This window comes from Cynocephalus volans, chromosome 11, assembly GCF_027409185.1.
Source record: "Cynocephalus volans isolate mCynVol1 chromosome 11, mCynVol1.pri, whole genome shotgun sequence".
NCBI lineage: Eukaryota > Metazoa > Chordata > Mammalia > Dermoptera > Cynocephalidae > Cynocephalus > Cynocephalus volans.
The window spans coordinates 59,111,295-59,233,190 of NC_084470.1; the positions used below are offsets into that span (position 1 = coordinate 59,111,295).

The 121,896-nt window shown below is 39.0% G+C and overlaps 2 protein-coding genes and 1 pseudogene across 2 annotated transcripts; all 3 read right to left on the minus strand.

Annotated features, from left to right (window-relative positions):
* Positions 1–1,494: 1,494 nt before the first annotated feature.
* On the minus strand, positions 1,495–121,333 carry PRKAR2A (protein kinase cAMP-dependent type II regulatory subunit alpha). The gene is made up of 11 exons (XM_063113684.1): positions 120,841–121,333; positions 66,342–66,377; positions 50,183–50,235; positions 47,105–47,188; positions 40,814–40,920; positions 26,889–27,042; positions 17,732–17,833; positions 17,483–17,557; positions 8,088–8,153; positions 5,879–6,020; positions 1,495–5,401 (listed from the first exon to the last, which is right to left on the minus strand). Exons 1-11 carry the CDS (start codon positions 121,091–121,093, stop codon positions 5,268–5,270), a joined length of 1,206 nt encoding a protein of 401 aa, XP_062969754.1. The 5' UTR covers positions 121,094–121,333; the 3' UTR covers positions 1,495–5,267.
* Positions 22,976–24,045, minus strand: LOC134390845 (selenide, water dikinase 1-like; annotated as a pseudogene).
* On the minus strand, positions 105,579–105,995 carry LOC134390846 (non-histone chromosomal protein HMG-14-like). The gene has a single exon (XM_063114626.1). It carries the CDS (start codon positions 105,993–105,995, stop codon positions 105,579–105,581), a length of 417 nt encoding a protein of 138 aa, XP_062970696.1.
* Positions 121,334–121,896: the final 563 nt, after the last annotated feature.

Sequence of the window (121,896 nt, forward strand, 5' to 3'; positions counted from 1 at the left end):
TGTCATGGGTTCACCAAGGTCAAGGGTTTGGATCCCTGTATAGGCCAGCCATCATATACAAAAAACTCAGAAAGTGAAGTCTTCATGTAACCTTTTCTCTTCAAGGCTGAGACTGTGGATATGATCTTGACATTGTTCTGGAACTTCTTGAGTCCTAGCAATACCACCACTAAAACCAAACCACGTTTAATTTTTAAACCCTTGAAGCCAGGTTAGTTTGGCTTTGACAGGGTTCAGTTACCAGTTTCTTGGGCCCCAGGTGGGTATTTCATATGTCCCCACCACTCTGCCCTTTTGTACAGGCAGCATCTTCTGTCCAAATGAGGGCAAGATCAAACTGGAAACATGGCTTTGCTAGAGAATGAGCTTCCTTTGGTTACCTGGAAAGAAACTGTAGGTATAGGGGGCTGTCACAGCATCTTTGCTAGTTCTGGTTATAGCCATGGTAAGAGAAGGAAATGATATAAGGAATACTGTCAGGAGACGTTTTCTACTGGGTGTCATTGATGAGTTTTATATTCCTGGCAAGGCATATACTGGATATCTTTATACACTACCCCCAACAACTTAAATACCATGCTTTTATGGTTAATTTTATGTTTCAACTTGACTGGACCATGAGGTGCCCAGATATTTGGTCAAACATTATTCTGAGTGTTTCTATGAGGGTGTTTTTGGATGAGACATTTAAAATTCTCCTGACTGCCTTTGTGTTGAGACATTGGCTTTTTTTCCTGCCTTCGGACTCAAACTGAAACATTACCTCTTTCTGGATCTCAATCCTACCAGCCTGCAGATTCAGACTGGAACTAAACCATCAGCTCTCCTGGGTCTCCAGCTTGTTGATTCACCCTGAAAAACTTGGGACTTGTCTGCCTCCATAATCCTGTGAGCCAATTCCTTATAATAAATCTGTTTCTATATTCAGTCAGCACTACTAATCCATGTTTTGCATCTGTGGATTCAACCAACCATAGATTGAAAATATTTAGGGGCTGGCCTATTAGTTCAGTTGGTTAGAGTATGGTTTTGATAACACCAAGGTCAAGAAGGGTTTGGATCCCTGTACTTGTGGGCCACCAAAAACAATTTTTTGGGGGAAAAAATTGTTTCTGTACTGAACATGTAAAGATTTTTTTCTTGGGCCGGCCCCCCGTGGCGCACTCGGGAGAGTGCGGCGCTCCCGCCGCGGGTTTGGATCCTATATAGGAATGGCCGGTGCGCTCACTGGCTGAGCTCGGTGCAGGCGACACTCAAGCCAAAAGTTGCGATCCTCTTACCGGTCACAAAAAGACAAAAAAAAAAAAAAAAAAAAAAAGATTTTTTTCTTGTCATTATTCCCTAAGCAATACAGTATACCAATTATTTACATAGCATTTACATTATATTAGTTATTATAAGTAATCTAGAGATGATTCTAATCCCAACAGTGTATCTGCCAGATGAGTACTATGATAACCTGGATTCCTGAAATAAGAGGACAAACACATGACACAAGATTGTACCAGAAAATCAGACATGATTTGTCAGCCTTTATTAACCAAGAGTGAAGCCGAGCCCTAGAGTTTCCTTTTTAAAAAAATCAGCCTTGTTTATGGCAAACAATGATTTAATTCTTAATGTCTTTTAATTATATGTTCAATGTCACAGAGCAAGAATCGATTGCTTTCCAATCACTTATTCTTCTGAGATTAAAATACAAGTGTAAAACAGGTTAAAACGAGATTCACCCCAATGATTAAAAATAATTCAAATTGAAAGACATTTCAAACACTATGTGTAGAACTCAGGACCAAAAGAAGACCTTAAAACATTTTTACCTTTGAGGTAGCACAATAATGCTGAATTAGATTTCTTTTATTACAATGAGCTTAAAAAAACAATGAGGAATCTACCCATAGTTCAAGGTGGGCTAAATGGTTTTCTGCAAATCTCCCACGAGGGTAGTGACAGTTTTTGTCTTTTTTTTTTTTTTTTTTTTTTTTTAAGTATAAAGATAGCCCTGCAGTGTGTAAAAGGAAACCCATGGGGAAGCTGCTTCCCATAAAATAGACATTTGAATCATTGAGGAACGTCAGCAGTTGAGACAGGAGGAACAAAGAGGTAATCATAGTGAAAAACCAAACAACTAGTATCTTGGCAAGGTTGGTTTATAAGTACATATCAAGAACAAAAATTCTAACATCAGCCAACTGAAAACAAAAGATAAAAGATGACCTTCATGGGTCTTTTTCCTTTTTTTCTGTGCAAAATACTCTTTCCCTTTTTCTAAACAGAGGATTGTTTGTACACTGTGATATAACGTGAAATGACATGTGTGTAGGGTGCCAGTAGCACCTCTCACTGACTATTCCACCGTTGTGAGCAGAGAATCTGGGCAATCAGAGGAGGAACATAACCCCTCCTGGCTGGAAACTATTTCTTGCCACTTTGCTGCTGAATTCACTCAAACTGCTCAAAGAAAAGCTCTACCCTCATTTCTGAGAATCTATAGCAATTATATATAAAATAATTATATATGAAGACTATTGACTAAGATGACAAGAGCACATGAACCCTTCCTTCAGAGAATCAAGAGAAGAGAATGGGTGGGATAAACTGGGGGCCCAAAGTAAGGACAATACTGCAGGTTGGACCTCAAGGCTTTCAGGGATATTCTCTACCATCCAAATCAACAAAGACAGAAAAGAGGGTGTGAAGCTCTAACATATAGAAGAAAACAACATAAAACAGTTAATAAAGGGATCTCCTCCCAACACATGCTCTTCCCCATGAGGTTCAACCATCAGTGCTGGGCTTGCCTGGCACAATATGGACACCACAGCCCCGAGTTGAACTTGGTTTGTCACCTTTGATTTCCCATGCTTCAAAGAGAACTGGAACACTGTCAGGTCCTGGCACTGTGGTAATGACCTATTTCTCTCACACTGGTCACTTTAAAGTCTCCCCTTCTGAAGCTAGACCACCCAGAGGCCTTGCATGTAGTGAGGGTCTGGACTGATCCATATGTTAATCAGTAGTTAGAGCAGGAGGACTTAAACTTGATGAATTCTACTCTGTAAAACAGTAACCATCAGTGAGTCAGAGGTGTGAAGGAGGGCTCTGTGAAGGGGAACACTAGACTGGGATGTGTGAGAGGGCAGGATGAGAAGGCCCATTCCTAGCAGCCTGTACGAGTGTCTCTGGCACAGAATTCACAGCCAGCCCTAACTAATGCTGACGTGGTGGGTGGAGGGGGACATCTGCTCAGTGTTCAGAGTCCTCATGAGGTCTGGGGCTGGACCTCTGTGTCACTCCTGAAGCCCAATGTCCCTGTTACCTTTGCAAGAAACAGGTATGGTTCTTGTCTGTTAAAATGCAAAACCTACTTTCTGAATTTATTTGATAATAAAGCAACACCATTAAAAAGAACCTCAAATGTGGGATCACCACACAGCCTTCCCCAGTGCTAGCTGCCTATTTTGAAGTATTAGTTATAACCTTTCACGATTCTGAGAGTTGCAACATAGGCTACCTAAGGCAGTCTGGAAGAGTCCTTCTGCTTTCACGTCACGAAGCACAAGAAAAAAGGAGGAATTACCAAGGTTGTGGTGGATTATTCACTCTGGAAATCTCTTGGCCACACTATCCATGGCAAAAGCAGAGACCCTAGCTTATGTGGATGATGGGAGGTGACTGTGGGCTCCATCATTATCCACAACAGGAATAACTCAAGCCCCAGCAGATAATCTCTTAGTGAATTATTGAGTCATACAAGTTAAAAAGAAACAAACAAACAAACAAAAAGTCATATTGGAAAGAGCCTTTTGATTTAATATAAACTTGACTACAACATTTAAATGTATCTTTATGCAAGTTTCACAGTGCTCCTAGGATCCCCTGTAGCATCTCATTCTAAGTCATTCCGGAGAAAAAAAATTTCACTCTGAAATATAGCTAGTTAATTAGGATAACTCATCAGAATTCTACCTGATATAATTAAAAGGTTAAAAAAGTTATAAATACCAGCTAAATTACCTTCTTTTGGGATTAACAATTAGAATCCCAACTATCCCAACATCTTAATCAGAAAGGCCTGCACAGTAATTCTATGAAATTGTAAATGATGCCAATTGCTGAAAACTAACAGAGAATTGATCTTTATGATGAATGTCTGAGTCAGTTGATAAGCTCCATTTATATGAATATGTCCAAGAGGTAATCCCTAAATAGAGAACTAATTTTCTTTAATTTCAAAAAATAGCTGCTGCTTCTCTAAAGAGTTTTAAAATTGATGGGTGCAACAGGAAAGCTATACAACACCTCTGGAGTAGAAGGAAAGGGCTCTTTTTGTAGTATAACCTCTTGTCAGCCCATTAGCTGGTAGGGACAACTGGATATAAGAAATGGCAGGGGCTGACCAGGAGAGTTATTTGGGTGATGATACCTCTAGACCCTTGCTCCTAATAAATGGGTAGCAATTCATTCATAAAAACTGCACAGAGATTAAACAAAACAAACAAAACCTCCTAAAAAATAAAAAAGACCCAAATCCCCAAACCAGAAAACATTTCCTGGCTCTCTACTACTGGTAAAATGTGCCAAACCCAAATTTTCTGCTCTAACATGGATCCCATGTATCAGTGTGCTCTGGGGTGCTGATCTGCTGGGCCCTGGTCAGGACCTTTCCCTAAGCATCACTGTGGGTTTGGAGATAGCTGAATGTGTATAGCTATCAGCAGACAGTACAATGCCACTGGACCACAGACATCCATCACATTTGCCACCATTTTCCATTATAAAACCAAAGGCTGCAATTATGAACAAATGCAGATTTTATCAAAGGACAAAATAAGAGTGAAGGGTACATTTCCTCCCTTGAGAAAGATTGGAGGAGAGTATCTACAGTTATAGACAAGTTTCTGCAGACCTTGTGGTAACTTCCAAAAGCAACAGTAGCAGCAAGACAGGAAAGGAGGATTTTACACTTTGGACTTTGTATCAGGCACTTAAATTGTTGGAGAGACATGCCATTCTGAACCAAAGATGTGAAAACTGGGTTGGAGTAATCATTACAAGTGGCTTAATAATGGGCTTTCAGAAGCAAAGTGGAGGTGTGGGTCAAACCTCTGTCCATCCTTTAATGCTGACTTTCAAGTTTTCTAAATGCCCATAACCACAGCAATGGCAGTGGTGGTGGCAACAGCAGGAACGGTTCTGTCATGTCTGTTTTCTGTGGCTGACCAGGTTTTGTTGTCACACTGAGAAGGCTCTGGGGTGTCACACACCTACTGCCCAGGGTCAATCAGATCCATGCTGGAGCCAAACAACTTCACCAGCTGTTCCTCATAGTGTGAGATGTTCCTCTTCATGATGTCCATACAGGGCCCCAGAAGCCTCTCAAATGCTTGTACATCCATAACTGCATTGTTAAAAAGAGGTGAGAGAGAGAATGAATTCTCTACACTAACAACTCATTTCCCTCATGGGAACCTTTTCCTAAATATACCCACTTGCATTATAGAGATTAGACTCTAGAATACGGGGCACTCAGAAAAAGGGATGTTTCTATATGAGTTCAGTAGGGCTATGTCATCTAAGTTTGAGACAAGCAGAGTCCAACAGCACCTGTTCTCCCTATTCCCCCACAGCCCTGGACACCTGCCTCTACTACTGCTCTTTTCATGTAGCCAGGCGGCCTATATGCCTGTCTTGTTCACAGGCTATAGTGAGTTCTCAGAAACGTTTGCTAAAAGAATATTCACTCTTCTCTGGTTGGTCAAACAAACTGTCCAGATCTAGATGTGAGTGAGAGTTGGTAGAATAAGTCAAGGTTTGCTGATGGGGAAAAATACTGCAAGTAGGAAAAAAGTATTAAGGTGTAAAGAATTCTTCTTACCTAAGCATTTGACATCTCCAACTGCATAAGCTGAAGCTGCTCTGGGTTTGTTGGTGACCAGTGCAAGTTCTCCAAAGTACTGCCCCTTATGGCAGCGGGCAATCTCGACCTCCTGGTTCCCACCATCCTTGTTTGTTTTAGTCTGCAGCAGGTACAGAACATGACATAGGCTGACTCCAGGATCACAGTTGGGTATATCTAGCTGCATACATTTGCAATTCCTTCTCAGCACACTCAACACAATTACTGAGGGATTCACTTTGCAGAAACTCTAATTGTACCACGTAAATTCCATGGACTAATAATCTTAGTACTCTAGTTTAGTCAGAGGAGTTGGCTTTTACATGGGGCTCCATCAAAATACTAACATCTTTCAGTAATAACTAAACATCAAGAGGTAAGGTGCAGACCATTTTCTGTGGAAGATTACATACGAGGATACTTCAAAAAGTTTGTAGAAAAACTGAAATAAGGGCCGAGCCCGTGGCGCACTTGGGAGAGTGCGGCACTGGGAGTGCAGCGACGCTCCCGCCGCGGGTTCGGATCCTATATAGGAATGGCCGGTGCATTCACTGGCTGAGTACTGGTCACGAAAAAAAAAAAAAGAAAAACTGAAATAAAAGATAATACGTATCTTTCCCCGAACTTTTTGAAAACTCCTCATATTCTCCTTCTGGGAGATGCTGACTTCTAAGGCACAGTGGAAAACACAAGGCCTTCTGCTAATTCTTTCTAAATAATGACAATGCTCTTCTTAGGTAATGAGCCACAACCCTGGGTTACTTCTTCTTGATTTGAGACCGTCTCTTTCTTGGACAACACGTTACAGTGACAAAATTTCCTTTTAAGTACTATCTGTACCTTAAGTTAGTGGTCTTCCATTTTTTAGAAGAGTTAACTAACTAAATATTTTTAATAATATACTACATGTATTTATACATTATTTACATACAATTGTATAAATACAATATCTTGATAAAATCTAGAGTTTCCTATTTTTTACAAATCCATCTGCTAAGCTAAGTAATAGTTTAAGTAAAAAACTATTTAATCTCAAAGAACCACTTTATGTTATGGGCAGAAAATTCTTTTTTCTTTTTGAATGTTAATTTTTAAAAATTAAAAAAACTGCCACACCAACTTACATGGTTTGACCTTTCCTCCTCCCATACTTCTGCCCTGACCTGTTTGGTCTGAAGTTGGTCTGCCCCATATAATATTTGCTTTCCAAAACCTGTAGAATTCTCTGAGACTGCATATGTATTCGTGTCTACTTAGTCTCTTCTCTAGAACAGCACTATCAGATTGTCACACACAGTGCAGGTTTTCTTACAATGCAGATTCTGACTCAGCTGGTGTGGGGCAGAGCCCAAGACTGCATTTCTGACAAGACCTGCAACTCCTGAGTGTCATGCTGCTACTGTCCAATATGCCTAGCACTATCCTGTGATCATAATAGGTGTCAATAAATATTTGAGTAATATTTGTACATATATCTGCAGTCCAAAACTGTAAGTAAAAGAACACAGAAGTTTCAAGCTATTATTTCATGTAAACAGATCTATTTTAATTAGAATCAAACTAGTTCATAGACAGTAATCATATTTTTCTTTTTCCATACTTACTAACTTTTACTAAATATATTTTGCAAAATGTTACATACTGGGTTGATTTAGTATTATATATATCTATTTTAACAAATCCTGTATTCTCAGAAAAAGGAAAGAGACAGGGAAATCTGGTGATGATGGATTTACTGGTAAAAATCAGTCCTATCACTTATAGGTCAACAGTTTTCTAGGTCACCCAATCCATCAAATAATAATTGTCCTAGGGACTTCTCCTGGCAGCGTTCTAAAAAGGAAGCTTTCTTCATATTCACTCCCCATATGTGTTTTTTTATTATATAATTTCCTGATTTTCAATTAGGGTTTTTATCTTTTTCTTATTGATTTGTAGGCCAATATTCTTCATATTATTAGTTACATGACAGAGGCAAAGGCAGTAGGAACAAGAGGATGTATACTGAATCTACATCAATGGATGGGCTTAAGCATGCGTGTTTATCAGTCACATACATGACATAACAATGATGGTTTGATATACTAAACACACTTCACATTATTTTAAGCAAACAGTTACTGTCCATGTGCACATCTGCCACCTGGATCTTCACTGGCTTAACTCACACCATCACACACAAACTCACCTTACTTTTAATCAAGATGCTAACTTCACCAGACTCTATGATGTAAAAGCTATCAGCCTTTTCACCCTGAAGGAAGAGAAGAGGTCAGGTCAGGGCCATACATAGTAATGATGAGGAACACAGAAAAAGATCATCTTCTCACTGCTCGAGCTATGATTTGTATTTATTTTCCAACTCTTCAAGTGAATCAATGTCTAACAAATTCAGAAAATGAGAAAATCCTGATCACGGGGGACATCGACTCAAGTACACTGACACATCTCCCACCTCTTAACATGGAATATTCACATTTATCTCCATGAAGATGCCTACACTGCCAACTGCACAGAGAATCACTGTTCTGACTGCTCATATTGGTCTGCTATTAAAACCTGTGACAGGGAAAGTAGCCAAGACTGCTGCCCTTGGTAGGACAACATAGATCTGGATGGCTCTGCCTTGGTTAGGTACCAAGGTGCTTTGATGCCATTCCTATGAGCCTCAGGCTTTTCTATTGCTTGTTTTGATTTTAAACCATCTGGCTGAACCAGTCATTCAGGTAATTCAACAAATAATTTACTAAGTACTTACTATGTGCCAGGTACTGTTCTAGGCACATGACCTATCAGTGGACAAAGCAAATATCCCTGCCCTGGTAGAACTTATAGTCTGGTAGGGTAAGCAAACTATAAACAATCAACATAATGAATCAGTAAATTATACTGTTGTGCTGGAAGGTGATAAGTGCTATGGGAAAACAGCAGAGAAGGAAAATGGGATCTGGAGTGCTGGGGGAGGGGGTGGCTATTATATAGAACAGAGCTTCATTTATAAGGTGAGAATTAAGCAAAGGCTGGAAGGAGGTGAGAATTAGGCAAGCATATATGGGAGGAGAGGCTTTGAGGCATGCTTCAGTATCTGACCCCTTACTATTAAGTTGTAGAGTCATGACCACCTACCCTGGATAATTCAATACTAATCATGTGCTCTCACTCCGTGTGGGTCATATGTCTTCAGTGAGAACCTATACTATTTCTGATCATTCATTAGACTTCATGTCCTTTGACCACCGCACAGAGCTTTACATGGGCACCATACATAGGCTGACGTTCCTGAGTTAAAGACTCTTTCTGGGTTCTCAGTCAAAACCACTGCTACTCTACCCAAGAGGTCAATATATCTAATTTCTGTCATGGTAGATTAATTTTGGTGAAATCATATATTCTCTTCTGTGTCTGGCTTCTTCTAGCCCACATTATTAGATCAAACTTTGAAAGTACCTGGCTGTGAAAAAAATTAGAAAGGCTAGTAGCTAGAGTAGAAATAAAGTGAGGGGAGGTGTGTGTGTATGTGTTTTAAGGACAGGAAAAACTGAGAGTGAGAAGATTAGAAGAATGAACAGAGAAACTCATATAGAATAGAGTCTGCAAGTTGCTGTGTGCTCACTCCCAGCAGGCACTCTGGTGAGCACTTTATGTGTATTGCTTCATCCTGTTGCCAAAGAAATCTAATAAAGTAGGTACTACTAACCACTACCCCATTTTACAGATGAGTTTCCTCAGAAGCTCAGAGGATAAATAACTTTGCCCAAGGAGGCAGGAGAAGAGAAATAGCTGGTGGATTCAGGATTGAGAAGAAATGGGAAAGAATGTCATCTAGAACACATGAGGAACAAGTGGGAAATAACTCCTCTCTTCCTCTGGAACAGAGGAAGGACAGAGAAAGGACTTTGATCTGTTTAATTTTATTAATATGCCAATACCTCACTAGAAAGGATTAAGATAGCTCACCAACAATGAAAGAGGATAAAATTTAAAATAAAACCATGTATAACTTCACGAGTTGAAAATAATCTACCTTTGTGGCATCTGAGGGGATGTACTGTTTTGCATTTCCAGATTAATGAAATTACCTCGTTAGGCTTGGACAGAGATGGGACAGGACACGCATTTCCTATCTTCCTTGCTGTCCAGTGATGGATATTCCATATAAGCTAGCTGTCCAGGCTTTGTAGGACTCCTATCAGTATGCAGGGTAGACAGGGCACAATGGGATGACTACCCAGTAGAAAAAAAACAAGAACTCACTAGAAGAGGATCCTGCTTTTGAATTTTTCGAATCTACTAACAGGCTCTGAATTTACATGTCACAGAAAGAACATTCAAGAGTAAAAAAAAAAAAAAAAACTAGACTGTACTGCATTTTACATCTTTATGAACATGTCATCAGGTGCTTCAATAAATGTCTTCAATAAATGCTTCAATAAATGTCTACTATGTGCCAGGCACTGACCAGGTTATCATCCGTACTTTGAAATTCACTGGGCTTTATTAAATAAATGTCTTTTTTCCCAAATGATGATATAAGATCCACATTCCATTATAAGAATAACTGAAGCCCTAATTTTCTGGACAAGAAATCTGTTTGGTTTAATGAAATGGTACTTTAATACTGAATACATGAAACATGCTTTTCATAAAGTACAAACCAACTTCTGTCCACGTTATTCTGAGAATAAGCATCAATTAGGAAAACTCTGTGCAAATTATGCAAACCATTATAAAGAACATAAAAATGGCTGTTGATGAACTTGAAAGGACTTAATAAGAGAAACTCTCAAGAGGACAGCTGGCTGGGGCTCACCTGACAGCACAAGTGTAGTCTGGAGAACATCTAGAGACAGGAGGAGATGCACACTAGGATCCCACCATCCCCTGCAATTGGAAGTGGCCTCTGTTTTTCCTGCTGTATACAGGCCCCAGCTGGACATCTGTGCTAAGCAAGGCATCCACTCTCTAGCACAATTCACAAAAACAGCTGGGTGGCAGAAAGAAGCTAGTGGCATATTGGTGCTACAAAGCACAGCTGTCCAAAGGGACTTAAGATGGAAATCTCCAAATGCTGGAGATCAAAGTTCATACATAAGATTGAAACTATTACATTCCAAAACTTGAGGGATATAGGGAAATTTCTATCTTTAAAATGTCCGTAATGGAAAAGAAGAAAGGGACTGGCCCGTGGCTCACTTGGGAGAGTGTGGTGCTAATAACACCAAGGCCATGGGTTCGGATCCCTATATAGGGATGGCCGGTTAGCTCGCTTGGGAGAGCGTGGTGCTAACAACACCAAGTCAAGGGTTAAGATCCCCTTACCAGTCATCTTTAAAAAAAAAAAGAGAGAAGAAGAAAGGCTGAAAAGTAAAAAGCTAAGCATCCAATTCAAGAGAATAAGAAAAAAGTAACAAAAAGAAAATAGGAAAGAAATAAGATAAAAATAAAGAAACGAAATTAATAGCATTAATAAAAGGCAAAAGTTGGTTCTTCAAAAAGACTGAAAGAATTGACAAGCCTCTTGCAAGACTGAGCAAGAGAAAAGATGGCACCAAAAAACACAATGAATGAAAAAGGGAACATTACTCTAGATGCTGCAGACATTAACAGGAATATTATGACCAACTTTATGCTAATAATATTGAATTTTAGAGGAAATGGGCAAATCCCTAGAAAAACAGATCTTACCAAAACAGACTGAAGATGAAATAGAAAATCTGAATACTTTAACAATCACAGTTTAATCTGTACCCAAAAATCTTTCCACAAAGAAAATACTGGTAAGCTCCATAAAATATCCAAGGAATTCTAGTCTTACACAAACTCTTAAGATAACAGAAAAAGGACATAACTTACTTTACGAGTATAACATTACCCTGACATCAAAAGCTGACAAGGGTAGTATAAGAAAGGAAAATTACAGACCAATCTCACTCAGTAACACGGTATTAGCAAATTGAATTCAGCAATTTATAAAAAGGATATTACACAGTGACCAAGTTGGTTTATCTTATCTCAGCAATACAAGGTTGCTTTAACATTTGAAAATCAAATTAATGTAATCACTGAAGATAATTATGAATTATCTTATCCATAATAGCTAAAAACTAGAAAAACCCCAAATACCCATCAGTAGTGAAAGGTAAATAGTTTATACTCACATACTGGAATACTATACAGCAAAGAAAACCAACAACCTATGGCTGCACACAAAAATGCAAATGAACAACTGAGGCAAGACGCAAATAAAAGAATATATACACTGTAATTTCAATCGTAGAAATTTTAAAAAAAAGACTTAGTCATATTTTTTAGTGGTAAAAATTATAGGAAAAGCAAATACGTGAGTACCATAAAAGTCAGGATAGGGAGGTGGGAGGGGCTGTGACTGGGAAGGAACTCATGGGAGTGGGGTGGTTTCTGAGGTGTGAGTTTTTCTCTGAAAATATAAAGAAAAGAAACTTCTGGGTTATAGAATAAACTCAACTTTACAGGATAAGGTCAAATTTCTCACCAAAGGGGTTCAGCTAAGTTATTCTCTTATTAACAGTGAATAAAAGTTCCTGTTATTTCACTTGGAATTGTCAGCTAATGGGTACTACTTTTTGTCAAGCTAATGGGTATAAAAAAGTTGCCTTATTGTGGTTTTTCATTTTCAATGCTTTGATTACTTAATAAAGCTAAATAAAGCCAATTTATTTTTCACTGATGCCATAACTATGCTTTGAAAATACAATACTCATCATGTCATTCTACCTCTCAAAAACGTTTGAAAGTATTTCTCAAACTTTTCCACTAAGTATTCTTAATATGAAGGCATTATCAAGTTTTGGATTGCTCTAGAGCTGTGGTTCTCAAACCTTGGTGAACAATGATATCACCTGGAGGTCTTGTTGATACCAAAACCAGACAAAGATATTGCAAGGAGAAAAAACTACAGACCAATATCCCTCATAAACAGATACAAAAATCCTTAACAAAATTTTAGAAAATCAAATGTAGTAATAGATAAAAGAAATAATATACCATGACCAAGTAGGGTTCAGGTCAGGGTGCAGGTTTGACTTAATAATTAAAAATCAATGGATGTAATTCACATAGTAACAAACTAAAAAAGAAAAACCAGGTGAACATCTCAATAGTGTAGCAAAGCCATCTGACAATTCAACACCTTTTCATAATAAATACTCTCAGCAAAATAGGAATAGAAGGGATCTTCCCAAGCTGATTAAGAAATTCTTCCCAAACTGATCTATAAAAGTCCTATAGCTAACATCATACTTAATTAGTTAACGACTGAATACTTTGCCCTAAGATTGAGAACAAGATAAGGATGCTAGCTCTCACTACTTCTACTCAATATTGTACTGGAGGTCCTTGCCAATTCAATAAGGCAAAAAAACCCACAAAAAACAAAAAACAATATATATATATGTACACACACATATACATATATAAAAGGCATATAGATTAGAAAGGAAGTAAAACTATCTTTGTTCACAGACAAAATAATCATCTATGTAGAAAATCCCAAGGAAGCTTACAAAAAAGCTACTAGAACTAATAAGTGAGTTTAGCAAGGATGTAGAATGACACAGGATCAATATACAAAATTCAACTGTATTTCTATATGCTAGCAACAAACAACTGGAAATTCGGAAAAAAAATAACCTAAAACAAAAACACTCATATATAATAGTGTCCAAAATATGAAATATCCAGTGGTAAATTTACCAAAGGTGTCCAAGACCTGAACATTATAACTGTAAACTACAAAACACTATAGAAAGAAATTAAAGATGTAAATAAATGGATATATACTCATGAATCAGACTATTGTTAAGATGTCAATTTTTCCCAAATTGATTTATAGATTCAACATAATCTCAATCAAAAATCTTAGCAAGGTCTGGCTGGTTAGCTCAGTTGGTTAGAGCACAGCCTTATAACACCAAGGTCACAGGTTCAGATCCCTGTACCAGTCAGCAAAAAAAAAAAAAAAAAAAAAAATCTTAGTAGGCCTTTTTGGTAGAAATTAAAAAACTAATTCTGAAATTTATATAGGACACAGAAAAGCCAAAAACAATGATGACAAAGAACAAACCTGGAGGGTTTAAACTATTTGATTTCAAGACTTACTATATAAAGCCACTGTAATAAAGACGGTGTAGTACAGGCATAGAGACAGACATAAATCAATGGAACAGGAGACCAGAAATAGACCCAAACACATATGGCCAACTGATATTCAATAAATATGTCAAGGCAATAAGACAGGATAGTCTCTTCAACAAATCATTCTGGAGCAATTGGACATCCATAGGCAAAACCCTAATCTCACACCATATACAAAAATTAACTTAAAATGGATCACAGACCTAAAGGTAAAACTGTGAAAGTCTAGAAGTGCACTGTTTAATACAGTAGCCACTAGTCATCTGTGGGCTACTGAGCACTTGAAATGTCACTAGTATAAATGTAGACATGCTATAAGTATAAAATACACATTAGATTTTGAAGACTTAGTACAAAAAAAAATGTAAAATATCTCACTAATATATTTTTATATCACTTAGATGTTGAAATGGTAATATTTTAGATATATTGGGTTAAATAAAATATTTTATTAAAATTAGGTTCACCTTTAAAAAAATTTGTCTACTAAAATTTTAAAAAATAATTACATGGCTCACATAATATTTCTATTGAACAGTGCTAGTCTAGAAGTAAACTTAGGAGAAAATCTTACAGATTTTGCAAAGATTTTTTTAAGTAGGGCACAAAAAGTACAAACTATAAAGAGAAAAAGATAATAAACTGGACTTGTCAAAATTAAGAGCTTTTGTTCTTCAAAAGTTACTATTAACAAATGAAGAGACAAGCCACAGCCACAGACTGGGAGCAATATTTGCAAATCATTTGTCTGATAAAAGATATGTATTCAGAATATATAAAGAACTTTTACAATTCAATAATAAGATGACAACCCAATTTTATTTAATTTATTTATTTTGGTGGCTGACCAGTAAGGGGATACAAAATCTTGACCACGGTGTTACAATACCACATTCTAACCAACTGAGCTAAATGACCAGTCTGACAACCCAGTTTTTAAAAGGGCAAAAGATCTGTACAGATACTCCACCAAAGAAAACATATGGATGTTAAGAAATCAGAGGAAAAGATGCTCAACATCATTAGATATTAGGTAAGTGCATATTAAAACAAAAATGGGGTACCACTTCATACCCACCATAATAACTAAAATAAAAAAGTCTACCAACGGTAAGTACTGGCAAGGATACAGAGCAAGTGGAATTCTATACTGCAGGTACGAGTTTTAAGAACAGTTTGGCCCTTTGCTACAAAGTTAAACATACATTTAACATATGACTCAGCAATTCCACTCCTAGGTATTTACACAAGAGTAATAAAAACATATGTACACACAGAATTATATACAAATATTCACTGCAGCTTTATTCATAATTGCCAAAATCTAAAAAGAACCCAAATGTTCCTCAGCTGGTGAATGGAAAGACAAATCATGGTGCATCCATACAATGAAATACTACTCAGCAATAAAAAGGCACAATCTATTAACACACACAACAGGGAAAAATCTCAAAAATATTATGCTAAGAGAAAGAAGCCAGACACAAAAGACTACACATTGTATGATTCCATTTATATGAAATTCTAGAAAAGGAATTTCTACACTGATAGAAAGCAGATCAGTGGTTTCTAGGAATGAGGGTATGAGGGAGTGTACTGACTGTAAATACAAAGCAGAGAACTGTTTGGGGTGATGCCTGATTGTGGGGATGGTTACAAACTCAATTGTACACTTCAACTTGGTAATTTTTTTTTTTTTTTTTTTTTTTGATGGCTGGCTGGCATAGGGATTAAACCTGGTAAAATATACCACAAAAGAGCTGACCAAAACAAACAAACATCATCACTAACAAACAAAACAACATAAAACACAGTTTCTAGTACAGTAGGACAGTAGGTCTGGCATGGAGCCCAAGAACTTGCATTTCTAACAATTTCTAACATTCCCAGATGATGCTGATGCTGCTGGTCCAGGGAACTCACTTTGAGAACCCTTCATCTAGACACACTGCTAAAACTGGCCTATAATAAACTGGGTATCATCTTAATTCATGTCCCTTCTGTACCTTAGCACTCCTATTTTCAAGAGCACAGACACCGCAGCAAACACTGGTTTCTTACATCTCCTGACACACTTCCTGAAAACCCAGTGTGAGAGACACAAGCCTGGAACCTTCAGGATAAAGTGGAGGTCCTATGAAAATTACTTAAAGCTCCCCAGGTTCAGAAGCAAATGAACCTTTACTCAACATTTCCCATTTCTGCAACTCAGCCCTACATTTCTTGCCATACCAGGATACCTGCCTTGAAACACAGTTACCACTGGCTTTTGCTCATGTTGTTCTCTTGCCCTGAAAGACCTTTTCCTGACCCCAACTGCTGAAACTGTACTTATTCTTTAAGCCCAGCTCAAATGGCATTTCCTCCATGAAATCATATGGATTACTTCCTTTTCTATGTTCTCACTGTCATTTATATGCTCCTTCACTATAGTGTTTATTATATCTGTTCCTACTTGTCTATCTTAATAAATGTTTATAGAATCAAACCAATTTCAAATTTAAAAGAATTATTAGCAGTAGCACCTAGAAAACAGACATGTAGAGATGTTACTTAGAGTAGAGATCATACTTTTGTTAGTTCTTTATCTCTTTCAGTGGATACTTCCACTTCCCTCTCCTCTTTTATGATAAGCCTGATTAGTCCTCGTGGTTCTGATGGGGCCAACTCCACCCACAGGACCCAGAGGTGGGCTCGGGACTCAGGACTGACCAATCTGAGTCTTTCCTTCCTCTAGTCCCAGCACTGAGTTCAAGAATAGGCACATAACCCAACCCAGACCAACCAGATATCTCAGTGATCTTCTCAGAACCATAGGCAGAGAAGCTTATACCTATAAAAGTCTCTAATACTACTGATGTATAATTAAAAATGCAAACACAGTAGACAAAGAAAATTACTGCATAGTACTCATTACAATGGTCTAGTCCACTATATGGTGATCCTTATAGTATCCAAAAATATCATGAGAAAAAGGCACAAAGGAAATACTAAAGACATATTACAAATCTGGTTAATCACCAAAGACTGAGGACTCCTGTTTGTGTTGGATTAGCCAAGAGGATACCTTTGTGTCAAATGTGAGAAGGTAGAGGACACAGCCCTCCAACCTTCCCTAGGTTTTAACAGCAATGAATGAAGTTTACTCAGGGTGAAAAGAAACTGACATTCAAAAGAACAAATACCAGAAGCCAAGGAAAGGTTAATGGAAGGAAGAGATCGGCATATATCAGTGAGATGGACAACCATGGGCTTCAGAAGACTCTACAGGAAGAGTGTGACCTAGTACCTTGCAACATGAGCTCCCAAAAGTGGGAAGACAAAAATCCTATGAAACAAGTGATGCACTAGTCATTCAGGTGGTGGTTTCCAGGAAAGGAGCTGTGAAAGGCCTCCCCCACCCCTGCTCACCTGAGTGATTATGCGTTCTCCATCCTTATAGATCTTTTCTCCTATTACATCCACAATCTTCATTCGTTCTGACACCTGAAACAACGGACACTCACAAATTAGAAGGAAAAAGACCTTAATTGAACATCTCTACTAAGACAGAAATGGGCTAGAATAGTATGATTTAAAAACCTAACAACAGAATAATTTAGCAATGTTTCATAATCCCCATAAACAGAATAAACAGACCCTTGTTCAAACAGACTTTACCTCTAGTGATTTAAGGAGGGGCACAGACTCAATAAATGATTCAAACATCTTCCTCTTTTTTGCATTGTTTTTCACTATGATTCTTCTAAAAGTCACCCGGTCCTACAAGAAAGAATATGAAAATTCTAGTAATTACCTGTGTAAGAGAACATTTACAGTTTAATTAACTGGGCCACAGCAAATATTAGAGGACTATGGAAGTTACTGTGTCAACTGAATGTTTAGTGATATTTCAATCTCAGAGTCATCACTGGAAGAAAAAGACCTGTAGCCTACAACAGACAGATGCCCCACCTACTGTTGCTTGCTGTCTAGTGCTCAATGTGTGCCACCTGTGGGTCATAAATAGAACACAAAACAAAAAACTCCTAATCAAACATACTCACAGTCATCAAACATACTCACATGACTCCTACTCACAGTCAGTTTAATGTCAAAATACACCCTTCCAAAAAAGGGAGAAATAAGACAATCAAATGGTTCCTGCTCTCAAGGAATTTACAATCTTAATGGAAAGGCAATATATATAGAAATAAAAAGCTTACAGTCAAGGGAGCATATGAAATATGCTAGGTGAAACTAAAGAAGACAAGTACCACAGAACTGAAGTGGGAGAGGGAGGTCACAGTAGGCAGGAGTGATCAAAGATAATTTTGAAGCAAAAATAAATTTGTCTAGGGCCTGAAGGAGTAGAATTTAAATTAATGAAGAGACAGGGGAGGATACTCAAGATAGAAGGTAGGCATATGAAAGGTACCTTGCCCCAGCAAGTCAATGATTCTGATCAGGAGACAGTTAACCAAAGCTATAGCCAGGCACTTCTCAGATATGTGTACACATGTGTGGGGAGGGACACACAGCCAGAAGAATATTAATTGCTTAGGCCATTTAGGAGTCTTAGGCTCCTAAATAGGTAAGCAGTTACTTGTATCAAGGTGATTTGTACCTTCTTCCACCTCAGGCTGGCAGAATGAAAAATAGCAGCAAAAGCATAAGGGCGTTGTTTAGGTGTAGATTAGTTAGCTATTTTAGCATTCCTTTTTCTTTTTGGCGGCTGGCCAGTACAGAGGTCCCAACCCTTGACAATTTAGCATTCTTGATAATAAGGCAGGAGTGGGATGGGTGGAGAAATCACATAGAAGACAACTGAGTTGAGATGTCTAAATGCGTTTCGCTGGCTCATATTCCATTAGCTGCAGAATTCACAGGCCCTATCCCATGCCATGGTTCATCTGCCTAACAAGAGAAGTCACATACACTCCTAATGTGGGCAAGAGTGGACTCCTACTCTCCCTCCCTAAATTAAATAATGTCTGCTCTCTGGCATTCAGCCAGATTCTACCCCATTTTCCTCTCTGCTTGAAAAGAGCCATTCAATCTTTGATTGCTCTAGTGGGCTGCATCATCTGCCACTGCTTTTTTGAAGTCCAAAAAAATGGGAGTTATAAAGTTCCCTTCCTTATGCTGGAGTGGGCATTGTCAAAAAATAATATTTTATAAATCCACCTATAATGCTACAAAGATTATTACAATTGAAACAGCAAACTATATTTCTAACTAAAAAGGAAACAAGCTATCTCTTAAAGTGACATCTTTTTGGGTTCCAACCCTTTCTATGTAGGCTTTCACACTTCCCAGAAATCTCTTTTCATGCCATACAAGGCCAGTTCCTGTGTCTGTGAGTGTATAAAAAAGCATCAGATACCAACCCAGCCTTTGGGGAGTTTCCAATGGAGCAGTGAAGAGGGAACTCCCATAGGCTGCAAGTGCTCAGAGGCAAGCAAACAGCCCTGAAGTTCAAAAGAGGAAAGGAGTGCTACCCTTTCCTGTGACTACAGAAGTTCCCCAGGAAAGCTTCTATTGACTTTAACTCAAGCAAGAGAGAGCAGGAACAGAGACAGAGTGTAGTGGCCATGGTGGCAGCTGCCCCCTGTGAAAGGAGGAATTTGTAGGATCCAACTTGAGAAACTCAGGGACAATACCAGGTCCTCCCTGCTTCAGCTTCGGAAGGCATTTCCAAGGCCTTGCAAGGCACATGTTAAAAAGTCAAGCTAAAGAGAACTGTCTGGGAGTTACTTTCCTGGAGGTGGTACTGAAGCTTTGGGAGTTTAGGTTTGCAAAGCAAGTAAATAAAACAGGAGAAAAGCAGAGGCCAAAAGGGCACCTTGGTGGATCACTGACATTACTTAAGATGGCAGGAATGGGAGGAAAAGACTGCAAAAGACAAAGGTAGCAAGTAGAATGGCAGGGCAGGAATCTTAGGAAGAGATGGGTTGTAAGCAGCACCATGGCCACAGCGAGCTGGTGCCACCAGGCACCAAGAGGGTTACTTCTCTTATGCCCATCCACTTAATCCTCATATCCCAGCCACAAGGCGGGTAGTTTTATACTTCAATGCATTTTTCAAAATTTCCACTGAGACCTTCTCTTTGACTTAAGAGATTATTTAAGAACATATTCAATTCCCATGTATTAGGAGATTTTCATTATCTCTCTGTTATTGATTTCTAGTTTCATTCCATTGTGGTTAGTGAACACATTCTGATTTCAATTCTTTTAAATTTATTTTATATCCCAGGATATGATCAATTTTGTGAATATTCTGTGGGCTTGAAAAGAATGTGTATTCTGTTGTGTGCAGTGGTCTTAAATTTCAATTAGATACTTTTGATTGACAGTGTTCTAAGTTCTAATTCCTTGCTAATTTTCTGTCTAGTAGTTCTATCAATTATTGAGAAATGGGTGTTAAAGTCTGCATCTTGTATAACTGTGGACTTATTTCTTTCAGTTTTATCTGCTTTTGCTTAACATTTTGAGGCTCTGTTGTTTGGTGTATAATATTTAGGGTTGCTAAATATTCTTGATAGACTGACTCTTTCATTGTTATGTAATGCTTTTCTTTGTCCCTGTAATTTTCTTTGCTCTGAAGTCTACTCTGATCTTAATATAATCACTCCTGCTTTCTTTTGATTGATGTTTGCATAGTATATCCATTTCCATCCTTTTACTTTCAGCTTACCTATATCATTATATTTAAAGCATATCTTAAAAAACAATCTACCAGTCTGTCTTTTAATTGGTATTTTAGACCAAATATATTTACAGTAATTATTCATATGTTAGGGTTTATACTTACCATTTTATTGTAAGTTTTTTGTTATTCCCTCTGTTCTGATCCTGTTTCACTTTTCCTGCCTTGCTGTGGGTTATTTGAATTTTTTGATTTATAGAGCTTTTGGGTATATCTCTTTGTACAGATTCTCTTAGCAGTTGTTCTATGTATTATATTATAGATATGTAACCACAGTCTACTAGTGTCAAGACTTTGCTAGTTTGAGCAAAGTGTAGCTTTACTTCCATTTAGGCCACTTTACCCTCTCCCCTTTACAGTATAATTGTCTCTAATTTTTCTTCTTACATACATTGAGAACAAATCATATGTCATAATTCTTGCTTTAACCGTCTAAAATAATTTAGAAAACTCAAGAGGAGGATAGTTTTTTATATTTACCCATATTTATTTACTCCTTCTGTTTTTTTCTTCACTCCTGATATTTCAAATTCTTTTTTTTTTTTAAAGATGTCCAGTAAGGGGATCTTAACCCTTGACTTAGTGTTGTCAGTACCATGCTCTTCCAAGTGAGTTAACCAGCCATCCCTATATAGGGATCCAAACCCGTGGCCTTCGTGTTATCAGCACCACACTCTCCCAAGTGAGCCATGGGCTGGCCCCTCAAATTCTTTTTTTGTGTGTTTGTGTACAATTAAAAAAACTAAGTAGGGGGGTGGCTGGTCAGCTCAGTTGGTAGAGTGTGGTGCTGATAACACTGAGGTCAAGGGTTTGGATCCCCATACTGGCTAGCCGTCAAAAAAAAAAAAAAAAGAAAGAAAAGAAAAGAAAAGAAAAGGAAATTAAATGTTCATTTGAAAAACAAGTTTTAAGTTCAAGCTGCAATGTTGGCAGTGTAGATTTTTAAAACAGATCACAAAAAGCATGCACAAAAAAGTACTGGTGCAAAGGACAAAATAGTGTTAAGAATTAGGCAAACTAGCTGCTGATTTTAAGAAAACAAAAAGCCTGAAATCACTATACAAAATATAAAATGTATTAAACACCACTATCCACAGAACAGTCTTTACTATTGATTATATTTAAAATTATTTGCTTAGGGGCCGGCCCCGTGGCTCACTCGGGAGAGTACCAGCGCCGAGACCGCAGGTTTGGATCCTATATGGGGATGGCCGGTGCACTCATTGGCTGAGCGTGGTGCGGACAACACTGTGCCAAGGGTTGCGATCCCCTTACTGGTCAAAAAAATAATAATAATAAATAAATAAAATTATTTGCTTAGTTAATTATATATTGAATTGTATGAGTATTATACACAAATCCCCTTTCAGAAGGCAATTTCCTTGTTATACTATAGAACATTTAATTACACTGCCAAAAGTACCCTTTTTATTTTTGCTATCAATAAAGAAAACAGTTAATGCATTACTGTAAATATCAGGAAAGTTACAAAGTGCTTTCCATGCAGAGTGAAGCACTTGTCTTGAACTGAACACACTCTTCGAGAATGTCCTGGGTTAAAGAGATGCTCTTAAATTAAATTATAAGACTATCCTTTACAAATCAAAGACCTAAAGGAATCATTCAACCTTCTTACTACTGGGATACCATTGTATCACTTTTCAGTTCTGTCTTTCTAGATACTATTCAAGACATTTAAAAAGATCAGACATATGATAAATATACGTAAAATGAAAAGACAAACTGCTATTTGACACTACTATTGGTAATGTCTGTTCTATGTGAATGCACCTTTAAAAAGAGCCAATGCAGGCTAGTCGGTTACCTCAGTTGGTTACAGCACAGCCTTACAACACCAAGATCACAGGTTTGGATCCCTGTACAGGCTAGCCACCAAAAAAAAAAAAAAAAAAAAAAAAAAAGAGCCCACGTGGCAAGAGATAAATATCTAAAGATTCAAAATGACTCAACAGTATTGGATAACAATATAATTCTCAACTCAGAAAGTGCCTCAAGATTAGGTACATCTTCAGTTAAAGTAACAGGGAAAAAAGGCAATGGATTTTATTTTATTAACTGTATCCACTCACAAATCGACCTAAGGTCACTAGATGTGTAGACACAAGAGATTTCTGTTGTTGTGTATAGTCTTTAATTGAAATGATGATAAAGGAAATAGAGCTATTTAAAAACAAAACCAAATAGTTATTTGTCTAGATTATGAGGTGGCACCAGGTGTGGGATTCACATTTTGAGTCGTCACTTGTGCTGCGCATGGCATGACCCAGAATTCTGAAGCCTGTGATGTCAGTGGCCATGTGGGCATTAAAAGTAAGCATGAATCTTGCATTTGTTCTGTTGAGCCTTGCCATACTCATCATTGCTTCTTGGTAGCCAACCCTACATCTTCTTGGGTGACCACAAGTTTAATTTTACCAGCCACTGGTACACAGCAACAGTGACTTGTGTCCCTAGCAGTTCTGTCAACACGAACATGTCCCCCAGCACTGAATTATTTGGCATAATAAATTCACTGGGTTGGCAGACAGTTGTACCGACTCCTCCCAAAACAATCCAGGGGTCTAATACTGTTTGACCACCTGTTACAGATATTCCAGCTTCCTCTGCTGCATCTTTAAAACTGTGTATAATTAGGGGCATCACTTTATCGCTTTCTCTGTCAGTCATTTTATTCAAGGAGCATCAGAGTGTTGTCACATTCTGTGACCCCCCATTGTGTAGGGGTCATGGAGGATACTGGAACATGCTATCCTGCCCATGAAAGGGTTGTCTAAGATAGGATAAATGTAATTAGCAGTTTGAAAAAAGGAAAGACCACCATACCTCAAAGGAATGACACAGGTATTCATTCCAATGCCAAGTCTTGGCATAATGGCTCCAAGAAACTGCTCATCTTCTTGTAAGTGGTTCTATTTTAAGGATTCCAGCAATTTCTGTAGTACCTCTTGGGGCACTTTTTAGTCTGTGTCCTTCAGTTTAGTGAATCTGGTTAGCCAGAAGCTCTTGCGCAATTCATAACTTTCTGGGTTAAAGGACTCCTGTGTAGACATGGTTCTTGGGCCCACAGTTCTCACTGCTCAGCCCCTCTCTTTCCTTCTCCTGGTTGGTTGGTTTCTTTAGGGATCCACCAGATAGCTTTGCGCCAGTGACTTCCTCCTGAAAACTGGCCCAGGCTGCTCCCACAATGCACCAAGTGCAACCAGGCTATCCTTAAGCATTGCCTGAATAAAAATGTCACTTCTGGAGGCATTGGTTGAGGCTGTGCAAGGGTGCAAGCAAGGGCTTGACCTGGCTTGACATGGCCTTGCAGGAACCAGGCTGCTGCACCCCTGCAGGCTTGGCAAGCCTTCCTCCTTTTAATCATTTCCTTTCTGCTTGAAGAACTTCCTTTAGCCATTCTTTTAGGGTGGTTTGCTGGGGACAAAGTCTCTTAGTTTTCTTCCATCTGAGACATCTTCATTCCTGAAGAATATTCTCATTAGGTATAGAACTCTGGTTGACAATTCCTGTCTTTCAGCACTTGAAAAATGCTATGCCACTTTTGGCCTCTGTGGTTGGGAAATCCTGTCATTCAAATTGGTGTTCCCCTATAGGGGCACTGTTTCTCTCTAACTGCTTTCAAGATTTTTTTCTGTCTTTAGTTTCCTGAAGTTTGATTAGGATGTGTTTTGGCATGGATTCCTTTGAGTTTATCCTGTTTGCGGTTTGCTCAGCTTTTTGAACCTGTAGATTTCTAGCTTTCATCAAATTTGGGAAATTTTTAATCATGATTTCTTCAAATAATTTTTTAGCTCTACACTTCTCCTCTCCCTCTGCAACTCTGATGATACAAATGCTAGATCTTTTGTTATTGTCCCACAAATTCTGTTCACTTCATTTCAGTTTATATTCTCTCTGTTGTTCAGATTGGATAATTTCCACTGGACTATCCTCAAGTTCACTGATTCTTTCCTCTGTCATATTCATTCTCTTATTGAGCCCATCCAATGAGTTTTTATTTTGGTTACCATCTTTTCCAGTTCTAAAATTTTCATTTGGCTCTTCTTTCTATCTTCTATTTCTCTGCAGAGACTTTCTTTTTAAAAATTTGTTTCAAATGTATTCATAATCAGGCCGGCCCGTGGCTCACTCGGGAGAGTGCGGTGCTGAGAACACCAAGGCCCCGGGTTCGGATCCCATATACGGATGGCCGGTTCGCTCACTGGCTGAGCGTGGTGCTCACAACACCAAGTCAAGGGTTAAGATCCCCTTACCGGTCATCTTTTAAAAAAAAAAAAAAAAAAATGTATTCATAATTGCTTGTTGAAGCATTTTTATGATGGCTGCCTTAAAATCCTTGTCAGCTAATTCCAACACCTGTGTCATCTTGGTACTGGCATCTGTTGATGATCTTTTCTCATTCAAGTTGAAAATTTCCTTGCTCTTGGCATGACAAGTGATTTGATGGTACCCTGGACATTTTGGATATGATGTTGTAAAGTTTTTTTTTTTTGCAAGTTTTCACCCTGATTAGGTACACCATGAATGTACAAGTGGGAGTGCATGTTCAGTTCCCATCCAGGCCCCACTGACACTACTCTGGCAGGGAAAGTAGAGTGCCAACTAGCAACACCATGCTCCACCTCATTTTGCCTCTTTACTGCCAAATAGGGCTGGAAGTCCAGCTTTCTGCTCAGTCCAGTGACACCGTGGGAGGTAAAAGCAGTTTTCCTTTTGGTATTTGGCTGGGGTAGGGCTGGTATTATCAACAAAGGTTTTCTGTTCTGCTAAGCCACTCTTTTCCTGGTCCTTTGGCTACAGGGAGCAGCTTTTGCTTGACGCTTTTTCTGAATGTACCTGTTGGCAGATCTGGGTTGCAGGCCTTTACGGCATCCCATCTGAAATATATGGGAAGCAATAAGGAAACCCAGGGAACTCACTGTTATGTCCTTCCTCAAGTTTCAAGGTCCCTAGCCAGTGTGCCACCTTTCAGGGTCTTCCTATGTTTGTATACTGTATTATGTACAGTGTTTTTTTAGTTTTAATAGGGAAGACTAGCAAGGAATGGGGCTATTCCATCTTAGCCTAAACTGGTAGTTGGCACCAGTGCATTTTAAAACTGAGTTTATTTTCCTGTATTATTTACTATTTCCCCATATTTATCTATTCTTGAGTTTTTCAATCACTGGGTCCCCAACTGGGTGATCTGTCCTTTTTTTTTATTTGACAGCTGGCCGGTACTGGGATCCAAACTCTTAACCCTGGTGTTAAAACACTGTGCTCTAATCAACTGAGCTAACTGGCTGGCCCCTTGGGTGATCTATTCTTAAGCCATTATATCTCTCATCTTTCAGGAGCACTCTTAATTTCACATCAGTATGTCACATTAAAAGCTCTCTTTCATTTCTTTTTTATTTCATTTGAGAAAATACGTTGATAATTCTATGGTATACATTTAATTCTGCTTATAAGATAAATGGAAATAAACTACTATAGATGTCAACATTTTAAAAGTGAAATTTGGAATTTGTACAAGAGGATAATTATTTTCTTTAAGAAAGAAGAGAGTTATACATTTTGAATAATATATAATTTGATACTGAAGGAAACAAGGTGGGTCACGTATAATAGAAGACAGGATCACAGGAGTATCATGCCTGAGACATTCTGGGAAGGTTCTCTTTCCTGCAATATGGCCATCAGCCTTGCTAGTGATCTAAGTCAACTGGATATTATGAACAAGTAAATGGCTGAACACAGGGAAAAGTTGGTCCTGACACATCTAGAAATGGAAAACACTATTGGCAGAGCTTTCAGTGACATTTTTTCTAGGCTGCTTCTTCTATGGAGAGTTATCCTCTCTCTTCCCACCTGTCTGATAAAAAGAAACAGAAAATGTAATAAAAGCTGTATACAACCTAGTCTTGTTTCTTTAACTTGGAGTTAATGGTTTGTTGACAAATCATTTTAGAGAAATGGAAAAATATATTTGCACAAGACCTTCCACAATGTCTTTCACAGAACTAGCTATAAAATATGGTGTGAACCAACAGCCCAAGGACAGAGACTCTGAAGTAATGGAAATTAATATGGTGCCATGCAAAGGGAACCATTTCTCTCACTCACCAGTCCCCAAAGGGAGCCTTCTGAGGTGGCGACAATGGTAGCAGCTCTTGGGGTGTTGTACATCAGAGCCAGTTCTCCAAAACTGCCACGGTTGTCATACTGACCAACAGAGCGGGTTTGATTATCTTTTGTTACTAAAATGTCATAGGTTCCCCTGGAAGAATAAAAAGAAAAAATTTCATTAATTATTTCTGATGATAAATATAAGAACTGATAAGTACATATAATATAAAACATTGTTATAGGGAATTTCTGATGGAATTTTGCTAGTATATAGAAATGCAACAGATTTTTGCATTTTGACTTTGTATCCTGTGACCTTGCTAAAGTCATTTATCAGTTCTAGTAGCTTTTTTGTAGTAGTCCTGGGATCTTTTACATAGAGGATCATGTTATCTGCAAATAAGTTCAATTTATATACCCTTTCTTTCATCCTTCTTTCCTTACCTTTCTCCTTTCCTTTCTTCTCTCCATCCCTAACTTCCTTCCTTTTCTTTGCCTTATTTCATTGACTAGGATCTCTTGTACAATATTGAGTAGAAGTGGTAAGAGCAGACATCCTTGTTTTATTCTCCATCTTACAGGGAAAACAATCAGTCTTTCTCCACTAAGTATGATGTTAGCTGTAGGTTTTTTTATAAATGCCTTTAGTCAGGCTGGGGAAAGTCCCTTCTATTCCCAGTTTGATAAGCACTTTTATCACAAAGTGTTGAATTTTGTCAAATGCTTTGCTGCAAGTATTGAAATGACTGTATGGGTTTTCTTTCATAGCCTGTTGAAAATTAGGATATAACTGATTAAAATAAAGTAGAGAGGTGGGGCAAGATGGTGAACTAGAGGTGCCCAGGACTCATTCCTCCCACAGAAAAGAATCAGAACAATTAACAGATAGGTAAATATTGATGGAAACATGGTGGGAGAGCATAGAAGTACAGCAGGAGATTGGTGAGATCCCTGTGGAGCACAAAAGCCCAGGATGGTGGCAGAGAGAGGGAGAGAGAGGCACATAATTTCAGCCAACATATATCTGACACCAGGATGGGCACAGGAAGAATTTTTCCTTGAGGTGAAAAGGTAGGCAGGGGACCCACACCAACTTCTAAACTCACCACAGGGGCCCATAGATACTGCATCAGGACAAGCCCAGAGGCAAGTGTGGGGAGCATCCTAGAATACATGCACTGCATTGCTTTAGAATACTAACACAAACTATACTCGCCCCCTCCCACCCTTGTGATCCATGCTGATTCAGGACAGCAACATCTTGAAACCAGAGGCATTAAAGGAGCAAGCTGCACCCAGGGGTGCATCCCCAGCTTTTAGGCTCTACCCTCTTCCTAGAGCACTCACACGAGAGGCTACAACGCCCTGATCCTGGCAGTTTGAAGCCTAGGCTAACAGCAGTTCTGACTCAGTTGGGTGCGCCTAAGCCCCCAACCTGGGAAAACAGCTCATGCATCTCCACCCTAAAGAAAACACCCTTGAGCTAGTGGAAATAAAGCACATTCACCCTCCCATAGTAGTGGCTAGGCAGTTCTCTCATGTACAGTCCTGCCTAGTGGCCTTACCAACAGTCCAAGGAGCAGTTGGACAGGCCCCTCGCTGTAGGCCTGCTTAGTAGTCTTACCAACAGTCTGAGAGATGGCTGGACAGGCCCCCCTCACTGCAGGCCTGCCTAGCAGCCTCGCCCACCTACTAGAAAGCAGCTGGTTGGACTCTAGCTGAAGGCATGCCTGGTAGCCTTGCCAACAGTCCAAGAAGCAGCTGGACAGACCGTCCCACTGCATCCCCACCAGTGGCCTCTCCCACTTCCTAAGAAGTGGCTCAGAAGCTCCACCCTTGGCAGCCCAGATCTCGAACCACAGAGGGAAGCATGACCTCACATTGGGCCCCAAGAACTAGCACAGCAGAAGAGCCACTGGCAGACCTGCACTCTGCTAGCCAAGCCAAAGTGCATCCATGCCCCTGGTTCAGATAAACAGCTCAGCTATCATGTCCCTAGAAGACCCACCCCCAAATCTTTGAGCTACCACATGTACAAGCATCTGAGTGAGAAACACCTCAGCTAATATGACCCTGGCAGACCCACTCCTGGACAGAGAAGCAGCATGGTGACCCTTCCACTGGCAATCCAGTCTCAGAGACCATTATATACCATACACCCACACCCCCAGCCGGAGAATCAATCCAGCAACTGCATCCCTACTGAGCCAGCTCTTGAGACAACTGACCCAAAGGGTGCATGTGCACACCTCCATACTGTGAATCAACCCATCCTGTGATACCTCTTCTGGAAAAGCTGTGCCACTGCCACCACAAACCTCTAAAGTATAGGTTACTAAGTCACTCACAGACATAGCAAAAGTAGATTACAGCTGAAGAAACTACACAGAACCTACACTACTGTATCCATCTGGAATGAAACCACTGTACTCTACTCAATCAATGGCCCAGGACACATTTGCAGGTGAAAATCTTCTCCCATGCAAGCCACTCTACAAAACTGAAAAAGGTGACTGTTCCACCAGATGCAGATGTCAATGCAGGGAAACAAGAAACATGAAAAAATAAGGTAACATGACAACATCAAAAAAACCCAATATAATGCTCCAGTAACTGGTCCCAAAGAATTAGAAATTGCTGACTTGCTGGAAAAGAAATCAAAATTAATTGTCTTAGGGAAACTCACTGAGATACAAGAGAATACAAAGAGTTCAATGAAATCAGAAAAACAATTCATGATCTGAATGAGAAATTAAACAGAGATAGATATGATTTTTAAAAAATCAAGCAGAAATCTTGGAATTGAAGAATTCATTGAACATAATAAAAATATATCAGAGAGTCTCAACGACAAACTAGATCAAGCAGAAGAATTTCTGATCTTGAGGACAGAGGTTTGAAATAACAGGATGACAAAAAAAAGAAAGAAAGAAAAAAGAAAAGAGAATGAGCAAAACTTACAAGATCTATTGGATACATGAGCAAATATGAGAATTATGGGCATTCCAGAAAAAGAAAGCAAAAAAGATACTGAAAACCTATTTAAAGAAATAATAGCTGAAAATTTCCATAGATTTGGGAAAGATACAAATACCCAACTCCAGGAAGCTCAAATGTCCCCAAATAGATTCAACCCAAATAGGTCATCTCTAAGACACATTGTAGTCAAACTATCCAAGGTTCAGAACAAACAGAGAATTCTAAAACCAGCAAGAGAAAAACATCAAGTCACTTATAAGGAAATTCCCATTACAGTAACAGCAGACTACTCAGCAGAAACCCTATAGTCTGGGAGAGAATGGGATGACATATTCAAAGTACTGAAAAAACAACAACAACAACAACAAAAACCTGCCAGCCACGAATACTATACCCAGGAAAGCTACCCTCCAAAAGTTAAGGAAAAGTAAGGTCTTTCTCAGACAAGCAAAAATTAAGGGAATTAATCACCACCAGACTGGCCTTAACAGAAATGCTTAGGGGAGTCCTACATCTAGAAGAGAAAGAACAATAACAATCAGCACGAAAATACCTGAAAACATAAAACTTACTAGGAGAATAGATACAGAAATTAGAAAGAGAAGGGAATCAAACCTTATCAATACAGAAAACCACCAAAGCTCAAGGATAAATACTGAGAAGAAAAAAGGAACAAAAGATATACAAAATAATCAGAAAAGAACCAATAACATGACAGGAGTAAGACCTGACATATCAATAATAACCTTGAATGTAAGGGAATTAAAAGCTCCAATTAAAAGACATAAACTGGCTGAATGGATAAAAAAAGTGACCATCTATATGCTGCCTATAAGAAACACACCTCACCTACAAAGACACACATAGACTGAAAGTGAAGGGCTGGAAAAAGATATTCCATGCAAATGGAAAACAAAGTGAGCAGGAACAGCTATACTTATGTCAGATAAAACAGACGTTAAATCAAAATCTGTACTAAGAGACAGAGAAGGGCACTATATAATAATAAAGGGATCAATATAGCAAGAGGATATAACAACTATAAATATATACCCAACACCAGAACACCCATATATATAAAGCAAATATGATCAGATCTAAAGGGAGACAACAGTACTGGGGGATTTTAAAACCTCACTCTCAGCATTGGACACATCATTGAGACAGAAAATCAGCAAGGAAACATCGGATTTATTTATTTACTTTTGGGGTTTTTGTGGCTGGCCAGTATGAGGATCTGAACCCATGACCTTGGTGTTATAAGGCTGTGCTCTAATCAACTGAGCTAACCAGCCAGCCTGTAACATCAGATTTATTTATTTATTTTTAGATTTTTTAAAAAAATTTTATTTTGTCAATATACATTGTGGCTGATTATTGTTCCCCATCACCAAAAGCTCCCTATCACCCCCCCTCCCCGCCTCCCCCCCAACAATGTCCTTTCTGTTTGCTTGTCGTATCAACTTCAGGTAATTGTGGTTGTTATATCTTCTTCCCCCCCCCACACGGGGTTTTTTTTTTTGTGTGTGTGAATTATATATTAATTTTTAGCTCCCACCAATAAGTGAGAACATGTGGTATTTCTCTTTCTGTGCCTGACTTGTTTCACTTAATATAATTCTCTCAAGGTCCATCCATGTTGTTGCAAATGGCAGTATTTCATTCGTTTTTATAGCTGAGTAGTATTCCATTGTGTAGATGTATCACATTTTCCATATCCACTCATCTGATGATGGACATTTGGGCTGATTCCAACTCTTGGCTATTGTAAAGAGTGCTGCGATGAACATTGGAGAACAGGTATACCTTCGACTTGATGATTTCCATTCCTCTGGGTATATTCCCAACAGTGGGATAGCTGGGTCGTATGGTAGATCTATCTGCAATTGTTTGAGGAACCTCCATACCATTTTCCATAGAGGCTGCACCATTTTGCAGTCCCACCAACAATGTATGAGAGTTCCTTTTTCTCTGCAACATCGCCAGCATTTATCGTACAGCGTCTTTTGGATTTTAGCCATCCTAACTGGGGTGAGATGGTATCTCAGTGTGGTTTTGATTTGCATTTCCCGGATGCTGAGTGATGTTGAGCATTTTTTCATGTCTGTTGGCCATTTGTATATCTTCCTTAGAGAAATGCCTACTTAGCTCTTTTGCCCATTTTTTAATTGGGTTGCTTGTTTTTTTCTTGTAAAGTTGTTTGAGTTCCTTATATATTCTGGATATTAATCCTTTGTCAGATGTATATTTTGCAAATATTTTCTCCCACTCTGTTGGTTGTCTTTTAACTCTGTTAATTGTTTCTTTTGCTGTGCAGAAGCTTTTTAGTTTGATATAATCCCATTTGTTTATTTTTCCTTTGGTTGCCCGTGCTTTTGGGGTCGTATTCATGAAGTCTGTGCCCAGTCTTATTTCCTGAAGTGTTTCTCCTATGTTTTCTTTAAGAAGTTTTATTGAAAAAAAAAAAAAAAAAAAAAAAAAAGAAGTTTTATTGTTTCAGGGTGTATATTTAAATCCTTAATCCATTTTGAGTTGATTTTAGTATACGGTGAGAGGTATGGATCTAGTTTCATTCTCCTGAATATGGATATCCAGTTATCCCAGCACCATTTGCTGAAGAGGCAGTCCCTTCCCCAGTGAATAGGCTTGGTGCCTTTGTCAAAGATCAGATGGCAGTAAGTGTGTGGGTTGATTTCTGGATTCTCTATTCTATTCCATTGGTCAGTGTGTCTGTTTTTATGCCAGTACCATACTGTTTTGGTTATTATAGCTTTGTAGTATAGCTTAAAGTCAGGTAGTGTTATGCCTCCAGCTTTATTTTTTTTGCTCCGCATTGCTTTGGCTATGCGTGGTCTTTTATTATTCCATATAAATGTCTGCATAGTTCTTTCCATTTCTGAGAAAAATGTCTTTGGAATTTTGATGGGGATTGCGTTGAATTTGTATATCACTTTGGGTAGTATGGACATTTTCACTATGTTGATTCTTCCAATCCAAGAGCATGGGATATCTTTCCATCTTCTTGTATCCTCTCTAATTTCTCTCAGCAGTGGTTTGTAGTTCTCATTATAGAGATTTTTCACATCCTTGGTTAACTCAATTCCTAAGCATTTTATTTTTTTGGTGGCTATTGTAAATGGGCAGGCTTTCTTGATTTCTCATTCTGCATGTTCACTATCGGAGAAAAGAAATGCTACTGATTTTTGTGTGTTGATTTTGTATCCTGCTACTGTACTGAAATCATTTATCAATTCCAAGAGTTTTTTTGTAGAGGCTTTAGGCTGTTCGATATATAGGATCATGTCATCTGCAAACAGGGACAGTTTGATTTCATCTTTTCCAATCTGGATGCCCTTTATTTCCTTCTCTTCTCTGATTGCTCTGGCTAATACTTCCAACACTATGTTGAATAGGAGTGGTGAGAGTGGGCATCCTTGTCTAGTTCCTGTTCTTAAAGGAAAAGCTTTCAGCTTTTCCCCATTCAGGATGATATTGGCAGTGGGTTTGGCATATATGGCTTTAATTATGTTGAGATACTTTCCCTCTATATCTAACTTATAGAGGGTCTTTGTCATGAATGAGTGCTGAACTTTATCAAATGCTTTTTCAGCATCTATAGAGATGATCATATGGTCCTTGTGTTTGAGTTTATTAATATGGTGTATCACATTTATTGATTTGCGTATGTTGAACCAACCTTGCATCCCTGGGATGAATCCCACTTGATCGTGGTGAATGATTTTATGTATGTGTTGTTGTATTCTGTTTGCTAGTATTTTAGTGAGGATTTTTGCATCTATATTCATCAAGGATATTGGCCTGTAGTTTTCTTTTTTGTTTATATCTTTACCTGGTTTTGGTATTAGGATGATGTTTGCTTCATAGAATGAGCTTGGGAGATATGCGTCTGTTTCAATCTTTTGGAATAGTTTGTAAAGTATCGGTGTCAATTCCTCTTTGAATGTTTGGTAAAATTCTGCTGTGAATCCATCTGGTCCTGGGCTTTTCTTTGTTGGGAGCCTTCTGATAACAGCGTCAATCTCCTTTATTGTTATTGGTCTGTTCAAATTTTCTACGTCTTCATGGTTCAGTTTTGGGAGCTTGTATGTGTCCAGAAATTTATCCATTTCCTCCAGATTTTCAAATTTGTTGGCGTATAGTTGTTTATAGTAGTCTCGAATGATTCCTTGTATTTCAGATGAATCAGTTGTAATATCACCTTTTTCATTTCTAATTCTTGTTATTTGAGTCTTCTCTCTTCTTTTTTTAGTTAGCCATGCTAATGGTTTGTCAGTTTTATTTATCTTTTCAAAAAACCAATTTTTTGATTCATTGATCTTTTGAATTGTTTTTTTGGTTTCAATTTCATTAAGTTCTGCTCTGATCTTAATGATTTCTTTCTGTCTGCTAACTTTAGGTTTGGATTGTTCTTGTTTTTCTAGTTCTTTAAGGTGAAGTGTTAGGTTGTTCACTTGCCATCTTTCCATTCTTCTGAGGTGAGCATTTAATGCAATAAATTTCCCCCTTAATACTGCTTTTGCAGTATCCCACAGGTTTTGGTATGATTGTAACATCAGATTTAAATGGTACCATAGACCATATGAACCTAACAGACATATATAGAGCATTTCATCCAACAGCTGCAGAATACACATTATTTTCATCAGCATATGGAACATTCTCTGGGAATAACCATATGTTAGGTCACAAAATATGTCTAAACAGGTTCAAAACAACCAAAATCACACCAAGTATTTTTTTCTGGCCATAATAGAATAAAACTAGAAATCAATACCAAGAGGAACTTGCAGAATTACACAAATACATGGAAATTAAACAACACGCCCTTGAATGACCAAAGGGTCAAAAAAGATTAAAAAGGAAATCAAAAAAGTTCATGAGACTAATGAAGACAGAAACACAACATACCAAAACCTATAGAATACAGCCAAGGCAGTATTAAGAGGAAAGTTTATAGCAATAAATACCTACATCAAAAAAATAGAAAGATTTCAGATAAAGAGCCTAGCAATGCACTTCAAGAAACTAGAAAAGCAAGAACAAATTAAATCCAAAAAAGTACAAGAGAAGAAATAATAAAAATCAGAGCAGTAAAAAATGAAATTGAGACTAAAAATACAATACCAAAAAAATCAATCAAGTGAAAAGCTGGTTCTTTGAAAAGATAAGCAAAATTGACAAACCACTAGCCAGACTAACCACAAAGAAAAGAGATAATATCCAAAAAAACAAAATCAGAAATGCAAATGGAGACATTACAGCAGATACCACTAAAATACAAAGAATCATCAGAGACTATTATGAACAACTATATGCCAATAAATATGAAAACCTAGAAGGAATGGATAAATTCCTGGCACATATGCCCTACTAAGGCTGAACCAAGAAGAAATAGAAAACCTAAATAGACCAATAACAATTAACAAGACAAAATCAGTAATAAAAAGTCTCCCAGCAAAAACGTAAACAAACAAACAAAAAAACCCAGGATCAGATGGCTTCACTGCTGAATTCTACCAAACATTTAAAGATCTAACACCAATACTTCTTAAATTATTTCAAAAAACTGAATTGGATGGAATTCTTCCAAACTCATACTATGTGGCCAGCATTACCCTGATACCAAAAGCAGACAAAGACACAACAACAAAAAAGAATACAGGCCAACATCCCTAATGAACACAAATGCAAAAATACTAGCAAACTGAATCCAACAGCACATCCAAAAGAATATATATACCATGATTAAGTGGGATTTATCCCAGAGATGCAAAGATGGTTCAACACATGCAAATCAATAAATGTAATACATCACATCAATAGAATGAAAGAAAAAGACCATATGACCATCTTAATAGATGCAGAAAAATCATTTGATAAAATTCAACATCTCTTCAAGATAAAGACTCTCAACATGTTAGGTAGAGAAGGAAACCTTAATCTTAATACATCTTAATTTTTAAGGCTATATAAGACAAACCCACAGCTAACATCATAAACTGGAACAAAACAAGGATGCCCACTCTCCCCACTTCTATTCAGCATAGTAATGGAAGTCCTAGCCAGAGCAATTAGGCAAGAGAAAGAAATAAAGGGCATCCAAATTGGAAAGAGGAAGTCAGGTTGTCCCTGTTTACAGATAACATGCTGTTATATAGAAACCTAAGGACTCTACAAAAAAACTCCTAGACCTGATAAACAAGTTCAGAAAAGTTGCAGGATACAAAATCAACATAGAAAAATCAGCAGCACTTCTACACACCAAAAATGTTTAGCAGAGAAAGAAATCAAGAAAGCTATCCCATTTACAACAGCAACAATGACAAAAAATAACCAGGAATAAATTTAACCAAGGAGGTAAAAGATCTCTACAGTGAAAACTATATTCAGATCCCACCAACCCCCCCCCAAACAAAACAAAACAAAACAAAACAAAAAACAAAAAAACCACTATAAAACACTGATTAAAGAAATTAAAGAAGACAAAAAAATTAAAAGACATCCCATGCTCATGGATTGGAAGAATCAATAACATCAAAATGACCATACTACCCAAAGCAATCTACAGATTCAATGCAATTCCCATCAAACTGCCAATGACATACTTCACAGAAACAGAAAAAAACAATTCAAATATTTATATGGAACAAGAGACCCTGAATAGCCAAATCAATCCTGAGCAAAAAGAACAAAATGGGAGGATATCACAGTCCCTTCAAAATGTACTGCAGAGTGACAGTAATCAAAACAGTATGGTACTAGCACAAAAACAGACACACAGACCAACGAAACAGTACAGAGAATTCAGTAGTAAATACAAGTACCTACAGCCAACTGATTATTGACAAAGGAGCCAAGAACATACATTGGTATAAAGACAGTGCTGGAAAAACTGAAGATCCGTATGCAGAAGAATGAAACTAGATCCCTATCTCTCACCATACAAAAAAAAAAAAAAAAAAACAACTCAAAATGGACTAAACACTTAAATGTAAGACCCGAAACTATAAAACCTCTAGAAGAAAACAGGGGGAACACTTCAGGACATAGGTCTAGGCAAAGACTTTATGAATAATACTTACTTCAGAAGCACAGGGAACAAAGGTAAAAATTAACAAATGGGAAACAATCAACAGAGCAAAAAGACAACCTGCCGAATGGGAGAAAACATTTACAAACTATGCATCCAACAAGGGATTAATATCCAGAATTTACAAAGAACTCAAACATCTCAACAGTAAAAATCAAATAATCCAATTAAAAAATGGGAAAAGGAACTGAATAGACATTTTCCAAAAGAAGACATACAAATGGCCAACAGGCACATGAAAAAATGCTCAATGTTGCTAATCATTAGAGAAATGCAAATGAAGTATCTCACCTCAGTTAGAAAGACTATTATTAAAACGACACAAAATAAATGCTGGCAAGGATGTGGAGAAAGGGGAACTCTTATCCATTGTTGATGGGAATGCAAATTAGTACAGCCACCACAGAAAACATATGGAGATTTCTCAAATAACTACAGACAGAACTACTATATGAACCAGCAACTCCACTACCAGGTATATAACCAAAGGCAGGGAAATCAATGGGTTGGAGGGATGCCTGTACTCCCATGTTTATTGCAGCTCTAGTCACAACAGCCAAGAGTTGGAACCAACCTAAATGTCCTTCCATGGATGACTGGATAAACAAAATGTAGTATGTATACACAATGTAATACTACTCAGCCATAAAAAAGAATGAAATTCTCCCATTTGTAGCAACATGGATGAGTGTGGAGAAAATTATGTTAAGTGAAATAAGCTAGCAACAGAGAGAGACATACCACATACTCTCACTCATATGTGAAAGCTAAAAAAGTTGATCTCATAGAAGTAGAGAGGAAAATAGTGGTTACTTAATACTGGTGGGAGGAAGGGAAGTGGGGGGATCAGGAGAGGGTGGTCAGTGAATACAAAATATTATAGGGATAGGAAGAATGGGACCTAGGATTCTATAGTAACATAGGGAGACTACAGTTAACAAAGTACTTTGAATAGCTCGTCAAGATGATGTTGAATGTTCCTAACACAAAGAAGTGACCAATGTTTGAAGTGATGGATATACTAAGTACCCTGACATGATCATTGCACACAGTATGAATGTACCCAAATATCATATTGTACTCCATAAATACATACAATGATCATGGGTCAATTAAGAAAAATAAACTAAAAAGAGAGAAATAGAAAGTAGAATAGTGGTTACCAGAGGCAGGGAAAGGAAGAAAGGTGGGGGAGATAGGGGAAGGTTCGTAGACCAGTACAAAGTCACAGTTAGGTAGAAAGAATAAGTTCTGGTGCTCTAGGGTGACAATAGCTAATAATATTGTATTGCATATTTCAAGATAGCCAGAAAAGAGAATCTTAAATGTTATAACTACAAATCAATAATAAGTGTTTAGGTGATAGTTATGTTAACTATTCTGATTAGATCATTATACAATATATGCATGTATTGAAACAACAAACTGTATCTCATAAACATGTACCACAAAAAAATTTTAAAAAGAAAGAAAGCAAATGATAGAATTTTCTACTTAGTGATTGGTAATGATTGCTAAAGAAAAATGTTCAGATCTGACAAGCATTTGGAGAAAAAGGGCCTCTCAACACCACTGAGGCAAACATAAGCATTTCAGTTTCTGCAAGATAATAACATATAGCAAATGTTTTAAAGACACCCTTTGCCACAACAATTCCATTTCTAGTCATTCCAAAAGAGATAAACAAAGACACTCGAAAAGATTTAACTGCAGGGATGCTCACCAGGTAATATTTATAGCAGCAAAAATTACAAATAATTTAATGTGCTAACAATAGGGGATAAGTCAAATATGATATGGTACTTCAAAAAGTTCATGGAAGATTTGAATTACCTTTTGCTTTGTTTTTTTTTGGTTTTGGATTATCTTTTAATTTTATTTTTCCAAAAACATTTTGAAGTACCCTCATACATGTTTATATTTATATTATGCAGTCATTAAAAATGATGACATAGAATGATATTGAATTCCATGGCAGCATACTTAAAATAAATTCTAAAAATTAGATCACACAACAGTGTATGACCCAATGTAAAAAAATATATATATGTAAATGTAATAGTCAACTCCATTTTTGATATTTGATTGTTGACAGCTTTCAAGCTGCTTCTCCTCCACATCTGAGCAAGCTGATACAAAAGCCTTGGTCCTCCCTCATTTGGTGTTGATGGGAAAGTTCAAACACAAATGCCAGCCCATGCATAAGAGTACCCTCACCCAGCCCCTCCTCCTAACTACCATAAAATCCCAAGCCCTGCAGTCTCAAGTCACTTTTTGATCTGCCCTGCTCTCCCCAAAATACCTCACTGTGTGAGAAATAAACCTTTTTATATGCTTTTAGTGTATATGTATTATCATCAGTCGACACCTGAACCAAATTTTGGGCAAGAGGTCTGAACTCAAAATAAAGCATGGAAAAAACAATAAAGGGATACATTCTAGCAATGAGATATCACTAAATTACTTTCTGTCTCACTTTTATTTATTTTACTTTCTAAATTTCCTATAAAGAACCTCTACTTGTCTGATAAAATCACTAGTATCATATATTAAATGCAAAGCAGAGAATAAAACCTATCACTCAACTATCAGTTATGTGGCACCAACTCTGCTCTCAAGAGAGCTCCATTCAGTAGGGAAGCTGACCCATTCGGGGCCTGGTAGATAAGACAAAAGCAGTAAGGCTGTGAATGGAAAACATGGAATTCAGAGTAAATTCATTCAAATGTTTTCAGTCTCTCCTCCAGCAGACACTGGCTACTTAACTTTGACACAAACTATTTCAGGCAGCAGCACTGCAGAGAGCCTCTACTGACCTCCCTGACTCAGTTTCTCCTCCAAATAATAGGATATGTTTTTATCACTGTTGATATCAACATTTTATGCAACAATTATTTATTTAAGGGTCTGTCTCCCTAACTAGACAATGAGCTTTTTGATGTTAGGAACTGTATCTTTTTTTTTTGGCAGCTAGCTGGCGGGAGGGGGGACTGTACTTTTTACTTAAATGACAGTCTTTCCTGTTTGTTAATCACCACTTTCACTGTATACAAAGGATAACCCCTCTCATTTACATGTGTAACAAATCATTCCCTTTGTAGATAGGCATTTCAATCTTTAAGTTCTGGACATGTGCCGATGGATGATTATTTCCCACACCACAAGTGCCTGCTGGGACCTCTACCTTGGTGGGGGAGTACACATCAAGGCATGGGGGAGTACACATCAAGGCAAGGGGGAGTACACATCAAGGCAAATGGGAGAGATGGCTGCTGGAGGCAGCATACAATGTGAGAAATTATTCTGTCATTATTTATAGAATTTCTATGTAGAAAGCATTAGAATAACAAATAAAAGTAAAGTTTTTTCTTTGAGAAGATATTATTTATATCATCTTTACTCTTCAAATAAAACATTTCCTTTAATTGTAATAGTTTGTCACAGGTATCAAGGACCCAAAGGTTACCCAAGGAATGAGAGCATCTTCTGTTTAAGAACCTGAATTGAGCAAAAGCTTGACAAGAAAGGAGACCAACTGAATCTAGTACAGTTATTTGGAGACTAAAAGAACCTCAAAAATCAGGGAAACAATCGGAAAAATTGGAAGACTTTCTACTACTGTAAATGGTGGCTCCCTAAATATGGGTTGTACTGAGGACTCAGGACAGCAATAGATAGAGAGGGGCAGGCTATGGACCCTCACGAGGCTTTAGGAAGCCTGTTCACATGGCCTTAAGCCTCTCTGGGCTGAACACAGCACAGGGTAAAGCATCTCCCTGAATCATGAACCTGATTAAGTGTGGCCACACAACTGTAAAGCTCTACCTCCTACCGTTCTATGACATAAAAGTTGTCTCCATCATCTCCTTGGTCAATGACATGCTCATCAACTTTGACTATCCTTTCAAACATGGCATCGAGGACTTGAGAAAGCTGTTCCTGCAGGGTACATACAAGAAAAAAAGATTGCTTTTATATTTGCTGAGAAAAAAAACAATGACCATGCTTTATCTCAATTTGTGACAATATAATAGAAGCCCCCACACCAGACTATTCCTCATATTCAGCAGAAACCTAAGGGCCATCTGAAACAAATGCTTTCCTGGGACCATTCAGCTTCACACCCCCATGAAATTAAACAGACAGCACAATTGCCAAGTCTTTTGAGGCAGTACTACTTTGAAAAAGCTTTCCACAACCTACACAAAACAGGTCCCCCAAATCATGGTCTCCATTCTCCCAGCTGTACCCACATGACTGTCACCTGTCTTAATGGCTCCATCGTGTCATGTATAAAGCCATGTGCTGCCATCTTCCTACAGGTGTTGACTGTAACAGGATCATCAAATTTAAAGGGCTGTGATGGCCTTGGAAGTTATCTTGTGGAACAGCACAACTGCCTCTGACTAGCCATGCACATCACTTAACCCCTCTGAGCTTCAGTTTCTTCATATGTAAAAAAGATATAATACATTTTCTAGTTTATCAATTTTTATTTACTAAAGGAGAGAAATCTAAGTAAATTATTTACCACACAACAGGTACTCAATAAATGGAATCTATTATCAGACAGCTAATATTGCTTCATTTATGTACAACACATACAATTACTTACCAATATTACCTGCCATAAACAGAAAGCAATGGTGCTGATAAGTATAATGAAAAAAAAAAAAACAATTCTATTAAATTTTAATGAAATGGTGGTCTCAGCCTGGGGCCAGTGTCCCTCTGAGAGATCAGTAATTGTTAGGGGGGCACTAAAGAATACCAACTTTAATTCAAAAAGAGACTTTCTCTTTGGAGGAATGTAGATTGAGGACCTAGCAAAGGAATAATTTTATTGCTGCATAATTCCATGTGATTTAATGTTCTGTCAGAGTAACTCTGCTACCTAAAATAATTGAGCATCAACAAAAAGCATCTTTAGTTCTATTTGCGTTGAATACTGTACAAGCTGACAAATACTAAAATAGATGTCTTGCTACTCACATGCCATCATGTGGAATGTAAGCCCAGTGTTGCCAGAAATCTCCTATTTAAATACTGGCAATAAATTCAAATTTTCACTTATAATACAGACCAAACGCACACATCTGTACCCGGCCTGTGGGCTGTCTGTTGGAAGCCTCTTGTTCTGAGTAACTTTTCTTCTTCTGGACTCTTCAAAAACATCAGTGTTATGGGATAGAGAATACAGTAGGAGGAAGGGAAACATTCTAGGTTAGAGGGGATTAAAATGACACTATGACAACCAAATGAAATATGTGATTCAGGGTTGAAAAATAAAACAAAAAAGCTGTACAGAACTTTACTGAGGAAATCTGAATATGGACTGTATATTACGGGATATTATTATACAACATTAAATTTCTTGGGTTTTTTAATGTGTTAGTGTAGAAAAATACCCTTGTTCTTGGAAAATACATCCTAAAATATTTAGAGGTGAAAAGTTATATAGTCTTAAACATTCATAAATGGCCCAGACCAAAAGAAAAGCAGTTTCTATATACTTTCTCGTCTCTTTCTCTTTGTACACAAACTCACACACAAGAGAAAAAATAAATATGACAAAAGGTTAAACAACTGGTCAGTCTGAGTAAAGGGTACGTAGGTGTTCACGGTACTATTTTTTTTCCCCCAACCATTTCATTTTATTTATTTATTTATTTAGGTACTATTCTTTTGACTTTTCTGTAAATTTGAAAATTTAAAAATAGAATTTGGGAAATAAATCAGAAAATTTGAAACAAATACACTCACCAGAATAACTAAGTTCAAAAGACTGATAATATAAAATGTGGTAAGGATGTGGAGCAACCAGAAATCTCATACATCATTGGTAGGAATGCAAAATGGTGCAATCACTTTGAAAAAGATCTGTCAGATTTTTAAAAATAAACTCAAACATGTACCTACCCTACAACTTAGCAATTTGCTCTCAGGAATTTTACTGAAAAGAAATGGAGAAAAAATTTCACAAAAAGACCTGTACAAAATGTTCATAGCATTATTCATAATAGCTAAAAACTAAAAACAGACTAGGTATCCATCAACAGAAAAATGGATAAACTAGTATTTTTGTACAATGGAATACAACTCGGCAATAAAAGGAATAAACTAACATCACTGGCTATAAGACGAACTGACATCATGAACCCCTTGATATGATGCTCTAGAACACAATATAATTTCTGTGGTAGTCTGGCCAAAAATATATAACTATAGTCCAAAATCACGAGGAAACTTCATACAAACTCAGATTGAAGGACATTTTATAGGATAACTAGTACTCTTCAAAGTATCAAGATCATGAAAGATTACTGAAGGACTGAAAACTGTCACAGATTGGAAGAGACTAAGAAGAAATAACACCTAAATGTAATGTGGGACCCTTGGATACGGGACCTTGGACTGGATCCTTAACCAGAAAAAAGACATTGGTAAGAAAACCAATTTGAATAAGGTGAAATTGGAATAAAGTTTGTAGTTTAATGTATAGTATTACAACAATGTTAATTTCTTGGTTTTGTAATATGGATATGTAAGATGTTAATATTGGGGGAAATTGGATTATGGGTATACGGGAACTCTGTACTATTTTTGTAACTTTTCTATGAGTCTAAAATTAGTTCAAAATAAAATGTAAAAAAGGGCCAGCCCATGGCTCACCTGGGAGAGTGTGGTGCTGATAACACAAAGGCCACAGGTTCAGATCCCTGTATAGGGATGGCCAGTTATCTCACTTGGGAGAGCGTGGTGCTAACAACACCAAGTCAAGGGTTAAGTAAGATCCCCTTACCAGTCATCTTGTAAAGTAAAAAGTAAAGTAAAAAAAAATAATAATAAAAAATAAAATAAAATAAAAATAAATAAATAAAATAAAATAAAATAAAATGTAAAAAAAAGAAAAAAGAATGAATTACTGATATATGCAATAATGTGCATAAACCTCAAAAACATTGCGCTGAGTGAAAAAAGCCTCACACAAAAGACTATATACTATAAGATTCCATTTATATGGAATTCTAGAACAGATAAAACTAATCTACTGTAGAATAAGTCAAAGTAGTACTTGCCTCTGGAAGGAGAGGGGCAAGAATTGATCAGCAAGAGGCATGAGGAATGCATTTTTGGAGTGGTGGCAATGTTCTGTATCTTGATAAGAGTAGGTTACCTAAGGGCATGCCTTTGCCAAACTCCAGCTAATGCATACTTAAGATATGTGCATTTCATTGTATCAAAACTTTACATTGAAAAACTAAACAAATATTGAATTTATGATATGCATGTTAAAATATTTAGAGGAAAGTATACTGATATCTATGATTTACTGTAAAATGCATCCCAACCCCCACCCCATCCCTGCCTCAGTAAGATGGGTTAAAGCAGGCGTCGGCAGACTGCCACCTACTTTTATAAAGAATGTTTTACTGGAACAGAGCCACACCCTTTCATTTATGTATTGTCTATTGCTGATTTCCACTACAAAGACAGAGTTAAGTAGTTGTAACAGAAATATTTATTATCTGCCTCTTTGAAAAAAGTTCGCTGACCCCTTGCTAAGGGATGGGTAGAGAGTATATGACAGAGCAAGCAAAGTAAAGTGTTAATGCTGGAATCAAGGCAGTGGATATATACATGTTCCTGTAAAATTCTTTCAATTTTGGTGTATGTTTGAATATTGGGGGGATAAAATGTTAGAAAAATGTAACTGAATTTAAAATTCAGTCATTTTACAATATTAAAATGGTAAAACAGTTGATACAGTTTGGATATGTTTGTCGCTGCAAAGCTCATGTTGAAATCTGATCCCCAATGTAGGTGGCAGCAGTGGGAGGTACAGTAGATTAATGCTCTGGGGGCAGGGGTTGGGTGGTGATGGAGTTTGGATGTGTTGTCCCCTCCAAAACTCATGTGGAATTTTTATCTCCAATGTGGCAGTGCTGGAAACTGATTGAGTCATGGGGGCGGATCCCTCATGAATGGATTAATGCTCTCCCTGGGGGAGGGGAGGATTAATGAGTGAGTTCTCACTCTATTAGTTCCTGTGAGAGCTCGTTGCTTAAAAAGACCCTGGCACCTTCTCTCACTCTCTTGCTTCTTCTTGCCATGTGATCTGCTTGTACCCGCCAGCTGCCTGCCACTTTTCCACCATGAGTAGAAGCAGCCTGAGGCCCATGCCAGATGCAGCTGTCCCAGAATCGTAAGCCAAATAAACCTCTTTTCCTTATAAATTACCCAGTCTCAAGTATTCTGTTATAGCAACATAAAACGGACTAAAACAGGTGGTGAGTGAGTTCTCCTTTATTAGTTCCCTTGAGAGCTGGATGTTAAAAGGAATCTGAAACCTCACTTCCTTTTTTCTCTCTTGCTTCCTTCTCTTGCCATGTGATCTCGTTGCACAAGCTGGCTGCCCTGCTGCCTTCTATGAGTGGAAGCAGCCTGAGACTCGTGCCAGACACAGCTGCCCCAGAATCCTGACCCCGATAAACCTCTTTTCTTTATAAATTACCCAGTCTTAGGTATTCTGTTATAGCAACACAAAATGGACTAACACAGCAGTATTCTCCAACATTAAGAAAACTCAATATTAGACTGACATAGAAATTTCCCTTATAACAACTCTGGCTGTATAAAATTTACAGGAGGCTTTTTATTCACAGTAGATAAAGAAGCGGGTCCCTTTTCCATTTATATGGATGATTTCAGGGAAAACAGATGACACAGACCAGTGTTTCTCAACCAGCCTTCCTTGAGCTCATGGTTCTCGTTTTATTCCATTTCAACTAACAAACTCTGAGTAAAGGTCTGGCTATTCCTGTAACCACAGAGCTACCAAACAGATACAGCTACATACAGACACTAGGGATGGTTGATTCCCTTGACCGATACATCAAGAGCTCATGTCTGACCAACCAAATTCCTAGGGAAGGCTGTGCAGATGTCTCTAGACGCCTGTGTTACAGGAGCTGGGTAGTAGTAGAAATCTAACCCAACTTCCTGTCTCTGCACATCCTGGGATTCCCCAATAGGCCCAGGGTCCCAACCATTCATGTGGCTTTAGTGTGGCCTTCAAAGTAGTAGAGAAACAGGAAGTCTGAATATTCCCTATTGCTATAGGCTGAATGTTTATGTCCCCCCCAAATTCATATGTTAAAACTTAACTTTCAGTGTGATGGTATTAGGCGGTAGGGCCTTTTGGAGGGGATTAGATCATGAGGGTGAAGCACTCATGAATGAGATTAGTGCCCTTATAAAAGAAACCCCAGAGAGCTCCCTCCATCCTTCTATCATGTGAGGACCAGAGAGAAGATGGCCATCTATGAACCATGAAGTGGGCCCCTCACCAGACACTGAACCTGCTAGCACTCTGATCTTGGACATCTAGGCCTCCAGAACTGTAAGGAATAAATTTCTAATGTTTACATGCCACCCAGTATCTAGTATTTTGTTACAGCAGCCCAAATGCAATAGGACCCCTATTCTCATGAGTTAGCCCTAGCTCTTTATCTCTACCACCAAGAGAGGGATGACAGGCCCAGTCCACAGATCCTAGGACAGGCCCTACAGACAGACATCACTCACAAGAAATACCCCACACCTGAGGTCTTCATTGAGATGCAGTCGCAAGAGGGACCCAATATCTAAGAAGCAACTACACACTTTCAGTGGGTTAACTGCTACTGGAGAAAAGGACTACACATGAGCATCTTCAAAGAAATCAATCTCTTTGCAGCACAAATTCAGACCCTCCAAGAACTAAGACAGGGTCATGCAAATCTGAGCATTTCCTTGTAACATGACCAGATCACATGGTTCTTGAATTACCAGTACTGTCTTGAAGAAAGTGCCAAAGCAGTTCAGAAAAATGCTAAAAGGCATTTGAAAAATCATGTCTGGGTTATAGTGGTCATCACAATGAAAAAATCTGTAAGTAAGACAAATCTAAAGTTTTATGCTTCATACAACTGTGGCTAAGATGCTAAAAACTTTAAATAACAAGTAGGAAGAAAGCTAAAAGACCATCAAAACAAGAATATTTTAAAAATCAATGTTACATTCAGATCCTCACATCGACCAGCTGCCAAAGGCAAAATAAACAAACAAAAATTAGTGTTACCTGATCAAGATTTTTGAAAAGGAGAATATCTTTGCAAGCCTCCTGAAGTCTGCATCTCTGTTCATCAGTTTTAGGATGAATCACCTGCCAATCCAATAAAACCAGGGAAACTTTTTTATTCCATTTAAAAATTACCCACTTAAAAGCTGGTATATTTCTTTCCCTTAAAGTGGAAAAAATTGAAAGCACATTTTCTATAATTTAAATTCTACACAAATACCAAGCAGTACATTGAATGTGGAGGGGCAATATGATATAGCGGTGGAGAGCGCCAAACCTAGAGCCACCTGCTGTGTGATTAGCAGCAAGTCAGCTGTCCCCTAGGAGCCTCAGGGTCTTCATCCATAAAGCACAGTGATATATATTTGTTCATTCAACAAATATTGAGCACCTACTCTGTGCCAGGCCCTATCCTAGCTCTAGGAACAAAGCAGAGAATACATAGACAAAAAAACCTGCCCTGAAATTCAATAAATTTATAAATATGTTAGAGAGTGATAAGGCTAAGGAGAAAAATAAGATAGGGAAGGGAGAAAAGAAGAGTATGTGTGTATGAAGAGAGGGACAGAGGGAGAGAGAGAGAGACAGGAGGAGGGAGAGAGAGAGGGAAAGAAGAAGAAGAAGGGAGGGAAAAAAGGAGGGAGGAAAGATGGAAGGGGGAAGGGGAAAGAGAGAAAGAGCAAGAAAGAGAGTGAGAGTGTGTCTGTGAATGAGTGTGTGTGAATGAGTGTGTGTGTGAGAGTGTGTGTGTGTGTGTGTGTGTGTCCACGTGAGACCTCACTGAGAAAGTGACATTTGTGTAAAGATCTCAAGGAAGTGAATACAATCTGAGAGAATGAATCATGTGGATATTTCTGTGAAAAGAGTAACCCAAGCAGAGAAAACAGCAAGTGAAAACAGGGCTCTATGGTGGGAGCATAAACAGCATGTTTGAAAAATAACCAGGGGCAGGTATGACTGGTACAGAGTGAAGGGTCAAGGTCAGGTGGAGACTGGGTTGGAGGGAAGATACTCAAATCAGAGAGGGCACTGTAGGTCACAAAAGAACTGGACCTTGCTCTAGCAACATGGGAGTGATTTGAGGGTTCTGACTGAGGAAGGAAAGAGATATGACTGTTTTTAAAGGATCACAGTGGCTGCTGAGGGAAGAACAGCCTGGAAGAAGGCAAAGTGGAAGCCAGGAAGCTACAGCTACTCCCAGTGCCAGATGGTGGTGGTTTGGACCAGGGTGATAGCATGGAGGTGTTGAGAAGTAGTAGAATTCTGGATATGTTTTCAAGACAGAGCCTATTGGATTTTACTGAAAAATTATGTGTGGATATGAAAAAATGACAGGAGTTGAAAGTGACCCCAAAGTTTTGGGCCTGTGCAAATGGAAGTATGGAACTGCCATGAATTAAACTGGAGAAGACTGTGGGTGGAGAAGAATATTTAAAGGGAATAATCATGAGGTCATTTAAGTTTGAGTTGTCTATTGACATCTAAGTGGAGATGGTAATTAAACAATACAAGGCTATACAAGCTAGAGTCCAAACATCAACAACTTATTTTATCAGCGGTAGTAGTAGTGGTATCTAACAAATTAGGGTTGTCATAAGGATTAAATAAGTTAGTACATGCAGTGTTTAAAATAGTGCCTTGCATTTAATAGGTGCTCAAAAACTATTACTATTACTATAATTATGGATAATAAATGTTTATTGAACTAAAAAAAATTATTGCCTAATATTGGTATTATAATTGAGAGGCCTATCAAGCTCATTCCTAAGTATTGTCTTCACCCCTGCAAAAAGGTACATCATTTAATATGACCAGAAATAACAGATGTCAAAAGTGCTAAGTATTTTAAATTTGTGATATTAAATTTTTTAAAAACTTAAAAGTTTTAAGTCATAAAGAATTTTATGATATCCAGAATAAAAAAAATTTTAATCAACCTGTCTGTTATACTCACATAATGGTAACATTTTATTATTAGAATACTACAGAAATCTCATTTTAAGGTATACATGATAGATGATCAAAATAATGGTTCATATTTGCTTTTACAAAAGTAATTTATGTTAATTGTACAAAGGTTTAAAAAAACTTGAGTTTTTTAAAAAGGCACCCCAAAATCAACCATGGTCCTGCCACAACCATTCTTAACATTTAGGGTATATCCTAGATGAGATTATATCCTTTCAGATATAATTCACTGTACATATGTACAAATAAATAAATAGGTATATTTTTTAAATGTTTTTTTATTTTACAAAATGCTCTATAAATTGTACCTCATACAAACATACACCCTACACCATTAGATCCAGCCCTGTACCATCATTTTCAATGGCTGCAGATTCTCTTAATTTGAATGTACCAAAATTTAGCCCCCGGTAATCCCTTGTTTTGGGTTACTTAGGTTATTTCCATTTTTCACTATTACAACACTGCAGTGATCTCTGTTTGTACATCCTTGGGAAGGATCCAACTGCTCAGTAGGGATAAATTCTCCTTTAGGTAACTGCTGAGTCAGTTGTCTTGACTATGTTTAGGGCTCCTGACATCTACAGCTAGGTACCCATTCTCACTCTACCTGATATCTACAGCTAGGCACCCATTCTCACTATACCTGACAGCTACAGATAGGCACCCATTCTCACCATACCTTCAACCAGTGCTGCTTCCAATCTGTTAGATAAAAAATGGCATCTTGTTGAGTTTTTTTTTTTTTTTTTGTCTTTTTCGTGACCAGCACTCAGCCAGTGAGTGCACCAGCCAGTCCTATATAGGATCCGAACCCGCGGTGGGAGCGTCGCCGCGCTCCCAGCGCCTCACTCTCCCGAGTGCGCCATGGGCTCAGCCCATCTTGTTGAGATTTTTAATTTGTATTTAATTATCAGCATGATTAAATTTTGGTGTGTAGAAGAGGGGAGTCATTGAGAAATACAACAATTCTATCTACAACCTTTGCTTTAGTTTTTTTTCTTTTTTTTAAAATGACCAGTAAGGGGATCTTAACCCTTGACTTGGTGTTATCAGCACCACACTCTCCCAAGTGAGCCACGGACGGGTCCTCTTTGCTTTAGTTCTTACCCTTGGATCAGTATCTTCCTCTTCCTCATCAGGGTTATAGGTCTCAGCACAGACTAAAATTGGAGAGAAAAAATAGAGAGAAAAATGAATTTAACAAATATGTGGTGTTAGGAAAAATAGGAAGTGAACAATTTCCTTTTATATTCACTGTATTCTAAAGTTGTAATGATTTCTTAACTCCTTCTTTCAATTAATAAATATGAGGGACTTCAAAAAGTTCGTGGAAAAATGGAATTAAAAGATAAAAATAAAATATATAAACTTTATTTCTCAACATAAGCTCTATTAAGTTCAAGACATTTTTGTAAGCAATATATCAGCCATTCAGTCCATCCCGAAAGAACTGAAGGTCCTGGAAATTTAACCATATCAATGCAGTCTTTTTTACATTTTGGGGGGGGGGTGGGAGGAGCAGCTAGCTGGTACAACGATCTGAACTCTTGACCTCGGTGTACAGGATCTGAACCCTTGACCTCGGTGTTATCAGCACCAGGCTCTTCAAGTGAGCTAAACAGCCAGCACTTTTTTACATTATTAACTGAAGAAAAATGAATGTCCTTTAAAGATTTTTTAAGATTAAGAAACAAAAAGAAGTCAGAAGGAGTCAAATCAGGACTATATGGGGGATGCCTAATGATTTCCCATTGAAACTCTCACAAAATTGGCCCTGTTTGATGAAATGAGTGAGAGCATTGTCCTGGTAGAGAAGGTCTCTCTCTCTCTCTTTTTTTTTTTTTTTAAAAGATGACCTGTAAGGGGATCTTAACCCTTGACTTGGTGTTGTCAGCACCACGCTCAGCCAGTGAGCGAACCGGCCATCTGTATATGGGATCCGAACCTGGGGCCTTGGTGTTATCAGCACCGCACTCTCCAGAGTGAGCCACGGGCCGGCCCAGAGAAGGTCTCTCTAATGAAGCTTTCCCAGGCATTTTTCTGCTAAAGCTTTGACTTTCTCCAAACACTCTCATAACAGATATTATCATTCTTTGGTCCTCCAGAAAGTCAACAAGCAAAAAGCCTTGAGCAAACCCAAAAACTGTTGCCTGCCATGTCTTTTGCTCTTAAATGGTCTGCTGTTGCTCTGACTGGACTGCTTCCGCCTCCTGTTAGCCATGGCTTTGATTGTGCTTTGTCCTTAGGATCTTACTGGTAAAGCCATGTTTCATCTCCTGTTATAATTCTTCTTCTTCTTCTTCTTTTTTTTTTAAAAAAATGACCAGTAAGGGGATCTTAACCCTTGGCTTGGTGTTGTCAGCACTACGCTCAGCCAGTGAGCGAACCGGCCATCCCTATATAGGATCTGAACCCATGGCCTTGGTGTTATCAGCAGCACACTCTCCCAAGTGAGCCAAGGGCCGGCTCGTGTTACAATTCTTCAAAGAAATGCTTTAGGATCTTGATCCCATTTGTTTAGAATTTCCATTGAAAGCTCTGCTCTTTGCAAGTGATCTGGGGTGTAACAGTTCTGGCATCCACTAAGTGGAAAGTTTGCTCAACTGTAATTTTTCAGTCAGAACTGTATAAGCTGAAACAATTTAGATGTTTATGGTGGGGTTATTGTTTCTGCTTTGTTAGTCCTTTTCAACTGGGGCATGAACAAGATTAATTTTTTCCTTGCAAACTGATGTGGATGGTCTGCCACTGTGGGCTTTATCTTCAACATCAACTTGTCCCTTCTTAAAATGAGTTATCCATTTGTAAACTGATGATTCCTTTGGGGTGATGTCCCCATAAACTTTTTGTAAAGCATCAATGATTTCACCATTCTTCCACCCAAGCTTCACCATAAATTTGATGTTTGTTCTTGCCTCAATTTTAGCAAAATTCATGCTGCTCTGATAGGAGCTCTTTTCAAATTGATGTCTTATACTTCTTAGTGTCTCAAACTAGATCCTGTTCAGATATGTCAAACAGGTTAGTACAAGTTTATTTTGGTGCAAAGAAAAAAAATTGAGATCCATGCATAGTTTTTTCATAATACATATTTTCCATGAACTTTTGAAGACTCCTTGTATATGAAATACCTAGTACAAAACCCAGCTCTCTAGACATTAGTGGTCCCAAATAGAAGAGAGACAATGAAATATATCACCTACTAAATCCTATGGTAGTAAAAAGGACAAAAAAGGAGCTGTTGTTTCTGTTCAATTATAAGACAGGGATGAAAACCATGAAGTACAATGGATACAATACAAACACAGAGATACAAAGGAAATTACCAAAAGAGTCAATTAAAACAGTTCAAAGTCATTATGTGCACGTGTAACTTAAAAATAAGAATGAATTGTGAAGCAAAACAAATATTACATGTCAGGCTCTGTTCTAGGTTTTTGTTTTCTTTTTTTTTTTGGCAGTTGGCTGGTATGGGATGGAAGCCTGGACCTTGGTGTTATCAGTGCCACACTCTAACCAACTGAGCAAACCGGCCAGCCCCCAGGTACAATATTATACAAATCTAAAGTCAACCTGATTTTCTTTGTAAGTAACCTGTGTTTGTGTCAGGTGTCTGTAGGACTTCCCTTTGTCACTGTAACTCAAAGATTTAAAAATATTCACTGCAACATTATTTATAATAGCAAAATATCAGAAATGATATAAGTACTCATTTAAATAATGCAGCTGTGAGAAAGAATGAGAAAGATCTTCATGGGTTAATACAGAGCGTGTTCTAGGGGGAAAAAAGCAAAAAAACGCAAGGTAAAGAAGAGCGTATATAGCATGCTACCCCTTGCACAAGAAAAGATTTCCAAAAGAAAAGGATTTCCATTAGAAAAGAGAGGTAAGAATTGGAGGAAAAATATATACAGATATATAAAATAATATATAAATATATAAATATGATCATTATATATATATATATATATATATATTTTTTTTTTTTTTTTTCTTTGCACTTGTTCATTTTTCCAAAAGGAAATGATTCAGGAAGGATAAACCAGAAGGTAATACTTATTTTCCTAGTGGGTAAGTAGAAACAAAAAAGAAGGGATAGGGAAGGGAATGAAACTTCTCCAAGGAAACTCCTTATATAAAAGTTTTGACATTAAAGCCATGTTAATGATTCACATATTTAAAAAAATTAAATTAAATTTATATAAGGATAAGAAGTACCCCAAAACTGAATACAAAGAGAAACAAATGAACCTAACCACGCATCAGGCTGATAACATAACCACAGAGAAGGAAAGGAGAATTGTTCTTAGTAGCTTCTGAACATAGTACTCTGACCACTCACCCTCAGCATGATATATTCAACAACAAAAAAGAACTGCTGCTGGTAAAGGTATAGCGATTCCAAAACTCTTCTATGTGTATTACAGTATTTTTACAGTGAGTATACACAGATGTTTTTACTGAAGAAGAGAATACTAATATGGAACAGAAGAAGAATTAGAATTGGAGATGTCAATACAAATAATGATTTTAAAATCTTACCCTTAGGTGTTAGTGGCAAAAAGATGAATTATCAAGTGAATAAAAAGGGTCTGTACTCAGTAACTGTTTTGCCAAGAATGATCCAGATGTGATCACTGATGTTGCTTACAATGCAGCAAACCTGTTCCCTCTTTATAAAATAGGTCATTACAGCTGTAGAGTTTTCTTCTAATAAATCGTCAATTATCTGCAATAGCTGTGTGACCAAAGGTGATTTACTGCAAATCTCCACCCTCTCTTCTGCACAATCGATCTAACAGTTCTGATTTCCCTCTGAAGACAGTCATAAGGATTCAAGTAGACAAGTGCCTGGTACAGAATAAGGACTCAGTAAATGAGAACTCTTTCAACTATTACTTCTGTTCCGTTTGTTTTGGTTTTCAGGAATATTAATTATTGTTATCTTGGCTCTGTTCTCTGTCTCAGCTCTGTCAACAATTGTTCTTTATTCAAGACTGCCCTGTCTCGCTGTGTAACAGAGACTCAAAAAAGGATTACTTAAATCAACATGAATGCAATAAGAAGCCTGAAGGGACTGCAACTCAGCAACTCCTCTGCTGGTAGGAGAAAACTGGATGCTGCCCTGATTCAAAGTTAGCTTGTTTTTTATTGTAAAGGCAAGGAGGTTTCACAAGAAAAATCAGTTGATTCAATAATTTCAAAAGGACACAAAGACATGGACAATGTGACAAAAGTTATCTATGGCTAAGTATAGCTTAAACAATGGAAACTAGTAACATCATAAAGTACAATTTGTGAAAAGCTAAGTTGATCAAACTGCGATAATTCTCTAATTTAAAATATAACCTCTCCTTAACTGATTTAAGCAAAAGTTACATTCTTATGATTAAATCTAAGTATAATTGTCTCTATAGTTTCCACCAACAAACAACTTGCCCTTAGCGAACATTTTTTCACATTTTTCCCTACAGCAATTCTTTCTACATCTTTTAAGAACAATCAGTATGTTAAATAATCAAAGTACATAAACCTATCCCTAAACAGCAATTAGAATTGATTAGATGGGCTGTTGCCCACTGGCTGTGGACTTTTGTCCCCTAGCCGAGGACTTTTGTCCCATACATGCATTACCTAAAAACCCTATACTAAAAATCAACTGAGAACATTTAGTTGATTAGAATTAGATGGGCCATTGCCTGCTGGCTGTGGACTTTTGTCCCATACATGCATTACCTAAAAACCCTAATTTAAAAATCAAATGAGAATCAAGATTTCTAACTCTCTATGCTGCCCTCCATCACAAATTTTTGCCCTTAACAACTTTGTTTTTTTTTTTTTTGCCTTCTCTATATATAATACTTGCTTATTGTTTTTAGTTTCCTTATAATCTTTCCTTATCACACCCATTTCCTGTTTCATCTCAACCTATCTTTCCCTGGCTTTTTACTCAGAATTCACAGAGGCAATGATTTCTTGTATTCTACCGATAATTTTGTAGTGGATATTCCTAGTCTTCGTTCCTCTTATATCCTTAATAAGCTGAGTTCACTCATAGTCCCTATATTGTTTGTGAGCGTTTGTTTCTCATTTATTAGCAAACAAGCAATATAAATGGTTTATGACCCTAGTCTCAATTCATTTGTGTGATGACTAAAAGACCCCATATATCTACAACTAGGGAACAAGCTGATACATACCACTCCCAATTCCCAGTTTCTTGAAGACATTTACCCACTACAGCCCTGGTCTAGCTGCATCCCAGCTTCCCCTTCTTCACTAGTTATTTGAACTAATGGGATATCTAAGAAGCGGTGGCTTCCAGCATGTACTGTATGTGGAAAGACTCTCTCTTCCCTGCCTTAGCCTACAGTACTCTACTTGTGTGGACCATACCTCCTGTGCTGTAATGCCATCAATACTCTATGCCTGTCCAACAAGGACCTGGTATCCTAAAATAGATGGAGAAAAATTAGGCGGAATAGAGTGATTAGACAGACACCATTCTAGTCCCTGAAACAGCAGCAGGTGATACTCTGAAAAGACAGCTGCCCAGTCCTTGGCTGGTGTGGGCCTTGGTGTGAGCCAGGGAAGTGACAATCCGGTGTAGGCAATGACTCACTACTTCTCCAAGCATTCCTGTTTCTAGGACATGAAGCCAGGGTGCATCTATCTCAGTTTTGTCCTAAAGATTAAGGGCAAACACCCTTAGTTCCTAGCCATTTTTGTTGCCACTTTTTATGCTTTCATAGGTATTTTGGTAGGTGATTGAAGAAGCTTCACTGAGGGCATCTAACTAGATGCTATTTTTTGTTTGTTCATTTATTTATTTTTTGGTGGTTGGCTAGTACAGTGATCCAACCCTTAACCTTGGTGTCACTCTACACTCTAACCAACTGAACTAACCAGCCAGCCCCAGATACTATGTTAAACTGGAAGTTTCTGAGTTCTCTGTGCTCTTGATTAATGTTATAAGCCAAATTTTCTAAACCAGAAATTTGGAAGTTGCTGTGGACTGACTGAATTGTGTCCCCCAAATTTCATATATTAGAAGCTTAATCCCCAGTGTAACTGTTGAGGATGGTAAATCCTATTATGGTAAGTTAAAAGGTGGGGCCTTGAAGAGGTAATTAGATTGTAGGACCATGCTGTAGTGAATGGATTAAAAACAGTGGTCATGGGCATGGTTTAGAGGGCTTTATTTTATTATTTTTTTTATATGCATATTCAATCTTTATTTGCCAATTAAATATTTTATTCGTTTAAGCAAAATTTTCAGTTGCAGGAATGAGATGGTGTAAAGAGGAAAACATTTATCAGACAATAAATTGACTTTTTATTACAAACTAGAAATTGAATTTATCTGTATTTCCTTTCTTATTTATATTATTCTCCAAGTTGTAAAAAGATCAGAGAAAAAAAATGGAAGACATAAACAAGCTGATGTCCCTTGCAAAGTTAAAAAAAAAAATTCACATCACATTTTATGTTACCCTTTCTTTTTTTTTTTTAGAGGGCTTTAAAATGAGGAGGTTAGTCTCTCTCTCTGCTCTGTCATTTCGCAATGTGATACCCTGCTGTCACTGAAGTCACCACCTGTGTTCCCTGGACTTTGTACTTCCCAGCCTCCAAAACTGTAAGCAAAAAATTTTGTTTTCTTATAAAGCACCCAGTTCTAAGTATTTTGTTATAAGCAACAGAAACGGACTAATAGAGAAGTCCTCTTTCACCTTTTATCCAATGAATACATCAAACTCTGCTTCAGAAATATTCTAATATTTGACCTTTATTCAGTCTATTGCAATAGCTACTCCTTGGTCTAAGACTTCAAAACATCTACTTGGAATACTGCATTTTTAAAAAACCTTCACTTTAGGAGATAGAATGAGTACATGGATATTATACTAACTTTCTCTACTTTTTTTTCATTTAAAAGATTAAAAAATAAGCTTTCAATGATGAGATTGATACGATTTTACTAATAATGATACTTAATATTGGGCTAGCTTATTTCTTTTTTTTTTTTTTTTCTTTTTGTCTTTTTCGTGACCGGCACTCAGCCAGTGAGTGCACCGGCCATTTCTATATAGGATCCGAACCCGCGGCGGGAGCGTCGCCGCGCTCCCAGCCCCGCACTCTCCCGAGTGCGCCACGGGCTCGGCCCTGGGCTAGCTTATTTCAAGGCTTGTTTTCCCTCCAATTTTGGAGGAAACAGCAACTTAGCTCATTTTTATATTTTTAGACATTAATATAACTGAGGCAACAAATGTTATCATCCTCAAGTCTTAAGACACAACACTGATTTAAACAGTTATTTTCATTTAAACTATTACTGTTTCTATCTGTAGAAAATATTACTCCTGAATTTTTCAAAACTGGTTTTGAATTTTCTTCCCTTTTCTATTTCTTTCTTTCTGATGATAAAAACACATGAGATCTACCATCAGAAATTTTTAAGTCCACAACACAATATTGTTAACTATAGGCTCAATGCTATACAGTAGATCTCTAGAACTTATTCATCTTGTAACATTGAAACTTTATACATCTTGAACAGCAACTCCCAGTTTCCTCCTCCCACCAGTCCCTGGCAATCACCAATCTCCTATTTCTATGAGTTTGACTATTTTAGATACCTCGTATAAGTGAAATCATGCAGTACTTGTCCTTCAGTCACTGGTTTATCTTATTTCATTCAGCATAACGTCCTTTCTTTTTTCTTTTGAATTCCAGACTCACCGCTCTTTGCCCTCTTCTGCTGTTCCCACCCAACCTCTACTTCTTTTGAGTCCTGATCCCAAATTACTTCCCTCATTTTCTGTGTAAAAATCCACTTCTGAGTGACTATTTGATTGTTGCCTTGATGGTTCTGCACATCAGGGAGCTTATCTCAGTGTACAAGTTACCTGGAGAAGGTCCAGAGTCTGTGTGATCTCCTACACAGCCTCAAGAAGTACACTGTGGGTCATGAGATGCTCAAGATCTATTGAAAGTGAAGATTAAAACAGCAGTACAGCCCCTTGTTTATGGAATTTATTTTGCTGCAGTTCTCCAGCAGATGTCACTATTTAGTAATGTGATACTGTACAAAGTGACAACAGATTCTCCAGTAGTTTTCTTCCAAATGTTGATTAATTAGTACTTCCTTCATCCAGAAATGTGAATCATTAAAATGTACTTGTGAAAGAAAACCCTTTCATTTCTACAGAAAAATGAACACAGATGTGGCTCACAGGTCTGAGGACCTGTACTTCCCCACCAGCACCCATTAAGTTGACACAGTCTGGGTATATTACTCAGCTAGGGTTGCCATAACAAAATACCACATACTGGGTGCTTTAAATGACAGGAATTTATTTTCTCATGGTTCTGGAGGCTGAAAGTTCAAGATTAGGGCAGGCTGGTTTTTCCTGAGGCCTCTATCCTTGGTTTGCAGATGGCTATCTTCTGTGCCCTCACACGGTCTTTTATCTGTATTGCCACTCCTGGTGTCTCTTCCTCTTCTAAGGACACCAGTCCTGTTGGATTAGGACCCCACCCCTACAATCTCATTTAACCTTAATTACCTCTTTAAAGGCCCTATCTTCAAATACAATCACATTGGGGTTAGGGCTTCATTATATAAATTTGTGTGTGTGTAGGGGGAACACAATTCAGTCCATAACACTACATTTCTAAATTATTTTAAGCACTGCTTAATAATATTTCAGCTGGATAGCTATGGGTAGAGAAGATACTGCAGCATACTGTGAAAGGATATAAAGATAAGAATCAGTATTTTAGTACATTGCAAGTATGTAAGCCTTAAAGGGCAGGGATATCTGGTGAAGAGTACTTACCATGCAGAAATGAGTAACTGACATGGCACCAGATTCTCAGTGGACTGTTCTGTTGACTGTCACAGTCATCACTAGAGTCAGAATAATCCCTGACTAAATGTGGCACAATACCAACACACAAATTTTTGATTTATGTGCTTGGAAGCTTCAACATGTATTTAATAAATTGAAGGTTGGTTTTTGTCTGTGTTTTTTTTTATGAATGAGGTTTTTAAGTTGCTATGGTTTGAATGTGGTTTGTCCCCACCAAAACTCAAGTTGAAATTTGATTCCCAATGTGGCAGTGTTGGGAGGTGAGGGCTACTGGGAGGTGTTTGGGTCATGCTGGCAGATTCCTCATGAGTAGATTAATGCCGTCTCTCAGAAGTGGGTTCTTGCTGTAGTGGGACTGGATTAGTTACCAGTTAATTATAGGATTTAACCACTAAATTCAGTAATTAGTTACTGACTTTCTTCCCTCTCATCTTTGGTCTCTTTGTATGTGCCTGCTTCCCTTTCCACTTTCTGCCATAAGTTGAAGCAGAATGAGACCCTCACGAGATGGGCTGCCCAATCTTTGACGTTCCAACCAGAATTGTGAATCAAATAAGCCTCTTTTCTTTATAAGTTATCCAGTCTCTGGTATTCTGTTATAGCAACATTAAACAGACTAAAACAGACAACTGGTACCAAGAGTTCAGTGTTGCCACAATGATGGAGTTTGGATGTGTTGTCCCCTCCAAAACTCATGAGGAAATTTGATCTCCAATGTGGCAGTGTTGGAAACTGATTGAGTCACGGGGGCCGATCCCTCACGAATGGATTAATGAGTGAGTTCTCACTCAATTAGTTTCCACGAGAGCCTGTTGCTTAAAAAGACCCTGGCACCTTCTCTCTCTCTCTTGCTTCCTCTTGCCATGTGATCTGCTTGTACCTGCTGGCTGCCTGCCACTTTCCACCATGAGTAGAAGCAGCCTGAGGCCCATGCCAGATGCAGCTGTCCCAGAATCATAAGCCAAACAAACCTCCCTTCTTCATAAGTTACCCTGTCTCAGGTATTTCTGTTATAGCAACACAAAACGAACTAAAACACATGCAGACAACTGAAAATGTGGGAAGCAGCTTTGGAACTGGGTTATGGGTAATAGCTGGAAGAATCTGGAGGAGCAGACTAGAAAAAGCCTGTATTACCATGAATGGAGCATTAAGCGAGATTCTGGTGAGGGCTCAGAAGACAAAAAGATGAGGGAAAGTTCAGAACTTCTTAGAAATTGGTTAAGTGGTCATTACCAAAATGCTGATAGAAATATGGACAGTTAAGGCCATTCTGATGAGGTCTCAGATGGAAATGAGGAACAAGGTATTGAAACCTAGGTAAAGGCCATCTTTATTATAAAGCTGCAAAAAGCTTTACAGAACTGTGTCCATGTAAGAAGATGGAAAGCATATCTGGCAGAAGAAATTTCTAAGCAGCAAAGCATTCAGGCTGCTATGTGGTTACTTCTAACTGTTCACAGTGAGCTGCTAGAGAAAAGGGAAACAGAGCAAAAAGATTTGGAAAAACCAAAGCCTGGCTATGAAGGAGAGAATAAAACACCATCTACAGGAGAGAAATCCATGGGTGCAGCCAAGTGACTACACACTAAAGAGATTAGCATAGCTAAAGGGAGCCAGGTGCTGTGCATCAGGACAACAGAAAAAAGGCCCAGAGGCCTAGCAAGGCAGAATGGTTTTTGGGGATAGGCCCTGGGTGCTTTCCAAGGGTTTGCTGCCCAAGGCCACCTTGGACCTCTGCTTCCTGCATCCTGGCCACTCCAGCTATGATTCAAGTGGGCTCAGATGTGGCTTGTACCACTGCTTCAGAGGACACAAGCTGTAAGCCATGGCAGTGTCCATATGGTGCTAACTCTACAGGCACACAGAGTATGCAAACTATGGGGTCATGGCAGATTCCACCTAGATTTCAAAAGATTTTTCAAACAGCTTTTGGGCTCAGGCAGAAACCTGCTGCAGAGGCAGAGCTTTTACAGCATCTCTACAAGGGAAATGCCTAGTGGAGCTGTGGGAACAGGCTGCCCCTGAGACATCAGAATTGTAGAGCCACCAGCAAGCAGTGTGCAACACCCACTTGGGTAATCTACAAGCACCAAACTCCAACCCATGATGGCAGCCACATGAGCTGCACCCAGCAAAGCCACAGGGTTGGGGTTGTCTGAGGCCTTGGAGTCCCAACCCCCACACCAGTGTGCCCAGTAGGCAGCACATGAAGTGAAAGATTATTTTGGAGCTGTAAGATGTAATGTCTTCCCTGCTGGGTTTTAGACTTGTTTGGGGCCTGTCACTCTTTCTTTTGACCTACTTCTCCCTTTTGTCAGCACCACGCTCACCCAGTGAGCTAACCGGCCATCCCTATATGGGATCCGAACCCGTGGCCTTGGTGTTATCAGCACCACACTCTCCCAAGTGAGCCACAGGCCAGCCCCTACTTCTCCCTTTTGGAATGGAAATGTTTACCCAGTGTCTGTCCCACCATTGTAGCTTGGAAGTAAATAACTTGTTTTCATTTTCACAGGCTCTCAGATGAGACTTTGGATTTTGGACTTTTGAGTTGGTGCTGAAACAAGGTAAAACTTTTCAGACTACCGGGATGGAATGAATGTATTTTGTATATGAGAAGGACATGAGTTTTGATGAGCCAGGGGAAGAATGCTATGGTTTGAATATGGTTTTTCTCCTCCAAAACTCATGCTGAAATTTGTTTCTCAACATGGCAGTGTTGGGGGGGGGTCTGGTCATGGGGGCAGATCCCTCATGAATAGATTAATGCCCTCTCACAGGAGTGATTCTTGCTCTCGCAGGAATGGATTAGTTCCCAAGAGAGTTGGTTGCTATAAACAAGCCCAGTCTCTCTTGCATCTCTCTTTGCATGTGCCCATTTCCTTTTCAGCTTTCTGCCATGAGCTGAAGCAGCATGAGACCCTTGCCAGATGGGCTGCCCAATCTTAAACTTTCCAGCCACCAGAGTCATGAGCCAAACGAACCTCTTTTCTTTATAAATTACTCAGTCTCGGGTATTCTGTCATAGTAACACTAAACGGATTAAGACATGAATTAACAGAATTATACTAACACTTCAAACTCAAAGACAGTTAACACTAATTTAGGACTATATCAAAAAAACCACATTTAAAGAATTCATGAACCCTCTTCATTCAATGTATTTACCACTTGATGTAGAGGGACTGTTCTGCTAGAACACAGAATTTGGAAGGCACAGCTTTTCCAATTCCAGTGTTATGTAAGAGAGAGCAGCAGCAAGGAGGGGGAAAAGCATGCCTCCGAAGATACACAGCAAGGAGGGGTCTGAGCTTGGATCCACCAACGATGTACTTGCTGTCTCTTGATCCTTGTTCTCTTCAATGGTAAGAGAGGAAAACTATACTAGAATCATGTGAAGGATAATTGAAGGTGACATTTAAAACATTGGGCTGGGCTCACAAGAGGCACTCAGTAACTGCTACCTCTCCTATGCTGCTTTATGTTCCAGATTATTATTCATTCAGTCCCCCCGAGTTGCTGAAGTCTCTTCTGCAGTCTTTGACACAGTACATGTGCTCATACAACTAGTTTTTGCTCAGGTCCTTAAGTCACATCAGGAACACCATTCCCCACCTCTCTTTCCAACCTTATTTTACCTCCTCCCCTACAGCCACAGCAGCCAGGTCTAGATCATCCCTCTTCAAGTCTTTATGATATTCTCCCACCTAGAATGCATCTTTCCTGGTACTAGCCAAATAGTAACCATTTTTTCAAACTCCAGTGTCATCTTTGCCTCTCTCCAAGAAGTATCTCTTGATTTCTTCTGCCTATTGTAATCTTTCCTCCTAATGCCCGGTTCCTTTCTTCTTTTTCTTCCATCCACCCACCCATCCATATTTACTTACACTGTTTTAGGTGTTAACTACATACTAATGAACAAAACAGTCAAAATTCCCTGCCCTCATGGAACTTACACTATACTTACACTATAGAATAGAGAACTACATAATAAATAGGATAAATAAGATAGATAAAGCATTAAGGAGAAAATAAAGCTAGGAAGGAAGATGGGTGTGTGGGTGTGCACACGCGCATGTGTGCTGGGGAAGAGGGGGGGTGAATTTTAGACAGACCTTACTGAGAAGGTGTCCTTCAAATGAAGGTCTGAAGAACGTGAATGAGCAAACAACAAAGATAGCTTTGGTGAGGTACGGAAGCAAAAGAAGATATGGAACAACTTCAAGGGGTTTTGCTATAAAGGTATAGAGACAAAAAGAGTAGTGGTTGGAGAAGGAAAAGCAGTCAAAAAAAGTTTTATCTTATTTTTTTAAGAAGGGAGAGCCAACAATATGTTTCTTTGCCGAAAGAATATTCAGTTGAAGTGTAAAGATTACACACGATAGAGAACAATTAACAGTTAGAAAAATGAAGGGATGGGATCTAGCACAGGTGGATACTGTGGACTCATAGGCAGGTGAAGAAGGATAGATGTGGTGGTGGGACTCTACAAAATTCTCTTCTGTTGTTTTTATTTCTTTGGTCAGATAAAGAACAAGATCACCTGCTGGGAATGAGGATGGGAAAGGAGGTGTTGAAGGTTCTGGAAGAGAGAAGAATAGGAAAGAAGGTATGAAAGACTTGTCTAGGAGAACAGAAGAGTGAAAGAAGTATGGGAACACAGTACAATTGCTGGTATCAAGAGGCTAATAGAATTTAATGATCATGAACTGAAAGCAAGATCAGTCAACAGGGCTGTCTATTTTCCTCCAAGTTCAGCAGTATTGGTGCAGGCACAGACTAAATTAAGAGTTGGGCTTAACCAAAATGTGGTTTAGCCAAGCAAGTAAAAAGGGAAAAGAAAATTGAGGTGTGTGCCAGGGAGTATTTATAATCACTGATCGAAGAATTTAAGATTAGTGAGAAGGAAATGAGGAATAGTGAAAAAGGCAGGATCATTGGTTTACCAGGGTTGGATAGGATGGCAAAGGAGCTAAGAAGACAGGTAGTGGTTGGAGAAGGGATGACTGAATGAAAGTATGAAGAGCTGCAATGCAGTCATACCAAAGTATGACCATGGGAATGAGTGGCTGAAGTACGGTGGAGGAGAGGAGGTCAAGGAACAGAAGGGCCAGACATTGGAAGGATCATATATGTGGAAATAAGATGAAATGACCTGAGGATTGTTAGGTAACTAAAACAAGGAGGGACAATAGCTGGGAGAATCTAATAATGTCAAGTTTTAAACTGAGGGTTTTAGGAAAGAAAGAGACAATGGTCTGGAAGCAGCAATGAGGAGTTATATAGACATTCACCCATTTCCTGTTAGTGTACAAGGAAGGTGGAAGAGAACAGAGCCACTGCTTGAGAAGCCTGAAGGGCAAGCCAAGCTTCAGCTAGAGCAGAAAGATGAAGCCTGCAGTAAGAGAACAGGCTGATAATTTAGGGAATTTAGTTGAAGACTGACCAAGAGTTCCAGAGGGTGCAAGGAAGGATCATTAGAGACAGGAAGGGTAGTACTTAGGTACATGCTACTTTTGGGCACATTACCACCTCAACTGTCATATCAACCTTGCTTTGCCCCCAGTTTCCTCATCTGTAAAATGGGGATAATCATGGTACATACCTCAGAGTGTTATTATGAAGATTATATTCAACAATGCCCATATGAGGAGGCATTTAGAAAGACCTTAAAACTGTGCACCTAGCACACAGCCTGCACTCAAAAAATGTTACCCGTTGCTTCAGGCTATTTTCCCTCTTGCATCATCCTTCTGGACTCTTTGAAAAAATCTTTAATTTTCACTTAACATTTGAGTGATATAAAAAGGCCTGAAATCCTCAATAAGATTGTAAAATCTGAGACGGAATAATACCATGTGTTTGTCTGAGTCCTCCATAGGGTTCAAGGACTGAGCAACACTGACAGAGGACCAAGCAGCAATTCATGAACTAATAGCATCTGTGACCTCCGTGACCAGGGTACTCTCTGACATCTCCTCCAGAGGTCACAGATCTGTCCTACAGATGTCAAGGGACATTACTAATCTTTCAGGAAAAAAGAGGTAAAAGTCAGGGATGAACAGAAATGGAAGATAATAGTCCATGAGCTTCAAACCAACCTTAATCCCTACTCTATTTGCTCTCAAGAAATTGACTCTCTACACATGAGAACACATTCTTCAATCTCTTTTCAACAGATTTTGGTGTAGAATGTCACCAAGGCTGTCTGAAAACATAAATGAGCTGATTTTCTCAAAGAAAAGGATTGAGGGATAGAAAAGTAATTCCTAACTTTATGAGATAATAGGTCACATGAAGAAACCCTCCCAAAATAAGGGAATATGAAAGAATAATGTGATACACACACTTGCCTAATGTGTAATGAAACACAATGACACCCCAACTGTACTACCAAATAAGCTCTATATTTATCAAAATGTCAAATATTTTAAGAAAAACTTTCAGAAAATATATTTATCAGCTCTATGGAAAGAGGGAGACCTTCTCAGCTTAGAAGCAATCAAAAAAAAAGAAGAGAATGTGTATATTCAATATATATTTACTGAGTGCCTGCTATGTACCAGGCAGTGTTTGAGGTACTTGTTATATGTTAAAAATCTTTGAGTCAATAACAAATAGCAAAATTAAAATAATTAGCATGACCAACCACGAAAACTTTGCGTTAAAAATTCTAAAGGTTAAAAATCTAGATAGAAAATTTACTCAAATTTATTTATTTTTTAAAATCTAGATCATAATAGATAAAAGGGCAAACTATTACCAAACCAGTCCCATACAAGAAAATACAAATAGATTTCCCATAATTGGAAAGCATTCATTTTTGCTAACAACCAAAGGAATGCCAAATAAAATGATCCAAAGTACTATTTTACACCTAAATTCTACATTATTGAGATGGTAGTAGAAAAGAAGCCTGTGCAGGGTGCCTTTCTCCCTACAGCCTAACATGTAGACTGTCTCCAGAAAGCAAGACACAAAAAAAGCCAAAACAATGCTCAGTCTCTAACCAGAGAATGCAACTTCTAGCACTATAACTGAGGAAATAATTCAAGTGGCTCAAAAAGGTATATGTGAGAAGTTAATGGCAGCATAGTCCAGCATACCAGAAATAGTAATAGAAAAAATAGTTTTTAGAAGATGAAATTATGAACATGAAAAAATATTAATGACAAATGCAAAGAGACCACACTATAGCAATATAAAAATATGTACATATATATTCTTAACTTAAAAACATAATAAAGGTAATTTTTTTCTTTTAGCATAATGTTCTGTAATGCTGTTAGCTTATCTTTTTATTTAAAAAATCAGTTTATTTTTATTTTTATTTAAGGTATTCCTATCTTAAAATAGCATTCTAGGAGTATGTTATGGAAGAGAATACATACCTGATACTCGCCTATTAAATCTGTTAGGAACCGGAACTGCAAAACAAAGAAAAAGCAATATTTAGTCATCATTATGTCACATGACCCCATTTTTATTCTCCCTTTTTGCAAAGATTTTTGACAACTGAACTAAGCACCTCAAAACCAAGTGGTGGGTCAGTTCATACTCTTCCATACTCAACCACCAATAGATGTTCAACATGATCATATAAAGACAACATAGCAAATAAAATATCTCTTTGAAAGCAAACTCTATGTAACCTTGATGTACATAGGGTTTGTACAATGTGGCAATTTTATTTCTACTCACATCCATGTTCCTCTAATTTGTATCATTCCAAATGAATAAGAATTCTACCAAATTTATTGGTAATATTATGACACAAAGTAGTAAAATTTCTGACTTGTGATCATGATTGCAGAATAGACAGTACCCAGTGTCACCGTCTCCCACAATCAACCAATTTACAACTACAGAAAGCAAGGACTGCCAAGCTAGGGCCATTAGAGGTCAGGGGAAGAGGAGGACAGACCTATGGAGTTCATGAAAGTGAGAGAATCCATGATGAGAGAAAGAAAGGACTGCTCCAACTGTTTCTAGCCCTGGCCACTTCAAGGTTGGCCCTGGTGAGCATATGAAGCAAGAGGTGGCAAAAGCTGCAGCTGTGCCCTTCCTATGAATTTGCTGGGAGATGCAGGGGAGAAAAAGGCCTTGGAGGCCCCCTGGCCAGCAAGACCACTAACAGGGTTCCTGCGGACCCACATAGGAGTGAGGGGCCGCAGACAATGGAAAAAAGGAGCCACTCAGGGGCCAGTGAATCATTGCAAGGGACTGGCACATGGCCCGTTCCATGAGAAGTGTTTGGAGTGCGAGCAGTAAGGGAGACAAGCCCACCACGGGAACACGGGGGCACAGCGTGGACAGCTGATCTGCCATCCAATCAGCACAGGATCACTCAGTGGAGACTGGTCAGGAATACAGACCTGCAGGGGGTGCAGTTTGCTGAAAAAACTCAAGCCCAGACCAGAGTCTCCACACAACCCACGTACCAGAACTCACAAGATCTGGAAGTACACACAAGGTCAACAATTAAAATTTGAGCTGAACAAAAAGCCTTCCCCAGGGACTCAGCAGCAAAGCAGCAATTTAGCACAACCACGGGGCTCAAGTTTTGGTCCCCACAGGAAGTTTCCACATTTTAGAAGTAAGCAAAGGACAACAAATTAGTTCCAGTGCAGATTTAAGTGGTGGGAATAGTGAATAATCCAGCACAGAATTAAAAGAAAAAACAAAAAACCCAGAGTTCAGGGACAAAATTCTGATATTAATCAGTAAAGATCTAACACCACCAAAGAACACCTATAAAACCTAGAAGGACTGGGAGCCCCCCAGGCTCACAAGCTTGTGTGGGGAGAGGGCTGAGGGCCTCAGCCACACCCCACGACATCCACATCCAGTCCAGTGATGACTGAGCTCCCCTGCCAGAAGCCCCTCGGGCTTCAGCCACACACCCCTGACATCCACATCCAGCCCAGCAACGACCACCAGACTGCCACCAGAAACACCCCAGGCTCCTAAGCCGGGGCAGTGGGGGACCAAGGTCCTCAGCCGTGCCCCCTGACATCTGCATCCAACCCAGTGACAACTGAGTCACCGCCAGAAGCACCCTGGGCTCCAGGGGTGTGGGGGCGGTCTCGGCCAACCTCCCCAACATCTGCAGCCAGCCCAGCGACCACCACACCACTGCCAGAAGTGCTCCGAGCTCCCAAACTTGGGACCGAGGGCCTCGGCCATGCTCCCTGACATCTGCATCCAGCCCACCTACAGCTACCAAGCCACTGCTGGAAGCGTGGGCTCCCAAGCTGGGATGTGGGGGGGCTGTGGGCCTCAGCCAAGCCCCCACAACATCCACATCCAGCCCAACAATGACCACTGAGCTGCCACCGGAAGCACCCCAGGCTCCTGAGCCAGGGTGGGAGGGGCTGAGAGTCTCAGCCACAAACCCTTGACATTTGCATCCAACCCAGCAACAACCACCATGCCACTGCCGGAAGCACCCTAGGCTCCCATGCCAGGGTGGAGGGGGCCAAGGGCTTCAGCCACGCCCCCTCAACACCCATATCCAGGCCAGCAATGACCACCAGGCCACCACCAGAAGTGTCCTAGGCTCCCAAGCTGGAGTGGTAGGGGGCTGAGGGCCTCAGCCACACCCCCCAGCATCCGCATCCAGGCTGCTGCTGGAAGCACACCCCAGGCCTCTGAGCTGGGGTGTGTGGGGGGGAGGCTGAGGGCCTCAGCCATACTCCCCTGAAGTCCGCAGCCAGCCCAGTCATGACCAAGCCACCACTGGAAGCCCCCTGGGCTCCTTTGCTGGAATGAGGTGGGTACCACGGCCTTGACCATGCCCCCCTCCCCTCTCCTCATCTTCCCACCATATCCCTTCCCCCTTCCCCTCTCTGCCTCCACCCCAACTACTCTGCAACATCTTAGAGTTAAAAAATAATAATAATATTAATAAATAAATTTTAAAAAATAAACTCTATAGCAGGACAGCTTAGAGACTATCAGTGCTAGAGGAGGTTTACCTTCATTGCGGATTTTAAACTTGAGCACCCGTATACAATTTGGAATATTCTTTATCCTAAAGCTTTTTGCTGGTGTGTCTAGTTTTATCTTATTAATTTCAGAGATACATCGTTCACACCCCGATGAAGCAGTCAGGAACTTGCAAGGGAATAGCTCACTTCAACTGCTATCACTGTGGCCTTCCAGAATCATCCAGGCTCCACCAGCAGCCCTGCTGAGAAGCTGTCAAATCTGGAAGCAAGGTTGTTGAAAGAGCCACTTTTATTTCAGTTACCAATCCTCTTAGCTCTCTGTACAGTTCAAGTAGATTCCACTAGTTTCCTAGGTTACTGTTGAATTTCCATTTCATTTGTGAAAAATGAAAGCTGTAGATTTTCATGTACACATCTTAGGATAAACATCATGATTGGATCAGACTTAAATCATAAAAGAACACATACTTCCTATTTCATCAGTTTTTTTATTATTATTAAAACATTATTGATTAAAATAAGAAGATAGTAAAATTTTCTTCCTTAATATTCCTCAAAGATAATCCCCAGGACTGATAGACAATAGCATTTAAATTCTGTTTTAAAATAATTTAATGAGTATTACACTAACATTAAAAGTAAATAAACCATTAGGTTATACTCCTCCCTCAATATGGGTGGGTTTTCTGCTGCCATGGTCAGTATACTAATCAGAAAAATGTACCACATGTCTTTATGTTGGGAAAAACCCACAAACTTTCTCTTTGTTAATTTTCCTACTTTTCACCTATTATTTTTTATTTATTTTCATAGTACATGTTTATGGGGTACAGTTTGTTTCAATACATGCATATATTCCACAATGATCTAATCAGAATAGTTAGCACATCTATCACCTAAGCATTTATCATTTCTTTGTGGTTATAACATTCAAGATCCTCTTTTCTGGCTATCTTGAAATATACAATCCAATATTATTAGCTATTGTCACCCTAGAGCACCAGAACTTATTCTTCCTACCTAACTGTAACTCTGTAACTTTGTACCAGTCTACCAACCTTTCCCTGCCCCCCATCCCATTGCCCCCTTCCTTTCCCTGCCTCTGGTAACCATTATCTCTACTTCTCTTTCTTTTCCTTTCTCTTTTTATTTTTCTTTGACCCATGATAATTGTATATATTTATGGAGTATAAGATGATATTTGGGTACATTCATACTGTGTGCAATCATCACGGCAATTAGTATATTCATCATCTCAACCATCTGTCACCTATTTGTGTTTCACCTATCATTTTATGTTACGTGTATTTTACAATTAAATTTTTAAAAAATACATAAAGAAAAAATAGTACAGTGTGTGTGTGTGTGTGTGTGTGTGTGTGTGTGTGTGTTCTGGAATGCATATATAAAGAGAGTAAGAGAGAAAGCAAATGTGGCAAAATGTTAACGAGTGGCCAATCTAGGAGTTCACTGTTCTTCCAATTTTTCAATAGTTTTTTTCCAAAAAATATTTTAAAAAATCAATCTAAATGTAGGTCTTCAAATCAAACAGGATAAAATTTCATTTTTATTCTGTTGTCAAATCATGTTTTTATGTAACTAATTCAAAGTAAACAGGTGCATTAGTCTTTACAGTAAATAATCTGTTAAAATTTCATGATATACTGACCTAACATTTAAAAATGCAAACTTAAAATCACTATTTTCAAATATCATGCAAAAAAGACAAAATGTATTTTAAAATTCCTAAAGCATTATCTGTTACTGTGAAATGAATTCAAAAGTATTTTTTTCAAATGTTGGCTTTGCAGTGGAAAAGGTAATTAAAAATGAAAGAGAACTCGAGCATTTAGCTTGAACAATGACTGAGTGGATAAAGAGGTAAACAAAATGGGTAAAAACATGCTGCCTGATAAAACCTGTGTTAATTTTTAATTAGTTACACATCTTACATGCTTTTATAAGGCCAGAAGAAATGCTGCAGTTGGAGTAAGATACAATGCCATGGCACACAGAGGGTTCCAATCAATGAGTACAGCAGTTAAAGAGACCATCATACTCTAATTTCACCACTGCTTAGAGAGCTCATAACAACACATCAGACTTTATGTGGACCTGACAAAATAATCAACCAGCACAGAAAGTACAAGAAAATCTTCCAGCAAGAAACTGCCTAAAATGCTCTCCTTTTTTAATTAAAAACAAATATTGATAGGGATTCAGAAGACTTAACAGATTACGTGATCCGAAAACATATTCCTCAAAAACATTAACAAATGTGTAAAAAACAAAACAAACAAAAAACATTGACAAATGTGATCTAAGTAGAAGCTAAAATTTATCATTCCTAGTGAAATGAACTCCTAAATACTGACATGCCCTGAAAATTAAAACATGGTTCTTTGAGCAGAGAATTATAGGTGGTGAATAACATTAAGAACATGCTAGAGAAATTAAAAACATTTCCAAAAGTCCTATTTTAAATTCAAACATGTGATGGACAAGACAATAGAATCCTCACTGAGAATGTAGCAGGAAATAGCATAAAACCCTGGAGAACATAATCCAAGCACAACCATAGCAAGGCAAAGCTCAGGAGGACACAAGATTCCAGAGCTGTTGGAAAGGCCTGTAAGACACTGAAATGGCTCAGAAATAGCAGGTACACTAAAAGTTGTGCTGGTAGGATGTTAGCAGCACCAGCTGCATTCAGAGGCAGATGATGAGAAGTAGGGTATTTAATGAGGGCCTTGTGTTTGGGGGACTAACATAGCAGAGTATTGTAAATCTCAAAAGTAGAATACAAAGCACATGTTAGCACAGGCCCATATGAGTGGTAAATTGCAACAAGGGTGTTGCCAGCAGGAGCTGCCTGTCAATGAATGGCAGGGGTGCCCGTAGTCCAGGCGATGAAAAGAGTACCTGTGGACAGATGAGATAGCCTGAGGAAACCCCCAAAACAAGAAAGTTTTTAGGGGAGTGTAAATGTTCCAGGGTGGCTGGAAATACAGGGAGGGAAAATCAAGGTTCCCATCCCTGACGGGGAGGACCATTTAATGAATTGGGATAAGCCCAGGAAAAGTGTTGGGCAACACATTTGGGGTTCTAAGACCCAATCAATGTACTAGAGGGCTCACAATTAATAAAAAGACAAAAAAAATCTACCATGATTTCACACACACAAATTCATTCTGTTTTCTCTGTAAAGTCAGAAGGAAAATAATGATGCTATTCTTTCTTCACTTTTTCTCTTTCTGTAGAATCTCATGCTGGTTAAATTAGGTGCATGGTAACCAAAGCTTACAGCAAAAGCTTCAGTGGTACATTTGCCTTGATATTGCAGTTTCTGCTGCTACATGTGAAATGTGTGCTAATAAAGAGGCCCACCTCATTGAGTCTTGTCTCTTGTCTGTCCAGCATCTTATATCCACCTTCCCACTACCTACCTAAGAAAGACTCTTACCTGACTCTATTAGGGACTCTATACAATTCACATACCTACGTCACTCAAACACCTGGCTTCTCCAATGAGCTGTTTTGTGGGCTGACCATACTTTTTTTTGAAGCTCTCACAACCTGGCTTCCAACTATTATTAAAGTAGCTTTCTCTAAAATTATAATTTTCTTCTATATTGTTCTTCTACATTAATTCCTCTATCCCTAATTTTAAAAAAAAAGTCACTCAATGCTGTTGGTGCCTACTATATATTCCTTTGTTCAACACATAGTTACTGACCCCTCCCATGACAAGCACTGTGCTATCCAGTGAGGAAATAAAGATAATTTAGATATAATCCTTTGCTCACAAAGACCTTTTAGGATCTAGTGGAGGAACAACAACAAAATCATAACAGTATAAGACATACAACAGAGGCAAGTACAGATTTCTCTGTGAGCACATAAGGAAGTGTCCGAAAGAGAAGACGTAGGTCCTGGGTCTACAGAAAATAAGTTCTAAGCATGGTTGGGCTAGAAGACAAGTGGGCTTGCAATTTTAGGAAATGAAAGGAGTATGTGGTGGCATGAGTATGAGCAGTGTGGAAAAAGAGCACAGAGGTCAGGGTGGAGAGATGAGCAAGGGCCATTTTGGAAGACATCCTGTGATATGGCAATATTCAGAAGAGTTAAAAATGGTTGTGCCACTGTATTTCCTGTCTCCTTCAGCTGAGAGAGGGGTACAGAAACAAAGATTCAAAGTAACTGATAAATCAGTTGGTTAGAATGCAGCATTATAACACCAAGGTCACAGGTTTGGATCCCCATACCAGCCAGCTGCCCCCTTGCCTCCCTCCCTACTAAATATCTAATAAAGATTCTCTTAGATGTGATTCTAAAATCAGAAGAGGAAGTCTTAAGACTGGCAACCAAGGCTTATTAGGTGAGGAAAAGATGAACCCTCTATCCTAGTACCAGGGAATGGCAGGAGCGTCCTCCAGTATAGAATCCTGTCCTCTTACTCCATTGATTCTCCATGTGCAGGCTCTTTGCTTCATCACAGTGCTGGACAGCTATAAGACCACTGGAAAGAGGGTGGGAGACTTGGACACCTCAAACGAGGTGGAATTGAGCAGAACTTGGAAATGATCCCTATGAGTGGATCAACAGTGGACACAGCACTTCTGTTACAATATGAAGGAACTGGAGCAAAGGGAGTCATGCAGACTGGATTTTATAAAGATCACCCCAGCTGCAGCCAGTGGAGGAGGGTAGTAGTTTAGGTTAGATGTGTGGCTTATGGACAGGAGGAAAACAAATGGATTCCAGAGATGAGATAAAATCTACACAGTTCAGTGACAGACTCGATGTCTCAATGTTGGCTCTACAAATGTCAAATAAAAATATATCCCTACAATTATAAAAGATATTCAACATGGACATCATTCAATCTATAAATAAGGGTGCTGTTATGGATTCCAAAATCATAAAATATCAGTTACAAAGTATCTATGAAGTCAGCTGGTCTGGCCATTGCAAATAGGCTTCATCTCACATAGCAACTGTAATTAATGTCTCTGGTTCACCTGAGTCATCCTTGACTCCTTCCTCTCTTTCACTACTCACATCTACTTCATTAACAATTCCATCTGTTCTCCCTCCCACTTAATCTGTTGAATCAGTCTACCTTTCACTGTTAACCTAGTCTTTCCTGGATGACTAGCGGTGGCCTCCAAACCTGTCTTCACACTGCCAATCTTGCTCTACAACAATCTGTTCTCCACACAGTCATCAGAGAGATCTTAAAATTTAGGAAGAAAATTTGGCAGTCTCTTCCAAAATTTTAAATGTGAACTGCCTTTAACCCATCAAAAATTCCACTTCTAGGAATATGTTCTAAACAAAACTTGCATACCCGTGTACGTATGTGTGTGCATATATACACATATATATGCATATATACACATATCATACACACCATAATCACTACAGCATTGAATGCAATAGCAAACCCCCCCCCAAACCAAAATTGTCTAGAAAAAGAAATTAGGGAAATATTGGTACAGCTAGAGGACAAACCTCTATGCAGCCATTAAAATGGAACTATGTGAACCAATATGAACTAACATAGAAAGACTTTCAACATATGTTGTTATATGAAAAACATTGCATAAGCACAGCACAATATTTCAATTTCCTAAAAATTTTGTTTTTAATCAAACTAATACATGTCACAAATTTAAGAGCTGAACGTACTGTAAGACTTACCAACAAAGAAAACAATAGCAACAACAACAAAACAAAGCAGTTCTCTAATCCATCTCTTCCTACTCTCAATTCCTGCTCCCCAGAGGCAACTATATCAACTCTTTTGGCTATTTCTCTTAAAATTTACTTTATATTCTAGATAACACAGTTACACTAGCATTTCTATTTCAGTTTTAATTATCTTTTGACTTCCAATTCTAGAAAAAATAAGAATAAGGCTTGCAGAGTAGCAGGACAGGACAACCTAGAATGCTGACAACTTCAAGAAGCTCCCTGTCCTACTGGCCTTCAACTATTAAACTTCAGGCTTCCTTCAAGCACTACTATTTTGGATTCTTTGTCATTCACAGACAAACCTAATCCTAATCAATACAGAATTCAAAAGTGTACTCTAAGTATCAAGATGGCAAAGAATGCTGGAAACTGTGGGGATGGAATAACAATAACATCTAGTTTTTATGTGCCGGGACCTGGTGTTAAGTATTTTGGAAGTATTTAAGTCACTTAATTCTCGCACAAACCTTATGAGGTACTACTTAATTGATAAAGGACCTAAGGCTAATGAGGTTAAATAACTTATCTCACTAACACAGGTAGAACCAGATTGGGTGACAGGCTGTCTTTAGCTTCATAACCATGCTTTCAGCCACACAACTAGGTGACCATGGAAGATAATGTCCAGAATTACCCTGGGGATGTTGGATGGAGGTCCTAACCTGGGTAATACTCACATCCACACAACTTTGAGAAAGCACCTTCTTTCTTGGAATGCCTAAAATGTCTTTTTAAATGAAATTAAAAGCCACCATTAGAAATTTGTATCTGGAGTCCTGATCAAATAACTTCTGAGACTAGCTCAGTTTATCAAATATTAGTACTTTCAAACTAATCAAAATTTATTGATGAACCATGTCCACAACTGAGTACTTTTCTATGACCAATATGAAAAAAATTTTAAAAACTGTTTTCTTTATATGGCCAGCTGGAACCCCCCACCCAAACCCTATTTTCTTAAAATAACAATTTTATTGAGATGTAATTCACATACCATATGGAGGAAAATGAAGGAGAACACATATTAAAGATGGAGTCACTGTTGCCACACAGCACTGAGCCTGTCAGCAAGAATGCAAACGACTGTGTCAGCAAGAATTCACAAGGCTTTACCGCAAACCACAGACTTCCTATGGGGTTGCCTAGGAGACGGGGAGGGATGGGAGAGACTTACAGCGGGCTAAAACATATATAACGCATGCTTTGAGAGAATGAAGTTGCTTAGTGCATGAGCTAAGTCCCAGATCTTTATGTCTGGTTTCTGGTTGTCCACCTCCCTAGGTGGCAGCCCTGATCTCAGGTGCATCCTGAGCAACTCACCTTGCTGCACTCTTTTGGCAGGGCTATGTGTAGCCCTGCTTCCTGAGGGACTCCTGACAGAGGCTACGTGTATTCCTGCCTCCAGAGACCCCCCAGAGCCAAGAAAAACATACAACCATACAGTTCACCCATTTAAAGTATACAATTCAACGGTTTTTGGTATATTCACAAAATTGTGCCTCCATCACTACAATCAATTTTAGAACATTTTTATCACCAAAAAAGAAACTCCATACCCACCAGCACTCACTCCCCATTTCCCCCCAAGTCCCACCCTAAGTCCTAGGCAACCACTAATCTACTTTCTGTCTTTGTGGTTTTGCCTATTCTAAACATTTTGTATCAATGGAATCATACAATGTATGGCCTTTTGTGACTGATTTCTTTCACTTAATATAATGTTTTCAAACTCATCCATGTTGTAGCACGTATCAGCACTTCACTTCTTCTTGTTGCCAAATAATATTCCATTATATAGATATACCACATTTTGTTTATTCATCAACCAGCTGATGGGACATTTGGGTTGTTTCTACTTTGGGGCTATTAAGAATACTGCTACTATGAACATTCACATGTACAAGTTTTTGTGTGAACATGTTTTCATTTCTCTTGGGTTTATACTTAGGAGTATAACTGCTGGGTTATATAGTAACTTTATGTTTAACGTTTTGAGGAATTGCCAGGCTGTTTCCAAAGCAGTTGCACCATTTTATATTCCCACTAGCAATGTATGAGGGTTCCAATTTCTCCACATCCTCATCAACACTTATTATATGTTTTTTGTTACAATAACAAGTGGGTGTAAAGTGGTATTTCATCATGGTTTTGTTTTGCATTCCATATGGCTGATGAAAAGTTTTTAAAATTACTGCTAAAAATCCTTATTTTAAAAGAGCTATCATGACCTATTTTATTCACTATGATTTTTTAAAAATCATCTCTGCACCTCTGTGATCTGATGTTGAAAAACAATTTTCATGCCCATGATCAATAAGCCGGTCTGGACTTCTACAATCATTGTTCTCTTGCTGTCCTAGGATATCTGTTCTTCAAAGGATTATCTGTTCTAATAACTGAAAATAAGCAAGAAGTTGCTTTATCCATAAAGAAAAAGAATTAAATTTTTTCTTAATCTATTAGTGAAGACATCTGCATGGTCATATTCATTATCACTGGTTAAGTAAAGGCTTATCCTGGATGTATCCATTTGCCTTGAAAAATGTATTAGATCTCCAACAGAACAAGATGTGACAAAAACTACCACCTAACAAGTAAACATCACTAACCATAATAAAAATCTGTAGTTGTTCAATTGGTTCAATTGTTACCATTTTCCCCCCATTCTTTGATGTCTAGAGTTAGTATGGAAATGCTATTTAGAACTGTGGAGCAAAACCTCAGACACAGGCAATTTTTAAGACTTATCGTTTAAGTCTGAAACTCAACAATCAGATTTGATTATACATGCCATTCCTTGTAAGTGATGATCTACCTCCCGGCACCCATCTCCCTCTCTCCTACCATCCCAAATACTTTTAATGAATAAAAATCCTTAAAGAAACAGCTTATGAAATTTAAAAAATAACAACCTAATGAAGGTTTAATTAGGTAAATGTTCTTTAACATATAGCACTGGGCAATAAGTACTATGTGAAAGCAAAAAGCACCTTATAGTACTCTCATCTATCTTCTTCAGTTTGTTCTGGTTAAGCAAATACTATATTAAGTGAGTTTTTATATACTATCCATTTTTAAAGGCTCAAAATGGAAATATCCTCCCTCAACACTAAAACTTAATTGGAAAAGAAAGATACAACAATCACAATAATTCATTGAACTTTCAAAAGGAGAGAACAGGGCCGGCCCGTGGCTCACTCGGTAGAGTGCGGTGCTGATAACACCAAGGCTCCGGGTTCGGATCCCATATACGGATGGCCGGTTCGCTCACTGGCTGAGTGTGGTGCTGACAACACCAAGTCAAGGGTTAAGATCCCCTTACCGGTCATCTTTTAAAAAAAAAAAAAAAAAAAAAAAAAGGAGAGAACAGAACTGAGGCTACTACAGGTAGGAAAAGGAGAGGGCAAGGGAGAAATAGGTAAAGGGCCACAAAAAATGATTTTATTATGTAATGTTGAATATACTAGTTATCTGGGAAAATAAATAAATAAAATTTTTAAAAATTAACAACAACAACAAAAAATACCTTATTTGGTAACTAAATGAAAAACTGGAATGAGGAAAAAGGACATACTGGTTTCTGGCCTGGATACCACCAAGATGAAGAATAAAGAAAGTTCAGAGGCTTAGTGACACCAACAAAAAGTCAGATTAGAGCAGATGTGCTCTATCTTTTTATAGATATGCTCTCTCTAACTTTTTACCTTATAAAATCTCACTGCCAGTGACAAGCTTCAGTTTTTTTCATTTAATAAAAAATATTTAAATGAGACCAGCTTTGTAAAAAGTGTTAACTATTTTATAACTGTTTCTACAACTTCTGTGATTGATTTCATCTTACTTCTGTGAGATGAAACTGTAATACATTTAATGATCTGAACTAAAGTAAGCAGACTCCAAAGGAAGCAGAATCCAAAGCAGGAAAAGTTGGAACATCTTTATTTTCTCTGTTGCATGGTCTATGAAACTGTACATCCTCCAAAAACTTCTAAATCAAAACAACACAATGAATTCAGATAAATTCTTTAATCTGAAATTGACTTGCTTTTCTTATCCCCTGTGGCAAGGAGAGAGGTCTAAACAATGCTGACCACCTGTAGAAAATAACATGAAAGAGGTAACTCTTCTCAAAGGGAGACTTTAACTTTATAAAAAGATACAAAGTTAATAGCAATGCCTCCAAGCTTCTAAGGTTCCAAATTCAGAAATAAATTTTCTAATGGCCCTAGGCAGTTTGTTCGGTAAAGCATGTGGAACCATCAACTGGATAATAAAGTTTCCTCCTGAGTGAAACTCAGCACCAGATACAACTGAGCCTTGCTTCTCACTCCCTGGGAAGCCAGCAGCGCTCTCCCTTTCTCATTTTATTTGACTTCCTTACATCACCTAACACTACTCAGAGCCCTACTTTCTTGAAGTTCTCCTTTCCACTAGCCTGACCAAAACTTTGTCCATAGCTCCTCCGGTTGTTTGCTTTCCTTCACTCGTTCTCTCGCTGCCGCCCTTCATGTTGAAAATCCCCAGGCTTCCTTCTTGGGCCATCTTCTCTGTAAACCTTTCGTGGCACTCTTATTCTGCTACTATACACCGAAAACATTGCAAATCTCTGTCTACATTCCTAACTTGTTCCTGAGTTCCAGATTTCTATTTCTAGTTACCTCTGAAGCTTTGCACTTGAATGGCCAAAGCCAAAACTGTACTAGGCCTCCCTGTCATCATCACCATGAAGACCAATTTGTAACCTCTTCCCTCTGCCTCTCCACCTCCAACATGCATCAAGACTTGTTGTGTCTTCCCCTGAAATCCATATCTTCTTCTCTATGCCTTCTCTAGCCTCAATATTAAAAGAACATCCCCAGTAAGCACCCCAGGTACCACCCATGCAGCTCCAGACAATCTTCCAAATCCAGACCACTAACCACATCACTCCCCCAATGAATCACATCCCTGATAGCTTGCCATTGTCTCTGGATAAGGTCCAAACTCTTAAGTATTTCTTTCAAGGACTTTTCACAATTTGACTTTTCTTTTACTTTCCTAGTCTTAATGCCTATCACTTCTTGTCTCACCAAGCTACAGATCTTTTACTCTAAGGTTTCTGTGCCTTTGCCTGTTTTAACCTGGTCTGCAAAATATTCCTGTCTTTTTCTGCCCAGCAAACAGCACTTGCTTTGTTGGTCTTTGTCCCCAGGTAGAATTGCAGCTTCTCAGAAGCAGGGGTCATGTCTTCCTCATCTTGGAATTCTATCAATTAGCACAGTGGCCTGAAACAATATGCACACAGATATTTGAGCTGGAATAGGCAGTGTTTCAGTGCTGTCCTACACCAATACTTCTCAAAAAATGTTATGAACAATAAAAAACACATTTAATTCATAGAAATACAAAGCAGAATCGTGGTTACCAGGAACTGGGGGGAGAGGGAAAGGAGAGCTGTTTAGTGGGTATAGAGTTTTCAGATTTGCAAGATGAGAAAGTTCTTGGGGATCTGTTTCACAAGATGTGAATATAGTTAACACTACTGACCTGCATACTTAAAATGATTATGATGATAAATTTTGAGTTTTTTACAACTATAAAAATTAATATTGTAATCCAGTATACATATATACATATAATTATAACTGTAAGTTTCAGAAAACAGTATGTATCCTTATTACATGCAATGAACTCTAATATTTTCTATCCTATTTGATTTTTAAAAAATCAGTGCTGGTCACTGCACACTAAATTGACTTCAAAACTCAGTAATGAATCACAACCTGCAGGCTGAAAACCGCTATGCTGGAATGCACAGCAATCTTTCTCACATCAACAAAGGAGGAGAATGTACCTCACTGCCTTTGCTATTTTATGAGCCTTCTCAAGATGTTCTTCCCTCCTGTCTTATTGCACCGAAGGTGGCAAGTAATAGTGAGAACTCTTTCATGCTGCAACATTAAAGAGTAGTATTTGAGTTAATTAATTCAAGATTTGACCTATATATGCCAGATTAGGAGATAGAGAAATGAAACAAATTCCCTAACAATTCCCTAATTGACACTCTAAGGTGGAAAACAAACAATAAGACATGTGACATCAGGTTACCATAAATGACAGAAAAAAAAAAAAAGCAGAGCAGAGTAAGGGAGCAGACCAAATGGGCCATAACAGAGATTCCTCTGAGCTCACCAAATTCTGTTTCCTTTCCTCCATGACACACAGCTAGACTACATTTCCTGGCCTCCCTTACAAAGAGGGACAATGTGACTGAGATCTGGCCTATAGGATATGGGTAGAAGTAATGTTGCCAGTTCCAGCCTGACCCCTAAAAATCTTCCCATGGGATCCTCTACATTCTCTTCCCTCCTCTTTCAACCAGATGCAGAAGTTCCAGCAGAAGACTGAGGCTCCAGGGCAGCCATTCCCAACCAGGGTTTCCTGAGAGAATTAAGCCCTTAAAAATGATATGAGTGACTAATTTCCCAATTCTACCAAAGATGATATATAGCCAGTACCATTCCTAAGTCATAGCAAAGAAGTTAACTCGTTTCAAACAACAGATGTCTTAGGGCATTAGGGCTTAATTCTTTCCTTGGACTTCCAGTTGAGAAGGGCTATTCTAAGGGATTAAGGAGCCTGGGTCCCTGAATGAATATGTGGAGCAGAGATCTAGCCCAGCAGATGCACGTTAGACTATGACCTGAGCAGGAGAAAAAAACAAAAACGAAAACAAAAATAACCTGTATTCAACAAGATAAATCATGAAAGTAATGGATTACAACTCATAAATAGAGAATCCATGAATTAATAATGATGCCTATTAATAACAGAATAAATAAGTATGTGTATAAAAAGGGAAAGCTCTTCCTTATAGGATTCCAACCAATAAATGAGAAAAGAATGATGAAATTTATTTTAATTACCACTTGGCAAACATAGTAAATACTTGTTTGAGGCAAGAATTACCACAGTAAATAATTGTTTGAGGCAAGAATTTACCCACTAAAACTAGTGGGTAAAAGTATGAGAAGAAATAGGGCCTTTATGGTCGCTGAGTATCTCCTCACAAGGTGTTTACTAATTACAAAGTAACAGTACTTTACAATGGAGAAATCTGACAGACACATCCTTAACCAAATGATCAAAGTTGATATCATGAGTAACGGGACAAATAAGTAATGGGACAAATAAATTTGTATCTCCTGATGTAATGCACTAAAAATGCACAACATCAATTGGTGGTATTCTAAACAGTGGTATTCTTACCAAAAATGCATAATCTGAATTTAATGAATTTAATGAAGAAACAACAGACAAACCTAAATTGAGGGACATTCTATAAAATAACTGGCCAGTACTCTCCAGAAGTATCAAAATCATGAAAGATAAAGACTGTTAAGTTTAAATGAAACTAAGTATACAGGACAACTAAATGCAACATGTTATACTGGATTGGATCCTAGATAAGAAAAAATAAAGGGTTTCTTTTGGTATAAAGAACATTACTGGGACAGTTGATAAAATCTGAATGTAGATTGAATATTAGATACTCTATAATATATCAATGTTATTTTTCTTAATTTTGATGACTGTATTGTGGTTATATAATACACACTGAAGTATTTAAAGGGCCATCATGTCTGTAACCATTAATACTGTCTTTATTTAAATTTTTTGAAATTTTGTTCATCATAGGTTATTTTACATTAACTTTTGTTTAAATATTGCATTAAAATATTAACTTGATTACCAAGATTTTTGGCACCCACTTAAATTTTTGCCCAAAGCAAATGCCTTACTCTCCTCTCCCTAGTCCCAGTTCTGCTACTTGCAGTTCAGGAAAAAAAAAAAAAAAAGTGTGTGTGTGCATAATAGAAAGAAAAAATATAATAAAGCAAATGTAAAATTTAACATCTAGGGAATGCAGCACAGGATTTATTTGAAATTATTTTAAAAGGCAAAGTTAAATAAATGAGTCCTGAATCATGACACAGATGTGTGAAAAATTAGAAAATACATTTGACAAGACTATCACCTCCTTATTAGTAAACATTGAAAATATAAGAATCAGAACCTAGTGTCAGGGCTGGCCTGTGGCTCACTCGGGAGAGTGTGGTGTTGATAACACCAAGGCCACGGGTTCGGATCCCTATATAGGGATGGCCGGTTAGCTCACTGGGTGAGCGTGGTGCTGATAACACCAAGTCAAGGGTTAAGATCCCCTTACCAGTCATCTTTTAAAAAAAAAAAAAAAAAAAAAAAAGAACCTAGTGTCACATCTATTAAAAAAAAACTTCACACATGCACACATATTTTTCCCAGCTAAGATGTGTGACCCTCCCAAAAAAGTATACACCACAGCTCATTTCATGCTAATTTTATTTTCGTGCTCCTTTGTTAACATATTGAAAGATGCCCTAAACACTTAGGAATTAAAATGTAATTGATTAAGCAAGTAAAAAGAAATCAATTATATAATAGATAAAATTGAGGTTTTTAAAAATGCAAGTTACAGCAGTTAAGAGCAGTGATTTTTAAACAAGTAAGGAAAACGAAGTAAATATGCAAAAGAGAGACTGCAAAAGATCATAGAAGTCAGGATGAAGAGTTAGAGATAATTGTCAGGAAAAATAAAAACTCAATTACAAGCTAACTAATAATAGTAAAAACAAAATTAAAATGTTGCTTTTTATGCTTTCACTCACTTACGACATGTGCCTGGTTTCCCCCTACCTTTTCAGGTTCCTTCTCTGGCTATCCTTTAATGCTAGGCCCACAAGGTGCACCCATCTGTCAGTCGCCGAGGCCCTCTGCTTCTCGCCCTATTACTTTTTTCCCTGGAAGATCTCATCCACACCCACCCTAGCAGGGACCCACCCTAATACCTCTCACCTAAACCTCTCCTGTGAGCTCCAGACGAGAATGGCTAACTGCCTGCTTATCATTTCCTGCATATCTCGAAGACTCAAACCCACATATCCACCATCAAACTCATGATCTTCCCCATCCTCCCAAAGCTGAAGCCTTTCTCATGTTCTTCATCTCAATAAGGAGTACTGCTGTTAATCCAAAAGCACAAGCCCGAAACACAGGTGTCCTCTTTTGAGTCCTCTCTCCCACACACCTCCTATCCAATCCACCTCTACAACCTGGCCATCTTACCTTCTAAATATGCCCTGAATCCATCTCCAACACTCCCTCCCCCAACCCATGCAAATATCATCTCATACAGCAACGGCATCCTAACTGATAAATTACCTATACTGATTCTTGGCCCTCTCTAATCCCCTTTCCAGCCAGCTGCAAAAGTGATCTTTCCTAACCACTGTCCTTATCACTTCACATCCCATGACTTAAAATTCTTCAGTGACCTTCCCCCTGTTCTTAGGATAAGGACAAAACTCCTATCATGTTCTCCTTCCTCCCCTGCCTTTGGCTGCCATACTGGCCTTCTCACCACTTCCTCCCACTCCAAGGTCTCCTAGAACGTTACCCCACCACTTTGCTTAGTTAACTCCTATTTCAACATTGAGAACTGAGACAGTGGTCATCTCTATCAAACAAGCCCTAATCGACTTCCCTGATAAGGTCAAAATTGCTGTTACAGGCTCTGAAGAAACCAAATACCTTTTCTTTAGAGCAGCAATGCTATAGGTACAATGCTAGAATAATGTAAACGGTTATTTGGTTGATAGTGTTCTCCCCTATAGGACCATGATCTTCCTAAGGAAATGAGTTTAAGTCTGTTTTTGCTTACCAATGTATTCTCAACGCTTCGCATGTCACAGATCTTTAGTATTTATTTGCTGAATGTACTTACTTAAAAGCTTAATGTGCCAGAAATACATAAAATTAATGTATTTCATCCTCTAGAAAACTTGAGGGATTGATGATCACATGTCTATTGGTTTCAGTGTATGGACAACCAGGAATCCGAAGTCTCTATGAAATGTCTAGCAGGTCTATTCATAGTGTCCAAACACCAGAAACAGATGAATAAACTGTGATACATCCATACAATGAAATGTCACTCAGTTAAAAAAGAACTATTGATAATATGCAATGACTTGGGTAAATCTAAAAAACACTGAGTGAAAAAGCCAATCTCAAAAGATACATACTGTGTGATTCCATTTACATAACATTCTCAAAAAGACAAAACTATAGTGATGGAGAGCAGACCAGTGGTTGCTAGGAGTTAGGGGTAGGAAGAGAGTGTCACTATAAAGAAAAACAAGAGTTTTGGGGGGTAATAGACTGTTCTGTACACTGATTATGGTGGTCATTACACAAATCTATACATGTATTAAGATGCATAGAACCATACATAAAAAAATCTATTTTATTGTATAATTTTTATAAATAATAATTTTTCAAAAACAGAGGAAAAAGTAGCCTAGTTATGACCAACAAATTAGATAATCTAAATGAAAAGAACAAATTTCTAGAATCACAAATTACCAGAACTGAATCTAAAAGAAATAGACAATCTCAACAGAACTATAGTAAGAGATTGGATCAGTATTCAAAAACCTCCCAATTAAGAAAAGTCAGGACCTAATGGCTTCACTGGTGAACTCCAGCAAGCATTTAAAGAAAAATTAACACCAATTCTACTCAACTCTTCAAAAAAAATGAAGGAGGAGGGAACACTTCCTAACACATGAGGCCAGAATTATCCTGATACCAAAGCCAGACAAAGATACCACAGAAAAGAAAACTACACACCAAAATCCCTTATGAATATAGATGTAAAAATCCTCACACACATACACACACACACACACACACACACACACACACACACAAAAAAAAAAATACTAGCAAATCCAACAGAATTCAACCACATATTAAAAAGAGTATCTACCATGACCAAGTAGAATTTATCCCAGGAACGCAAAAGTGGCTCATCATAAGAATATCAACAAAGTAACACTCACACTTCCCAATTTCAATATTTACCGCAAAGCTACACTAATCAAAACAACATGGTACAAACATCAGGACAGACACATAGTGCAATGGACTAGAATTGAAAACCCAGAAGTAAACTCAAATATCTATAGCCAACTGATTTTCAACAACAGTGCCAACACCATTCAATGGAAAGAATAGTCTCTTCAACAAATAGTGCTGGGTCAACTGAATATCCATGTGCATAACACATGCAAAAGAATAAAGCTGGAGCCCTACCTAACCTCATATACAAAAATTAACCCAAAATGAATTGATGACCTAAAATATAATATTAGGAAAAAGCATAGGAATAGATCTTCATGACTTTGAATTTAGTAATGAATATACTTGACACCAAAATCACAAACAAAAGAAAAAATAGGTAAACTGAACTTCACCAAAATGAAAAACTTTTGTGAACCAAAGGATACTCCCAAGAAAATGAAAAGATAACATACGGAATGGGAGAAAATATTTGCTAATCATATCTTTAATAAGAGTTTAATATCCAGAATATATACAGAACTTTTACAACTCAACAGCAAAAAGACAAACAACCCAATTAAAAATGGGCCAAGGACTTGAGTAGACATTTCTTCAAGACATTTGTAAGAAATACAAATGACCACCAACCTCATAAAAAGATACTCAGCACCACTGGTCATTAAGGAAATGCAAATCAAAACCACAATGAGATACCACTTTGCACCCACTGGCATGGCTCTAATCTAAAAACTGTAAAACAAGTGTTGGCAAGAATACAGAGAAATAGGAATCCTTGTACATTGCTAGTGGCAATGTAAAATAGTGCAGCTGCTGTGAAAACAGCCTGGCAGATCCTCAAAAGGTATACTGTACATAGATTACCATATGACCCAGCAATTCTACTCCTAGAAATATAACCCAAAGAATAAAAACAGTTGCTCAAACACATATTTGTTCACAAATGTTCATATCAGCACTATTCACAATAGCCAAAAGGTGTAAACAGCCCAAATGCCTATCAACAGATGAACAGATAAACAAATTACAGTATATACATTCGACGGAATATTATTCAGCCATAAAATATTGACACGTTACAATTTGGATGAACCTCAAAAACATTACTTAAATGAAAAAAAAAAAAAAAAAAGACACAAAAGGTCCTATATGAAATATCCAGAATAGTTAATCCATAAAGACAGAAAGCAAGGCTGGCCAGCTAGCTCAGTTGGTTAGAGCAAAGCCTTGTAACACCAAGGTCAAGGGATTCAGATCTCCATACCAGCCAGCTGCCAAGAAAAAAGAAAAAAAAAAAAAAAAAAAAGACAGTAAGCAGACTGATAGTCGCCAGGGGATGGGAGGAGGGGAGAATGAGGAGTGATCATTTACTGGGTAAAGGGTGTTCTTCTGCAGTGAAAAAATTATTTACAATTAGAGAGTCACAGTGGGTGCACAACATTGTAAACACACTAAACGCCACTGAATTATACACTTTGAAAAGGTTGATTATGTGTTATCTGAATAGCCACACACACACACACACACACAATAGCGACACACACACACACACACACACACACACACACACACACACACACACACACACACACACACACACACACACACACACACACACACACACACACACACACACACACACACCCAACACACAAAACATTATGCTAAAGGGAAAGAAGCCAGGCTTAAAAGACCACATACTGTACAATTCTATTTATATGAAATGCCCAGAAAAGTAAAACTGGAGAGACAAAAAGTAGATTAGTGGTAAGCTGGGTAGGATTGGAGTGGGAATGGGGAGTGACTGCAAATAGGCACAAATGAGATCTTTTTGAGGTGATAAAATATTCTAAAATTGGGCCGGCCCATGGCTCACTCAGGAGAGTGTGGTGCTGATTACACCAAGGCCATGGGTTTGGATCCCATATAGGGATGGCCAGTTAGCTCACTGGGTGAGCATGGTACTGACAACACCAAGTCAAGGGTTAAGATCCCCTTACCAGTCATCTTTAAAAAAAAAAAAAAAAAAAAAAAAAATTCTAAAATTGTGGTGATGGTTGCACAGCTCTGTTAATTTAACAACAATAATTGAACTGTATGCTAAAAATGGGTAAATTTTAGGGGCTGGCCCTTGGTTCACTCGGGAGAGTGCGGTGCTGATAACACCAAGGCCATGGGTTCGGATCCCTATATAGGGATGGCCGGTTGGCTCACTGGCTGAGCATGGTGCTGATAACACCAAGCCAGGGGTTAAGATCCCCTTACTGGTCATCTTTTAAAAAAAAAAAAAAAAAAAAAAATTAAATAAATAAATAAATAAATAAATAAAATAAAAATGGGTAAATTTTATGGCATTAAATTATACCTCAATAAAGCGGTTTAACAAAAAATTATTGAAAGCCCCTAGCCATGATTCAGATCAATTTTAAGTATAAGGACTATGAGGAAGAAATGAAACAGAGTAAAGTAAGCAGAGAGAAGAGCAGAAAAAACATGACTTTTTTCATTTACTCAATAAATATTTATTGAGCACTTACTATTTGCTAGGCACTGGGATTGGAGCAGAGAACAAAACAAACCATTTCTCCTCATGGAGTTTGTAATTTAACTGTGACAATAAACAAACACATCCTATAACATAAAAGGCAAAGACTCAGTAGGTTCTGAGGTGTAGTAACAGGAAGAAAATAACTCACCACACCCCTTCTTTATTCATTTGGTGTTATAGGCAACTGTGATCACAGCTTTTACTTTTTTTTTTTTTTTTTTTTTTTGAGGCCTTATGTTCTATTTAGACTAAAATAAAAAGTTCTCAAATGTGCTTGGATTTTTTTAAACTCTGAAAACTTGTAAACACAACTGTCTTCTATAGACAGCAAAAGCTTGTTTAATCTTGGGTTAATAAGAGTGGTCACATTAGACATAACACTCCATACATATTAAAGCACAAAGAACTAAAAATAACAGACAAAGACTGGGATATAATTCTGATTGAAAAAGAATAGGAGGTACCTTTTATGGTTTCTGGATACAGAAGACAAAAACTCTTTGGGTGGAAATTTGGGCAAGAGAGCCAGAATTCTTCCTTGGGAATAACAAAGCTGTCTGCAATCTTAAGAAAGTTTTACACAATTTAAGTAACTGCTATGAGCCATGTTAAAGGTCCTAAGTAAAACAAGAGAAGATAAAGGTGGAAAGTTATTAAGAATGTTGACAGTGAAGGGTCACTGGGTTGGGTATTCAACTGACTTTACAATCCTTTCTATCCACCCAGAAAGTGAACAGGTTTTTTGGGGGGCAGTTCTAGTTTCTTTTAAGAAATATACATTTTGAATCTTGCACTGAGTTTGGCCACCTTGTTGATTTTAAACATTCTATAATGCCTTGTTCCACTGATATTTCCAAAAAGTTGCATGAGATAAATCTGATGTGCTCCAGAGTAGAAAACCATGGCTATAAATTGATAACATATCATAGAAATCAGAGTAGCTCAGACCTTACTCAGCCTTGAAATCAGGGCAGCTTTCCAGCAATTTAGAGCACAGCCCTGACTATAGTAGGAATCAACTCGACAATTTATATTCTAGTTTTCAAGCACTATGTTTTGTAAATATTTAGTTATGAATTTCAACAGTTTTTTCAGGATATCAAGAAAACAGCTGAAGTTTCAATTCACCAGTTCTAAAGGCTTTTGATATTCAGAAGGTGCCTGTTTCTGTGAGAAATTGAGGTCAGCTTTAATATATGTATGACTTAGCTCATACCTAGTGAAGAGCAAGTTAGTTTTATTATACTTTAAAAAAGAAGCTAGCTTTATTATTAATACTTCTCCAGGGCTGGCCAATCAGCTCAGTTGGTTAGAGCATGGTGTTGTAAAACTAAGGTCAAGGGTTTGGATCCCCACACCTGCCAGATGCCAAAAAAATAAAAAATAAAAAATTCTCCAACCTTGCCTCCTATACCTCTCCCTCTTCCCATCCAATCATCAAAAATCCTCCCTGTGCCCAGAACAAGACCATTTTCACAGCCTCTCTATATGTGTGCACCCACTGCTCCCTTCCATCTCATCCTTCCAGGCAGTTCCTTATATCCCTCCCCTAGGATCCCATACATTTATGAATGAAAACACTCTAGGCACATCGTAACTGGTTCTTTCTCTGTCTATAGAACAGACCATGAACTCCAAGAAGACAGGCATTTTGTCAGACTAATCTCTAAATCCCCAGCACCAAGTACAGAGCTCAGCACATGGCCAATTTAAAGTTTACAGAGTAGATGTATAAATCATCCTATCCAACCTTCAGCCTTCAAGTAATCTCTCAACAGCACCACAGAATGATGTCAAAGCAATGTTCACCTCACCTAAGCCTCTCTCTTTCCTGGGCAGCCACACAGCAAGTTTACCCACCCAATGCAAGTTTAAAAGGAGAGCTCCACTGTAAACCCAAAGTATTATGAGGCTCCTTCTGATGTCTGTAAGCTTAAATATTTAGCATTAAATCAATTATGGAGAGAAGAAGGTAGAGACTTCATATTTTTAAAACACTTCATATTTTAAAAAACAAAGGGCCGACCCATGGCTCACTCAGGAGAGTGCGGTGCTGATAACACCAAGGCCATGGGTTCAGATCCTATATAGGGATGGCCGGTTAGCTCACTGGTTGAGCATGGTGCTGACAACACCAAGCCAAGGGTTAAGATCCCCTTACCGGTCATCTTTAAAAAAACAAACAAACAAACAAAATAATGCAGACATCTTAACGAAGCAAAAAGATATTTGGTACGCTCTTTGCAGCACTAGAGCTGTGAGCCCCAAATAAGAAATTACATGTCACTCAAAAAAAATAATCTCCATTTATGATTTTTGTTTCTTTTGAAAGCACTAGTATTTAGAGTTGCTATGCTATTGAGAAACTGGAAGATTCTTACTCTTCCAAGTATATAGACATTGCAATATACAAGAGGGGAGAAGTCATTTTGCATTCTCAAATGCACAAATTAATTATCCATAAATATTAACATACACTGCAGCCAGCAGGTACCACCTAACACAGACTCTACTATCTCAGCTGTCCTCAGCCCTGATGCAAAGGTGTGAAGAGGCAGGTCAGGCTTCTCCATCCTCCTTTACATGCTAGCCACACAAGTAGACACTTCCACCCACACCCAAGGCATCCTTCCCAGCAAAAATCAGTGTGTTAAGAAAACTGAAAGCCAAAGATCTAACCTATCAAATTCTTTGTACAAGAAATACCTATTTTCAAATGACAAAAGCTGTCCTACTAACTTTTAGTCTAATTGTCATTTTAAATATGACATTCATTCTTAATATTTGACATGACTTTAGAGAACAAAACAAGGGTAACGGTCATAAGATTTGAAGTCAAAAGTTAGGTTTGTATTCTAGCTTCAGAACTTAAACCTTTCTGAGCCTCAGTATCCTCACAATTTCAATGAGGGTAGTACCACTTAGCCCAAAAGACCTGAGAACAGACTCAATGACCCTATGTATGAAGGTTCTGTGAATGTAAAATGATACGGACAGCATAGTTTTGTGGAGGGATCTTTTTGTTTGTTTTATATATCTTTAAAAGACTGGAGTCAGTTTTACATTTTCTTCAAAGCTGCTATTTTGCCCTGTATACCCTGTTCAAACATTTTTTGTTAGTTACAATTTTTTAAGTCTCCCTATGTGTAAGTACTATGCCAACCATTTAAAATGCATCATCACCTGTAGTCCTCAAAACTATCCTATTACCATTCCATTTTGTAGCTGAGGAGACAGACTCAGAAAATTGCCCCCAAGGTCACACAGATAGGATGGTCAAGCCAGGATCTGACTCATCTAAATTTGACAACTGAGGAAAAGTAAAGATGTTAGTAAGTGAAAATGCTTGTTTTACATTTTTTGAAATAAATTCCACAATTCCATTATTTAATTATGGATCTACAGCAATACACTGTATATCAGACTTTCTCCCAGCTTTCTCCTGTAGAGGAATTGTCACATCATGTTGCCTGTTTGCTTGTTGCTGCCCCCACCAGATGATAAGCTCCTGCAGGCAGGAGCACTCTTATCCTCCCCTGTCCCAGTGCTGAGCAGAATGAATATCTGCTGAACTAATGCAGGAAGGTAGAGGACAGGCTGAAGGCCACAACATAGTGTTTAGCCACACCAATGAGTCTACCCACCTCCTATGGCACTACTCCATATCCCTTCCTGCTTCTAGCTAGATAAATGGGTTATACTTTAGGAGTAGTCTCTCCAAGACTTGAAGTCCTTGTGGGGCTTCACTTCCAACCCTGCCCCCCCCCACTTCCAACTTGGCCACAGGATAGGGCACATGATCCAAGCTGGGCAAACCACAGTGTTCTCACTGCCCCAGCATGGTAACTTGTTCCAGAATGGTAACCTGACCCAAGCCAAGCTAGTCAGGGTTCTTCCCTGGAATATTCCAAACTAGGGACAGAAGAATAGCTCACTCTTTAGTTTGGATCAGGAACTGCTGTAGGCACTGGGGAGCCAATGGAGGATCTTCCATAAGGAAGTAAGAGGATCATACATGCATCTTAGAAAGATGATTTCAGGTTTTCAAGATGGCGGTGGCTGCGGCGGCTGGCGCGCGGAGTAGCTGAGGTGGAAAAGGCGGCCACTGGGCCTCAGGCAGCCGGGAAACTTGTGGACCTTCCTCTTGCCATCTCTTAAGGGAGGACCGCTGCTGCTGGCCGGTCGTGGGGGGTGACCGCCACTTTGCCCCCGGCAGGAGAGGCTGCCTCATTTACAGGCAACAGCTTTGAAGTGTGGAGCAGGAAAAGAACTGTTTCTTAGCTGCAAAAGCGAGTCTCGAAACAGGGAACACGGCGCCAGGGCTGCTGTGGATGCAGCCAGGATCCCAGAGGCCAGGGCCGCGCTGAAGGCGGCCAGCTGCTCTATTCAGGATTCGAGGTTTCAGGCCGGCATTAAAGAAGATTCCTGGGAGCGCCCGAGCCGCGCCGCGACTGAACAGCCCGAGGCGGCAGCAGCCGAGAACACGGAAGGCGACAAACCAGAGACAGAGAGCGAGCACCCGACCTGGCACAGCACTGTGAGTGAACCCCTGGTCCAGCTCTGTTCGGGGGGCGGATGCCCACCTGGCTCCCGCCTGCACAACCAGGCCACTCACCGCCCTGGTGCTGCCTCCATTTTCCCAGGTGCGGGCAGCTCCGCCCTGCTCGGCCATCACTGAGCCCTCCCACTTGCTTGGCCTGGCACAGGGCTTTCCGGAGCCTGTAGACCGGCCTCCTCTCCCACTGCCTCCCCAGTTCTCTGGCGGGGCTGGTGGCGTGGGGCATCCCCGGCCAGTGTTGGGAGGGAAAGGAAGTACGGGCGGGCCAACTGTCACTCCACCACACCCTGGACTCCGGCCCCCGGTAAGCTTCCTGTTACTGGGAGGCAGATACCATCTCTGCGGCCACCAGTTTGGAAAAAAGCCTAACGAATTTCTGGTTGGGAATAGTGTGGTAGGAGAGTTCCCAGGTCTGCCTGAACCTGCCGGAGAGCAGGCTGCAGGCGGGCGCTAGGCTCGGTTTATACCGGGGGGATACAAAGGTGAACAAGACCCGAGAAAGATCTACACAGTGCTACAAAGGCACCCAGAGCGACCGGTCGTCTGTGCCTAGCAGAAACCTGGTAGACTTCCTGGGCGAGGCGGTGCCGAGCAGGGTCTTGAAGGCCCAGCTGATAGACGAGGGGTGCAGAAGACACGCCCCAGCCCAGCACAGTGCGCACAGAGGGGAGAGACGTGCGGCCAGGGAGGCAGAGACTGGACAGAAACCACACACCCGGTGGGGTCGCCACTGCACGATCTAACAGCCTGGGCCAGAGCACACGGAACAGGGAGAAGTCCTGCACAGGAAGTGAAAGCTCAACAGAGATCACACACCCTGTGGTACGTGATCCACCAGCCCAGCAGAGTCCAAGCTGACCAGAAAGGTGGCTCCCCGGAGAAGCCCAAGACCCGAGACAACCACACACACAAGGCACTAGAGGCCAACTGAGCAGTCACGGAGGGAGCCATACCAAATTGGCAACCACAGCAACATCCTAGTTAGTCATTACTCTCAGACCGGTGGTCTGTGCAACCCCCTGCCACAATGAATAAACACCAAAAAAAAGATACCAGAAATACAAAAAATCAAGAAAGTACACCACCGAAAGTTAATAAATCTCAAACTCTAGATCCTATAGAACAAGAAGCCCTTGAAATGACTGAAAAGGAATTTCGAGTGATAATTCTAAGGAAACTGAATGAGATACAAGAAAACTCAGCTAGACATCATGATGAAATGAGGAAAAGTATACAGGATCTGAAAGAGGAAATGTACAAGGAAATCAATGTCCTGAAAAAAAATGTAGCAGAACTTGCTGAACTGAAGAAGTTATTCAGCGAAATAAAAAACACAACGGAGAGTTTAACCAGCAGGCTTGTCGAAGTTGAAGAGAGAACCTCTGAACTTGAAGATGGGCTGTTTGAAATAACACAAGCAGACAAAAAGAAAAAAGAATCAAGGACATGGAAGAAAATCTGAGAGAGATATCAGACAACCTCAAACGCTCAAATATCCGAGTCATGGGTATTCCAGAAGGGGAGGAAAATGGAGATTCCATTGAAAACATATTCAACAAAATAGTGGCAGAAAACTTCCCAGGTATAGGAAAAATCACAGATCTTCAGATCCAGGAAGCTCAATGATCTCCAAACGTATTCAACCCAAAAAGGCCTTCTCCAAGACATGTCATAGTCAAATTGGCAAAACTCAGAGACAAAGAGAGAATCTTAAAAGCTGCAAGAGAGAAGCGTCAAATCACCCATAAGGGAGCCCCAATCAGATTAACATCAGACTTTTCATCACAAACCCTAAAAGCTAGAAAGGAATGGGATGATATTTTCAAAATACTAAAAGACAAAGATTGCCAGCCAAGAATACTCTACCCTGCAAGGCTATCCTTCCGAAATGAGGGGCAAATAGTATATTTCTCAGACAAACAAAAACTGCGGGAGTTCACTACCACACGACCACCCTTACAAGAAATCCTCAAGGGAGTACTGGGTTTGGTTCCTGAAAAATAACTACCACTGCCATAAAAACCCAAGAAAAATCTAAACCCGCTAGTATAATAAAAATGGCATTCATGAAGAGAAAACAAGCTAACAAAAACACTATCTACAACCTAAGGAACCACCAAACAAAGAAAGCAAACAGTAAATCAGAAAGCAAGGAACAAAAGAAACCTAAGACAACCAAACAACCAATAAAATGCTAGGAATAAATCAACACCTTTCAATAACAACTCTTAATATAAAAGGCTTAAATTCCCCAATTAAAAGACACAGACTGGCTGACTGGATCAAAAAGGAGGACCCAACTATATGCTGCCTACAAGAGACCCACCTCACCCATAAAGATTCACACAGACTAAGAGTGAAAGGATGGAAAAAGATTTACCATGCAAACAGAAAAGAAAAACGAGCTGGAGTAGCTATTCTTATATCTGACAAAATAGACTTTAAACTAAAAACCATAAAAAGAGACAATGAGGGACACTACTTAATGATAAAAGGTCTGATCCATCAAGAAGACATAACAATCATAAATATGTACGCACCCAATGTTGGAGCAGCCAGATTTATAAAACAAACTCTATTAGACCTAAAGAAGGAAATAGACACTAATACCATAATAGCAGGGGACCTGAACACTCCACTGTCAATATTAGACAGATCATCTAGGCAAAGAATCAGTAGAGAAACACAAGATCTAAACAAGACTCTAGACCAATTGGAATTGGCAGATATCTACAGAACATTCCACCCAACAACCTCAGAATATTCATTCTTCTCATCAGCACATGGATCATTCTCCAGGATAGATCACATATTAGGTCACAAATCAAGTCTCAATAAATTCAAAAAAATTGGAATTATCCATGTATCTTCTCAGACCACAATGGATTAAAACTAGAAATTAATAACAAACGAAACTCTGGAAACTATACAAACACATGGAAATTAAACAGCATTCTACTTAATGACATATGGGTCCAAGAAGAAATCAAGCAGAAAATCAAAAAATTTATTGAAACTAATGAAAACGATGATACATCATACCAAAACCTGTGGGATACTGCAAAAGCAGTATTGAGGGGAAAATTTATTGCATTAAACGCTTACTTCAGAAGAATGGAAAGATGGCAAGTGAACAACCTAACACTTCACCTTAAAGAACTAGAAAAACAAGAACAATCCAAACCTAAAGTTAGCAGACGGAAAGAAATCATTAAGATCAGAGCAGAACTGAATGAAATTGAAAACCAAAAAACAATTCAAAAGATCAACGAATCAAAAAGTTGGTATTTTGAAAAGATAAATAAAATTGACAAACCACTAGCATGGCTAACAAAAAAAAGAAGAGAGAAGACTCAAATAACAAAAATTAGAAATGAAAAAGGTGATATTACAACTGACTCATCTGAAATACAAGGAATCATTCGAGACTACTATAAACAACTATACGCCAACAAATTTGAAAATCTGGAGGAAATGGATAAATTTCTGGACACACACAAGCTCCCAAAACTGAACCATGAAGACGTAGAAAATTTGAACAGACCAATAACAATAAAGGAGATTGAAGCTGTTATCAGAAGGCTCCCAACAAAGAAAAGCCCAGGACCAGATGGATTCACAGCAGAATTTTTCCAAACATTCAAAGAGGAATTGACACCGATTCTTTACAAACTATTCCAAAAGATTGAAACGGACACAAATCTCCCAAACTCATTCTATGAAGCAAACATCATCCTGATACCAAAACCAGGTAAAGATATAACCAAAAAAGAAAACTACAGGCCAATATCCTTGATGAATATAGATGCAAAAATCCTCACTAAAATACTAGCAAACAGAATACAGCAACACATACGAAAAATTATTCATCACGATCAAGTGGGATTCATCCCAGGGATGCAAGGTTGGTTCAACATACGCAAATCAATAAATGTGATACACCATATTAATAAACTCAAACACAAGGACCATATGATCATCTCTATAGATGCTGAAAAAGCATTTGATAAAGTTCAGCACTCATTCATGACAAAGACCCTCTATAAGTTAGGTATAGAGGGAAAGTATCTCAACATAATTAAAGCCATATATGCCAAACCCACTGCCAATATCATCCTGAATGGGGAAAAGCTGAAAGCTTTTCCTTTAAGAACAGGAACTAGACAAGGATGCCCACTCTCACCACTCCTATTCAACATAGTGTTGGAAGTACTAGCCAGAGCAATCAGAGAAGAGAAGGAAATAAAGGGCATCCAGATTGGAAAAGATGAAGTCAAACTGTCCCTGTTTGCAGATGACATGATCCTATATATCGAACAGCCTAAAACCTCTACAAAAAAACTGTTGGAATTGATAAATGATTTCAGCACAGTAGCAGGATACAAAATCAACACACAAAAATCAGTAGCATTTCTTTTCTCCAATAGTGAACATGCAGAACGAGAAATCAAGAAAGCCTGCCCATTTACAATAGCCACCAAAAAAATAAAATACTTAGGAATTGACTTAACCAAGGAGGTGAAAAATCTCTATAATGAGAACTACAAACCACTGCTGAGAGAAATTAGAGAGGATACAAGAAGATGGAAAGATATTCCATGCTCTTGGATTGGAAGAATCAACATAGTGAAAATGTCCATACTACCCAAAGTGATATACAAATTCAACGCAATCCCCATCAAAATTCCAAAGACATTTTTCTCAGAAATGGAAAAAACTATTCAGACATTTATATGGAACAATAAAAGACCACGCATAGCCAAAGCAATGCTGAGCAAAAAAAATAAAGCTGGAGGCATAACACTACCTGACTTTAAGCTATACTACAAAGCTATAATAACCAAAACAGTATGGTACTGGCATAAAAACAGACACACTGACCAATGGAATAGAATAGAGAATCCAGAAATCAACCCACACACTTACTGCCATCTGATCTTTGACAAAGGCACCAAGCCTATTCACTGGGGAAGGGACTGCCTCTTCAGCAAGTGGTGCTGGGATAACTGGATATCGATATGCAGGAGAATGAAACTAGATCCATACCTCTCACCGTATACTAAAATCAACTCAAAATGGATTAAGGATTTAAATATACACCCTGAGACAATAAAACTTCTTAAAGAAAACATAGGGGAAACACTTCAGGAAATAGGACTGGGCACAGACTTCATGAATACAACCCCAAAAGCACGGGCAACCAAAGGAAAAATAAACAAATGGGATTATATCAAACTAAAAAGCTTCTGCACAGCAAAAGAAACAATTAAAAGAGTTAAAAGACAACCAACAGAGTGGGAGAAAATATTTGCAAAATATACATCTGACAAAGGATTAATATCCAGAATATATAAGGAACTCAAACAACTCTACAAGAAGAAAACAAGCAACCCAATTAAAAAATGGGCAAAAGAGCTAAGTAGGCATTTCTCTAAGGAAGATATCCAAATGGCCAACAGACATATGAAAAAATGCTCAACATCACTCAGCATCTGGGAAATGCAAATCAAAACCACATTGAGATACCATCTCACCCCAGTTAGGATGGCTAAAATCCAAAAGACTCTGAACGATAAATGCTGGCGAGGCTGCGGAGAAAAAGGAACTCTCATACATTGTTGGTGGGACTGCAAAATGGTGCAGCCTCTATGGAAAATGGTATGGAGGTTCCTCAAACAATTGCAGATAGATCTACCATACAACCCAGCTATCCCACTGTTGGGAATATACCCAGAGGAATGGAAATCATCAAGTCGAAGGTATACCTGTTCCCCAATGTTTATCGCAGCACTCTTTACAATAGCCAAGAGTTGGAAGCAGCCCAAATGCCCATCATCAGATGAGTGGATACAGAAAATGTGGTACATCTACACAATGGAATACTACTCAGCTATAAAAACGAATGAAATACTGCCATTTGCAACAACATGGATGGACCTTGAGAGAATTATATTAAGTGAAACAAGTCAGGCACAGAAAGAGAAATACCACATGTTCTCACTTATTGGTGGGAGCTAAAAATTAATATATAAATTCACACACACACACACACACACACACACACAAAAAAAAAAAAAAAAAAACCGGGGGGGGGAGAAGATATAACAACCACAATTATTTGAAGTTGATACGACAAGCAAACAGAAAGGACATTGTTAGGGGGGAGGGGGGAGGGAGAAGGGAGGGAGGTCTTGGTGATGGGGAGCAATAATCAGCTACAATGTATATCGACAAAATAAAATTAAAAAAATAAAAATAAAAAATAAAAAAAAAAAAGAAAGATGATTTCAGTAACAGCATCACCAAGGGAATAAAACACAGAATGGGAAGACCAGTAATAGGCCTATTGTAACATCCTACCAAGAGATGAGGAGGGCTTGAACCAAGAAAATGTAACAGGAACAGGAAAAAGAGAACATATTAGGAAAGATTTGGGGACTGCTTTTTGTCTCAATGGAAATATTGTACTGAAAGGGAAAACCTGTCTCCTTAAATCCCCCACAGAGACCTAGCGTGGACCCACGAGCACTTCAGGCTCCTGGCACATTCACAAGCATGGAGACGCCAGGACTCTTTCCTTGCACAGCTGAGATGACCACTGTGAACAGTTGCTTCATACAATAAGTACTTACCAAGGGCCAAGAAAGTAGAAGAGTGAAGTGATTATGAGCATGGAGTCTGAGCCATGCTTGTTGAGTTCAAATCCCAGTGTCACCTTACTTACTAGCAGTGAGATCTTGAACAAGTGATTTAACCTCTGCACCTCAATTTCTTCATCTATAAAACCAGGATGATAATAGTATCTACCTTATAGGATTGCTGCTGAGCAGAAAAGGAAACTTGAACCGTTGATAAAAGACAATAGTTCAGTAGAAAAACAAGAGGGGGATGACAACATTCCAAGCAGGAGAGAAGGCATATGCAAAAGAGAAGAAACATGAAATGAGCCTGACTTATGACCTTTGCACTCTCAAGACCCACATTCCCACTACTGGCTAAATGTCAGCTGGAATTCCAGCCCCATGGGCTGGACCTGAAATTCAAAAGGTCCAGAATAAAACCAATCACCTTCACAGTTCCTGTTCCTCCAGGCTCTAAAAGTCAGGGGCAGTGACACTACTGTCTCCCACCAGACTGTTCTCATTACTCTCTATGACCTCCTAAACACACAGACTGTAAGAATGGGTCAAGGGTGGAATGGTTGTCCAATGTAATCCATGCCACAGAGGAAGAGACAGAACATCTTCCAGGACCCTGAGTACAGGACCTGACTATGGCAAGATCAAAAGCAGGGAGTGGTGGGGATTTGGTATCAAGTCAAAGGTGGCAAAAAGCACTGCCCACCCAGGGACAGAAACTCTAACTCTCCAAACACAAACTATCCAGGCCCTGAAGAATCATTATTTGCTACAGGGTAAAGACCAACTTTGCATCAGGCTTTTGCAGAGCTAGAGGAATACCACCTCCTTCCCATTCTCACTCCCCTCCAGCTCTTTTGCTGATTCTAATTCTGTATTTTCCAATCAAAATTTTTACTGATAATCCAACTTCCCAAGGATTTTAATATAAGCAAGTACTCTAGTTTTCAGAGACAGGAGTTCTAGGATCAATAGGAACGATCACCCAGCCAATTACAATTAACCACACCAGACACAATGCTAGGTATATAGCATACATTATCTTTAATTTTCACCATAATCTGGAAAGGAAATAAAAAATTCCCTTTTAAGAATGAAAATACTGTCTGGGGGAAAAAGAAAAAGAATGAAAATACTGTGGCTGCCTAGTTAGCTCAGCTGTTTAAAGTGTGCTGTTGTAACACCAGGGTAAAGGGTTCAGATCCCTGTACAGGCCAGCTGCCAAAAAATAAATAAATAAATAAAAAGAATGGAAATACTGAAGTTTGGCAGCTGTGACAGAGGAGCCAGGACATAAACTCAGGTCTACCAGATTCCTGTATAAGTCAATTTCCAGAGTTTTTTTTTTTTTTTTTTTAAGATGACTGGTAAGTGGATTTTAACCCTTGGCTTGTTGTTGTCAGCACCACGCTCAGCCAGTGAGCTAACTGGCCATCCCTATATAGGATCCGAACCCGTGGCCTTGGTGTTATCAGCACCACACTCTCCCGAGTGAGCCACGGGCCGGCCCCTAATTTCCAGAGAATTTAACTAACATGAATCAGTCATCAAGGAACAAATCATATATGCTGCTAACTATCTCACTTGGTTCAATTCAGGCCCTAATCACCATTCACTTGTATTACTACAATGGATGGCAATGGGGTCTCCCAGCATCCAGCCTGGCCCTGCCTCAGACCAGTTCTCCACACTGCTTGCCTAAGGTATAAACATAACGATGTCCCTCCCTTTATAGAGCATTTTAATGCATTCCCCAACCCATAGCAGCATTTCCCAAACTTCCATGGACACCGAATTGTTCTAAATTGATGGAACACCAATTGGTATTTACAATATCTATTGAGTGCTTGGATTAAGAGCAGAGAGGGAATGAAATGGTCTCGGTAACTGATGCCAAAAAGAAATTAAAACTATGATCAAATAAAAAGAAGATTAGAAAAAAATCCATTTTCATATTCTCAAGAACAAAATTTCACATATTTTGTAATTAAAACACAAGACAGATGTCACATACTCCTAATCAAATAGAAATCACATATCAGGCTAAGTGGTAAATCTGAATCATGCAATAATATACAGATCCCAAATCACACGTGTGTTCATGATGCCCTGGGAGTCTCAACTTTTAGAATCATATAAATGTGTTTAGAATTTCCTACATTTATATTTTTAAAATGTATTTTAGAAAAAAATTACTCAAGTGCAGTTTTTTTTTAAACTCCTGTAACAGCTATCACACATTAACATTGTCCACCTTCAGTGGGTGGCAGGATAACCTGGAAAGCTTGTTAAATGCACATTGTCTCACAGTTGCTCTCCAGGTCAGGTTCTTCAGTGACTGGTGCAGTCACACACCAGCTGGCATTTAAAAGAGGGGGAGGCAGGGATTGAAACATATGTACCCCTTTTTTTTTATTATCTTTTTTTTAAGTGTAAGGATATATCATTAAGAAAAAAACACAAAAACAGTTAGATGTCAGTAGTTCTTAACTTTGGCTGCCCATGACAATCACCTAGACACTTGAAAAAAATACTGATGATTGGGTCTCACTTTCTTCCAATTCTCCTCCCAAATTATGAATTAATTGCTTGGATGTAGGGCCTGCACATCAGTATTTTTAAAAAGCTCCCAAGCCTGAAAACCACTGCTAAAGGGGAGGGAGGGAGGGAATCAAGAGGAGGCTACAATGGGTAGAAGCCAGTCTTCTCTAAATAAACCTTATTTTATAGATTTGACGTTTTTTTTCCCCATTTTTTGAAGTTAAAATTTTATTTTTATTTTTTCAACAATAGCTGTTTGTCTAAAAACTACATTATGAAGAAACATTGTAGATCTCAATAATCACACCAATGGAGCATAATCATTAATATTTAGAAAGTATTTTGTTATTTAAGCATATTTTCACAGATTGATATATTGTATAGTGATTTTTATGCCTTACATTTTTTTTTATAGATTTGACTTTTGAACCACGTAAATTTGTCTCATAATTACAAAATTAAATTAGAAAAAGCAAACTCTAAAACAAAGCAAATTAAAGCAAACCTAGCTGTATATTGAATTGGGAAGAGACTTACAGAAAAAACTATTTAAAGTGATTTCACTGGATATCCTAGTGGGGTATATGCTAAAGATAAGAACTCAAGAAGATCCTAATCTGTTTTCAGAAATCATACTGCTAGTATTGACTCAAACTATTACGTGTACATTATGAGATAAAGAAAATGAGTAATTATGTTAGTGTTACTGAATACTGGAATTTCTTGGCACTGAGGAAAGAATATACGTTAGGTTAAGTCAAGCACTGTAGGCCTGAATTTGAATTAGAAATATGACTAACCCCAGTAGCAATGAGTATCCCTACCATCCAGACCGTGTTCTCTATCTTTTCTGCCTAAAGGGAAACAGGGTTCCTAGAAGAAATTGCTGATTTCAGGTCTAGAACTAAAAATGTAACAAGATAAGACTGGAAAATCTTCTATCAGAAATCTAGGCCACGTAGGGCTGGCCCGTGGCTCACTTGGGAGAGTATGGTGCTGATAACACCAAGGCCACGGGTTTGGATCCCTATATAGGTATGGCCAGTTAGCTCACTTGGGAGAGTGTGGTGCTGACAACACCAAGTCAAGGGTTAAGATCTCCTTACCAGTTATCTTTAAAGAAAAAAAAAAAAAAAAATACTAGGACCATGTCAAAAGGAATCAGGAGGAAACTTGAAGAGGTTACCACTACAAAAAGATAGGATTATATAAGCCTCAAATAAGAACAAAATGGCAAATGGACTAAAACATATCAAATATGGTTAAATCCCTGAGTTTAAACAGTACTGATGTTTTAAAAAATAAAAAGACTTCATTGGTCATCTTTGGAGAATGCTAGGAAACAACTTATTCTAAAAACAGGTAAATAAAAGCAAAAACAAGCATTTATGCTGCCTTTCCTGAACAAACTATACTAGGAGTTGCTGAGGGAAGTTTTTCTTTAAAAAAGTATTCCAGTTTGTGTATGTAGAAGAGATGACAGAAAAAAACAATGATATTTGCAACCCCAGTGAATTAACTGTCTAGGCAACGATCAAGAAGACCATCAGCATCATAAACAAGAGAGACTAATCAGCCTTATGTGCCTCCTAATGAAAAATACATCAACAGCTATGAAATAGGATTTGGGGTGGGGAGGTGGCAGTGACAAACAAGCCTGAATCTGATCCAGCCTACACAGCAATGGTTCTCAAACAAGGGGGATCAGAATCACCTGGAAGGACAGTTAAAACACAGATTGCAGCGCCCCATCCTTAAGAGTTTCTGATTAATAGGCCTGGAGTGGAGCCAAGAACTTGTATTTCTAACAAGTTTTGCAGGTGATACTGACATTATTGATCCTGGAACCTCACTTGAAGAACCACTTCTCTAAAACTCACTATCAATGTAGAGGAAAAACAGGAAACAAAGGAACTTTGATGTAAACATCACAGTGATGTAGTCAGCAAACTCCAGATAGTGAAAAATTCTACAAAATAAACAACCTGCTTTCTTCTACAAATGAGCTTCAAAGGAAAAAGAAAGATGGAGAGAAATCCTATAGATTAAAAAAGTCTTTAAAAATATAGGCCTGTTAGCTTAGTTTGTTAGAGTGCAGACTTATGATAACCAAAGTCATGGGTTTGGATCCCCATACCAGCCAGCCAGCACACACACAAAAAACCCATATATATAAAATATATAAAATATAATGTACAGACCTTATTTGGGGATGTGCAGAGAAGTTTGGACACAGACTGGATATCTGATACTAAGGAATTATTGTTAATTATTTTAGATGTAATACAAGTTTTGTGGGTATATTTTTTAAAAATAGTCCTCAGAGACAAAAACTGAAATACTTATGGATACATTTCTGGAAGTTTTAAAAATAATCTGGGAGGGGGAACTTTTAAAAATAATCTCAAGTGGGAATGTCTCAAGAGCTGCAGCCAGTTCACAAGAACTGATTTTGACATTCCTTCCCCAACTCCATGTTCAGTGAAATTGGGTTGGTAGCTTGAAATTGGCCATAGTAAGTAAATGCATGAGTAAATACTTCCCACGGGAAATTTACAAACACTATATAGTTTATAAACAGAGCTGGTGATAAACATTTAGCATGGTATCACTGGCCACGGGTTAATGAAGTTGGATAATCAGTAGATGGGGTTTATTACACTATTTTTTACTATTGGCAAAAAATTAACATTTATTCACCCTTTTTTTTCTTTCATAATTGAGATTTTATTGGTTGTGTTGAGGATCAGTACACAGACATTTCAATGTGTACACAATTCTTAAGATACATACCAAAACTCTAAAAAGCCATGTATTATGATTCTTTTTAAAACCATTATTCCAGTGACTTTCCAGCTTCAAATTTGGAGGCAAATTCTCCTTAAAAGGATATCAAGTACCAGTATCTTCAGATGTTAGTACGGTATTACATAAATCCCACCAATTCATAATTTAATATCATATACAATACATACTCAAATTTTCTTTTTTTTTTTTCTTTTAAAAGATGACCGGTAAGGGGATCTTAACCCTTGACTTGGTGTTGTCAGCACCATGCTCTCCAAAGTGAGCAAACCAGCCATCCCTCTATAGGGATCCAAACCCGTGGCCTTGGTGTTATTAGCACCACACTCTCCCAAATGAGCCACGGGCAGGCCCCAACATACTCAAATTTTCAATCATTCATAGCACATTAACAAAATTATTAGGAAAACTGGACTACCATGACCAAAGACATTACAGAGCATACACAATTCTGGCAAGGAGAGCAACAATCAAGGAGTGGTTTTCTTTAGGAAACAATTCTACTAAAAAACAACATGGGAATAAAAGTAATTTTAAATGTTCAAGACACATTAAATGCACAACTGTGACTCCAAATTGCCAAATTTGTATTACAGGATATGAAAACTAGCCCCATCTATGGAATTTTAAGCTGACACCCAAGATAGCCAAAGCCTCCCATAATATTCTGACTGTACCAAAAAAAAAAAAAAAAAAAACCCAGCAACTGATGCCACTACTTTAAAAAAAGTATATACTATTTAAAAAATGGGATGAGGTGGGAGTCCCTCCCTCTTAAAAAAGTTTCTAGTACTAAAAAATTTTGCATTTACAAAATAGTTGATAAAAATATTCATCTGGATTATATGAGAAGGGTGACAGGGACCACTGATAAGACAAGGTATATGACATTAATCAGACTTGGCTTCTTTCTCTCCTGCTTCATCAGAGGCTGTACTCTTCTCAGTTTTAGTTTCATTGTTTTCTGCAGGTAAATCTTTAGTTTCTTGGTTAGTCACTTCAGCCTGTTTTCCCTTTGCCCTACTTTTCTCTTTCATTTGCACGTTTTTGCCTGAAGATTTATTTATCCTTTGCTGCTGCCTTTTTGGCTTCATTTCCACTTTTGCAGGATCTGGCTTAGCTGACAACCTCGCTGATCCCCTCTTGGGCCCTTCCTTTGCTGTCCTTTCAGCTGAGCTGACCTTCCTCTTCAGAATCTTGGCGGCAGGGAGGGTGCTTGCTAGGTGCTTGTGGACCGCAGCACACTGAAAGCTTTCACAAAGCTGGGCTGACCCGCTCTTTGCAAAGCACTGTCCTAACAGATACATCCAGCCAGTAAACATAGACCTTTACTCTAAAATAATCACTGTCACCCACCACCTCTTGCCCTAATACAAACTAGTAGGTTTGACATTTCTTTGCTCCTGGAGTAGCATCTGCCTAAAAGGCCCATCTCCATCCCAGCCCCATCCTCTCAGACTCAGAAAAGACACCTCTACTCCAAGAGCTGAGCAGCCCCCCTTTTCTACCATAGCACACAAAAATTCCATGTGTCTACCACATCATACTAAAAGCTGCTAAGGAGTAGGGATGGGGACTTTCCTGTCATATTTTGTCTAGTACAAACCTTGGTACACAAAGACATTAAACATAACTGGACTGAATAAACTTTTTCCTAATACTCACGCTGGGAAGGACTAAAATCCATGTCCCCTTTCTGGTGTATATCCTCTCACCAACTCACATCTGACACCTAATTTAAGCAGAATTATAATATGAATATAAAACTATTCTGACATCAACTGTTATACTTTAATATAATTCTGACACTAGCCACCCTGAGTTAGCATTAGACTCCACAAGTTAAAGGGCATAGTCCCCAACAAGAAAGCTCTTACTTCAAATGACAGCTATACTTCAGGGGTCTCCAGGCCACCTGCACTTCTGACCAACTGGCTACAAATTCAGGAGTTCTCATGACCCCCTCAGGTTCAATATGCACTAGAACTCACAGAAATTATAAGTACTATACCTGTAATTACAATTTTATTATACAGGTTACAAATCAAGACCAGCCAAATGAAGACACACATAGAGCTAGGTCTGGAAGGCTCCCAAATACAAATTCTTTCCCCATGGAATCAGGGCACATCACCCTCCCAGCACATCAATATGTTCACCAGGCAGGAAGATCCACCAGGCTTTGTGTTCAGAGTTTGTATTGGGGTTTCATAACATAGACATGAATGACTGAATCACTGGCCACATGATTGAAGTCAGGCCCCCTCCTTTCCCCAGAGGTTCAGTTGCCTCAAAACACCAACCCTCTAATCACATGGTTGGTCTTTCTGGTGACCATGCCCTGTCCTGAATCATCTCGTTAACATAAATTCAGGTATGATCCAAGGGGCTCATGAATAACAAAGTCATCCAACCACTTGGGAAATTCCAAGGGTTTTTACATGTTCTATGCCAGGAACCCAGGACAAAGGCCAGTTATGTTCTTCAGTATACAAAAAAAAAAATTGTTAAAACCCTCTAATCAACTTACAAAAATAAAAACAAACATTTTAAAAAGATATTTTTAAAAAAGGCTTTTGTAAAAAAATATATATATATGTATGTGTGTGTGTGTGTGTGTGTGTGTGTGTGTGTGTGTGTGTGTATATATATCTCCCCGAGATCACTGATGCCCACTCATTTTAGGGGGACTAAAACTCCACTCTTATTTATTAGCATTTCAGATACTATTCATCTGCTAGACTACAAACCATTTTTAAAAGCTCATGTAGGGCCGGCCCGTGGCTCACTCGGGAGAGTGCGGTGCTGATAACACCAAGGCCTCGGGTTTGGATCCCATATACGGATGGCCGGTTCGCTCACTGGCTGAGCGTGGTGCTGACAACACCAAGTCAAGGGTTAAGATCCCCTTACCGGTCATCTTTTTAAAAAAAAAAAAAAAAAAAAAAAAAAGCTCATGTACATTACAGCTAACCATACTCAGAACTATCTGGTCATCACTAGAAAACAGCCCTAGAGCATCACCAACCAGATGGGGCTTCTCTTTTCTGAGCTGAGAAACCAACCCACTAGTTGAGCACTGGACACTTGGTCTGGAAATGGCAAGACAAATCACCTACCCTGTTAATGATCATGGGGTCACCAAAGAGCCTCAATAATATTCCCCAAAAGAACCCTCAAGAACGTGACAAAAGGTGGTAAATATGTTTACATCATGAAGCAAACTCCTTTAATCATAATTTTACTTTAAAAATATAGGGTGCTTCAAAAAAACAAAAACACACCACTGCAAACTGAACAACAATTCTCTAAATACTGGTTCATCCAAAAAATCTTTATCCGTATTTCTACATCAATAGTCACTGTCTTCACACACAACATCTTGTGGATAACACAACTTAAAACTGTTGTTGACAAATTTCCAGGCAGCTATCAGACTTGGACTGAGTCATTTACTTTTAGATTATATATTCATTTAAATATGACCTCAAATGCAAAAGAAATAATACAAGCTAAAAGTTTTAGTTACCAGCCTCTGAACATTCATACTTTTTTTTTTAAATCCCAAACAGCCATACTCTATATTTTACAAATAGGAAAAATTATACAAAACTTATAGTGAATACACAATACACAAGAACAGTCCTAGTAGGTCACATGTTTTATGAGACAAAAAAACTGTCCCAACACTACTTTCATTCCTGAAACCACATCATCGAAAATTATTACAAAGAGATTCTTCTTTTTTTTTTTTTTTTAAGATGACCAGTAAGGGGATCTTAACCCTTGACTTGTTGTTGTCAGCACCACGCTCACCCAGTGAGTTAACTGGCCATCCCTATATGGGATCCCAACCTGTGGCTTTGGTGTTATTAGCACCACCCTCTCCCGAGTGAGCCACGGGCCGGCCCACAAAAAGATTCTTAATGAGTAAAATATATCCCCTATTATTTTCCTACAAGTTACTTTTTATTTGAATGGGAACCCTTGATCCATTTTTTACTGAGCAAACATTTAATCCTGAAATAATCTCATCCTTCAGCAGAGCTGTAAACTAAGGCTATTCAATGCCAAAGACTAGAAAACAAGCTCCTCACACAGTCTCCAGACTGGGCAAATACATCCACATCTGCTCTTGCCCACATACTATGCATCTGTGGCTTGTCCAGAGGCCCCAATTGCATTTGTTCCTTCAGATGAGGACATCTCAAAAGCTACCTGTAGGTTAAGTGAAAATGCATTAACAAGCTCAGGTTTTTTGTGGGGGTTTTTTTTTTGTTTTTGTTTTTGTTTTCTTGGATCTATTGAGACTGGTTTTTCTTTTTTATTCTTTTAATATGGTGAACTACATTGATTTTTTTTTCTGTATCAAAATTATTTATTTTTTATTAGCATATTCATTGTTACAAATCATACTTCTTTTTTTAATTGTTTTTAAAAATTTTTATTGAATCAAAATTGATTATACATATTTTGGGGGCTCAACACTGAGATATGTTGATCAAATCAATATTACTAGCATACATATTGTTACCAATTATAGTTATTCTTTATGACCCTTGTCCAATCCTACCCCATCCCCTTTCCTCTCCCCCTCCCCGCTCTAATCACCCTAGATTTCTTCTCTCCTTCTGAAAGAATAATGGTTACTCTGTTGATTTGCTGCCCAAATAATCTGTCCAAGGCATGATCAGTTGCCCCAATACTATCATAGAGCAGATGTCTCTTCCATCACTATGAAATGGGCTCTGTGGAGACAAACATCCTCCTCCTTTCTTTATCTCTGCTGGTGACTCTCCTTGTGTCAACTCACTCCAGTGGCTGCTGGACCATCTGTGTGGTGGTTGTGGCATCTAGCCGCCTTCACGGCAGCCATGGTTATCGTGGTGGCTGTGGTGGGCCACCTACATGGAGGAGATGTTTTTGGCCTGCTCCGTGGCGCTGGCAGTGTGCCTGGTTGTGGAGAGTGTCCGATCCTTGGTTCCATGCCCCAGGTCCCCAAGTGGGTCCTGAGGTACTGGCACAGTGTGCCTGGTTGTGGAAGGGGGTTTCGGTCCCCTTCTCCATGCCTCAAGACCACGGCACGCTCCAAGGCACTGGTGCAGTGTGCCTGGTGGTAGGAGGGAGATCTGGTCCCCTTCTCCATGTTCCAGGTCCCAGGGCAGGCCCTGAGGTGCTGGCGTGGTATGCCTGATTGTGGGAGGGGGGTCCAGTCCCCCTCTCCATGCTCTGGGTCCCAGCACGGGCCCCGAGGCACTGGCACGGTGTGCCTGGTTGTGGAAGGGGGTCCGGTTCCCTTCTCCATTCCCCAGGTCCCCAGGCAGGACCCGAGGTGCTGACAAGGTGTGCCTGGTTGTGGGAGGGAGGTTCGGTCCCCTTCTCCATGCCCTGGGTCACAGGGAAGGCCCCGAGGCACTGGCCTGGTGAGCCTGGTTGTTGGAGGGGGGTCCGGTCCCCTTCTCCATACCCCAGCTCCCCTGGCGGGCCCCAAGATACTAGTGTGGTGAGCTTCGTTGTGGGAGAGGGGTCCACTCACATTCTCCAGGCGTTAGGTCCCTGGGTGGACCTCGAGGCGCTGGTGCTGTGTGCCTGGTTGTGGGAGGGGATTCCGATCCCCTTCTCTAGGCCTTGGGTCCCCAGGTGGGCCCCGAGGTGCTGGCGTGGTGTGCCTGGTTGTTGGAAGGGGGTCTGATCCCTGGCTGCTAGCACCGGGTCCCCGGGCAGGCCCCTAGGCATTGGTGGTGTGCCTGTATGTGGGAGTGGGGTCCGGTCCTTGGCTCCAATCCTCAGGTTCCTGGGTGGGGCCCCAAGGTGCTGGTGGTGTAAGTGGTGGTGGGCAGGGGTCCTGCCTCTGGCTCTATGCCTCATGGGCCCCAAGGCATTCACGGTGTGCCTGGACCAGAACTAAGTTTTTGTCCTTTGCTTACTTCTAAAACAGGGGAACTTCCTGTGGGAACCAGTACTTGAGCTGTGTGGTTGAGGTAAATTGCTGCTTTGCTGCTGTTTCCCTAGGGAAGGCTTTTTGTGCAGCTCAGTGTTTAATGGTTGACCTTATAGGTACTTCCGGCTCTCCAGATATTCGGTGCACCTGGGTTGTATAGAAACTCTGATCCGGGCCTGAATTTTTCATTGAACTGCACCCCACGCAATTCTTCATTCCTGACCAGTCTCCTCTGAGTGGTCCTGCACTGATGGGGGGCGGATTGGCTGACCTTGCTGTGTCCCAGTGTTCTCCCAGTGAACCCATCTCCCCCACCGCCCATGCTCCAAACACTTCCCATGGGACAGGCCATGTGCCAGTCCCTTGTGATGACTCACTGGCCTCTGAGTGGCTCCCCTTTTCAGCTGTTCTGGCTCCTTGCTCCTGCGTGGGTCCACGGGAACCCTGTTAGTGGTCTTGCTGTCCTGGGGGTCATCAAAGTCCTCTTCTCCCCTTCCCCCAATAATTCCATCTAAAGGGCACAGCTGCAGCTTCTGCCAGCTCCTGCTCCATGTGCTCCAGCATTAAAGAGGCCACAGCCCAAAATGCTGAGAGCAGTTTTTTCTTTCTCCCTTCATGGTTTCTCCTGCCTTCATGAGTTCCACAGGTCTCTCCTCCTCTTCACCTGAGCTTGGCTGATGTTACATTTTTACAGTTGTAAATTCATTGATTTGTGGGAGAGAGTGACACTGGGGACCATCTATTCCGCCATCTTGACCAGAAGTCCCATACTTATTCTTTATGCCTCTTATCCAATCTCTCTCTTCCCTTCCTTTTCCCTCCCCCTCCCCCACTATTAACCATAGACTTGTTCTCTCCATCTGATAGATTAACTGTTTCTCTGTTGGTTTGTTGCCTAGATGATCTGTCCAGTACTGAGACAGGTGTGATCAAGTCCTCCCCTATTATCATAAATCAGATGCTTCCTCTACTACTCCTGAGTGTGCTTTGTGAAGAGAAAGAGGACCTCTTTCTTTGGCGGCGGAGGGGAGGGAGTCTCCACCAGTGCCTCTCCTTGTGTCAATGAAGTTGAGAGTCTGGATATGCCATCTGTACTGTGGTCATGACTGTTGTTATAGAGACTAGCTGCTTTTGTGGCAGCCATGGCAATTGTGGTGGCTATGGAGGGTTACCCATGTGAAAATGGTGTTTTTGGTGTGCTCTTTACTTGGTTGCAGCTGGGTTCCACTTCCCCAAGCTCCAAACCTCAGGACTCCAGCGGGGCCCAGGGCCATGGCAGCAGCTTGCCTAGTTGTGGCTGGGTTTGGCTTCCCCCAGCTCCACACCTCAGGGCCCAGGCAGGGCCCCAGGGTGGTGGTGGCAGCTTGCCTAGTTGCAGCTGGGTTTGGCTTCCCCCAGGCAAGGATCAGTTTTTGTATTAACACTAGAATGAATCCTTTGTGTTCTACAATAAGCATCCTCCATTTTTTTAATAGTCATATTTCCTTAAGAAGGGCCACAATATAAAGAGAGCCTACCTTTTCTCTTCTGTATGGAAAATTATTTCTTCCACATGGCTCATTCCCAGGACCACTTTTTTTTTTTTTTTGACCTTTTTTTAAAAAAATTTTTTAAATTTTTAAATTTTTATTTTTTTATTTTTTTATTTTTTTACCCAGGACCACTTTTTAAAAGGCAGGAAGGTTATAAGTTTTTACTGCCATCTAGCAATAAAAGCTTGGAAGAAGTAAAGAGAAGGTCACATACGTTTTAGCTGCACAAGTGAGGAGCAGAGTCCATGGGGTGCAGCAACACTACATTCTCCTACCTCTTCACACCTCTTCAGTGTGAATTGTCCAAGAAAAGGAGGGAGCAGCTTTACTGTGAGGTAGGGGCACAGAAAAATAAGACTGGATAAGACACCCAAAGCACTGCAAAAAGGAAAACAATAATAAAGAAAAAAAACAGGTACGTTGGACTTCATCAAAATTTAAAACTTTTGTGCTTCAAGAATGAAAAGACAACTCATGAAATGGGAGAAAATATTTGCAAATCACATATCAGATAAGAGACTAGTAACCAGAATATATAAAGAATTCCTATAACTCAACAACAGAAAGATGAACAGCCCAACTAAAAATGGACAAAGGGGGGCCGGCCCGTGGCTCACTCGGGAGAGTGTGGTGCTGGTAACACCAAGGCCACAGGTTTGGATCCCATATAGGGATGGCCGGTTGGCTCACTGGGTGAGCGTGGTGCTTACAACACCAAGCCAAGGGTTAAGATCCCCTTACCAGCCATCTTTTTAAAGAAAATAAATAAATAAATAAATAAAAATTAAAAATAAAAATGGACAAAGGACTTGAATAGACTTTTCTCCAAAGAAAATATACAAATGTCCAACAAGCACATGAGAAGATTTTCAACATTAGTCATTAGGAACTAATTAAAACCACAAATGAATACCACAATAAGATACCACTTCACACTCACTGGGATGGGTAGGGTCAAGAAGAAAAGTGTGGGCAAGGATGTAGAGAAATTGAAACTCTCCTATCTTGGTAAGAAGGCAAAGTAGTTGAGCCTTTGTGGAAAACAGTTTGGCGGTTCTTCAAAACATTAGACACAGAATTATCATCTGACTGCAAGATTCTACTCAAGGGTATGTACCCAAAAAACTGAAAACAGGTACTCAAACAAGTAAATGAACAGGTACGTTAATAGCAGCAGTATTCATATCAGCTGAAACGAGCAAACAGCTCAAATGTCCATTAACTAATGAACAGATAAACAAATTGGGGTATATCCATACAATGGAATACCATTCAGCCATGGAAGGTGATGAAATACTAATATATGCTACAACGTGGGTGAACCTTGAAAACATTATGCTAAGTGAAAGGGGTCAGGAGCAAAAATACCACATATTATACGATTTCATTTATGTGAAATGTCTGGAATAAGCAAATCCATAGAGACAGAAAATAGACTACTGGTTGCAAGTGGTAAGGAGTGGGGAGGATGGCGAGTGACTACTAAATGGTACAGGGTTTCTTTTTGAGGTGATGAAAATATTCTGGAATTATATAGCAGCAATGGTTGCACAACTTTCTGAATATATTGAAAATCACTGAATCACTTTAAAAAGGTTAATTCTAGGGCCAACCCCGTGGCTCACTAGGAGAGTGTGACACTGGGAGCGCTGGCGGTGCTCCTGCTGCGAGTTCAGATCCTATATAGGGCTGGCCGGTGCGCTCACTGGCTGAGCACGGTGCCGGCGACACCAAGCCAAGGGTTGCGATCCCCTTACCGGTGACAAAAATAAAAATAAAAATAAATAAAATAAATAAATAAATAAAAAGTTTAATTTTATGTGAATTATGTCTCAATTACAAAAGAGAAAAAAGATGGACAGAACATTTAGAATCAAAGCTAGGTATTTAGGAGCTCAATAACTGGAGGTGGTATTTCATAGACAAGACTTGCAAAAGGATAGATGTAAAGAATAACAGAAAAGGAAGAGTCAAGGACTACTCCCACCCCACCGCAACCTAACTCTTAAATCTTGGCTCTCCATACCTCCCCTTCCATTCCTGACCTGTCTCCCAGCCAGCTCCAGGACTATCTTTTCCATGACCTGCTGGCTATTTTTACCTGGCCATCATGCAAGCCTATCAAATTCCTCAATAGGTCCAACTGTCTTTCTTTTAACAAAGAAGGGAGGGAGAATGGAAGGGAAGGAGAGAGACAGAGGAAGGAAGGAAGGAAAGGCATTTGAGGTATGAAATAATCTAAACAGTATGATGGCCGTACTCAGATCCTGATTCCACTACTCGCTAGTTGTATGATGCTGGGTAAACTCTAGGCTTCAATTTCCTCATCTGTAAAATAGAACTAATTACGATTCCTACCTTAAAGGATTGGGAGGATTCAATGAGATAATGCAAATAAACCACAGAGCATTGAGACTAGCACAGAATAAAGGCTTAATAAATGCTGGCTGCCCGTACTGCAGAACTGTACTTATGGTTACATTATGTAAAATGTATGCCAATGACACAGAGAACTGCTCTTCTCTTCCTGACAATATTTCCTGATTTGACTGACATGATAAATTTTGTAAACAATCAAACTGCACATTTATAATTTGTGTACCTTTTTTGCCATGTATGTGTTTTTTTTTTAATTTATTTAACTGAAAAAGAAAGGTGATTGCCCAAACCTTGTGAATGTACTTAATCCCACTGAGCTGCAAGCTTAAAAATGGTTAAAATGGTAAATTTTACATTATGCATATTTTATTTTGGCAGCTGGCCGGTATGGGGTTCCAAACCCGTGACCTTGGTGTTATAAGGCTGCGCTCTAACCAACTGAGTTAACTGGCCAGTCATTATATATATTTTGCCACAATTTAAAAAAAAAAAAAAAAAAAAAAAGACAGGCTGGCCTGTTAGCTCAGTTGGTTATAGTGAGGGCCTACAACACCAAGGTCACGGGTTTGAATTCCCATACAGGCCAGCCACCAAAAAAATAAAAGAAAAGAAAGAGGGGTTATTTGGGTAATGGTGAAGAGAATGGATGGGTGGAGGGAAAGATGAGTGGAGACCTAAAGATGCTCAGCTACATCCAGTTGAGAAGCAATGAAAGCCAAACCCAAGGTAGGGACAATGGGAAGAAAATCTCCTGGGTTTCCTGCTTAAGGAGTTAGAGGAAACAGAACAGTCTGACAGGTAAGCTAATAAAATTGGTTTTAGGCATTATGAGTTTGAGAAAAGACCAGCTGGCAAAATGAACATAGATGGGTGTGCATCTCAGCAGGAAAGTTCTGAGCTGTAGTTTTGATTTTGAAGGTTCAAGTCAAGGCAGTAAATAATGGTCAGGAAGAGAGTCACTCACCAAGGGAGAAAAGGTTGTAAACCAAATTCTGGGGGTCATCAACCAGCATTTTAAAGACAGGGAGAAGGCGAAATGGTGAATGCAGAGCCAGGGAATGGATGTCAAGAAGGGAGAGCACTTCAAGAGGGGATGTTCAACAGTGTCAAGATCCTGCTGAGAGATTCAGATATGTGAACTCAGGAATATTATTATTAAGCAATTCCAAAAAAAAATCTGCTAGTGCAATGTGGGCCAATTCCTACATCAAGTGGCACACACTGTACAGTAAAAAATGAGGGAAAATCCTAAGGAATCTATTTTTAAAAATCAAAATAAATGAGTTCAGAAAGATTGCAGGAGTTAAGATCAATTTAAAAAAATCAACTGTATTTCTATACACTTGCAATGAATAATCCAAAAACGAAATTAAGAAAAAAATTCCATTTACAATAGCATCAAAAAGAATAAATTATTTAGGAATAAATTTAACAAAAGAAATGCAAACCTTATACTCTGGAAACTACAAAATACTGTAGCAAGAAATTAAAGAAAATCTAAATAATGGAAAGATACATTCATAGATGGGAAGATTTAATATTGTTACGATAGCATTAATGTCCAAAATGATCTACAGATTCAACGAAAACCCTATCAAAAGCCCAGCTGGCTTCCAGCAATTGACAAGCTGATCCTAAAAGTCACACGGAAATTCAAGGGACAATAGGACAAAAACAATTCTAAAAAAGAACGAAGTTGGAGAACTCACACTTCCTGATTCCAAAACCTACTACACAGCTACAGAAATCAAGACAGTGTGATACTAGAATACAGTCAGACATATAAATCAATGGAATAGAATTAAGAGTCAAACAGACTCTCACATTTATGGTCAATTGATTTTCAACAAGAGTACCAAGCCAATTATGTGAGGAAAGAATAGTTTTTTCAACAAATGGTGCTGGAACAACTGGATATCCATATGCAAAAGAATGAAGCACCTCACACCTCATACAAAAATAACTCAATATACCAAAGACGTAAATGTAAGAGATAAAACTCTTAGGAAATATAGGAGTTAATCTTCATGACCTTAGATTTGGCAATGGTTTCTTAAATATGACACCTAAAGCACAAACAACAAAAGAAAAAGAATATACTTCATTGAAATTAAAAAGTTGTCTGATTCAAAAGACAACATCAAAAAAGTAAAAAGACAACCCACTGAATGGGAGAAAATATTTGTAAATATTATCTGAAAGAGGATTTGAATCTAATATATATAAAGAACTTCTACAACTCAAAAATAAAAAGACAACCCAATTTAAAAATGGACAAAGAACGAGAATAGACAATTCTCCAAAGAAGACATACAAACGACCAACAGTACAGACAGTAAGTGTTGACAAGGATGTGGAGGAATTAGAACCCCCAATACACTGCTGGCTGGAACGTAAAATGGTTCAGTCACTTCGGAAAATAGTCTGGCAATTCCTCAAAGGGTTAAACACAGTTACCATATGGCCCAGCAATTCTACTCCTAGGTATACACCCAAAAGAAATGAAAACTATGTCTACATACAAATTTATACACATGAATGGTCATAGTAGCATTACTCAAAATAGTCAAAAAGTAGAAACAATCTAAATGTCCATCATCCGATGAATGGCTAAACAAAATGTGTATATCCAAACAGAACAGTATTCAGCAATAAGAAAGAACGAAGTACTGATACAACACAAACCTTGAAAACATTACGCTAAGTGCCGGGAGTGAAAGACCACATATTGTATGATTCTGTTTTTAGTTGTCCCTTGGTATCTGCAGGGCATTGGTTCCAGAACCTACCCCCACCTTGGATACCAAAATCTCAGATGCTCAAGTCCGTTATATAAAATGGCATAGTATTTGCATATAACCTATGCACATCCTACTGTATATTTTAAATCATCTCTAGATTACTTATAATACCCAATACAATGTAAATACTATATAAATAGTTGTCATACTGTATTGTTTTTTTTGTGTGTTTTTTTACTGTTCTACTGTTTTTCTTCTTTTTTCTGAATATTTTTGATCTGCAGTTGGTTGAATCCGTGGATGCAGAATCTGTGGTTGTAGAAAACACAGATATTGAGGACTGACTATATATGAAATGTCCAAAATAGGTAAATCAATGGAGACAGAAAGTAGATTAGAGGTTGCCTAGTGATGAGGGAATAAGGATGTTGGTGGGTGATGGCTAAGGTATATGGGGTTTCTTTTTGTGGTGATGAAAATGTTCGAAAATTGATTATGATGGTGGTTGCACATATAAGTGAACATATTAAAAATCACTGAATTATACACTTTAAATGGGCGACTTATATGGTATGCAAATTATATCTCCATAAAGCTGTTACCATAAAAAGGCTAGGAAACCCACAAGTATAAATGCCTTATGGTAATTACAGAAGTGACCTGAGTCTGAATGCCAATTTATTGCTCTTATGTAGTTAGAATAACTTATTAATAAGTCTGTACATTTCAGGCTTTCTCAACAGTTAGATATTCATAATATTTTATACTTTGGTGTATTGTTTGATATCAAAGCTGTTATTAAAATAAACTACTAACAGCTAATAAGTTTTTTTATTCTTTCCAATTGTACACAATGTTATAAACTGAATTGGTGGTTAACCACAAGGACCCTACTAAGCAAAGCATCCTTGCTATATACAGTTCTAATACTACCTATCCTATTTCTAATTTAAGTAGTGTGGACTTATTAACCTAATATTGTCACTGTATTTGAAAGATTATTTTTTCTTTTTCTGTCTTTTTTAATTATGGTAAAATATACATAACATACAGAACATTTTTAACCATACCATTTAAATCATTTTTAAGTTTACAATTCAAAGGCATTAAGTACATTCACAATGTTGAACAACCATCACCACTATCCAACTCCTGACCTTTTTCATCATCCCAAACAGAAACTCTGTACCCACTGAACAAGAGTACCACCTTACTACCTTCTCCCTAGCCCCTGGTAACCTCTATTCTATTACTCTCTGTCCCTATGAATTTGCCTATCCTATGTACCTCTTATAACTGAAATTGTACAATACTTGTCCTTTTGTATCTGGTTTATTTCATTTAGAATAACGTTTTCAATGCTGTATAGTCACTATGTTGTAGCATGTATCAGAATTTCATTCCTTTTTAAGGCTAAATAATATTCCATTGTGTATAGACTACATTTTGTTTTCCCATTTATCTACTGATGAACAATTGGGTTGTTTCCACCTTTTGGCTATTATGAACAACGCTGCAATGAACATTGGTGTACAATTATCTGCTTAACTCCCTGCTTTTTATTCTTTTGGGTATATATCTGGGAGTGGAATTGTTCCACCATATGGTAATTCTACATTTAACTTTTTGAAGAACCACGAAACTGTTTTCCACAGCAGCTGGATCATTTTTTATATTGCTCCTGAGCAATGAGAAAGGGCCCCAACTTCTCTACATCCTGGTTATTTTCTGCTGTTTGTTTTTTTAAAATAATAGCCATCCTAATGGTATGAAGGGGTAACGCAATGTGTGCAATTTATTTTCAGCCTATTATTGGTAAGTCCACTTTAAGACATAAACAAAACAAAAAAAATTTTAAGGGTTTAAATTACACCTCTATTTTAAACAAAAAATATTTAAATACCAACAAAATAGAACACAAGGTTACAAAGATTTTAAGTCAATCCAACTTTGAAAAAGATTAAAAATAACAAAGAATTAAAACATAATATAAAAACTTGCAAATTCTGTTTTACTCATCTAGGACTAATTTCTAAAATACTAATGTTTGTGTAAATAAATATTGTCACAAAGCAGGTTTACAGCTTTGTGATTTATAGAAATGACTATGAAACAAACCTAGGAGTCACTCCAGAAATAAAGCTTTTATCAGCACCGCACTCTACCAAGTGAGCCACGGGCCCGGCCTGAAATAAAGCTTTTAAAAACACATTTATCCCTGGGAGATTGTTGTCACTGCCCTCATTTTAAAGATAAGAAAATCTGAAATCAAACAGGTTTGACAACTTGCCCAAGACCACAAAGCAACCCTGTGGCAGAGATTTGGAAAATAACTTATTTCAGAAATTTCCGATTTAAAACAAAACAAAACAAAACCATATAATGTGCAAAAAGTTAAGAGAAACACAGAAGAGCAATTTCCACTCTTTAAGCATGAATAAACTTAGGGACATTGCCCAGTGCACTGAAGCTTACAATCTCCTACAGCAATGACCATTAATTAACTCCTTGCCAGCTGTGACTCGAATGTGCGGCCAAACTGGATTCAATTTAGAACTAGTTTTTTTGTTTTTTGGGTTTTTTCCCCCCAGCGTGATCTAATAACAAACACTGACTCTAACTTTGTCTCTCAAATGTTTTCATTGTTTTGTTAAATTTTGGCTGTTCAAAAGCAGGATAAGTCTATTGTTAAATTGACAAAGCATAAGTTGAAGCAACCAAAGAAAACAATTGCTTCTTGACATCATTGCTTAAATGATATGTAGAAAGTGTTAACTTTTCTTTCCTGCAACCCACACACTAAACAAGATAGTTATTATTTACTCTCAACCCAATTTGATTCAATCGTTTTTAACTAATTTTTTTTTTTTTTTTAAAGAATATTCCCAGGGACCATATGAAAGAAATGCATACTGAAGTAAGCAGGGGTGAAATGACCTGACTCAGATTTGCTTTAAATACTTTGAAAAAGGAAAAAAAACAAAACAAACAAACAAAAAAAAAACATATAGATGACAAAAACTGACAACTGCCGAATGCTGGTGATGGTAGACAGGGGTTTATCTCACCTTTCCTCTCTTTTGTCTATGCTTAAAAGTTTTTCACAATAACTTTTCAAAAAATAAGTTATTTCCAAACGAAGTTGCCGTTCTGGTTATTAAACACGAGTCACTGAATGTGAATGCTCTTGTCCTCGAAACCAGACCATGCGAAGGGTCTCAAACAGAGGCGAGGGATTCTCTGGCGGGGCCGAGTTGGGCTCCACACCTCTCGGGCTCGCACCACCACGAGGGCCCAAAGCGCGCACGTTTCCTTCAAGGCTGAAATCTGACAAATCCCTCCATGAGCTCTGGAGCTCGGAGGGCCGCCGAACTCAGTTTGGAAGTGGCGCACGCGGGCTCACGCCGGCGGCTCAGGGAAACCCAAGAAACTCCCGCTAGAGAGTTCCCAGGTCCGCTAAAGACGCACTGCCCCTCCCCCGCACCGTACCTCCTAAAGAGAGCCCTTGCACCACTCCCTCGGTCACCCACCCCCAACCTCCACCCCGCCCGCCGCCTACCTTCCAAGTCCGCGTCGTCCTCCGAGTCGCTCTCAGTGTTCGCGTCGGCGACAGTGTCAGGGCCAGGCTCAGGCGTGTGGAAGTCCGAAGGAGGGGCAGCAGGCGGGACTGAGGCTTGGGCGCGGGCCTCGCGCTGGCGGGTGAAGTAGTCTACTGCGAAGTCGATGAGGTCAGGCGGCTGCTGCCGCAGCACCTCCACGGTGTAGCCCTGCAGCAGCTCCGTGAGCCCCGGTGGGATCTGGATGTGGCTCATGCCAGCGGCAGGAGCGGAGACCGGCAGATCAGGTACGCCGGCGACCACTGCCTCCGCGCTCCCTCACGCCGGCCTCTCGCTCGGCGCCCGCGAGGTCCCCTCAAGCGCAGCCCCAGTCGGGTCTTCTTCGTGTCGCGCCACTCTTTGGCCGGTTCTGCGTTTCCCGGCCGCGCAACCCTCGGCGGGCCTGGCACCGCCGCCGCTGTCACTGGGCCGCCGTCGCCGCAGACAGGACCGACCGGCAGGAGAGAGGGACGGGTGGGGCGGGCGCTCGGTTTGTGACGCATGCGGCCGCAGGCGTGCGCGCCCCCGCTGAGTGCCTATCTCCAGTGCGCGTGCGCCGTTGGGCAGCCCGCCCGTGAGTAGGTCGGGGGTCGAGGGGGCGCGGGGATAGACTGCAGACTCCCAGCAAGGAACCCAGGAATTGGGTGACAGGTGGTCTACTCGTGGTCATGAAGATCTTTCATTTATTTATTTTTTTAACACACACTAAGAGCCTCCTGTTTGCCGGCATTTACTGAGCGCTAAGGACGCAGCCAGACGGAGTATGGTTCTGGCTGGGGTGGAGGGCAAGAGGGCCCACTTTAGGAGGTGACATTCAAGCTGACCCAGAGGCCTGAGCAGGACCCGACCAGAGGAAGATCTGGAGGAAAGCCATTCCGATCATAGAGCACAGCAAGAGCAAAGGCCTGGTCGAGTCAGGTCTACCCTTGCTGCCAGGTGGAATGGTGGAATGACCATAGGATCCTTAGGTGTCTGCCAGGAAGTCTGTGAGATGTCAAACGGAAAAGGCCTTGTAGGGG

Bases quoted from the DNA above. Each gene is read 5' to 3' on its own strand.
- PRKAR2A (XM_063113684.1), bottom strand. From the start codon at position 121,093: ATGAGCCACATCCAGATCCCACCGGGGCTCACGGAGCTGCTGCAGGGC. The intron at 27,043-40,813 runs GTAGGAGGTAGA...TTATTCTTCCAG, and splicing joins AACTTTTATGTCATAGAACG to GGGAACCTATGACATTTTAG. The intron at 17,558-17,731 runs GTAAAGTCTGTT...CCGTTGTTTCAG, and splicing joins CCCTCCTTAAATCACTAGAG to GTGTCAGAACGAATGAAGAT.
- LOC134390846 (XM_063114626.1), bottom strand. From the start codon at position 105,995: ATGTATCTGTTAGGACAGTGCTTTGCAAAGAGCGGGTCAGCCCAGCTT.